Raw genomic sequence first — 137,048 nt, 5'->3', positions numbered from 1 at the left:
GCGCCGGAACCGGCCTCCCGGTAGCGCGCTGCGAGCGCGATTAACGACGCGGCCAGGCGTTACGTGCCGAACGGGCGTCCGTGGATCAGGGAGGGACAGAGTCGCGCTCATTTAGCTAATGATTAATATTTTATCTTATTGTGCAAGGGCTCCCCTGTTGGTTATACAATAAAACAAACGAGAACTTTTGCACTTTTAAAAACCTCGGACCGCCATTAGACCGCTTTGTATACATTTGCATTATTGTATGGCCAGGGTTTAATTATGCGCAGTAATACGTGTAGATGTGGGCCTGTTGGGTGTCCAACGAATCCAAAGGAAACCGTATTTGTTGGTCATTTCTGACCTTCTGGTCAGAATTGGCCCCCCTGTGCTCTGCATGAGTATGACTGTTCAAGGTAGGGTTGCATCAGCATAACCTATATTCCATCCATCAGGTGATAGTTCTCTTCACACTCCTTTCTGGGTCCAGAGTCTGTTGGGGATATGTGTTTCAAGCAGGACGATCCGATGGCGACGACTCTCCATCGCGAACGAAAGGTGAAGATTTTTTTTCTTTCCTCAAATTCTTCCTCAAAGGCGAAAAGCTGAGGCGTCGTGCGGCTCTTTGAATCACAAGAACACAATCTGCGGCAATATTGCTCAACTTTTTAAAAATATTTTTTTCATGTTTTCATTTTTATGCATGCATTAATATGCATCTGATTGTTGCAGTTCCAGACTCCCCTGTGATACACTTGAAGGGATCATGCAAGGACAGATGCTTCGAGCTGGATGAGGCTGAGCCACCAAACTGCCGCTGTGACAACCTCTGTAAAACCTACTACAGCTGCTGCACGGACTTCGATGAGTACTGTTTGAAAACTGGTATTTACCGTTTCCTCGCCACTTTTCTCATGCCGCTCAATGCACGCTTTATATCAAATTGGTTATCTGCGCTGCCGCTGTCAGCTGGGGGCTTTGAATGCACTGTGGACCGGTGTGGCGAGGAGAGGGACGAGAACAACGCGTGCCACTGCTCAGAGGACTGTCTTGAGAATGGGGACTGCTGCACAAACTACAAGGCGCAATGCAAAGGTGAGCCGTCTCCAGACCCTGTGGACTGCGCCGTGTCGAGTGTGGAGGATGAATGCTTACCATGTGTGTGGTGTTTTGTGTCCCGGTGTCAGGTGACACTCCTTGGTTGGAAGGGGACTGTGAGGAGATCCAGAGCCCAGAATGCCCTGCAGGGTGAGAGTGTGTGGTCTAAATGAAAAAAAAAAAGACTTTTACTTTCATTAACTTTCATTAACTACAGAGCCAAATGCCTCTAATTTCTAAAATTGGTTTTGAACTTTTACAATACGTGTGATTCATTCGCTTTTACTGTGAACATTGGATGCAGTTTGTGAATCAAAAATATGTTCAAATTTGTTTTACATGAACAGCAATGTATTTAGTCAATGCAATGAAATTTCCATCATGCAATGTGCTCTACACATCTGGATGTACTGTAGGTGACGCTTGATAAAATACTGTAGACATAGTCTATAGACTTTCAGTCTCTGTAGTGATCTCTTAGGGGCGTAAAGAGTGTTTGCTGTTACTGTTGACGTACTGTATATTTTCTAACATGAGACGGATAATAGTGATAAAAGATGTTCTATTATACTCTGTGCAGTTTCATCCGTCCACCTCTTATCATGCTGTCACTGGATGGGTTCCGTGCATCATACTTGAAGAAGGGGAGGGGAATCATTCCTAACATGGAGAAACTGAGTAAGTGTGCAACACTCTGAACTGAAACTGTTTTCAGCTGTGTAGTAGAAATATGAATTTTTGGATGAAAGATTATTAGCATAGAATAGCTGAGTTGTAGCTCAGTGTATACACTAGGGATTTTCAAAAAAATTTAAATCACAGCACACCACTTACCGCGACTGTCAACTTTGTTGGGCTGTTCATGTTTCTTTCTCTTGATTTATAGATATAGAAGAAAAATATTTGTTAATTGTCTACTGTTGACACAATTATTCAAATTTTAATTTGCATTGGTTATGTTGCATAATGCATTTTAACTGTAGATTTTGTATTCGACAGGAACCTGTGGTACCCATGCCTCATATATGAGACCAATGTACCCATCGAAAACCTTCCCTAACTTGTACACTCTTGCTACGGTACGTCCTAGCAGGACCATCTCTCCTTTAATTATTCATGCTGAACCTTGGAATAGCACTTGTCTCCCTAGCAACAAGAGCGAGTGTTAAATTTTTTCTGTCTCACCAGTTTTGCCCAGTGCCACCTTACCACACATTCTTTGTCTTTGGTCTAGGGCCTCTATCCGGAGTCCCATGGCATAGTTTGCAACTCCATGCATGACCCTGTCTTTGATGCGAACTTTAATTTGAGGGGCAGAGAGAAGCTGAATCATCGCTGGTGGGGCGGGCAGCCGGTGAGTGCCAAGCAAATGTCAATCATGCAAGATTAACCGTTATTTTTACATTCTGTACATACCGTGCCAGGCCTTTCAATTACGGTCTAATGAGTGTACTCCCCACTGAGTTGGATCATTATGGCCACTAATCCTCAAAGCAATTTTTATATAATAGTAATTTTTTTTATGGACGTACTCAGGCATGAGTGTTCTGTTTTGTCTTAAGGGCTCTTTTCTGGATTTTATTGTTAGATTTGGATTACAGCTGCTAAACAAGGGGTCAAAGCAGGCACTTTCTTCTGGCCATGGTGAGTTCATTAAGCACCATAATAAAAACAGTATATCACAGCGGTCGACTGAAATGTTGCATCGTGGCATCAGGTTACACTGAGCGCCGTATGACATATTTTTGGGTTTCAATATACAGATGTTTAAAAAGCATGGGATGTAACTGAGTCAGAGGGGACTGACAGGCACATGACTTAACAAGCACATGCTGGCATAGCCCCTCAAGCCGTCCACGCAGACAATGGCTGCACACAGGACACAGACACTGAGGGGCCATTGAGCTTTGAAAGCCCTCTGTGAGGTGCAGAGTTGCATGCATTTGTTTCGAAAGCACTGTGTTACACTGAGGCAGCATGTCCTTGTGTTTTTTTTAAGGTTAAGAGCATTACATTTGCAAAAACAACAAGTAATTTAGTTAATTAAAGGTCCCCTATTGTGAAAATTTCACTGTGAGATTATTTAACATTAATACGCATTGCAGTTGCTCGCTGATATGTTTTTTTAGTGTTGTCACAGTAAGTTAATTTTTTTTTTTTTTTTAAAAACACTGACACGTCATTTCCATGAATGCCCGCTCACTTCTATAGGCCGCTCTCCTCCTCGTCCGGCCTCTCTCCTCCTCATTAGCATTTAAATCTGCACACACGTCCTGGAAAAAATCTAATTGTGGGACTGGCTAAAAGTGGACCAAGGCTGTTAATTTCAGAAAGAGCCTTCAGATACAGTATTAGGGGAACACTAAGTCCAATATAAATGCAAAAAAAAAAAAAATCATAATAAGGGACCTTTAACAAGTCATTGGTAAATTCAAATCTTATAATGGCAGAAACTAAACATTTTACAATATTAAAGATTTGGTATGAATAGAAATAAGAATTTGTATTAAAGTGGTCTTACCTTAACTTCTGGTTGGTTTTGTCAGGGTAATTCCTCTGGAGAGAAGAATATTGACAATATTGCATTGGCTCCATCTGCCTGAAGAAGAAAGGTCTGGCTTTTGTCTATTAAGAAAAGCAACCAAAATGTCTAGCAATCAATGTTTTGATTTAAAGGCATCCTTCATTCTGCATATAAACCGACAAGGCGTAATTACATGTGAATTGCTTGTTTGTTACAGGCCGTATGTTTATGCTGTCCATTCAGAGCAACCTGATACATTTGGCCACCGGCTCGGGCCACTCAGCAATGAGGTGAGGTTCTTGACTAATTGCTAATTCAATGTGGTCTGACAGCATCTCCTTGCCAGCCTTAGATTCACAGTTCCTCCGTCTTGCTTAACACAGCTAGACAACCCTCTGAAGGAGATCGACAACATCATTGGTCAGCTCATGAATGGCCTGAAACAGATGAATCTACATCGCTGCGTCAACATCATTCTGGTGGGAGACCACGGTATTGAACATTACAATTAATTATAAGGATCTTTGTGTTAATGCTGTAAGTTGTACAGTAATTATTCCCTGTTATGGTTAGTGTCTTTATAATAAATGTCGTATACATAAAGTTACATGTACCATTTATATTTGTCTTTTTGTTGTTTGGAGGTATGGAGGAGGCTCATTGTGACAGAACCGAATACCTGACCTCTTATCTTACGAATGTGGAAGAGCTCCACCTTGTCCAGGGATCCTCAGGCAGAATTCGTCCCAAAAACCGCACGGCAAGATGTAAGTTAGCATGATAGTTGTATATGCTACAATGTTACAAGGTTAGTTTTTGCATTTTTAGTTTAAGCAAGCATTTAAAGTTTAAGCAAGGTGCCTATATTGTATGCTCATATTACGATTACATCTGCAACACTGCATAACAGACAACTACAATGCCTAGGCTTTATATCAGATATGAACAATTGAATAATCATTTGCAAATGAAATGTCATTTTTCATTGAATTTCATTGCGTCCTTTTTTGTTCATTCAATTTTAAAGAAACAGCCGGTTTAATTGCAATTGTCTGCAACTACTTTACTATATTTTATTGCAGCTAATATACAAAGAATGAACTGTTTTGTTATTTCTATCCCTTTTCAGTTGACCCAAAAGAAGTAGTGGCCAACCTCACAGTAAGTCCTGTTTTCCACAAGCATTAAACCTTGAACACTTTGTAGGCTGTAGTAATCCATGGCTTTCGTGTTCTCAGTGTAAAATGCCCAACCAGCACTTCAAGAGTTACCTGAAGCAGCATCTGCCCAAGCGCCTCCACTACGCCAACAACCGCAGGATAGAGGACGTGCACCTGCTGATGCAGCCAAAATGGCACGTGGCCAGGTGTGTGTCAGAGTTAAATGGCGTTTTGACGTCACCTGTAACAGAAATAGAGGAAATTCCAGTGAGCGTAAATGTAAGTCGTGCCTAGCTGCTAACAGTTAGCATTAGCTTTGGAAACGACGTGAGTGACTACTTGTAATTCATTTCGTCTTTTCATGGACATAAAAGTGTGAAATGTTAGTACTGACAACACGTTTTTTTTTCTATAAACATATGAATCATTGAAAAGTTGCTGACTGATTTTTAGCAAACCTCCTGATAAACGGCTTTCTGGCAGCGCTTGTGGATTTTATGGTGACCATGGCTTTGACAACAAAATTAAAAGCATGCAGGTAGTGTTCATAGCATTCATTCTCACCTACTTGTCACCTAATGTGTTTAATGCATTACATTGATTTAATTTACCTATCTTTTCCCCCAGACAATCTTTTTGGGGTTTGGACCCAGCTTTAAGTTTCAGACTAAAGTGCCAGCTTTTGAAAACATTGAGCTGTACAATGTCATGTGTGGTAAGACCTGACCCTTTATTCTGGTTAAATTTACAGCTAAATTAATCATGTTAAAAGGCACATGCCAGTATATCACTGCCGATTTCCTGGCTTTTGAGTTGTTACTTCTTATATTTTAGATCTTTTAGGCTTGACACCCGCCCCCAATAACGGAACGCGTGGCAGCCTGAACAATATGTTGAAAAATCCACCTTACACCCCGACTATGCCAGAGGAAGTGTCCACCCCCTCACCCATAACGCCGCCTCCTGTTGCCGTTTACAACCTGGGATGTAGCTGCGTTGATGAGGTCGGTGCAGTTCACAGTCTCGCCATTAGGGGGCAGTGTAAGCAAGTGTATGAGTGCCTTTTCTGAAAATGGTGCTAAATCTGAATTCAGGCCAATTACGGGGTGGCCACGTTGTAACAGGAGAAATGGATTCTATGTTGATTATTGCACAAATATCAGGAAGCTGCCATTTAAATGCTTTATTAAATTTTTTTTTTACTTGTTTTTAGTGGCACCGTAAATGTTTTTGTCCTGAAAGGAAAAATCCCTTCTGGAAATCATGCTTTGTTTAAATATTGAACATTGGTGTTTCTTTTGCAGAATGAAGTCGAGGAGAATAATCAACCAACCAACCAGGCTGTTGATGGTCAGTTTATTAAATATTGATAAATGTTATACTATATTGTCTTTCAATAAAATAATACATATTGCAACAGTATTGTGGGATATTAATTCTTACTCAAATATTGCCATTGCTGTTATTTTTGCATGTTCCTATGTTCATAATGTTTTCGTTCTTCACAGAAAGTATTAATCTTCCATATGGTCGACCAGCTGTTCTGTTTTCTACAAAATACACCCTTCTGCAACACCTTAATTTCATGAGTGCTTACAGCGAGGAGTTGGCTATGCCTCTGTGGACGTCGTATACTATGTCCAAACAGGTATGGCATGTTCTGCATGCTCACTGAAACAAATCAGTGCTGAGCTTCTCAGGAACACTATAGCACTGTTTGCCTGTATTTTTTCATGAAAAACAGAACTGTAAAGTCATTAAAAAAACACTGTTTGCCACAGAGCTGACATTCCGATGGCTGTACACAACCCTGACAGATTTAATGCTGAAATAATTACCATTACAGATCCTGTTTCTGTTTACTCGAAATCAGTTCGGAAAGAAAAGCAGCTCCTACTTTGTTTATAGCAAGAATGAAGGGGCCATTCTTAATGAAAGGATTCTTTTCCAGGTAGACAGCACGCCTCTTCCTTTGCCTGTAAATGACTGCTTGAGAGCAGATGTCCGAATTCCCCTAAGCATTAATCAGACCTGCACAGTTTACACCAAGGACCAGGAGCTCTCCTTCGGCTTTCTCTATCCGCCAGGTTAAACACCCACTCCATTTCATCACCATCATTTTACCAGTCATATGAAATATTATTGCTTATCTGTTTTCTCAGAATATGTTCCAAAGTTATTTAGAAAAGCAAGTCTAAATAACAGTTTTTACAAAATACAAATTTACAAATTTGATAAACTAATATCTGTAAGTTTTTTCTGTTTTACATTACCTCACAGATTCTTATTAGTATAATAAGCTTTTCCTGTATTACAGTGCAGACACTGGCTTGTACTACAGACATCTTTAGTTGATAAAAGACAGCATTTTTAATCAGACGGGTGTTTAAAAATCAATGATTTTTGATGCTGATTAAAATCCAAACTAATTTCTATCTACAGAACTGGCCCCATCTCCCGAATCAAAGTATGAAGCATCTTTGATTACCAACACTGTTCCAATGTACCGTGCTTTCAAGAGTGAGTATTTCTTTTAATAGTTTTTTGGTCAGGGGCATGTTTTCTTATGAACATTGCATCTACTAAATAAATCACCAACCTTTCTGGTGGGCCTGGTACTATGCAGAGTAGTGACCACAGTGACAATGAGAGACTGACGGCATCCTGATTAGCTCAAGCCTGAATGCTCTACACAAGAACAGGGGGTTCCCAAAGGAGGCTGGCACTCATTGTCCTCTCTTTGGAAACATGTCTTCCTGGCCAGCACTGCCCTTACACTTCAACACATTCACAAACAAGGCAATAGTGTGTGGAGCAACCTGGATGTGATTCCCTCGCTTCTCTGCCAGCACTGTGGTCAGCTGGTCAGGCAGTTTCACCTCCTGAAACCAGCCAGCACTCTTACTGCTCTGTGCAGTACAAAACATGTATGTGATGTGATGTAGGGCATATTTTGTACAGGCACTAACATCACAATGGGCTGAAGTCACATTTCATTGTGTGCACATGACAAATAGAGAGCATGCACTTTCACAAGATGAGGATATGCTCTCTCTTTAACCAGAGATTTGGAGGTACCTGCAGGAGACGTTTTTGAGACGCTATGCTGATGAGTTAAACACTATCAACGTTGTGAGTGGACCCATCTTTGACCATGACTTTGATGGCCTGAGAGACAACCTTGACAAAATCAAAGAGTAAGCAAGAACCCCCTACCCATTTCATTGAAATGCCCCATGGAGCCTCTTATCAAATCGATCCAAAGATTTTCACATGCAAAGAACACATTCATCAACCATAATCAAACAAAATTCCAGATTTTTATCACAGAAATGACATTCAAAAGTAAGGAATAATGTCCAAAGCTATATTTTGAGACACTCTTTGTGTTGATCAGTTTCTAAATTTGCACTGTAATTAAGACTTTTAAATGACTGAATATTTACCTGAGATTAAAATTTAATTTACTTTCTGCAGCAACATGCAGCTATTTTTACTTTCTGTATTGACAGGCACCTTTTAAGAGCCATAAACAGTTTAATACTGGCACTGTTTAATACTGAACGGAGATACCTAAACAGCGTTTTCTTGTGTGTACTGTTACACTCCTAGTATATCACTGGTGAAACATTACCAAAAAGCGTGACAAATTGTGTCCCCACCACATCTGTGTTGCAGGAACTCAGAAGGACCCGTCCCTATCCCCACTCATTTCTTCTCCATCATAACCAGCTGTGAGGAGTTCAACCAGACAACAGAGACATGCGACGGGCCTCTTGACGTATTCTCCTTTATTCTGCCCAATCGTCCGGACAACAGTGAGAGTTGCAACGTAAGTAGGTCATCTTGGTCGGTTAAAATATGGGCCTTTGTTCACATGCTAACACTGCATTAACATTTTTAAACAAAGTTATAAAAGGCCAGCGTTGAATGTAAACTGTTAAATGAGAAAGCTCTCTTCTAAACCACATATATACATTGTCAAGAGAAAAGATAGAGCACTCGAATGAAGTATACAGTACATTCTCAACACAATAAACATTTGTAGAGTGACAGAGAGGCTTTAGCGTCAAACGTAAAAACTAGTGCCGGTTCGCGTGCTGGCAACAGCAAACCGCTGATTCATTAGCTGTTTGTATAACATTGCAGTGCGCTGAATCATCTTCATCCATTCGGGAGTAACTACATTAAATTTACGTCACAGGAAATCAAGAAGCAAAAAAAATGGCACAATTCTGAGATAAAAGAAGGGTGAGAAAGAAATGAACATCCAGGCTCCAGCTGTTAACTCACAATTTTAGAATTCAGGGATACAAGATTGAGTATGGCAAATTCTTCTATTGTCATGTCATATATTTTCTGTAGATAAAAAGGTGACATATTGTGACTTAAAGGTGACAAGTTTCACAGTTCCTTGAGGTCTAAGCGAAATGGCAAGAAGTCACAAGATGCACAATATCTTGGCTCCAGATCTGAAGTACATTAGTGGCGGCACCTAAACATCATTCACATTCTCTTTCTTCTCACAGTACACAAATACACTGATTCGTGGATGCCCAACTCATTACACAGCATCAGAATTATATCGATAAAATAAATGATTTATACATACTACAGATTAGAAGGAGTTCTTGATTTTGGCACCAACAGCACAACTGAATGTGTTGAAGTCAATATGGGCTCTAGTACGACTCGTGACCCATTTTGTAATTGTAACAATTTAAACCAATACATATTTATTTTTAAATAGCAAAAGGTTGATTTATTTCCTGTTTACCTTGATTAACTGTGATGTTTTTTTACAGTTGTAGATGTTTTTTGGTCAATATGCTAGCAGATGGATGTTGAGTTGAGTTAAGGATCAGTTCAACTTTCCCGGCCTTTCATATTTCATATTAATAACTCTGAAGTGCAATGGACTGTTATACACTGATGAAATCATAAGCTCCCTTACCTTGACAGTATTTCCTTTTTCTCCCTTATTCTAAAATAATGCACTATAATAGAAAATTATCATTTTATTGTTTTGGGTATATTCAGGTGTATTTGGTGTATTAGAATTAGCTTGGACATCTAAGAGCTGCATGTAAAGTTTACTGTGTCTGACTATGATTAATGTATGGAGACAAAGTGATTACAGTCCAAAAGTGCTTCAGCCCACTCACCAACAAGCTATCTTCGAGGTCTCTGAAGTTGAAGTGGTTGTAGTTCCTATGTTTAAATTATTCTCTTTATCGTATAACATTTTATAAGCTTTGAACTTTTACTGCAGCATAACAGACTGTTACAACCTTGACTAGTAGGCTCCTGTTTTTGCCTGTTTCCTGGTTCTCAAATTGTTCAATGGTGGTTTCTTGTTACTCGCGTGTATATTCAGGTGACCTTGCATTGATTGGAGGGTTTTAATTAAGTCACGTATTACAAACGTTTTGCTCAGTGTGGATTTCCCATGTCAGTCAAGAATGTTGTGTGGGCAGAACAGTGAAGCCTTATTGGGCTGCTGCAGCACAGCCAGACCAGTAGATTGTCTTGCGGTAGAGCACGCAGGGTTAGGACAGGACACACTGAGGTTATCAGCGAGGACACAACGAGGCACAAGTGGAAACACTGGTTGGGGCAGTGGTGGCCTAGCGGGTAAGGAGGCGGACTTGCAGTTGGAAGGCTGTGGGTTCGAATCCCGAAACGCCAATTGTTCACTAAGGTGATGGTTAAATGCAGAGGACACATTGTGTAATTGTGTCACCGTGTTTCACAATTACAATAACTTCACTTTCCAAAGAGGTTGTGCTGGATGGGGACTATCTGGTTGACATCTTAGATAACGTGTACTAGTTCTGCAATCGTGAGATAAATTTGTCTGTAGTGATGCCATTATATAGTTAATTAGCATATTACATACTTGTATTTTTTTAATAAAGAGAAAAGCCTACAGAAAGTCCAAAATACCACAAAGGTTTTACTTAGTTTCTTTCCCCTGAAATTAGCCTCAAGCAAATCAGCACCAGCTGTTGCCCAAAATTACAGGTTCTCCATCTTCTAATGTTCAACAGTTCAGAAAAATACAGAGAAATAAGGTCTCAATGCTGCAATATGTGACCTTTGACACATCTTGCTTTCATTACTGTTTTCTTTGCTAGAGCTCAGAGGAGGAGTCTCAGTGGGTAGAGGATGTCCTGAAGAGGCACACGTCACGTGTGCGCGACATCGAGATCCTTGCAGGCCTGGACTTTTACCGGAACACTGGCCAAGTATACACCGATGTCTTGAGCTTAAAGACGTACCTGCGCACGTTCGAAGATGAAGCCTAGAGCACAATGTGGAGCCAGTATCCCCTGTTTTCCCTCTCTTATCCTGACACATCTCTGATGCTTAGGTGTATATTTTTATACAATTTGTCATATTTATTATGCATGAACAATAACAATACTGTGCCACTCTTAACACATATTCCTGTAACAGATATCATATTTGCAATAACGTTTGGGGTTTGTTAGTATATGTGTGTGTGTCGGTGTGAGAGCTGTTGTAATTCCTTGTCTGTTTGAATTTATGATTGCAAAAGGTCCTGGTTATTGTTTATATTTTAACGGCGATGGCCTGAAACAACACAAAGCTTGCTTTACTGGGTCCCGATTTTGATCTTGTGAATTTCCCTAAGCCATCATTATACGTTTTTCTCAAGAAATATGAGCCACATCTGTGTAGGTTGCGTCCTCTTAACCCACATGACTGTTATGAAAGTTAAACCTTTGAACGTAGCAAATTTTACCGGACAGTGTCTGTACTGTACCTTGTTCCGTGGCAAAATATGGCATTAACATGTGGCATGGTTTTGATCTGAATAAATCCACACACTGTCACAAAATTGCTCCATTGTGATCAGGATCTGCTGTAACGGGAATACTCCCACGCATCGCAGTTTATTCTGCTGTTTCAGTTAAGCAACTGATATAGCGAATCGGAATATAGCGAATGGATGCTTTCAGTAACTTTCAACAGGATTCTGTGGACCTTTGTTTTTCTGCCAACCATCACAGCAGCACTTGATAATAATAAGAATTCATATTTGTAATTCCATAAAAAAACACCTTTCAAACCAGTTCAACTTGACTACATAATGGAGATAAGTACCAGATAGGCAGTGTCTTAATTAATAAGTGGATTATGTGGACATAATCTTTTTATAAGTGACTAGCATGTCATACGCACAGCGGGTATGGAGTGAGTGAGGGAGAGAACACATAAATTTGGACGATTCTTCAGAGAGCATGCAAATGATTTGAGCCAAGATTTGATCTATCAACCATGAGGCCAGGACTCTAGCTGCCACGCCACCATGTGGCCCTGGCTGGAAATACTTAATTGAGTATTAAAGGAATATAGTTCACAGAATGAAGGAGGAGTATCGTGATGTATTTGTTTTTAATATATTCACACACTATAACTTTATTTTCTTCAGAAACAGGAAACTAACTAGGAACAGTGTTAATTCTTGGAAGTCAGAATTAACAATGTGCCTTTGCTTTAAACATTCTGAAGAAAACATTTCCAAGGAACCCTCATACACATGCAACAATGGCAGCTTTACAGAGAACTAAACAGGGCTGGTACTGTAGAATAGCACCTCCGGGCTGTCTGAATGGATTAAAGGTTCTCTCCCTTTCAATTTAGATTCATTCAAATGCACATTACAACGTTGCGTTGCCGTGATCACTGAATTGTTTTCAGTGATCACCACATCATAGCCACACTTCTAATGTACAATCCACACACTATTCAAGATTTGCTTTGAGTCGTCACGTGCAAAGTGATAGCAGTACAACATGCAGTGAAATGCACCCGCATACATTTTTTAATCAAGGTAGACATTAAGTACAAGGTAACTTGCATTATCGCCAACTTCAGTTAACTTTTGACTTCAGACTTTTTCAATCGTACTCTTTTTTACATTTTGTTGATCTTTTTATAGTATCTCAAATACCATAATAGTAACTGGGTATGAACACATCCATTATGCTTTAGACACATGTGTTGAATCTGATCGAGACGGTGTTAATAATTGTCAAGACAAAGCACATTATCAAGTCCACAGTGCACAGGTCAGTATACACCTGATAGAAACATGGAGGAATTCCAGCAATCAGTTACCTGTTACCTGTGTCCAGCATCACACATTCACTGCTCGTCAGAACTGGGACAAGGACGACCAGAATGGATTTAAAGGGTTTTTATAAGCATAGAAAAAAAATAATTGTAAGTAATCATTTTGGACATTCTTGTTTATAATGGGCAATGTTCTCTATTCGATGTCCTCTTTAGAAACTACTTTGTACTAAAACGTTATGGCATGAAATTCCAAATGTGGTTAAGAGTTAAATCTGTTAATTTTATTGGAGTTCTATGTTCTTTTTCACCGAAAGTAATATCCACCAATACAGTTTTGGGAACATAAATGGAAAAAATGAAATGGCACATTGGGCACTTATATTCTTGGGTGGCCTTACTTTAGATTAATTGCTATAATTAATTCTCATTACTGTCAAATACCTAAATTCCATATGTATAAGGGTAGCATATTGGACTGTTGATGTGCCATGTTTAGGAAGAAAGTTGTTTAAATTTGTATACTAATCCATGTCGTTCATCCTGGAATAATGCATAACCCTCAGCCTAGTGCTATTCTTAATGAAAAGATATTTTGTGCTTTGAGTAATTTTGTTGCAGTCAAACAAAGATAACTACACCGGTCTGTGTTTTCTGTATGTTTATGCTGTAGATTGCTGTTCTAGCAGTCAGTATAGTAACTATCATCCTAGGGCTGGGACTGGGTCTTGGAATTCAGCTGGAAGACTGTCGCAAGAAGGGTCGGTTGAATATACTTAACAAATATTTCAAAAATAGCAATTCAATTCAGTTACTAAAGCATTTGTGTAGACCAGTAGACAAAAAGGACCTTTTTTTTCATTTAATACATTTCTTAGTCTAATATCATAAGAGAACCGCACTTTCTAAATATTTCTTTAGAAAGCCATTTGTTTTTGCCCATTGTTCCTCCTCTTATGCCATTTCAGTCATCAGTGAATCCTGCAGAGGTCGCTGTCATGAGCCTTATGATAATGAAGCCCTTGGCTGTCACTGTCACCTGCAGTGCAATGCCACCAACAGCTGCTGCTATGATTTCCATGACATATGCTATCAGCCAAGTGAGTGTTGACAGGAATGTCAAGCATCAGTCCTTCACAGAGCATTGGTACTGCAACAAATAAAATGCTCTTTGCGTTCCATATAGCCCAACAGTGGGAATGCACCAGATTGCGTTGTGGAGAAAAGAGGTTGGCAGAGAGCAAATGTCACTGCTCTGATGACTGCCTGAGTGCCAGGGATTGTTGCACAAACTATAAAAGTGTCTGTGAAGGTGAGTGATCTTTCAGAAACATTTTTGATGGTTGGTTGCAGCTTAGGGATCAATCATCTTGTGTGTTTAAAGGTCTTCTCTTTGGCTCTTGATTTCGCCTGACTGTCACAGTTCACAAACAAGCAATGTTAATCAATATAATCAATACTAATAAAGGCAATGTTTTATACACACACACATGGCCTCAACTATATATGACTTATTATTAGTCAAAATTATTAGCCCCCCTAAACATCTTCCCAGTGTTTGAAGCATTGATTACACTAGATATACTCAAACATTCACTAGTGCTATTTAGTAGCTTTTGGTATATTTTGTAATATAAAAAACATTTTTAAGCTTGCTTTATATTTTTGGTGTCAATGTTTTCAGCCCTTACCAGAAGTTTAAATAATCCTATTGGGCATTAAATCCCCTCGCCTTCGCCACGTTGTGCAAATGCATCCTGTTTCTCGTGACAATAGAAAAACATTAATTTGCCCCCATGTAAATGTTTGCTTTCAAACCACACGTACAGTAATTAACCAATGAGCTTCGAAACTATTTGGCCTACTAACAAATCCTGCAGTCAATTGGTTTCTTAATAACATTCAATCAGCATAAAGAACAACAGGGCACTTGAACACATGAGTGGGACTACTGTCACTCACATTGCCAAAGACAAAGGAAAACAGTCTTGAGCTCAGAAAGAAGATATTATAGGCTCATGCTAAGGAGGAAGGCTACACTGCCATCTCCAAGCGATTCACAGTGTCCAGAACTGCTGTATGTTGCATAATTGCCAAGTACAAGGAGACAAATTCTGTAAAAAAAAAAAAACCTGGCTGTGGCCGCAAGCGCATTATATGGATTATTTTCAGCAATCTGGAGAGGAAAATAGTCAGAGATGTAAGCAATGAACTCCAGGCATCTGCCAAGATGATTGTTGCTGACCTGGCCTCTTCTGGAGTCAAGGATGTTTGAATGTACACAATAGTGAGGGCTCTTCATCGTGGTGGACTTCAGAGCCATCATCCCTCAAGAACCCCTTTACTCAAAGAGCCCGGGTCTTCCAACAAGACAATGACTTCAAGCCAGAATCTGTGGCGGGTGCTAAAAGCACAACACACGGTGACACTTTGAAATGTGCCCTCTGCTTTTAACCACCACCCTTGGTGAGCAGTGGGCAGCCATGATAGGCGCCCGGTTGCTCAGTGGCACCTCAGTGGTTCGGGATTCAAACCGGCAACCTTCTGATTACAGGTCCGTTTCCTTAGCCGCTTTGCCACCACTGCCCCCTATATATTAAAAAATCATTTATGTAAATGTATCAATGTTTCGTAGGTGGATCTTCCTTTATTTCAGAGCTACTTTAAAACATTGAACTGAGTTTATTCATGTTTGGAGATAAGCACGGCTGTTGAAATTCTGCCATTCTGTCCGATGTAGGCGACACGCAGTGGGTTGAGGATGAGTGTGTGGACATGGTCGGCGATGAATGCCCTGCAGGGTAAAGTTTATTTCAGTAAGACATTACTACCATTATCCTTTTTACCGTGTTCTTTATGCCATGTTAGAACCTTAACCTCTCATTTGTCCCAGCTTTAAAAAACAGCCGATGCTTCTGATCTCCTTGGATGGACTCCGGGCAGAATATTTTCAAACCTGGAGCTCTCTTATTCCTGTCATGGACAAAATTCGTGAGTGACAGTTCTCACGAAGGAATACGTGGGAGAGAGACTTAGCTCCTATTCGCTTCCAGCTTCTACTGTATGACTTTTACTACTGTGCTTAAATCTCCACCCATGTCTCCCAAAATGCAGTGTGGTTGCCATTGTAAATTGAAGAAATTGTGTCTGAAATGTCCTCTGTCTTCTCCCCGAAGGAAGGTGTGGTACATCTGTTCCGCACATGCAGGCTGTATTTCCCAGCAAGACCTTTCCAAATCACTACACCATAGCAACAGTATGATTCCATTAACATCTAATCATGTTAACTTAATCAACAGGATTTTGTGAACGTATTGCTGAGGAATTGTTTTATCTTTTTCTGCTCTCTAGGGTCTTTATTCAGAATCCCATGGTCTGGTTGACAATAATATGTATGACCCTGAGTTTGATGCCTATTTCAGTCTGTCCAACAGTGAAAAAGACAATCCAAGGTGGTATCATGGTCAGCCCGTGAGTCTCCACCTCTCCAATACCTCTTCTCTATGACCATTTAGGCTTTGGTCAGCCATATGAATTTAACAACACAAAATAATGGACAATAATTTATACACACTGCTGCACATCTTTCACTAGATCTGGCATACTGCTAAATATCAAGGCCTCACAGCTGGAACGTTCTTCTGGCCGGGATCTGATGTTGAAATCAATGGAAGTTTTCCTAACATATATGAAAAATATGATGGGTACTCTATGTCAAAACTGACACACACTGTACATTTAAAAATGGTATATATGGATTTTTGGATACAATTCTTATGTTTTCATTGTAGAACAGTGCCTTTTGAAATGAGGGTCTTCACTGTTCTGAAATGGTTGATGTTGCCAGATGACCAAAGGTAAGTCAACGTTAACTGTACTTGTACTGTAATGCTAAATGTTGCACAATTAACTTTTTAAAAACTTTGCAGACCAGATTTCTACACACTGTATCTAGAAGAACCGGATAAGTCTGGCCATAGCTATGGTCCTGTTAGTGGAGGGGTAAGTTAAGATTAAACTTTTTGCTCTCGTTTTTTCTATTGCAGCAAATGAAGAATGTGGTTTAAAGGTTATTTATAATCTCTCAAAATTATATTGTGAGATGCAAGATACTGTAAAATGACTCTGACACTGGATGAGTGAATTTTCATCTTGGGTGTGTTGACATCTAATTGACTAGCTTCTGTAACACTGCAGGATGTGTTAGTTGTTCCATCTACTGTGTTGTTATGCTGCCATTTGACTGAAGGAAATGCATTTAACAGAGCAGAAAGGAAAGATCCCCACAAAGTGTGAAGTGAGAAAAATCCTACAGATTTGCTGGATGAAGCACCAGCTTTGCTCTCATTACTGGGTTTGATGGCTGTTGCTTTGTCCAGAAGATGTTGCCTGTTATCAAGCGCCCTTTTTTTATTTTTTAGAAATTTTTCAAAACCTAACCTGCAATAACTCCAGGCAGAAGCAAATACATGTATTTCAGCTCCTGCAGGTTGGAGTTGTAATGAAAGCCTTGTGGCAGACTGTCCTACATGAGAAAAAATGGCTTATTAGTAACAGGCCTGATTGCAGCTCCTGCCGCTGACTGGTTTGAACTGCTTGTTGTTTTCTGCCGCACAGATGTTTTCCTCTTCCTCTAAGTAAAACCAGAGCTTAACCCATAATGGATTTTTTCTGTTGTTGCGTAAGAATAAAATAATCCTACAATTAGCCCTGCTTCATTGTTTGTCATCAGCCAATTTTTGGCATTTATCAAGTGTAGTATAATTGTTATAGTGCACATTAATGATTCTCCAGTAACAACAATTAGATTTTATCAGGGCTTCAGAGTGATTTTAGTGTAGTGTCCATGTTAGCTTTAGCATTAGTTTAAAATGGCAAGGGGGAAATTTGTCCTAGAAAAAGGAAGGAATAGGGGTGGTTGAGGTGGATGGAGGAACTTGTTTGAAGTCAACTTCTTCTTATAGGTCTTAGTGGTCCAGTAATACTGTATCTAAAGTCTCTTTCTGAAATTCAGCCTTTTGTCCAGTCCCACAATGAGAATTCCCCAGGACCCGCTGTATCTGTGTCTGTAGCTTTGAATGCTAATGAGGAGGAGGAGAGAGGCGAGAGGAGGGGGGGAGCAGCTGATAGAAGTTGAAAGGGCTTTTGTGGAAATGACGTCATCAACTCCATTCACCAACCACAATGTTTGCCACAAGTCATATCGGCGTTTTTTCCAGAAAATTAACCCGCTGAGTCTTGCATGATTGAAGTAAAAAATACATTTTGGGATTTTTGGAATTGAATTTTTTTTTGGAATTTGAATTTTTATATCCAATAACTTAGCAACTGCAATGCGTTGCACGTTTGGAAGCCATGATGTTCATGGAGATGATGTTTTAGGAGAGGGGTGGGATATTCTCTGGGCAGAAAAAGCATGAGAAACGGGAGGTAACTTTTCTCCTTATGATCGCATAAGGGGACAAATTACAGATCAGACCATCTGAGATGCTGCTCTCTGAATGGTGAAGCAGAACGGCAAAAGCATTCTTTACACCTATTGCCATTTCTAGCTACTGCAGGACCAGAGGCAGGCTAGGGGAACTCATATTAATGTTAAATAATCTCACACAGTGAAATTTTCATGATTGGGGACCATGCAAGGGAGAAATTCTCTTGGTATAGAGTAAGGCAGGTCTGTTCGAGTGGGGAGTAAAACATGCTTGTTTCATAAGCTATAAAGAAGCATTGCAAATCTTTTCATCTGGCATATTTTTGTCTGCCTCTTTCTTATTCAGTAACAACATGGAACATGTTCAGGGGTTAAATTAGTTCACTGGTGATCAATAAGTGCTGACACTCTTGATGAGTACTATTGATGTTTAAAGTCAATACTGTCATTAATAGATTGCTGTATGTGATTTTCTGTCTTTCAGTTGGTGTCATCTCTCCAGGGTGTGGACAAGATCATTGGCCAATTAATGAACGGTCTCAAGCAACTAAACCTGCAAAATTGCATTAATATCATCATTGTCTCCGACCATGGTAGGAATCTCAAACTTATCAAAATCAGTTGAACTACGTTTACCTTTTGGAATATGATCTCATCTCATTTGTAAGGTATGGAGGAGACTAGCTGTGACAGAAAGGAGGCACTTCAGAATCTAGTTGGGGACACAAGTCACCTTGAAGTCAATCAGGGTACATTTGGGAGAATAAGGCCGAAAAATAAAGAACAGCCTTGTAAGTTTCTTCCAGCTGTCAGTTGTTCATGTACCATAACCATTAGCACTCGGTCACTGAATACAGTATTTCTTCAACAGTTGATGAAGTCAGACTTATTGCCAACATGACTGTAAGTTTGAAAAGATTATGTTTAATTCTGTTATTCACAGGTAAAAATAAATAAATAAATAAATAAATAATGTGTCATTGTCCACAGTGCAAAAAGCCAGATCAGAAGATCCGACCCTACCTGAAAGCCCACTTGCCCAAACGGTTACATTATGCCAACAGCAGACGCATTGAGAATGTTACAGTTCTGGTCAGCCCCAAATGGCTATTTGAACGGTAAGTTACAGCAACATTAACATTTCACTCCCTTACACTAAACAACGCATTCCAGTTCATTAAGGTTCCACCAGTGCTACATGGCTGCTTGAATTTACTCTATGATTCCGCAGATGTCCAGGCTGCCTGACATTCTGTTCAGGTGGGGACCATGGGTATGACAATGACATATATAGCATGCAGGTGAGCATTTGAATGTCTGCATTAAAAATCCAAAGCAAGTCCAATGCATCCCATCTACTTCCTGTTCCCATCTCCCGCAGTCTGTGTTTCTCGGCTATGGCCCGAAATTCCACTTCAGAACTCAGGTGGATCCATTCTCCAATGTTGAGCTATACAACTTAATGTGTGGTAAACTGTTCATATTCTTTAAATTGTATTTTATGTGATGTTTTGCTGCAAGTAAACTGGTAAAATGGTTTTCACTAAGGTGATTTATGTTCAGTATTAAATTCTTTGGATCGCACTGACAAGGGAGTATAAAATCATTTGCCAAACAATGTTAAATGAGTTCCAGTTAATATGATTCACATGTCCATCCTGACAGTGAGGCATAAGTGTGGGGCTTGTTCTTTCTGTTGGTGTGCAATTATTTCTGTCACAGAGAACACAATCCTTTTAGCTATTTTCATAAACAGATCATAAAAGGGGAGGATAATACTGCCCACGATAGGTATATATTTAATGCAATGTTCCAGCAGTTATAGACACTGCTCATGACAGAACAACTCTTTCAGACATATTGGAGATCTCCCCAGCTCAGAACAACGGCACTCATGGCAGTCTTAACCATCTGTTGAAGACACCCTATTACAACCCACAACACCCAGAAGAGAAGGTCCCACCTGGGCAGTGTCCTCTTTTGAGTCTCAACCCCAGTGACACACTGGCTTGCAACTGCACAGCTCTGGTAGAAGTCATCTCCTCACGCACCGCATTGCAATGTAGACATATTCATTTGTACAAATCTCTAATATGATCTTCGTTCCATTTTACAGGGGGACTTCAATCCCAACACGCATTTAAATCTGTCCGAAAGTGAAGGTAATGCAACTCACGCATCGAAGCAATCCAATGTTATATAAAAAAAAGGGCTACCTTATTCAGAGCGCCTTAGTGCTAGCCTCGGCGTGATAGACATGTTTTTTTTTCACACTCTAGTGTCTGCCATTGAGAGGAAGCACATGCCTTTCGGAAAACCAAGAGTACTCAAATTGAAAGATGACTATTGCCTGCTTCATCAGGAAGGGTTTGTCAGTGCCTACAGCAAGGATTTATTCATGCCCATGTGGAACTCCTACTCTTTGGACAAGCCTGTGAGAAACTTTTACTCAAGAGAAGTTTAAATCAGTGTTTTTCCACTCTGAAATGTCTAAATAAATTTGGAATACACAAATGCGCTGACACCCTACAGTCATTAAATGGGCTTTAAATGGATTAAAAAATGATCCCGTGTCACGCCTGCAGGAGAATCCTGACCCTCTTCCTGCAATTATAGAAGACTGCCTAAGAGCTGATGTGCGTATTTTGGCTAACCAGAGCCAGAGGTGTGACCAATACGCAGCGACAAACAGCATCTCTTACGCCTTTCTCTACCCTCCCAGTACGTCCAGTCTGCATGGCAACAACTGACTCTATGGTCTTTGCTGATGTATAATTTCATGTTTGAAGGAGGCGAACAAGCTAAACTGTGTAGAAAGTAATACCAAAAACTAAAATACAGTGCAGGTCAAAAGTTTGGACACACCTTCTCATTCAATGTTTTTTCTTTATTTTTATGACCATTGACGTTGGTAAATTCTCACTGGAGGCATCAAAACTATGAATGAACACATGTGGAGTTATGTACTTAACAAATGAAATAACTGAAAACATGTTTTATATTCTAGTTTCTTTGCTCTGATTACTGCTTTGTACACTCTTGGCATTCTCTCGATGAGCTTCAAGAGGTCGTCACCTGAAATGGTTCTCCAACAGTCTTGAAGGAGTTCCCAGAGGTGTTCATGTACATAGTTTTGATGCCTTCAGTGAGAATATACCAATGTAAATGGTCATGAAAATAAAGAAAACACATTGAATGAGATGTGGTGTGTCCAAACCTTTGGCCTGTACTGTATATCATGGCCGTTTTCAATGTGCCTCATTTTCCCAGGCTTAAACAAAACAGCGGAGGAACAATATGATGCGCTTACTATGACTAACGTGGTGCCCATGCTTCCACAGTTTAGAAGTAAGTGCTTGGACATGTTCACAGTCACACCTTCATCCACTCAGCGCAGAGCAAGCAAACCATCTAATCAATCTCCCTCTTTCTCAGGAATCTGGGACTACTTCCAGGCTGTCTTACTTAAGAAATATGCAATGCAGTATAATGGCATTAATGTGGTGACTGGCCCAGTGTTTGATTATAACTACGATGGTTTATATGACACTGTGGAACAGATTCAACAGTAAGTGCTCCCTCTGTTGTCACTAACAGCACACATCAGGTGTGGGACCGATTCCTGATAATCTTGTGTTGCTCTACAGACATGTTCCTGGCACAAACATACCAGTCCCCACACATTATTTCATGGTTCTCACAAGCTGCAAGAACATATCTGTTCCCATGAGTTTGTGCTACCAGGAACTCCAGACGGTTTCCTTCATCGTGCCTCACAGAGCAGACAACTCAGAGACCTGCAATGTAAGTAGCATATAAATCATGAATCATTTGATATTTCTATGGCCTAAAGTGCACAGGTGAGATGATACATATGCACCTCCCAGAACTGTTCAATATGTTTTCCAAAGAGCTCGGAGTCAGAGTCTCAATGGGTGGAGGACTTGCTGTGGTTTCACCAATCACGAGTGAGGGACGTCGAGTGGATCACTGGCCTTGACTTCTTCCAGGACAGCATCCGACCTGTTGCAGAGCTCCTGAGAGTCAAATCCCGTCCGACTGCTGCTATTCACAGAATGCCCTGAAAGCGATTGCATTCATTGTGTTGATGAATAATATGTTAAATATGCGGAAAAAGTCCCAAAATCAAAAACCTTTCAAACTGAATGGAAAACATAAAAAAAACTAAAAAAACTCAAAGAATAGAGTGGAACTTACTTTGTCTCTCTGAACCTCTTTAACATGTGTGATCTAATCTGTTGTTTTTTTGTACTTTTTTTTTTTAACAGAGGAAATTGGTCGTGTAACGTTTTAAACCCAAAGCGTTTCTTTAATTTTCTGATTGCATCTTCACGGTCAAGGGAAATCATTTTTCCCACAACACACACAACAGGGGCAGTGGTGGCGTCATGGACTACTGATTAGGGCTGACCATATGATGTAGCACTACCTCGATAAAGTCAGCAGCCCCAGAATTCTGCATCTGACCATCTACTAAACCTTCTTTCATTTGCAGTCCTGTTGACTGAGTAAAAACAGAACATCCTGGACATAATGTAATGTATGTTTGGAGACAATAGGGCATCGACTTTCACTTTTAAAGGGAAGGAGGGATTTAAATATGATGATCTGAAAGTATATATATATATAAAAAAAAAATACAATCATACTTAAATCGCACAACGACATGATAATTTTATGAAACTTAAATCCATATTCAGGTCCACAAACATGTGCCTGCGTCTTTTCACAAGTGCAATCTTTGTTTATAAGTACAAATTAATCTGCACAGTTTCCACATTAAAATGACATCTTATCTTATACCTTTCCAGTTCTGCGTTTACAAATAATGATGGCGGACTTTGACAGCTGCCAGTGGGTTTTGACACCAACGTTTTAGCTCTAGTTAAGATAAGCGTTCATCTAATGGAGAGGGGTGAGGGGTGGGGCTAGAAATGGAAATTACTTTAAATTAATGTCCAAATTAAGAAACAGCACTTTCCCTGAAACCTGTGTTGGACGATGACAAATGGCCACACCACCTGTTAATAATTAATTCTGTAAAGTGGCAGTTTAATTCATTAAACATATTTAATAATAAATTAAAAAATTACATACCATTTTTTAAGTTCTATAACTTTTGCATTTTTGTACAATGAAAATAAAAGGATGCCAAGAACCAAGAGCTAATGGTGAAAACAAAAACTGGTGTTGATACCGCCGACTGAGGTAGTTGGTAATGGGAGAATATGTACACTTACAAATCTGTTGCTGCATGGGATACAAGCAGTCTAACTAACTACATACATTAGGGTAGTAAGTGGGATTTGAACCTGGGTCTTCTGGTTCATAGGCGAGTGTGTTACCCACTAGGCTACTACCACCTACCACTACCACTCTCCTACCACTACCACTACCACCACTCGTAGTATGAAAACCCGTTAACCTACGCCGCTGCATGTGCAGTGTGAACTGAAGGCGTAACTCTGTTGCCGTTAATGTTACAGTGGACACATTCTTGCTAAATCTTTGCACATGGGGCAAGCTGTAGACGTACAAATGCCATTTAAGATTTGCGAGTCATTTATTACGCACAATTACTTTTAACATAAAAGTATCTCCATTTGAAAACCCCTTCATAATCTACAATTATATACCCCAAGAAGTTCAAGCCAAAGGTTTTGCCACAGTCACCCCAACCTAAACATTATAAACTATACGTGGATCTCAAAAGAACAGTGATCTTGCAGTTTTATGAGTTTGTTTTTTGCGATAATTGGCAAAAATGAGAGTGAAGTTTTTGGTTTCTGGCATTTTATACCTGTAAATGATGGAAATAAAATGTAATCTTGCAAAGAATATTAAAAAAACTGTCACCTCACATGTTAACCTTCATGTTCTGTACATTTAACTATTTATATTAACATTCACAGCAGGGCTGCCCATATTTTTGCATGCCACTGTAAGCTATGAACATTGTTGTTATAGTTTACAGCATAATTGTCCTTTCTTCTGCAAGATTCACTTTTATGATACTTCCTGGCCTGGAAATGATGGTAATTGTAGTGTAAACTCTATGGCCGCCATCCAACAGACGATTCAGTGAGGTGCAACAAGCAAACATTCACTGTAAAAAAAAAATTTTTAAGCAAACTCAACTTCACATCCATGCAACAACTAAGGTTGAGAGATCTTAAAAATGCTTTGCAGCTGGTTTTCACAACTTTTTTTTTTACAGTGTTGTTAAGAACCATTAGCGAAATGACAATGTAAATGTTTTCAATGAAATTCATTAAATTGGTTAAATTAATTAAAAGATGTACATAGAGGGAATGATGAAGGTCCCAGAAAATGATTTCCGAGCATAAACCTCCATGACCAGTAATCCCAGAAAACTGCAACTGGTATATAAATGAGCTCTACTTTATAAACCTGGATGCAGTTCTCAGTTCTACTCAGTAAAGGGGAGCCTATTATAAGACAAAAAAAGCCTCTTTTCTCATTTAGGGCACACTTGTTACGTCCTTTGGGCTGTAGAGTGGTTTGGGGGTGCTCTGTGTTTGGTGTGTGTTTCCCTTTTAGGCTGTTTGCTGGGTGGAGATTGGGATTGATGGCTCCGCCTACCTATTCCCTCATCATCAGTCTGCCAATCAACTCATCAGACAGGAGCATTTAAGGACAACTCCAGCCACCAGCCGGGGCCATTTGTAGTGGAGCCAGAGGAGGATCGAGAGGACAGTTTTGGGGTGTTGAAAAGGAGTTCGTGAAAAGCTTTGCGTGTTAGAGTGGTCAGTGTTGTTACTTGTATTTTTGTTGTATAAACTGTGTATAGTCTGTGTATAGTGTGTTGTTCTTCCTGTGGGTTGTTCACTTTTCACTGTAAATAAAAGCACAATATTTCACTTCGCCCTGGTACATGTGTATTCCCGCCTTACCCATCCCTCTCCTTCGTAGTCATGTTTCCCGGGGACATGAGACATTCCAAAGTCTACACATAAAATACCATATAAATCAGTGTTCTGGTACTCTGTCCAGGTCAGTCTCAACTCCTGCTATCTACGTGTTTTGAAATGAACAATCTGACTGGAAGGAAAGGAATTATGAAGCATGATAAGCACGAATGAAGCACGAAGCCTCGTAATCAGAAGGTTGCCGGTTCGGATCCCGATCCGCCAAGTGCTGTGTGCTGTGTGCTGTGTGCCGTGTGCTGTGCTGCTGTGTATCACATGTGACAATCACTTCACTTTAATACCAACGACCTGGGGCCAGTGGTGCCAGCGATTAAGGAGGCAAAGCGCCGTCCCCACACACTGCTCCCGGGCCCCTGTCATGGTGCCCACTGCTCACCAAGGGTGATGGTTAAAAGCAGAAGACACAACGAATTGTGTGCACCATGTGCTGTGCTGCTGTGTATCACAATGACAATCACTTCACTTTCACTTTAAAACTAAACCCATTAGTATAAAACTAATAAATCAATGTGGGTTTTTTTTTTCATTTGAATTGAAAGCAGTCTTGATTTCGGTTTTAAAATTACATTGAATTTTTTTTCCCGCTTTGTTTCCTGTCTTTGAAGTCGGTTTTGGTCAGGCTCCTCCCTTGTGGAATTATATATAAGTTTGTGAAGTGAAGAGCTCTTCTCCAGACGATAGTAGAGATGGCATCGGACGTGCGCACTGGCTGCGGTGCTTTTATTATAATGGTGAGGTTCTTTTTTTTTTTTCTTTATTATTTAACGACCTGTTATTTCGGTGCTTTCTCGTCGTATTCACACGTCTCCGGTTCCCACAGCGTCTTCTGGTGACGCTGGCCGCCTCCAGCGCGACGACCCCGACCTACCGCCACCGGGACCCGGAGTCCGGCCTGGAGCTCACCTGCTCCCGCTGCCCCCCCGGGTCCCGCCTGCTCCAGCACTGCACTGCCGCCCGCGACACCCTCTGCGCGCCCTGCGGCGCCGGCCTCTACACGGAGTTCTGGAACTACGTGTCCGAGTGCCTGGTGTGCGACCTCTGCTACGAGAACCAGGTGCAGAGGCGCCCCTGCTCCCCGGCCGCCAACTCCGAGTGCGAGTGCGGCGAGGGCTTCTACTGGAGCACCTTCTACTGCCGGAGGCAGAGAGCCTGTCCGCCCGGCCACGGAGTCAAGGCTGCGGGTAGGGCCACTTACACACCACGGTCCGTCATGATAGGGAAATAGGGATTGGGAGTGGAGGCAATTCCAGCATATGTCACATTTAGAACTTCTGGGGCTTTTAGATGTTCGTTTGCAAACTTAAGTTACCTCCAGCAGATTGGTAGAACATGTTCCCGAAGGTCCCTCAACAAACACTCCAATAGTTATTTCAGAAATGCAATTTCCTATTACAAGTTGTGGGGGGAAAGCAGAGCATCAACACGCTCCGGGAGAGTAGGGTTATTTTTTTAGGACTTATTTGTCGTTTCCTAACTGAACAACGCACCTTGCAGTGAATGTAAATGCTGAAAGTATCAGCCTCCCTATTAACCATCCATAGAGACAGACATTTTCAATGGGTGCCAAATCCTTTGCACTGCTCCTCGTCATTTGTTTTTTTTTTTCAAATAGTTTTGACCCCCTCTGCGAAACACCGCTGACTTCATTCCGTTAGATTTACCGGATGTGTGACATTGTAGCCCTCCCGAGATCAGTTCCACATTGCTGTAGAAACTAGACTGTCATTGTCACAGTTCCAGCACTGGCGAAGATTAAACAGACACATTACTTGAAAAAAAAAATACAATGACCCGACAAAGACGTGATAACAGGTAGTGATCAAGTAATCACAGGGAAATCAGGGAAAGACAGGTCACGATAAACTCCGGTCCAGACTTGGATTTGGAGTACCCCGCCAGGTCCGTTCATGACTCGGATGAAACTACTCTTCTTGAGTTATTCACTTAGCTGGTGCACTGTGGTGTTCTTTGCTTAGACAAAGATACATTTGCCTTTACAGCATTTACCTGAAGCCCTTATCAAGAGCAACTTAGTCAGTAGTTACAGGGACAGTCCCAGCTGGGGACTGGGACACTATGGTAGTAGGGGTTTGAAGTGGGGTTTGAACCTGGGTCTTCTGGTTCATAGGCAAGCCACTACACTACTACCAAGTTACCAGGAGGACTCACACTAGGGGGGGCTGAGATTTTCACACTAGCTATAGTGATGTGAAATTTTGTATAATTACTTTTCTTTTGTTTCTTTTTTTTTAAAAGGGCACACACTTATTTTCTTGTGGCTTAATGTTTCTAAATGAAATATGTTCATTTCAGGTACGCCATATAAAGATGTTGAATGTGAACCATGCCCAGATGGTTTTTATGTCTCACCCAATCAAACAACATGCCACAAGCACACAGACTGTAAATCTATTGGACAGTGGAGGATCCTGAAAGGAACAAGGTGGCACGATAACATTTGTACTACTTGTAAGGACCTCCAAAAGAAAGGTAACTTTAACATTATTTAAAGTCAATACTTTACGTAATTTACGACTTACAATCAGTAGTTACAGGGACAGTCCCCCTGGACACACTCAGAGTTTAGGGTCTTTCTCAGGGTCGCAATGGTAGTAAGTGAGGTTTGAAAATCTGACTTTGGACCTTCTGGTTCATAGGAGATTGTCGTATCCACTGGACTATTAACACCCATATACTTTAATAATAAGACTGGAATGAATGGTTCAAGTGAATAAGATATTGAACAAATCTACTATTACAACACTATTTTCCCCTTTTTTATTTTTAGATGGACTGGACCTGCTCCGTGCTTTCCTTCCAGCCTTCTTTCTCCATCCACACATGAACGTAAATAAAGTTCAGCGGCTTGTGAAACATGTTTTAAAATTCAGTGGAATACAAAGGTCTGCAAAACTTCCCCTGAATGAATTAATAGAGTTCATTGCCCGTTGGGGAAACCAGGCAGAAGCGAAAGAATTTAAGAATTTGCCAGAACAGCTTAGGCGTGTAAATCTTCATGGTGCTGCTAAAAATCTTGAACTCAAAATGGCAAAAATACAGAATGAAGTCAAACGCTGCAGCAATGTTGTTAAGAGACATGTCTCAGGCAGTCACAGTCAATACATGTTGTCTATCTAGTAGTAGAAATTCCTGATAATTGCAAAAATAAAACTGAACTATTCGTCTTTGCAGTTGATGTTATGTTATTTATTGCTTATTTCTGTACTGTTGTATATTTGCTTTGTTGCTTATCTTTGTCTTGTTCAGTGTGAGTTTCACTCTTTGTCTAAAAGCTGCAGCATTGCAGTGGTCAAGAATAATATATTTTGAGTTTATTCTCATATATTGGTTACAGTTCCACAAGGCTCTATCTTGAGCCCTTTATTATTCATAAGATAATGTAGGCTGGTGTAATTAACCAATGCGATGTTTATTTTCATCAGAATGTAGATGATATGCAAGGGTGTGTATCACTTGATTATTATAGTTCTGTTAATTTTTTTTTGTCCAAATATACTGGAGTACTGGGATTGTTGAATACAGAGTATTTTTAAATTTTATATATATATATTTATAATTATACCCACATTATACACAAAAAAAATCGTAATTTCTGTCAGGCCAGAGATTACTTTGTAATTGTGAGAAGCTCTCTGTATCGCTACTTCTGTACTTTAAACCACATTAAAATGCACTGGGATCAGAGATCACACGAACTGCTTCATTCCTTTATTGTTTGATGAATCTTACTTTTATCTGTGTTTTAAGAAAGTAATCCATTCTGCTTAATCACTCAAATGGGTCCATTGCAAATATGATATAACTTATTCATGGTTAAAAAATTAGAACAATTACCATTGGCCACTTTGACGTGTGAGGGTACTCTCTCTGACTGCATGACAGGATGGAAAATGCCTATTAAAAATGATGATTTCCTTCCTTTCTTCTGTGACGAGATGTAATGAATCTAGTCAAAGTAGCTGATGCAGGAAACACATTTGATTTGTAAATGCTTATTACATCACTGTCTACTCTGTCTACTAGTCTATGACAAAGCATAAACCAAGAATATTAATAAGTAATTAATATGCTTGGTTTATGCTTTGTCATGGAGGATGCTGGAGATCCATTCAGGAAAAACACACACAACAGGAAATTATACAGTAGCCAGAAATTTATTGAAATGCACAGAAAGACAGCACCTAGCCAGTCAACGGAACCGCCCCGAACCTTCATTCTTATACATTCCTCTTATCTATTGATACACCTTTTGGTCATACGTCATCAGCAGGTAGTGGCAAATGTATGTGTGCTTAACCTTTCTGTCTCAGGTCGCATTTGTGTACAGTCCCTAACAAAAGTCTTGTTGCTTGTGTACAAATCGACCTCAAGTGCATCTGAAATATATTTCTAATCAAGATTTGTTTCCAAGAAATGGCTCATTTTATTCCCAACAGTGCAAAACGAAACTGTCAAAAAGGTATTCTAATTTTCAAAGCTCGGTAAAGTCCATCGACATTAAAGTGTTGTGGCCTTGTCGTATGAGCTTCACCTTCATCAATTAGGTCTCAGGTGTACAAAGAGAAGCCCAGTACACTAGACCTTCACATCAACTTCAACTAGATTTCTGTAAACATGCCTAAGATTCACCCTGAGACTAAATGTGTATCAACAGGCTGAAGACCAGATCCACTGCAGATGTGGAAGACACATTCAATGTGTTTCAACATCAAGTACAGAGGATAAAAAAAGATTTGAAGAGACTGGAGACGTTTTTGATAAGCCCAAGTCAGGCAGACCCCACAAGACAACTGTTCGAGAGGACCTTTGTTGGCTCCAATATCGCCCATTTTGCACTGCAGCAGAGCTCCACGAGACCTGGTCACCTGAAGTCCCTGTGACAACCAGAATAGTTTGTCAGATTCTGTCTGACGAAATGGCCTCCAATGGTCGAGTCAGTGCCCAGAAGCCAGCACTAAACAAAAGTCAATTGAAAAACCATGTGGCATTTGCCAAGGCCCACAGCCTGCTAAAATGATGGACGCTGGCAGACAGTGTATGTTTCAGACAAAATATTGCAGGAGACCTACTGGAGCCCGCATGGATCTGAAATTCACCCAGAAAACAGTGAAGTGTGGAGGCAGAAAAATCATGGTTGCGGGTTTCATCCAGTATGGGGGTGTGCAAGAGATCTGCAGGGTGGAATAATCCGAAATACCAAGAAATCTTGGCTACCTTTTATATTCCCAACCATTAAGCCAAATTCTGCAGCAGGATTGTGCTACATCACATACTTCCATCTCCACGTCAAAGTTCCTCAAGGCAAAGAAGATGCTCCAGGATTGGCCAGTCCAGTCACCAGACATGAACATCATTGAGCATGTGTGGGGTAGGATGAAATAAGAAGCATGGAAGATGAAACCAAAGAATATTGATGAACTCTGGGAGGCATGCAAGACTGCTTTCTTTTCATATTCCTGATGACTTCATCATTAAATTGTATGAATCCTTGCCAAACCCCATGATGCAGTCCTTCACGTTCATGGAAGATCCATTACATTTGGATCTCACAGCACCACTACTTAATTTGCTGACATATTTTTGTATTTGCAGCAAATACAAAAGGGTGGTAGTAGCCTAGTGTGTAACACACTCGCCTATGAACCAGAAGACCCAGGTTCAAATCCTGCTTACTACCATCGTGTCCCTGAGCAAGACACTTAACCCTGAGTTGCTCCAGGGGGGACTGTCCCTGTAACTACTGATTGTAAGTCGCTCTGGATAAGGGCGTCTGATAAATGCTGTAAATGTAAATTTGTTCTCCAGACTCCAGAAAGGACTCTAGACACCAGTCATTCTGTCTGTGACGTAACATTTAACGGGATATGTAATGGAAAATTATGGAGAATGTTATCTTTGTTATCAATCATCACCCTGAACCGAGCAGATGGCAACTCTATGCAAAACATGTAATAATAGAGACCAGCTGATATCATATTTGTTTTGTATTTCCATGTTATGGACCTGGACAAATAGCTGAATGACCAATGTTGGTTTCGCAAAATATATTTTTATTCAGCCTTATTGAATATTTTATAGTGGCAGTTTCAGGTGACTAAAGGCCAGTTAGTCCTTTTTACAAATTTCAGTAACAATGCAATCACAAAATACTCACAGGAAAAAGGCAATAAAATAAATTTTTATGTAGATGTCAAATACCAAATTCCTTCTGAGAACCAGTGGAAAAAATACAGTAAAGTGCTGAATTAATATCAGTTAATTCCCTTAATGTTTCCATAACTTTTCTGAAATCACATCAGTACGAGTTATTAGAGCGGTTACAACCTGGCCTGTATTGCCACCTGTGGGAGAGGTTGTGTTTCTGTTTTCCGCTGTCGAAGGAGAAAGAATACGAAAATCATTATCATTGTGATACACTTCAGCACAGCACACGGTGACACAACAAAATGCATCCTCTGCATTTAACCAATCACTCTTAGTGAGCAGTAAGTAACCAGAAAATTTGACCTCATCACCCCAGTCTTACAATCACTGCACTGGCTACCCATCAAATTTAGGATTGACTACAAAATCCTACTTTTGACCTATAAATCTCTAAATGGTCTCGCCCCGCAGTACCTGAGTGAACTTTTACGGCCTGCCACACCCCCTTCAATCGACGGGTGCAAGGTCACTATGGGTACCCAAAGTACAGAAGGTCAGAGCTGGGAGCAGATCCTTCTCCACAGTTGTGGAATGGCTTGCTGGTCAGTGTTCGGGTCTCAGTCTCAGTGTTAAAATCTAAACTGAAATCACAAACAGTCTGCCACTTGTGTTTGTTCTCTCTGGCACTGAATCAAGCGCCCAGACCACCTCCAGAGTTCAATGAAGAGACCACCAGATGGATCCTAGTCCCTAGCAATGAACTGCTAGTGAGACAACTCAGCATGAAATGAACCAGAGGGTCACCACAGGCACCACCACCATAACAACTAAAGCTTCAGGGATTTTCAAATGGACCAGTAGCATTATAATGGACACATAATGTACACCATGACACTGGACTAAACAACTACTCTGCACCATCCAGTACCTCCAAACATGGAAAGATGCTCTATACTGCACTTAAATGTCCAGTACAACGGAAGGACATTTTTTCTTCTTGGACAAATCATCACCAACCCAGCACTGACACCAATTGCAGGCTCACTGGAAGAGGGTCTCTATCTGTATCACTTTTTTCCTCCTTCCTCCTAGAGTTTTCCCTTGTACGCAGAAGGGTCAAGGGCCTGTCAAAGCCCATTGAGACATACTGTATGAGATTATGGGCTTTATAAGAAATAAATGTTGAAAAATGTTGATGAAAGGGGAGTGGGACGTGCCTTGATCAAGGGGACCTCAGTGCCACGTTGGCGGTTCCGTATTTGAGCCTGCAACCTTTCGGTTATGAGTTTCTCTTCATAGCCCGCTAGGTCACCACTGTCCACTAAAGCGGATGATGTTTAAGTGAGTGGTGTGGGGGGTGTAGATGCTTGGGTGGAGGGGCAAGGATGGTTTGTTTGATTTTTTCCCATCCAGACAGTTATTTATTTAATGCTAAATTGTCGTTTTATTTGCAACCATCTTGGTTCTCATTTTGTTTTAAGGTTTAAACAGCCCTTTCCTGCAATGCTTAAAAAATACAGTAGGAAGACTCTCTATTCCTACTGTGCAATTACCTGTGTTATAAATGTCCCTAAGTGGCTAAATGTATGCTTTTCTGAAAGTGGTTTGTGTCACCGATGTGCAGCAGACAGTTTCAAAATGTAACCAGGCTGACCAACAATGAGGTGTCTTCTGTAGTCATCTACTAAGCAATGACTTTCCGGTGAACAATTCCAGGTCAAGTGTTTGTCACGATGGCTGGACATGGTGAGGAAGAAGGACTCATACACATGACGTCACGAAAAGGGGGTTTAATACATGGTGGACAGGACAAAGGAAACATCACCAAACAATGACCCAACGGCGAACAGACATGAACAGGGCAGCTTTATACAATCATATACAGATGAACACAATCAGGAAACATAATAAAACAGGACTAACATGAATCTCCAGTCCGAACTCTGGACCCGCATTGGCCCCTACCACATGGGATCATGACAGTTTCCTATTTAGACATAATAGGTGGGTGTGGTGGGGATAACTTACACAGGAACCATAAAAATGACTTTTTTGTCATTCTTTTCACTACCAGAGTGTTGCACCTGTCATAGACCTGACTGTCTTGGGAGCTCATGATGTGTCATGTCCATGTCCAGTCATTAATGTTTTTATAGTCTTTTGTACCACTGTGTCACTAGTTACATCTCTGTGCATTTGATTTATAAATCCCTTGAAATGTTACCTTTAGAAGATGGAATGGTTGTTAAAACCTATATATTGAATCAACGGGATTTAATTTAGAATTTTCTAAAACCCAAACAAGGCAAAAATTATACGTGCAAGATGAAATATATAGACACACCCAACTGTGTTTTTGGGTGAACAGTCCTGAGAAAGTTGCATATTGACCAGGTGCTTTAGGCAGCCATCAGGATGCTTCTGGCAAAATTCTATATGGATATTATACCATTTATTTATACCAAAAAAAGTTCAGTTTTTTTTCAAAGGCTCTGGGTACACCATGGTAACCATGTTTGACAGGTGGTACAGTGTTCTTGGGTTTGAAAGCCTCACCTTCACTCCTCCAAACAATTCTTGTCATTGCGACCAATTCAACTCACAAATCAATGTCCTCTCAGCTGAGTTTGAGCCTTTTTCTAGATCATGGCCCAACATCTCCCAAACCCCCAACAGTTTGAACTGATGATCTTGGAATCTGAAGTTGTTTCGTTTTATATTTACATATAGCTTACAATCAGTGGTTACAGGGACAGTCTGGAGACACTGGAAAGAATGGTGGTAAGTGGGGTTTGAACCTGTGTTCCATTTTTTTAAATTAACTTTATTAATAACAGGTGTCCGGGGAGCAGTGTGTGGGGACAGTGCTTTGCTCAGTGGCTCCTCAGTGGCACCTTGGCGGATCGGGAATCGAGCAACCTTCTGATTATGGGGCCGCTTCCTTAACCGCTAGGCCTCCACTGCCCCCGCATTATATGTTGCTCCAAGAGTTTCTCTTTTCTGTAATTCTATAATTCTCTTTCTTACATGTTTACTGCACCCCTTGGACGTTTTCATTGTTATGTGTGTTGATCCAGAAAATCCTGTCAAACAGACCTATTTTTTTAAAATGATGGCACAGAGTAAACCTGCTGTAGTAGACCGTGCTCACTAACATCCCTCATACAGCCTTGAACCTAAAATAACCTTCTGCATTCTTCAGCACCACTCATTAAAAGTTGATGTGTGTTTATATAGTTGAGCCTGTGTGTGTAATTAAAAATAATTGCTGCTTAGATCATTGTTTTATTCCAATTAAAGGCAATAATTCCACGTAAGAAAAAATCTTCTTAAAAAGAAATAAGTAAAAGCCCAAAATATCAGCCACAACATATGAATGTTCAGTAATATGCATTCATTTTAATATGTATATTGCTCGCACATATGTTGGTATGCACACTACCAGTCAAAAGTTTGGACACGCCTACTCTGTGGTTGTCATGGATACTAAGATTAAAGCCGTTTTGAAAAATCAAATGTGAGAAATATATTTAGTATTTTTCCTCATTAACATGAGTGAATGAAATTGTTCAGCATAAACCTTCAGGACTGTTGGAAACCGTCCCCGTTGTCCAAGGTGGTGGAGAGAAGACAAGAGTGTGAAATGCTGCCATCACAGGAAAAGCTCCCTGATTTGGAGAGACTCAATTCTGCAAAATTTTGTCTTGCATTATTTCACTTTTTTTTTTATAGTTCTGTGTCACCAGATTTTTCAAGACCCATAAATTAGTAGGTGCATCCAATCTTTTGACTTTTGACTGTTCTTGCATATGGGGTAGTAGTGGCCTAGCGGTTAAGGAAGCGGCCCCGTAGTCAGAAGGTTGCGGGTTTGAATCCCGAACCATCAAGGTGCCCCTGAGGTGCCACTGATCAAAGCACCGTCCCCACACACTGCTCCCGGGGCGCCTGTCATGGTCCCCACTGCTCACCAAGGGTGGTGGTTAAAAGCAGAGGACACATTTCACCGTGGCACCGTGTGCTGTGCTGCACAATGACAATCACTTCATATATGAGCTCAATTTTGTCATTACAGCAAAGCGCCACTAGGCGTCTCCAAATCCCCGTTTCCCACCAGCAGAAGCGGATTATAGGAAAGGAAGAGACTCCGACAAAACAAAGTGTCGCCTTCCGGGACCTTCTTCTAATGCAAAACGTACCCCTGCGCCGTTTCTTCACCCTCTTCACCTTCTTTACCTAACACCATTCGGCGATGTGATATTGTGCGTGGGCCAGGCTCCGGGCGAAGCGGCCGGCGTGAGCGCGGCTCCGGGGAACAAACACACCTGGGTGAGGAGAAGCCGGACGTTCACGTCGCCTGCGCCGCCGTTCCGGCGCTCCTGGACTTTTCCCGGTGTCAAGCTCGCAAGCAAAGCTGTCGAGATGAGCGAGGAGCGGCCAGACGTCTCCAAGGAGCTAGCGGGTGAGTCGCGGTGGTTTAAATAACTTTTATTTCAGAAACCTTCCCACGGTCCGGGCGGGACATGGTGCACTGCTGTTCGCAGCACTGGTGTGGTTTTCTTAAAATGAACACACCAATTAACATTTTAGTAACTTTGACAGGACTTGCAAAGATAAAGATAAAACGATATATTTTCGATATGAAGCAGTTGCGAATAAACTATCCCAAAGGGCAGGATTCCTGAGAGTGACGTCAGGTGAAGACCTGCAGTGGGAAAAAGATTAAGGATGAAAACATGCAGCCTCTTGCCTGGGTTCCGGCCCGGACTGTGTCCATGTGTGGAATAAGAAGTTCCCTGTGATCCAGGGGAACTGATCCCTGAACGTGGGATGGATGAGTGAAGTGATGTGATTTTTTTTTTTTTTTTTTTTGTGGTGGGACGCCTCCTGAGCGACCAGGATGAGTGTTATGGCAATTCGGGGTTCACTGTGGCCTTTTGACTAGTTCAGGAAAACAAAAAAAACATTTCATTTGTGTTGCTTCATTTATTTCCCATTTGTCCCCCCCCCCCCCCCCCCCCCCCCCCCTCTCTTTTTTCATTTAAGAGAGCGTGAGAGATGCCATCGGCAGGAAGCTCAAGATCTCCCTTAAGAAGATGGTTAAGCTGGAGGTCAAGGCCGACAAGCTGGAGAACAGGGTCCTGGTACGATGCCACTTGATGGCTGGAAACCCTTAAATTCCATATTTATAATAAAAAGGTTAAGTTGAGGCGGTATACCTTTCATTATTAGGGCGACTGATTCTTTTAAGATACACGTTTGTTGTCTGTTTTAATAATTTTACATATTGCCGAGGAGGATATCGACTCCATTATTCATATGCAGTGGTTTAAAAAGGATCGGGACTTTGGGACGAGCAAACAGCAGAACAAAGGACGGCAAGACAGCAGGCTGCGTGTTTTTGTTATCACACCGTATCTCCGTGCACCCTGTGGGGGCCAAGAGCCTCCGGACTCACATTTTGATGGCCATTGGAATCCTCACCCGCTAAGTTCCTGCCTTCGCCGTGCAAGAGGCAGAGCAATCTGGCCGGATGTGTTTTGCGGGGCCGAGACTAGTTTCAGGTTTCATGCATCTACTCGTTTCTTTTAGTCTCCTTTTTGGGGAAACAGACGGCTTTTATTCCCGTGGCCGAGATGTGTGTCACCGGCGGGGACTGAAAAAGAGCAGAAGGCCGGCCGTCAGCAGCAAAAAGGACTGAGTTGTACGTCTGGCTTTATTGAACTGATAAGAGCCGTGGCTTGTTAATGGTGGAGTGTGTTTAAAGAATCGGGTGTGGTTTGGCAGTGGCGTCTCCCTCCAGGCCATGTTAAATGGCTGCGTGCAGCAGATCCCCCCATTCTTTGCCTTGCACCACTCCCTTTTGTAATGAAGTCACCTATTCACTGCAGTGAATGGGCTGATCTGATCTTTGAGATCCCTGATTGGATGAGGTAACCAGGACTTTTACCTAAGGGTAAAAGTTGATAATGTCGTTAAGTAAAAAATCATGTTGTTAAGCGACTAAGTCCACACAAAAAAAAGAAACCCAGCATGACCAACTGGTTTGTTCAGCTTTGACCTATCAGTTTTAGTTCTGTTTTCATCTAAGACCACCTAACAGCATTGTGGTGCTTTTATTTATGCATTATTATGCCTTAAGGATAATAATCATAATAATATGAAGGTGATGATGATTATTATTTCCTATGTATATCTTGGATTAATGAATACTTGCATGGATGGGGCTGTAGCCATGAAAGGATTATAAAGGCAGAACTAGCACCATTTATAAATTTTCGTTTTTTTTTTTTCGTAGTATTTTACATTTTTACAGCATTTATCAGACGCCCTTATCCAGAGCAACTTACAATCAGTAGTTACAGGGACAGTCCCCCCCTGGAGACACTCAGGGTTAAGTGTCTTGCTCAGGGACACGATGGTAGTAAGTGGGATTTGAACCTGGGTCTTCTGGTTCATAGTCACAAAAACATGAATGTTTTCATACACATTCATGTTTGGAAAGTTGCATGGAACATTTAACTTTTTCTAAAATACAACTTTAATATGCTATTCAATTAGAGTTGTATTTTAGTAAAAAGTTAATGTTCCATGCTACTTTCCAAACACAGGGTATGAAAAGATTCATATTTTAGTGACTGTCATTTTGGACAAGATATGAGCATGTTACAGACTACGGTTTGTGTGTCCTCTGGCTGAATGTTTAGTTTGACCAGCTTTAGAGTGTGTACATGGCTTTAAACCATCTACCAGCACAAGAGATTGGTTGGTAGATATTTTAAAGGCTTTGCTGTATTTCCTTTATGTTCTTTCACCATCTTTGCATGTCTTGCTGTGACTTGACAGCAGATTGTGTTCCATGTCCACCGCAAAGTCATTTGCAGTTGGCAATTTGAGTTTGGGGACTGACTTTTACTCCACACGTCCAAACACACAGACAGAGTGCAGTAACATATTTATATTAAGTGTGTTGTTGTGTCTATGTAATAAGACCGTTGTACATCTAAACTTACCAAAATCGATTGTACTAAATAAATCCAAATATTTCCATCTGCAGAATTACCTGGATGAGCTCAGTCTGTAATGGGATTGTCCAGCTCATACTGCAGTATGTGCAGTCATTTTTGTAAGTGTTATTTTATGGGCTCTTGTACTTGGGTCTGGCTACTACTGCAATATTTTTTTGTTTTATACAGGTGACCGCCGGGGCCCGAGTTTGTAAAATAAGATGCCGTTTTTGAGCAGGCAGTGCTTCTGCCAGTTCTGCAGGAAATCTTTATTCTATGAGGAATGTTGGATAAGGCCCAGACCTTGTGCATCCATACAGTAGTTTCCTTTGAATTCAGTTGGTTTTTGGATTTTATCTGATTTTTATATAATGCATGCGATAAGTAATAATAACGCATGACTTCATGAATCGTAATAATATGGATAACATGCTTTTTGAAGTCTTTGTATGGTATACTTTTTTCTCTGCAGGAAAAGTAACCACATGAATATGAATATAACAAAAGCAACATGAAATTAAGAAGCACATGACTGACCTGTTCAAGAATGAAATGGGTTCTCTGGTTCAAATAATTAAAGATTTGGGGTAGAAATGTTTCGTGTTCACATGTACAGTTGACCTGAACAGTTTCCTGCTTTCCAGTTACTTTCCATAGATTCCAGATGCAGTAAGAACAGTGTGTTACACTAGTAAACTATATCGATGTTGAGGATATGAGAGTCACGCCCACTGATTGTAAGTCAGAATAACAGTTACATTTACAGCATTTATTAACATTTATCAGATGCCATTATTCAGAGCGCCTTACGATCAGTAGTGTCAGGGACAGTCCCCCCCTGCTCACTCAGGGACACAATGGTAGTAAGTGGGGTTTGAACCTGGGACTTTGTGTTCTTTTGGTTAATAGGTGAGTGTGTTACCCACTAGGTTACTCAGATGAGGGTGTCAGATAAATGCTGTCAATGTGAAAAGCCTGTTATAATTGTATAGTTTGAATGGTTCGTATTGAGTCAAACAGGCCTATTCTGACTGAGAATCTGTACTCGAGTCAAGAGAATTTTCTGGCATTTCGCTTCTTGTTTAAAGTGCTACTGGCTCTATTGTTTTTCAATATGTTTTTTCTATATGTTTATTTCATCAAATTTGGCCGAACTGGAAACAGAAGAATCAGTGTAAGCCAGCATTGTGGTCTTTAGAAGCAAACCTCACTTTGAACTGTGCATGACTGCATGACTGCCTGTACTGGGTAATTTGAAATGTTGTTAGATATAGTCATGCAGCCCTTAAACTGTCCAGATTTTCACGTACATGATTTATTGTGAGATTGCGCCCACAGGCTGTAAAGAACTGTTGAAAGGTGAGGATTCTAAGGGAGGAAACTCGAGCCTGCTGGTTGTACGTAATGGACTGTTTGGGAAATTTTAGCACAGGAGGGGAGGAACAGCCATGTTGTTGATGAGTTTCAAATGTTGCACAAGCCGTACTTGCTTCGATTGCGTTCAGTTCCTTAGACATAATCCGATGTTCTGTGAAAGCCTCAATTAAAGTGTTGAAGTATTGTGTTTTATCCGTGCTGGACTTTTCAGTGTTTGCTGCATTTTTAAATCAGTTGGTCTAGAATAAGGATTCCTCATGTCGTATCTGGTTTTCTTCAACGATGATATGTTTCACCTTACAATTCACTTGTTTAGCACCGTCCATCTTCTTTGTTGTCTGCCTGTTTTGTTAAGGCTAGTCTTGTGCTGCCTGTGTCCCATGTTTGCACTTTGTGTTAGATTAAATGTTACATGTAGCACCAGGATGCGGAGAAACGTTGTTTCGTTTCACTTTGCGCTGCTTAAATGACAATAAAGCTCAAGTTGAGGTATAGTCTGGAGCTGCTGCCAAAAGATATAATAAAAGGTTGGCATTTTATAGGACAACTTCAAAAGAAGGGAAATGGTTGAGGTGCATCTTGTAATCAATCGGAATTCCATCGTGAGAAGCTTTGGTTTGATTTTTGGACTGTGTTCACTAGAGCTTCACATGTTGCTACTGGAATCCTCTTCCGCTTCTCCGTGATGATATGACAGAGCTGGATGTTAGAGACCTTGCGCTCCTCCACCGTTCGTTTGAAGATGCTCCACAGATGCTTAAAAGGGTTCAGGTCTGGAGACATGCTTGGCCAGTCCAGCACCTTCACCCTCCGTTTCTTTAGAAAGCCAGTTTTCGTCTTGGAGGTGTGCTTGGGGTCGTTATCATGTTGGAATACTACCCTGCGGCCAAGTTTCCAAAGGGAGGAGATCATGCTCTGCACGCTCACGGTACACGGTGCCATCCGTGCGCAGCCCCAAACCATGGCACTCCCACCACCATGCTGGACTCTAGGCAAGACAGACTTGTTTTTTGTTCTCCTCACCTGGTTGCCATCACGCTTGTTTTATACCATCTGAACCAAATAAGTTGGTCTTGGTCATGTCCTTAGTCTGACTGGCTTAAGCAAACTGCTTTTTTTGTGCACCATCTATAGAAGACGCTTCCTTCTGGGACACCAGCCATGCAGACCGATTTGATGCAGTGTGCGGCATCTGGTCTGACCCTGAAAGGCTGACCTCTGACCCTCTGATGTATGAAACCTCTGAATATGATGCTGAGCACGTGCTCTCAACTTCATTGGTGGACCATGGCGAGGCCTGTTCTGAGAGGGAACTGTCCCATTAAACTGTCCCGCTGTGTGGTCCTGGCCACCGTGCTTTCACTTACCAGCGGTTTAGACACTAATGTCTGTGTGTTTAGTTATTTAGAGGGGACAGCAAATCTACTCAGTTATACAAGCTGGACACAGACCACTTTACATTCTATTAAAGTGTCATATCTTGACCCAAGGAAATGTTGACCCAAGGAAAGATATAATCAAATATTTTAAAAAATGGGAGTTTTTTTCTCACTTTTGTGAGATACTGTATACTGTAAATAATTCCCTTTCTCTTTTTCAACAGGCTTTAGCCTCTCATAGAGTCTACCTGCTGACTGCACGCATACCGTCCAAGGTAGGCAACGTAACAGTACCGCACTGTCTACAACGTGAAGGAAATGGGCTGGAGAGAACAATCATAGATCTGAAACTCTGAATCGAATGTGGATTCACACTGCCGTCCTTTTGCTCCGCTGCTAGTCCGAAGCGCAGGTTCTCCACTGCCTATGCGTTGGAGAGTAGGAGTAGTCCCGCTGAATATTATTTTCAAGCCTCAACCTCTGGGCATGCCCTTGCCTGCTTTCAGAGACTTGTGGAATCTCTCTCTGGCACGACTGTGCTTGGAACGAGTCCCAGCGAAGCCCCTCACCCCCTTTCCCAAGGATTTTTTCCCCCCTCCAAAATCATTCCAGGCTTGTTTTTTTCTCCCTTTTCCCACAGCTGCAAAAGTCAGCCGTGCACCAGTGTGTCTGTGATGTGTTTGGACTCAAAAGGACTTTCAGGATGATGTTCTCAGTGGACCTCATTGTCTGAAAATACAGTCAGACCACAGAAGTGACTAAACGACAACAAAATAACGTAAAAGTTGGAAGATGAATAGACAGCGCGGAGGAGGCGCCGGTGTTATGAGAGTCAGTGGGAAGTCAGGGAGGAGAGAAAGCAGACAATGACCACACTGAAACATCTGGACGGGGGGCATTCCTCTTGCGTTTGTACTCAGGAAGAGAAAGGACTCGAATTAGTTTGACCTTGGTCTGGCGGTTCTGCCTGTGCTTCTGTGGGTGGGTGTGTGGGGGGATTTTATGTCTCATTAAACTGCAAAATAAAGAAACCACACATGACTCACGTTCACGTTTTACTTTCACTTATTTCATCTTGTCTGCAGCCCGACATCAGTCCTTAATTCTATGTTGATTTATTTGACTGAAATGGCATAAGGAACAGTTTTGATCTTAGACGCTTCATGTATAACTGTCATTATTACCTCAAAGGATTTCATGCTGTGACACGGTGACCCTCTGTGATATCCCCACAGGTTGAGCAAGCATTTAATTACTTGGATATTCAGGGAATCGTGAGCCACAAGCCTGATCAGGTCAGTAATGACTGGAGGGATTTTGCAAACCAGGTTGCATCAGGCTCATTCTCGTTCATTGTTAATAGAAACCACCCCATGTTACAAATACAAATACTTTAAATGTGTTGACTGCCCTTGTAGACTGTGGTTTGGTGAAATGTAGGAAGTTCTATTAACGTTTCTCCTAATTTGGGTAACATGAAACTTGGGCAGCACTTCACCTCTCAGATTGTCTGTTTGTCTGTGGCGCCACCTGCAGTTGACACTGAAGCATGAAAGAGGCCAGATGTCACTGAAGCTCACTGGGACAGAGGAGGTGGATGAGGTGGTGGCCCAAATAGGCAGCAATCTACAGAGGATCTGCCCTGGTCTGTCCCCAGTGTAGGTCTTTCTGGCTCTCGCCTTATCTGTCTTTACATTGGTCTTGAGTTAATGCCGGCATTTAGCCAGTATCATTTAAATATGTTTGAGACTGATCACTTTTCTCACGTTTGTCAGGGAGGCCATGGGGAAGCTTTCATTAAAGCCTGAGGAGAGGATCACTGCGCTACAAACTCACTGGGAAGAACAAGCCCCGGCAGATTCAGGCCCATGTGGTAAAGTACTGAAATGATGTGGGAGATTCTCCCCCTGGAGCTTAATTCACTGTGGCAATGCAGCCATCAAGATTTTCATTGTTGATTTCAAGTTGATCATTTGTACTGGAAATAAGGAAAATCTATTTAATAATTCAGTTTCAGCTAGTCAATCAACTAGAATTAAACTAATCATTAGAACGATGACATTTAAAATTCACAACCTGCATTTTGTGTCAAGCTATGGACATTACATCTTATTTTTCCAGGTGGCTTCTCTCTGATGTACTTCTGTATTTGTGATCAGAGAGGCCTTCCCTACAGAGAGGAAGTGCAGTGGGTCAGTAATAAGAATACTTTCATACAAATAGCAAAAGTCAGTTTTAGTTCTTTTTTTAGATTGATAATCCACTTTTTAAATGTCACTGTCCAGGATGTGGATACAATATATTTAACACAAGACACCCGGGAACTGAACTTACAAGATTTTATTCATCTTGATAACAGGTTAGTTAACTAAAACGTTATGATCAAAGTGTCTGAAGGATCACATTTTTCAGTTTTGTGTAACGGGTTAACTCACTAACAACTTCTATACATTTTATGATCAAATGTGTATCCTCAGACATTATAGTCATAAATAATATTATTAAACTCCAAAATATTATGTGCACTAGGTAATATTCATTTATTTGCCTTTTTCAACAGGGATTTGGTGTCCGTTATTGCAGTTCTGGAGTATAACCAGTGGTTCACTAAACTCTCCGTCAAGGATTACAAGCTGGTACGGCTAATTTTTACCTCACAAGTTGTAGCCTTCGTTGTCTGTACAGCCATTAATGTCTGCCGATATATTGCTCCCCCAGTCTGCAGATTTGTGTGAACAGATCCTTCGTGTTGTGGCTTGCTCTAGCAGACTAGAAGAACTGGTCTTGGAGAATGTCTGCCTCAAAGTGTGAGTGTTTTGCGCCTTTGAATTTTTGTACCCTTTGGTAAAATACTGCTGTGATAATGTTTTAGTGAAACACTCTGTCCTCCATTTTGACAGTTTAACACAAACACAATGCAACTGATTCAGTCTTGAGTGACACGTGGCTTCCTATATATCTTAAAAAAGTGGTTCTAAACTAATAGTACAGAGTTAATGGACAAGATTTTTTGTGACCAGTGTGAAATTCAACAAGCCTTTGGCCTCATGCACACCAGTGTCAAATGGTACATTACAATCTGAAGAGTGACTGATAAATGACACCTGCTGTAGTATAGTAGTTGTAACATAGTAGTAAAAATGTATCCTGTTTTTATTCTTTCTAAACAAAAATTTCTGTTCTTATATTTCCTGCAATTGAAGGTTGGCAGTAATTATGGTTTAGTATAGGCCGTTGGCTATTGGTCTAAAGAAGACTCATGTTATTCTGTACATCGTACATGTTGTACATCATTCTGTACATCATTCTGTTTTCTACAACCAACCCATTGACTCTTTCTGCGCTGGGATTTGGTTGAATCAAAATCCTTGGGTGGAATTTTCTGACCGTGAAATACTGGACCTCTTTGTTTTGTAACTGAGCAAATCAGTGGATAATAAATTATTCTGCGTCAACACAGGGATTTTGCTCAGAGACTTGCCAGTGCCCTGAGTGAGAACCCCAGATCAGCCCTTCACACCCTTAACGTGGCCAACAATTCACTGGAAGACAAGGGTACAAAAAATAATTCCACCAATGAAACACCAATGTTTCATGTTTCAAAATGTGCTTGTCATTCATATTCTTCTACTTTCTGATCTGTGGCTGAGCCAGGTGTCGATGTCCTGAGGACGTCTTTAGTGAAACAAACGGCACTCAAACATTTGAACCTCTCAAGAAATTCACTCTCCCCCAAAGGTATAATCACTTTTTTTTTGTTTCTAACGATCATAATATTCTCTTGGAAATATTCTGACTTTAATTTTTGCTGTCAGGGATTAATATACTTGGTCAGTCGCTGAGTGCTAAAACATCGATCTTCACAACCCTCACTCACCTGGACCTTTCTGGAAATTCTCTCAGGGGTGATGATCTTCAGGTATGTCTTCTGAAGTTGGTTGACTGATCATTTGCACCGAAAATGAAGTATGTTCTTTTCAAACATGATTCTTTTTTTTTTTTTTAAAGTACCTCTGCAATTTCCTGGGCCAGCAAAATAATATACAGACGTTGGACCTGTCTAACTGCAGTTGCCCTTTAGATCTGGTGAGTCACTTGACTAGATTGGTTTGGTTCATTTGAACAACATTAACAGTCTTTTTATTATGTTGACTTCAGATCTGTGCCTCACTTTTTCGTGGTTGTGTGAAGACCCTCTCTGTCCTCAACATGTCAAAAAGTGTCTTTTCTCAGAGGTGAGATTCATACCATGTTGTGTTTACTAGTCAGAAGCTTGGACACACTCATTTATGGTTCATGCATTTTTACATTATAGAACAAAAACTGAAGACACAGGACTATGAGATAACACACATGAGGTTATGTAATAAACAAAAAATAGTAAATAAGGCAAAACAGTTGAACATTAGAGTCTTTCCAAATCAGGGAACTTTTGCTGTGATGGCAGCATTTCATACTGTTGTCTTCTATCCACCACTTTAAGTTAGACAATGGGGACTGTTTCCAAAAGTCCTGAAGGTTTATACTGAACTTTCTTATCATTCACTCATGTTAATTAGCATCTTATGAAGTGGCTTTTGATGATGACGATAGTGACAAAGCAGCCACGAAGGCAACTCTGAAAAAACATTCATTCAAACATACTTCTCCTACTAAAATAAGAACTTTCTTGTGTTGGATTCTTCAAAATGGCTCCATCTTAGTCTCCATAACCACCACAAAGTGGTGCATCCAAACTTTTGACTGGCAGTGTACATTTGGCTAAAGACAACTTTGTTATTTTGGTGAAACACTTAACAATTGTAGATGTAGTGGAGGCGCCATTCGTTTGTTTATGATGGTGGTGGTGGAGATTGCTGTTCAGTCTTTCTCATTCTGATCAACCCTTCAGAATCACTTTTACCTGTAGATAGGGACATCGCTATGATAAACATATTAAGGGGACACAACAGTTTTCAAAGAATTACAGTACAGGACAAAAGTTTGGACACACCTTCTCATTCAATGTGTTTTCTTTATTTTCATGACCATTTACATTGGTAGATTCTCACTGAAGAATCAAAACTATGAATGAACACATGTTGAGTTTGTACTTAACAAAAAAAGGTGAAATAACTGAAAACATGTCACAAAATAGCCACCCTTTTGCTTTGATTACTGCTTTGCATTCTCTCAATGAGCTTCAAGAGGTCATCACCTGAAATGGTTTTCCAACAGTCTTGAAGGAGTTGCCAGAGGTGTTCAGCACTTTTGCCTTTGCCTTCACTCTGCGGTCCAGCTCACCTCAAACCATCTGGATTGGGTTCAGGTCCGGTGACTGTGGAGGCCAGGTCTCCACTTTTTGTTAAGTACATAGTTTTGATGCCTTCAGTGAGAACATACTAATGTAAATGGTCATGAAAATAAAGAAAACACATTGAATGAGAAGGTGTGTCTAAACTTTTGGCCTGTACTGTATTATAGACATAATGCTTGGGGACTCATATAAAGGCATCTTGTATCTTTGTTGAGTTCACATAACATGTTCCACTTTTATTCCCCCCATATATTCCTTTTACAGGAAGGGTAAAGATATTACACCTTTCAAGCAATTTTTCAACAGTGCCTCATCGCTGAGCAGCATAAACTTTTCTGGGACTCGATTCCCCATGGAAGCCCTGAAGTGAGTTACCTAACACATTCATTGCACAGTTTAGTGTCCTCCCCTTATCAACAGCTCATATCATCTTAATGTGTTTTCTCAGGGCTCTTTTGCTTGGCCTGGCCAGCAACCCGAACCTCAAAGAAGTGTCCTTGGACCTGAGCAGTTGTGAGGTGAGACTGAGCCTGGAAGAAATTCTGAATATCCACTGGCCCTGACTGTCTGATTACTTTTTTATATTTACTCTTTTTAAATTTAATTTTCCCCTCTTCGTTCTGTGCCTTGGGCTTTCGTGTGATCGGCTTACATATTTCATCTGAATAAGTGAGAAGATTCATTTGCGTGACTAACGTTTCTACATTCATCACAGCAATTTTTTGGGCATGAAACGATTTGAAATATAATGCATCAATGAGCAAGCAGAGCTAATGCCATTACACACAAAATTAGTATATAACAGGAAGAATTACTGGTTCATGTTTTAAATGGCACTGAGATGATTTGATCTGAATTTATTTCCTTTGGAGTCTGTGGAAGTGGACTCTGCTGTTTCCCCGGTAATTCTACCTCCTGTCTGTTGGATAAGAGAGTTGATTTTCAGGTCACACATTCTGTGGCTGATTCCTCAAATACATGGTGAATGATGGGTTCCTGAGAGAAGGTTTTATCCCATTGGCTGTACCCTGTATACTGAGGTCTTTCCAGTTCTGTATGCCCTCTGGGTTGACCATTTTCATTTGATGTTTCCAACCTGATTTACAGAGCATATAAAAATCTGGTCTGTGTCATCTTGGGTGTTTTGGCCGATATGCTGGCTCAAATTCTTCTGGTTTTGTAGTTGAGGTCAGCAGGCGCCCAGATTCTGGAGGGTTGCATTGCCGAAATTCCCAACATCTCAAGTCTGGATATCTCAGATAACGGTGAGTGTCTGTTTCATCTGACCTGTTGTAGGTTATGGTGTTGATGGTTGTTGAGGTTCGCAGAGTTGGATTGAACCTTGAATGTTTTCCAGGTTTTGACACTGATCTGACAACCCTTTTGGTCTGGTTGTCCAAGAACCGTTCCATCAGACACCTCTCACTAGGGAAGAACTTAAACAACATCAAGTCAAAGTATGGCTCAGTCTTTTGGCACATGTTTTTGTAATAATACCAACACAAACTTTGTTCCCAACATGGCAAAAAACCTCTTGCTGAAGGGATGGTTGGACATCTAACCCTAGCCTTAATTCCAACCCTATCCCCAAAGCCATGATTGATATGATAATTTGTTTATGAGAAGTTTGGAATTAAACATTCTTGAACAAAGAAAATAGAATGTAAAAAGATTGTTTTTTTTGTTTTTGTTTGTCTTTACACAGAAATCTGGTTCAGGTCCTCAGTAACTTGGTGCACATGATTCAGGAAGAGGAATCTGTATGTATTTTATTTCCTCTCTTAAACCCTCTGTCCAGGTCGTTATTATGCCAAACCTTCATTTCACATTTCACCTAGAAACCTAGAAAAAACTTCAAAGAAAACTTTTCTCCTGCTCTCCCCTTCCTCCCTCAGCCCCTGACGTCTCTCTCGTTGGCCGACTCTAAGCTGAAAGGTGACCTGTCTATTGTGCTGAACGCACTGGGAAGCAACACCAGCCTCACCAAATTGGACATCAGTGGCAACGGGATGGGTGACATGGGTGCCAAGATGCTGGCCAAAGCCCTGCAGATCAACACAAAGCTCAGGTCAGGAGAGGATTCCAAGGTGTTCTCGTGACCTTCATAGGGGGTTCATAGGGTGGTAGTAGTCTAGTGGGTAACACACAGAACTATGAACCAGAAGACCACAAAGTAACAGGTTCAAACCCCACTTACTACCATTCTGTCCCTGAGCAAGACACTTTGAAAGTGTAGTGTGTCCTTGGCAGCATGGGATTCATGTTCATACTAAGTCCCTTACACTACGGTGCCTGTTTTGTGTGTATATTATGTATGATATTATGTATATTTTTTATGTATTTATTTTACAGGACTGTTGTATGGGACCGGAACAATATTAGTCCACAAGGTCTGCAGGATGTGGCAGCTGCTCTAGAGAAGTATACACCAATTATCTCATGCACATATACATTTATATTTAGGAGTGTTTAGGGCTGGGTAAGATTTAAAGATGCAATGCATCCGGAAAGTATTCACAGCGTATCCACATTTTATTAAGTTACAGCCTTATTCCACAATTGATTTAATGCATTTTTTCCCTCAGAATTCTAAACACAACACCCCATAATGACAATGGGCCACTCAAGGACCTTCACAGAGTTGTACTGAAGCCACTCCTTTTGTGCTTAGGGTCGTTGTCTTGCTGAAAGATGAACCGTTGAGTTCAAGAGAGCTCTGGAGCAGGTTTTCAGGCAGGATGTCTCTGTTACTGCAGTTATCGTTATGCGGTTATGGGTTGGTATTGGCCTGGTGATGAGCGGTGCCTGGTTTCCTCCAAATGTAACGCCTGGCATTCACACCAAAAAGTTTAATCTTTGTCTTATCAGACTAGAGAATTTTGTCTCTCATGGTCTGAGAGTCCTTCAGGTGCCTTTTCGGCAAACTCCATGTGCCTTTTACTAAGGAGTGACTTCTGTCTGGCCACTCTATCATACAGGCCTGAGGACCTCTGGAGCTCCATTGGGGACCATGTACCTCCCTGACTATGGCCCTTTTCCCCCTCAGTTTAGGTGGCCCTTAGGTAGCTCTAGGAAGAGTCCTGGTGGTTTTGATCTTCTTCCACAGTGGAGGCCACTGTGCTAATTCAGACCTTCAAGGCAGCAGAAGGTTTTCTGTAACCTTCTCCATATTTGTGCCTGGAGACAATCCTGTCTCTGACAATTCCTTTGACTTCATGCAGATTTGTGCTCCGACATGAACTGTCAACTGTGGGACCTTATATAGTCTTTCCAAATCATGTCCAATCAACTGTTTTCTCCACAGGCTGACTTTAATTAAGATGCAGAAACATGATCAGGGGAAAGTAGGAGACACCTGAGCTCAATTTTGAGTTTCATGGCAAAGTCTGTGAATAGTTATGCACATTTGATTTCTCATTTTTAATAAATTTGCCAAAACCTCAAGTAAACTTTTTTCACATTGTCATTATGGGGTGTTGTGATGCGCTGTGAATACTTTCCGGATATACTGTACTTGACCATTATCATAGGCATCCCAAAGAAGTTGAAGTCTCAGGCATTTTAATGTAGTGTATTCATCAGCGTTGATATGCCTTTCAGAAACTACACCATCCGTTTCATGCCTGTACCCATCATTGATGCAGCACAGGCTCTCAAGGCTAACCCAGAGAAGACTGAAGATGCTCTGCTGAAGGTCAGAAAGCCAATCGGTGTCATTGTCTGCGTGGTGAAGGTCAGAGACCAACAAGGTGCTGATTGTGTCTTTCTCGATGTATCAGATGGAGCAGTGCCTTCTGAGGAATCACGAGACACGAAAATACCTGCAGGAGCAAGCCTACCGACTACAGCAAGGCATCGTCACGACAACCACACAGCAGGTCAGTTGTTGCAACATCTAAATAGTCTCCAAGAGTTATTTCTCCATCTGTCTGCATCTAGAGTTACACAACCTTATGGTAAGATGTCTGGTAACCAAAGTGAGTTTAAAATCCCTGCTCTTATTCTCTGGGTTTTTCTAGATGATTGACAGAATGTGTGTGAAGGTGCAGGATCATCTGAACTCCCTGAGATACAATAAAATTGATGCTATACAGGCCGACATGAGGTTGGCAGAGAACCTCATGAAGGATGCCAGGAACTCGAAAAGGGTGAGGCCCAGTTTTGTTCCTCACGGAGAGCTTCTGTTCCAGTGGAAAAGGACCACACTGCTCTGACTCATTCTTTGTTTTTACTACACCCAGCTCCTGCCCACAATGTACTATTTGAGAACTTCCTCACATGGGAACACAGCGGGCGAAGGACCACACATGGGACCCATCCAAGACAAACTTGAATCAATGGCTGGGGAGGTTACTAAAGTCATGGAGGAGCAGCTGCAGGTACCGTTATGGACCCTGGCCTTTGTTTTTATTAGCATAGAGTCTGGGAAAAGATGATAGGTGGTAGATCAAGTGAGGAAATAATAAAAATTCAAATGTGTAACTCTGCTGCCCACTGCTGCCCAAAGGAGGAATTGACAAAAATTGTAGAGAACTATTTATTGTAGAAATTTGACAGTCAATCTTAAACTAAGGCCATTACAATTGTCCTTGTCTCACTTTTTCAGAACTTGCTTCAGTCAATGGTAGATACTGCCGAGGGTTTGTGCCCCAACGTGGTGAAGCAGGCTAATCTGCGGCAGGAACTGATGCGAACCACCTCGGGGAAGATGGCTGTACCTCAAGACTTTGTGGCCACCACCTTGTTGGACCAGTCTGGAGTTGATATTATGAATAAAATCAGGTGGGACTGTGCAGTGATCAGGAATTCTGACTGGTGTGAGGTTTAGCATCAGTGTACAGATGTAATTTTTATATGCCCACAGCGAGGTCAAGCTGAGTATGGCGTCGTTTCTCTCGGACCGAATTGTGGATGAAATTTTAGAGTCTCTCTCATACTCTCAGCACACACTCGTAAGTAGCCACATTCTTACCTCTCCTTTCTGTTGGCTGTATGATGCATTAGTCCTGCATGATTTTAATGTAAATGTAAATGTTCTGGACTCCTGAAACAGATTTTTTTCCCTCTTTAAAACCAGCATTGATATATTAACTTTATGCTATAATTTCATTTGCCCTGTATATTTTGTTAAAGCAGTAAGTTCATGGCATTAACTATTGAACTGTTTTAATGTTTTCTGTCTATCCATCTCCAGGCGGAGCATCTGAGCAGGAAAGGGCAGCCTCTTCTCCACCACGACTCGCAGGAGACGGAGGTGCTGGAGGAGACCATAATGCAACCTGAGGATCAGGTTCCAGTACAGATGGAAACTACTGAAGACCTGGAATCCTGTCTGGTATGGTCCATCAACTGTATAATACTACAAATATTATTACTAATACTAATATTAATATTACTAATAGTAGACATACAGCTCAGAAAATAAATTTGCAGCTATATGCATAAATACATATTTACTTTTTGTGTAAAGGAAATTGAAATGCTTCTCTGATTGTTGTTCTCTTTGAATCTATGTTTTCCAGCTGACACCAAAGTCCAAGAGAAAGAGCATCTTAGTGAGGATGACAAGACCCGTGTCTGTAGCTTTTGGTAGGAAAAATATACCTTGAAGGACTGAGCCATTCACATATTAACTGCTGAGTGTCTTAGATGTTTCTCAAACTGGTCTGGTTCTCTTTCCAACAGAATTGGAGTTTGACCTGGACAAGGCTCTGGAAGACGTCCCCATTCACATTGAAGACCTTCCACCTCCTTCTCCTCCTCCTCCATCCCCTCCTCCCAAGCAAGAGAAGAAGGCCTCTGGGTTCTTTGGGGAGCTCCCCTCTGTAGAGCCGTCCAAACTGCAGCACATCACAAGACTTCGACCCAAGAGAAGCAAGAACATTAAAGGCAAAAAAGCCCCTGTAAGAACCCCAGTGTCCGTGATGCACAGCTAATTAGTTTATTTCATGATAAAGAATTTAATGTACAGTCTGTCTCCATTTTATCTGCCTACTCTACAATTTTATAATTATTTTTTGGTCTCCAGCTGACTACCAGTACTGCCCCTGCACCAGAGGTTGATCAGAATGGACTTGTGGGGAAGGTGGATGAGGGAGTCGATGATTTCTTCTTTAAGAAAGTTATCAAACTCAGTATAAGGTGAATCACCGGAACCTTACACATCACACTCAGTTCATAACAGACTGCTCGCCCAGGTCAAAATGTTGTAGCACAGTTGCTGTGGGACATCTTCTAGCCTTCATCAGATCAGTTTCTGACCAGAGGTTGGCTGCTGGCTGCATGTTTTGGACTGACTTGAAAAAGTCCCGTTAGTGCCAGTGATGTTTTTGTGTTGGTAATGGTACCATACCTAAATCATATGTGGTCAGCGGTGGTCCTCTGGTCTGTTAAACTGTGGACAATTACATTTACATTTACATGGACGACATCTATATGTCCAGCCCTGGACAACAGCCAGTGGGCTGCAGTCTGTATGTTTACAGACTGTAGTGTGTCTACAAGGTAGGTAATGAAGTTTTAGTGCCCTAAGCCGTGCCGGCTTTTCCGGGTTGAATATGCCCATCCTTTGTCAGATACTTTGTCAGATTATTCAACATTAATATGAGTTCCCATAGCCTGTCTATGGTCCTGAGCGGCAGCTCAGAAGGTTGGATCTGGAATTTGTCCACTTTTATCATCAAATGTTACCTCCCGTTTCTCATGCTTTGTCCGCCCAGAGAATTTTTTTATTTTTTAATAAAAAAATGCCGACATTACTTCCTGGTTGTGTCAAACATTGTGGTTTGTTCCATCCCTTATACAGTCATCCCCTGCATAAGGGATAGAACATATTAATGACATGACAGGCTTAAATGGCTTTTTAATTGCATATAAACAGTCATTAGTTACAGGGACAGTCCCCCTGGAGACACTCAGGGTTAAGTTTATTGCTCACTGACACAATGGTAGTAAGTGGGGTTTGAACCCGTGACTTGGTGGTCTTTCATAGGCAGGTGTGTTACCCACTAGGCTACTTCCACCCTAGGATTTGTGTAAGTCATGTACTTAGTTGTAATGGCTTTGTTCTTTTCCTTCCTAGGACGTCCGCTCCAAAGGCTTTAGCTCTTCAGGAAGTGGATAGGAAGCGAGAGTCACGTATGAGTGGCCTCTTCAACCTCATCAAACCCCGTTTGTCCAAATCTGAAAAAAACCATGGCGCTGCTGCCATATCACCCCACATCACCGTCACCACACCAACCAGAGAGGATCTCACCAGTCCTGTTAAGTCTCCTATTAAGAGTCCTATTCTGCCCCCTGTGGCAGAAACAACCAAGACTCATCCACCCCAGCCAGACATCAGTGAACCAGCACCTCCCGAAGAGCCAGTGACCTCTGAGCAGAAGGCAAATTCTGATGCCAAAGTTGATTCTGACCACGATCATAACGTGACGCCTGCTGTCCATAAAGAGGAGCATCACACAGAGGGCAAAATCAGAAACAGCCCCCTGATGGGGAGACACGGGCGGATGCCTGTCATGGGTAATGACTTTCTGGCAGAGATACGAGCCAAACAGGAGAAGAGGGCCTTGAGGGTGAGTACATACTGTTATACCAAGATATTAATGGCATGTAGTGAACTACCTGTACTAACTTTATTTATTCCCATACAATATATTCAATACACAGGGCAAGGACTCACGTAGGGTGGGGCTGGGTACACACACCCACCCACCCCCACACACAAACACACCATTCACTCACACACTCACTCCTTGTTTATTGATGTTTATGATTAAATTCCCTGATGCTCATATTGGGAGGCTTCTTGAAGACTGCAAGACTGACCAATTTAGTACATCTGCAAAATGTTATATAATGTATAGATAATGTATAGTGTATAGTATATGGTTTTCTGAATTGGACAGAAGTCACACTACTAACAGTAATGAAATGATTTACTTTTGCATCACAGGTACAGGAAGTACCTCCGTCTACCCCAAAAGCTCCATCCTCAGAAGCACAAGGTGAGTGTAACAGACCCTGGTGAAAGTTTAGCTCCAAGGTGTGCATCTTCACTGACACTTGTGTGGGGTAGGCCAAGAGGACAAGGACACCACTGAGAAGAAGACCCTGGGTGAGGCTCGACCTGAGCCGGCACTCAGAACCCACCTCCCCCAGGCTTCTTCCAAACCATTAAGCAGCGCCTCCAAATTCCCCAAACAGACCAAGACTGACCTCGAGCCTCCAACCTCAGGATTGCTGAGGCCTAGAACCAGCAGCAGCAAGAGCATTGGTAGAACATCAGCACCTTCCACGCACATTGTCGTATTTTTTTTTTTATCTGTCTAAGATCGACCTGTGTCTTCTGTGTTAGATCAAACACCTGAGCCATGCAGTGACATCTTATCACCCAAGGTGACGATACCCACCCACCCCCAGAAGGTGGCGCCATCAGTCACAGAACTTGGCCCTGAGGAGCATGAGGAAACACAAACGCCCCCGTCTGGTGAGTTTTTCATTTCTTCATTTTATTGTCTTTTTCCAGACCAGATTTTTGACAATTATTGAAGTACAATAAGTCCACCACAGTTACTGTAGGATTTTTGTTTTTTCGTTTGTAACAGTTGAGCTGACGGTGGACAGTGTTTTTGAGGGGGAGGCCGAGCCGAGCAGAGCTGTTGCTGCCAAACAGCGATTATCACTACGCAGCTCAGCCGGTCCCACTGAAGAGGAAACTGAGCGACAGCGAACCAAGTCCCTCCCCGCTGCTGGTCCGTCCAATCAGTTCATTCCTTCAAATTCTTGTACAGCGTGCCCTTGTGACTGAGTGTACTAGCTCTTCATTCTCGCCTATTTTCTTTTTTGTATTGTAGTGGGAATGCTCGCTGAGGCGGACGCAGTCGATTTCCCGGCTCCCAGAACCCACGAACCAGACTTTCCCCCTGTTCCTGAAGATGAAGCTGAGATCTATCCAGAACCACCAGCCTCGCCTGACGGAATGGGCCAAACAGATGAGGAAACTACTTCTCAGCATGGAGAGTAGTGGAATGAGCAACTCTGTTGTTTTAAAGTGCATTATCACCAGTTGTATAGCTGGAATTGTCTAGAATTTTATGTATTGTGTTGTTCTGCGGTGTTCTGGGTCAAAAGGCTTTCTGGCTCTATGCTAAGCATGGCTAAGCATACATCCATACAATATTTTGAAATATTGGACTGTGAAAAGCCACTGTAATGACATACAGTGTCTAAACCAGAAAGATGGAATTTATATGATAAATAATTTTGTAAAGTATTTCACTGGAAACACATTTGTATTTGTATATATTGTGCTGACCAAAGAATAATAATGTATTTTCACAATCATTTCACACATTATATTATACTGTATGTACATAGCAGTATACACATGTTCATATTCATATTCATATATGATATCTCACATCCAATTCAGGTTACTTACTTTAAATTTAGTATATTTTTGCTTAATTCCTTTCATGTATAACATGGGAAATGGTAATGGTTTTCTATATTTGTGCAATGTTTTTAATGCTTTGTGCAAATATCTTTTTTTTAAAGATTAGTGAAATATTGTAATTTTATATTTACACAATTTATTCACAATATCTTTGCACTGAGTGGATTTTATACTGTATGTATATGTGTGGCAGTAAGTAAACAGTAAATGGGGATGAAATTGGTCTGCAGTCATCGTGTCGTTACTAAATGAGCTTAACATTCTATTCTACGTGCAAACAGGCTACATTTAACCCTTCTGTGTAATTTCACGCTTTCAGTGCCCCCGTAGGCGTTCGTAATGATTAAGCTGCTTGACTTTCCGCTCCCGTTGTGAGAGCGGAGGTGGGATGTGCTTTATTGAAACCACAGACAGCCCCTAGTAGTTCAGATCGAGCCGGCCCTCGGCGCAGTAACACAGCTGCCCCGGGTCACAGCCATTTCTCACTTGGCAGATTTTGTAACTGGGTACCATGGACAGCACATTCTACAATCTGGACGCCGCTTTGTTCTTGCAGATCTGGCAGCACTTCGACACTGATGGTACTTACACTGAACAGTAGTAACTGTTTTTTTTTTTTTTTCTTTTTTTTTTAATAATTTCTGTAATAGCAAACTTTAGCAAATTTTGACTGCAATTTTCATTCAAATAATTAACTAATATTATTTATTTTTTCAGATAATGGATTTATCAAAGTAAAGGAACTGGATGCCTTTTTCCAGCATTTAATGAAATCGCTTGGAGTGAGCGTGAGTACAGAAACTGACATTGGCAGATTAAAACCAAAAGAAAAAAAGAGACAATATGCCAAGAAAACTGAATGATTGTATGATACTTTATATAAAACAGGATGTTTAAAGACAAGCATGAATTCTAGATTTTTTGTATGGTGTGTATGATACATAATGGCATTTGGGGGGGGAAAAAAGCTCATAATGATCCAACAGGTTTTTTTTTCCCTCCTGAACATTAAGGATGAAATGACAAAAAAGAAAGTGCGAAGGTTAAAGGAGAAGCTTACTTCCACTTATGGCTCAAGACCAGATGGCCATCTGCACATCCAGGAGGTAGCTTTAAGAATGTGTTGCTCATATTGAGGACATATGGCATATGCTGATATTCATAAATTCATAATTATTAATTCAATTGATCCTTTCATGTCTTACATTTATGTTGTAAGACAACATAAATGTTACAGCGTAAATGTGCCTAATATATATATTTTTTTGCTCCAGCTGGCTAAGATGCTTCTGCCTGAGGATGAAAAGTTCTTGCTACTTTTCCGCAGAGAAATACCACTGAACAACAGTGTGGAGTTCATGAGGGTTGAAAAATGCTTTAATATTCACACTCAGATCATTCCTTCCATAAACTACATTGTGTTTTGTAACAGTAACGCTGATCATTACAAACAGGGTGAAATTGTGATGTCCTGTTATTCCCTTTCCTGGCAGATCTGGAGGAACTATGACACAGACAGCAGTGGGTATATTTCAGCTGCGGAGTTACAGGTACAGAATGAGACCTATGGAGACCTCTTATTATTGTTGTTTTTTTTCTCATATGTCTGCTTCTTATGTTCTTCTGTCACCAGGGTTTCCTTAAGGACCTATTTTTGCACCATAAGAAGGAAGTTTCCTCTGACAAACTCCAGGAGTATGCAGACACCATGGTAACTTTACTCCGCCCCAGTTCCTACAAGATCCATAAATTACTATTAATGTTTCCACATGAGTAACGCTGATGGTCATTCTGATTCTTTTAGCTCTAAAATGTGTGTGTTTATTGTATTTTTTATTTTTCTGACAGATGGCATTGTTTGATAAAAACAAAGATGGTCACCTGGATTTGAACCATTTAGCGAGGTAATTCTGAAGACATGTCTCTCATGACTTGCTGCTCTCATTTCTTCTAAAAGAAACTATGACAATACATAATTATGAGTTTATGTTTCAATATGACCAGATTCTAACACAGGTGAATTGTTTCTGTTTTTTATGTGCTGCCATCTAGGATTCTTGCCCTAAAGGAGAACTTCCTTCTGAAGTTTGAAATGGATGTACGTCATTTGACTGACTTATTTATTTAAGGGCCTTTTTGTTATTGTGAAAATGTCTAATTATGAAACATCTTAATTATATTTTTTTATTGTAGTCATTTACGTGCCTCGCTATTTATTATGTGGTTTTTTAGGCTTGCAGTCAAGAAGACAGAAAAAGAGACTTTGAGAAGATATTTGCACACTATGATGTGGTAAGGCAATAATACTTGTTCTTGCTAAAATTATGGTCACTATATAAATAAATGTAGTAAGAATTGGACCTTTAATATTTCAGTCCAATAATTTGTAGGGCTAAGTAAGATTTTTAATTATTTATCCAGAGTAAGACCGGGGCCTTGGAGGGACCAGAGGTGGATGGGTTTGTGAAAGACATGATGGAACTTGTCAAGGTAACTGAATTATTTATTTTAAAGGTCTGGAGTAGTTGTACTAAAAACAATCACCTTTTTTCAAACCATTTCCTCCAGCCCAACTTAACAGGAGGTGACCCGGACAAGTTCCGACGGGCCTTGCTCAGTCACTGCGACATCAATGGGGACGGGAAGATCCAGAAGAATGAACTTGCCCTGTGCTTGGGACTGAAGCTGAGCTAAAGTAGATGAAGAGAACATCATCACTGAATACCATGAAATGCCCTTTATAGTCTGACGCTCCAGTAGCATTTAGCCTTGCGGAAGCATTAAAGCATTGCATGGTGGTGGTGACAGATCAGTCCATTGCTTGGTGTCCATGGGACTGTATGAACCTGTAGCTTATCAAGTAGACGTGTTCATATTTGTTTGTTGGTTATTGTACACATGGTTCAATAACTGATTAGAATTCCCAAATTTGAAATGTGTTTAAAGACATTTAATAGGATGTCCTGAATATATGATTAGCTGTCGATAGATATTTAAGATATTTACAGCAATAGAAATGTGTGCTACATACCTTATGGTGCGTTGTCATAGTATATATTCTAATCGTAAATCCAGAAATAATATATATGTATTATATACTAATAAAAAATTACACACAATTAAATGTACAATTTTACAAAGGATAAACAAGCAAGGGGGTGCTACAGAAAAAGAATAATAAACACCAAAATGTTATGTGAAATTGCTGATTTCTGATCAGTTTATTTATGTTTCAAGATTTTTTTTTAAATAAAATGTGACTAGTTGTGAAAATTATGAGCAACTGACTTTTAGATGAAAAGTGAGTTAATTGTCATTGTGAAGCACAGCAAGCACAGCACACAGTGACACAACGAAATGTGTCCCCTACTTTTAACCATCACGCTTGGTGAGCAGTGGGCAGCCATGACAGGCACCTGGGGAGCAGTGTGTGGGGACGGTGCTTTGCTCAGTGGCACCTCAGTGGAGCAATTCCAAGGCTCCACTAAACCAAGTACATCTCCATGTTTAACAATGTTGTGCAGCAAATAAAAAAAAAAAAAAGGTAATCTGATCTTATATTGACTTGGATGTTTTGATGTGGATCATGAATACAACATGCTACCGATAGTGTTTGTTCAGTAATGTTTAGGGAATGAACTTGAATCTATTTAGTGACCACTAAGAGACCACTAACTAAACGTCTGCTTTAGTCACTGAGTCATGCGAGTGCTTATGTAAATGTATGTGTATAAAGGAGATGTATTTGGCTCTGATGCCATCTGCCCCTATCTTGGTTGTATTTTAATAAAATATCCACATCCAGAACCCTGATTGCTTATTCCATTAGGAACTTGCCAGTTCTCATGATTCTCATGCTTCCTTAACATAACTCTCTAATTCCTGCATAGGTTCTTCTATGCAAGTTGCTGCAGTCAAATTTAAGTCTGGTCCTGCAGATGGGCATCCTACCCAGGCCCCTGATTCCTGTAATTTCATCAAGCCGACTCTCTGCTCTGGCTAATGGCACTGCTGCCATCTGTCATTAGGAGCCTGGCTCTGTGGTTACGGTGTCAATCAAGGTCGCTTGGCCTGTGCTCCTTCATATTAGACCCATCCCTTCCCGCTCTTGAGCCACCCTCACAAAGAGAGCTGTCAGTAGTTTGGGGGATTCAGGCTGTGGATAATTAGAGAGCCGCTCTGGATCTGGAGAGCGGTGGGACGCATCTGAACAGGCGTTGGGCTGGAGGGTGGAGAGCAGTGGGATGCAGTTCTGTGTGTGGTGACCCTCACACAGCTGAGCCTCCATAAAAACACAGGGTCTGTGGGGTCTGACAGCTTAATTACCACCCGAGTACTTGACACTGAGGGGTTCAGAGCCTGTGACCTTTCCAACTCCATTCTGTTCTGTGGGGAAGGAGCATTTAATGCAAAGTTTGTGGTTGGCCTAATTAATTGCAGTGCACTAAAAATTACCTTGATTATGCAAATTATGTTTGGTCGGCTGCTTCTAATTTATCCCAACTTTTTTTGCTGAGGCACCACGAAGAGCTTTTTAAACGAAAGCTAAATCAACACCATGGCCCGCACGGCATTAGTTCATAATTATCCTGTAACTCTTTAAGTTATTTTGGTTGGCTGCGCTGCATCTTGACAATTAGTACTGCTGTTATTTACACAGTAACAGATTATCCTTTCAGTATCTGGCACCATGTAAGGGTTTTCCTATTAGACACGACCATACACGGTCATGTAGGGACCCCTTCTGGTCAGAAAAAGTTGACCCAGTTCATCAGGTATCTTTTTTTATTCGTTTTTATTCGTCAACAGAGCTAGATGAGAGTAAAGGATCATGTTTCCAGCTGTAGTACTAGTAGTATAGACTACAGGACTAGTATGGCCAGATTTGTTTTGATATTTGTGGGTAATATTCGCCTGTGTGAAGTCTGACCTTTTACATGGTGAACTCCATGTGAACTTGCAATGCGCTCACCCAACACACACTTACACGGTGGATGCACACTTGCGGAAACCCAACCAAGGCTTTGGAGGTATGGGAAGAACCAAGATAAGACTGGCAGGGCCCAGCAAGGTCAATAAATTATGGTGAGGTTCGGAAAGCCCCCGAAAAGGCCCAACTGTCACAGCTGGGTGAACAGTGCTTAATTCTGGACTGTTCATAACCATAACACTTAAACTTTGTTTTTCTATGGGTTTGACTTGTAACTGTTTGCATTAAGGAGCACAGATAAATAAGATATTGGTGGGGAACATATAATGATATATACATATATGCATGTTGTATTTGTATACAGTAGTTATTGAAATATATTATGAATTGATATTTGGTGTATGGCTAAGCACACACACACACATAGAGGAGACAAAACCAGTCCTTGAGGCACTCAGATCCTGGGAGTGAACATGAATCTAACACATTTTAATTAAACCTTACATGCAGAAAGAATTTAGATAACACACACACACACACACACACACACACACACACACGCAACTTGAGCACACACACAAATATTTCTTCTTTTTTAGGTCAGATTTCACACCATCAGTTAGAATATTGAATATTGGTTGTCAGCCCAATGAGGGATAGACTGATGATCTGGGACAAATCAGTTGGTGGGAATATTGGGGGAATGCCCCCATGGGGGACTTATCTATGCTGTTTTTCTTAAGGTCCATGCTGGGATCAGTGATGTGTGCTGGGACCACGACTGCTATATTCTGTATTAAAGAAGCTGGTTGCAGGTCCAGTTATTTCAGACTTCAGTCTATTTCTCTGAAGATTTTGAGCTGTTAATGGCCAAATTTCATTTACAAATATTTAATCCAAATAAGGCAGCTGTATTTTGTTTAATTCCTGTCTGGGTCTGACCTGTGACATGAATGCATCTTAGCAGAAGACAATTCCTACATAAAGCTGGAGATGGAGAGTGAAGGAGTTTAAAGGCTGATTCACATTAAGCATTTACATGATTTACTAATGATTCAGTGCTCATGTGGTTTGTCCCTAATGTAACTGCTGCGACTTTATTCGGACAGATATTCTGAATCAAACATAATAGAAGCAATTTGAACTAAATGTTGTTTCCTTTTCATATCAGAGCCTGCATGGTGTTTTATTAAAAAAAAAAGACCAGATCACTTCCAAGCACTCCCCATATAGAGAAAGTCTATGTGTGAGTTAATGAAGTAAATTATGTTTGAGTTAATTATTCTATCATTCTTATATTTCCAGCTCCACACCATTTTATAGAATATGCACACCTTTTTAACAAAAAAAAAAATTACAACGCTGATCCCTATAAATGAACGTGTGTGCACAATTTTATTTTCTATGGATCCATCCATCCATCCATCCATCCATCCATCCATCTATCTATCTATCTATCTATCTATCTATCTATCTATCTATCTATGCTTCCCTGAGCAGGAGGGTAATGTGTCTGTACGAACACTAGGTGGCGGTAGCTGCTCGGCCTTAATTTTTACTCTCGAGGTTAATAAATCGCCTGTGTAGTTTATAAAAGACAATTTTACACTTGCTAATGTATTTATATTAAATTTTCAAATGTTTGCGTGTCCTTCGTTCCGCTTTCTGTCACTATTAGCCCTCCTGTATGACGGCGTGTGCAGGAAGGCGGGGCGAGACGCCCGGTGACCCCGTTGGTTGCTCCAAGTAACATTTTTTTGTCCTCTTTACTGTCAGCTGTCGCCTGAAATGTCATTGTTAGCGACAGCGGCGTAAGGGGCGCTTTTGTTTCTGGAACCATGGGACTTATACCAGCGCGGAGACTGAGGCTGCCTTAAAAATCACAAGGTTGCCTTCGCCGCGTTGTTACCCCCCCAAAGCCCCGCACTGACGGGGACACCGCGACAAAAAAGTCTCTGAGAGGAATTCTGTCTTTTTTTCTCTCGACCTCACAGAAGAAAAGCTGTACATCTCCATTTTTGTTTTTTAAAAAGGCGGGAGCGAGAAAAAAAGAAGCCGGTCCGTCTCTGTTTGTCTGTAAGTGACGACAGCAAACAAGCCGCCGCGGCGCGTCGTGGGGACCGGAAAATGGAGACGGTCATGGAGCGGGAGTGCAGCGCGCTCGGGGGACTTTTCCAGACGGTCATCACCGACATGAAGGTGAGCTCCCGCTTCGCCGTCGCCTGGTCGTGGTGCGGGGTGACAGGGCGCCCGCCCGGGGTATTATAACCACCTCGCCGCTCTGTCGCGACCGCGTGTGGCGACAACACGATCCACTCACGTTCCGTTCTGTGTCCAATATTCAGTACGCAAGGTAGTAGTATTATTATTTTTTTAAATGCCTGTAGGGATGGTTATTAGAAACGAGTCAGGTGCGGTCGTTGGTAGAGGATGGCGTGGTGACATGTCATCAGTGGAAAGTCGACCCTTGGCAGTGTTTTGGAGGGCCAAGATCATTCTCATCCTGCAAGGTTCCGGTGTTTTTTACGCAGGTTCTGCCCAGAAACGCCTGGGTAAAACCTGCATGCAAAGAACATGAGCCCCCCCCCCCCGACACCCCCTTTAAGTTGCGGGGGATTTGCAGGAGATCCCCAACCAGATACTGGTGGTCTACAGGCTTTAGCTAGGTTTGTGCCACTTTGATGATCAGATGCTTAGTGATGGACTAATGATGAATCTGGCCGGTTGTGGGTTGGTCCTGCAAGCCCTGACCCAACACACTCAGCGGTCCAAGCTCGCCAGAGCTTCCAGCACCGTAGGAGAGAAGGTTCGGAGAGTCGGGCGCCCATTTTGAAGTTTGAATGCAGGTCAGGCTTGGCGTGCGGCATGTAAAACATATTTAAATGAAGCCGCCAGACAGGTCAGACTCACGCAGTGTTCTCTACCTGCTCAACCTCTCAAAAAGCCTCAGAAGACGTCACCACCGAAGTTTATTAGATCAGACCCGGTCTTCGTTACAGAATTTGCTGTCCCCTGTCGGCGTTTTGTTGGAATAATTAAGCAGTCCGAGTGATTTCAAAACACCGCCGTACCACTAAGCACAATAGCGTAACATTCTTCATTGTTGGCTGAGGGATTTTCCACCGTGCGGGCTGGTGCGAGGGCGGGCGGGTGGGTTTGTGAGCCTTTATTTGCTTTTCAGTATTTGCGGCTAAATTCAATCAGTGCACTGGCTGTTTGAGAGACTCTGTGTGTGTGTGTGTGTGTGTGTGTGTGTGTGTGTGTGTACGTTTGGGCCTATTAATAAATCATGCAGGCCTAGACACTGTTCACATAGCTCCATTGTGTGAACAGATGTATTACCATTCATTAGTGTAACTGGAGACCGGCTCGTAACATGGTTATTTTTCCGTATCCAGCGGCACCAAAAGAAGTATTCATCTGTAAAACAGCCCTTAATTCAATGAGAAGGACAGACTCTGTGTTGACACCTTTACGTCCCGTCAACGTATGGACATTAAATACATAATAAATGTTAATAATTTCACATCACTGCCGCATTTTGGCATGGCCGGGGGGGTTAAGGTGATTCATTTCCTGCACCTCTTGTTATTTCTCAGTAAGATGATCTTCATCATAATATTCCACCGTCGTAATCGTCCAGCATGGAATAATCCTCCGCCTGTGGGGTGAGGCGGAGATGGAATTACTGAGGTGCCGCCGCGCTCTGGATCCAGGAAAACCCGTGGCCATTACGCTGTGGCTTATTTAAACGACACAGTTCCACGCTGAAATATGGAATATTCAGCAGTTGGCAGCATATGTTGTGTTGATGTTGTGTGAATGATGGCTTTGGGCGTGTGTTATTGTCTAAAATGAAAGCGGTGCGGCGGGGATGCTCTGACAGCGCTGCCGGGTGGATCAAACTGCAGCGTCATCGGCCCTTTTCACGTGTTGTCATGGCAACGGTTGCCAGGCCCTCACGATCAAACAAAGGGGGCCGAACTGAGCCGTTTAGACGTCACACTCCAGGCCCCTGGTGACGGATGTGGGTATAGAACTGGAGGAGGAGGTGACGCTGTCCATCAATACCTTCTGAAAGGACAAGCGGAAACGGCGCGGCTATTTACAGCGTCCGAGTGCTGGACTTCTGATCGGTCGGGACGCTCTGGACATCCGGGAGACGCTGGACATGTTGACCCCTAAGGTCACAGCTGCAGAGTGGGCCAGCGGGTTTGACCCAGACTGCCCCGATGACAGATGCGTAGGCCAGACGCACCACCATACGCATCCCCTGCCTGGCCTCCCTGGCCGGAGCCACTTATTTATACATTCTGCCCCACTTTTCTGGGTCCAGCAGGGAGCGAGGGCAGGCCAGACCGGAGTCAAGCGCCGTCTGTGCGTTTCAAAGAGAGGGGGATCTGCTCCTGTCTTCTACATCACTAGCTTTCAGTGGTTTAATGAGCTTGTGGCTGTTCTTTACATTTTACTCTATCTACTCATTTGTACTAAATGTCATTTCTACAGTAAAACCACTAACAAGAAACCAAATTGAATTGTGGACAAGAACATTTTTTCCCCCATTTTCTGTTCTACCAAAAATGAATCAAACTTTTACCATAACAGAGAAGTAAAGCCAAATGCAAAACAGCAGCCAACACAGGTCTGTCTTATGTACTTATTTTGTTTCCTGCATTTTTTGTGCATATATATATAAACAACATTTAACCAGAAAAGTTCCATATTTGAAAAAGCTTTTAGTCTAGAACTACACTTAATCCACAAATAGCAAACTGACCCTCAAAGACTATTATAAGCCTTGACCTTATCTTTAGGTACATCTGGTTTTAGGATAATTCTGTACTTTTTAGTCAGATTAGAAGGTATGAGAGTGTCTCTGTGTAAACTTTCTCCTTTTTTTATCTCTCCAGAGCAGTTATCCGATCTGGGAGGACTTCATCAGCAAGGCAGGCAAGCTGCAGTCCCAGCTCAGGTAAGATGTGGGGTGACGGGATGTGTCCTCATTTCCCCCCATCCCCCACACACAACACTGTGCACAAAGTGTCCTATCAGAAGAGCCTGGTGGCCCTGACCTAGGTTGTCACATTTCTGAATCACTGAGTTTGTCACTCTGAAGGTCAGCGGTGGGTCCTTCTTTTTTCTTTTGCTTTTTTTTTTTTATACGAGGTACGGGAAAGAAAGACAGAAACATGCAACCTAAAACTCAATTAACCTTTCATCATCCGAGATTAATGATCAAATCATAAACTCATTATCTCTGCTGAGGAGGCTGGCACAGTGCGGCAGGTGATTTATTCTGGGCCGTGGGTTACTGTTGGTTAACCCTCTCGTCTTAAAAAATGACGCCTGGATCTCAGTCCACTCGACAGAAGCAAAAGCAACGAATGAGAAATGCTGCAGTGTCAAAAACTGAACAGCTCAGAGTAAGATCATCTGCAAGGGTTCAAGTAGTTCAAGCTATGATGTCATTTTAATGCATAACAAATACATTAATACACATTATAGAGGCACAGTGGTTCTGAAACCAAGTATTAATGAAGGATATGTGTCAAAAAGCCCAAATTGAACAACACTTTCAGACAAAAACAAACCATTTTCACTCAGGAATGTCAGTCTTTGGCTCGGACCAAACAGACAATAAAATACAGATGATCTCATCTGACGATCTGGTGGCACTTAATCCCAACTAGTAGAGTTTGGGCTAGATGGCATTTTTATGATAGGTGGTGTTCCCTATTAAGATAATTCCCTATGGTTTGTCAGCGAGGTATATTCATATTCATATTATGTAACGTTTGAATAATGATGAAAGAACATTCAATGTTGAAAAGCTACATTCATTTACTCTGAGATGCGGCTCGCTTTGTGCCATGAATAAAAGGAACTACAGACCAGATGATGGATTGTATTTGCTGACCTGTAGTGAACCTAGAACTCATTAAACGTCAATTTGCCGGAACCCCTGCTGAGACAGTTTCAGCTTCAGCTGGAACCTTTCGGCGTATTTCTAGAAGAGCCCGGCTGTGTACAAGCATTTCAGGTACTTTGTAATTGCAGATTAAGGGTCACCATGCATGCATGTAGAAGTAATCCCAATTTGATCAGATTTTCAGAGGATTAATCTTTATCTCTGTCCCCCGAAATGTGGATGAATGCTAAAGGAAGAGCGGATGAGGTCTCTGAAGTGAGACCTGGGAATGTTTTGATCATCATTTTCACTCTTTTAGATGTTTTTATGTCTACGTTGTTGTGGCCAGTTGCTTCTATGAACATAATCGACTCGTTGCTTTGGGTAAATTCTTTGCATTTGCTACATCGACTCCTCATGTCAGTGGGGTGCCTATAGTCTGATGCAACCATGATGCAACAGAGCAAATGGCCTTGAAATAAGTAGGACGCCTAACTTTCTATTGTGTTATGCAGGCTCATACTAGGACATTTCTCAGCCCTTCAGAATACCAGTCTTTGTGTGCCGACCTCACGATCATGATTTCATGTTGGGAAATGTAAATAGTAACCCTGCAGGAACAGTTGTTCAAATCTGCAATGAAAAATGCATTCAAAAATGTATGGGTAGTATCGAACAATAGTGGGAAAACTGGTGGAACGTCCTACTTCCCAAAATATAAAGTCACAACCAGTGAGACTTAACAAGCATTGGCTGGGTTATATGACCAAACTGGGGTCCAGTCCACTGGCGAATCCATCATTTGTTCCTTCCCATTCTAGATTGATGCAGGCTGAGGTCAAGTTCACAAGGCTATTAGCCATGGAGCAGAAAAACGAAGCAAATATCCCTGTAACATCAGACAGATACAGTGGTGGTAAGGAAGCCGGACCCATAATCGAAAGGTTGCAGGTTCGAATCCTGAACCGCCAAGGTGCCACTGAGGTCCCATTATGACAATTTTCACTTTCACTTTGCTCGGGTGTTCAAAGGTCGCCAAAAAAAAGGTGTTCATTTTATGCACGTGTGTATCTTTTTTTTTGTTTATCGCCAGGACGACCGTTGTTGCTGTAGCGGCTTTCCTCGATGCCTTTCAAAAAGTGGCCGACCTGGCGACGGGCAGCCGAGGTAAGACCACACCGTCTCATTATCTTCTTCCCTGTACTTATTTCCCCTTTGTTAGGCTAATCCGGATTCTTTTTTTGTGGGATCAAAGGTCCTGAGATAAACGTGCCTGCACTAACTGGAATGAGTCAGGGTAAAAAATACGGGAAAAACGAACAGTCTTAAACCTTGATCGGCTGATGATTGACGTGGCAACGATATCCGAAAGTCCGCAACCGCCCCGGACGCGGTGACTCACATTGGCTCTTATGTGACGAGTAGCTTGCTGCTTCCCAGTCCACGTCTCGCACAGCTCCGGGCCTACAGAGCAACAGTGGAAAGTTATGGCAGGGACGTCCTGTACCAGATGGAGAGAAATGTAATCATGGCGAACTGCAACGTGACGAGAGGGAAATGAAAGATGACATTTTGTCCCTTTTCATTTGTCTCTGAGGGCCTTACACCAGGCCAAGAGATGAGCTAACAGACTCTGAGCCATGGCCTCATCCCATTCTGAAACGTAACGCTATTATTAGAAGCCTTTTGGGTTAGCATGTGTCCGACGGCGCGGTCGCAGCCGCGGCGATGGTTGACAGGGAGGCGGTTTAGCCCACTGGGCCCGTGTGGAGCGGACATGGGCTTCGGACCGCCACTTATCTCCACCCTAATTTTAGGGTGGGCTGCGGTGCCGTGTGATGCTGGGGAGTTGCGGCCGAGGTGGTCGCTGCATCTGGCCCTCCGTAGGTTAATAATTACCCGAACCGCACCTTCTGCACAGCTGCTCAGGGGCTGCTGTGGTCTCTCGCATTGGCCGCTTGCAGGTTTAGCGAGGAGCTTTGCTGTGATTCATGGGGGAATACCCCACATTTAAAGAGCTCTATTTTAGAATTGCATGTAAAAAGTCTAAATTTAATTCGTATATAGATCAGGTCTTGTACAGAAATATCTCTGTCTCTCTTTTTAGCTTTTTATTTCTTAGCCCAGGCCTGAAAATGAGTCCTTTCTTATCAGTTTCCCACCGAATAAAACGTGTAATCCCTGAAGTGTGGGGCTTGGTGGGGCTGCGGGTAATGACATGTAAGGATGCTGTATGCCGTGCTCTCATTCGCCTAATGGCCGCTCGATCTGGTCAGAGGGAATTAACCGTGGACCTGAGTGTTTTTTCCTTCTTCGTAGAACAATCATCCAGAGATCAAAGCACATTCAGGCGACCAAAAAAAAAAATTGGGCTAAACCGACTATGTGGCATGTACTGAGAGGGAAATAAAGGAGGAGCGAGTTTGTCTGTATACCAGCCCTGGAAGGAGATCCAAGGCTTTATAAATGTCTGAATGCATCGTGTTTTTTTGGGGTTTTTTTGAGAGCCCAGTCTACATGTTTGCGTGTAAAGAGACCATGGATGCTGCTGGACAATTGTTTTTTGATCATGTGATTTTTTTTTTTTTTTTCTTGCTCAATGCGTCCACCCAAAACACTGATTTGCTTAGTTCCATTGCTCCTTGTTCTCTCTGTCTCTCTCTCTCTCTCTCTCTCTCTCTGTCTTCGATTTCATTATTTTGTCTGGGTGTGGCCTGAACAGTGGCACATTATGACTGTGATTAACACAGAAACTCTGCAATCACAAGCCTCAGTTAGTGTTAATGTGACACTTTGAGTCCTTTAATAGCCTCAGCTCAGGCACGGTCAGGTTTTAGCCTCCCGGGGCAGATCACAAGGCAGCGCTTACTGTGTGAAAACGGTAATTTCCGGAACTGCCTTGAAGAAACACACCCACAGCTTCACCTTCTGACTTCAATTTGATTGTATATTCTGATCGGATCATTGCATTGCACGTTAGAGCGTAATTTTAATCCTGCATTTGCTGTTGATGAGTCTAAGGGGGTATTGCTTGTTTAGCCTTTCGCTACGGGTCACTTCTTTGCAGCCATTGAACTCGTAATGAGGGCTTTCGATTAGCTCCTCAGAAGCTTGGATGCACCAGGTGGCCATTTTGCACTTGACTGTGCTGGTTCCCCAAGGCCTGTAGCCTCGCAGCTGGCCCTGCGCTCATGGCAACAGCATGGAAATCAGGAGGGGAGCTTCCCACCTCCGCTCAGACCAGCCTGGAAAAAGAGGCGAATGCGAAGAGGAGATGATGAGAAATACACTGCTCAAATAAAGGGGACACTTAAACAACACAATATAACTCCAAGTCCATCTCACTTCTGTGAAATAAAAAAATTGAAAATCGAATTTGCATGCTGTTGTGCAACTGGATTAGACAACAGGCAAAAATTGTAGGCAATTAAGGTGTGGTTCTGTGGGTGGTGACCACAGTTCTCAGTTCCTATACTTTCTGGCTGATGTTCTGGTCACGTTTGAATGCTGGAGGTGCTTTTACTCTAGTGGCAGCATGAGACGGAGTCTACAACTCACAAAAGTGGCTCAGGTAGTGCAGCTCATCCAGGATGGCACATCAAGCTGTGGCAAAAAGGTTTACTGTGTCTGTCAGCATGGAGGCGCTACCAGGAGACAGGTCAGAACATCAGAAGATGTGGAGGAGGCCGTAGAAGGGCAACAACAACCCTGCAGCAGGACCGATACCTCCACCTTTGTACAAAGAGGAACAGGGGAAGCATGTTAAGATAATGTTAAGATACAGACTCCATGAGGGTGGTATGAGGGCCCAACGTCCACATGTGGGGGTTGTGCTTACAGCCCAACACAGTGCAGCATGTTTGGCATTTGCCAGAGAACACCAAGAATGTGCCCCGTGCTCTTCACAGATGAGTCTGGAGACGCCAAGGAGAATGTTCTGCTGCCTTCAACCTCCTTCAGCATGACCGGTTTGGCAGTGGGTCTGTAATGGTGTGGGGTTGCATTTGTCTGGGGGCCACGCAGCCCTCCAAGTGCTTGCCAGAGGTAGCCTGCCTGCCATTAGGTACCGAGATGAGATCCTCAGTGTCGAGTGTGTCAGCAGTTCCTGCACGACAAAGGCATTCATGGTATGCACTGGCCCGCCCGTTCCCCAGACCTGAGTCCAGTTGAGCACATCTGGGACGTCATGTCTCACTAAACTTTGTTGTCAGTACATTCAATGTAAAAAAAGTGTTATTAGATGCATGTAAAAAAGTGTTATTTATAATTTAGAAGAATGTTTCATTCATTCAGATCTCAAATTTCTTATTTTTGTGTTTTGAGCAATGTATATTATATTAGGCATTGTGTGCTTAATTATTTTTTATTCTTAATAATATTATTCCTGGAAGTTTTTTGAAAATACAAAAATACTGATTTCCTGTTTGAAGCTTTCTTAAATCCTTACTAATTTCATATTTCTATTCAATGCCATTAGGTAATGCATTCAGAATACTGTATTCTAAATGTTTTTTTTTTTTTTTTTTTTTAATGTATTCTGATTACTTGTAAAATGTAATGTGGACCGAATGCTGGTGCTTGAGGTATTTGATATGTCCCAGCCCTCTATATTCCTTTAACAGTAAGACATAGCACAAACTCATAAATCACTGGGACGTGTTGATTGCAGCCTGTGCCGCAACCTAGGGACCGTAGATTGAATTTGGCTGCTGTTCGATGACACCACAAATCCTTTTGAGAAATGTGTGTTCAAATTGTGTTATCGGGCGATTTGTTGCTCACTACGTAAGTAAATGAATCGGTGACTCAGAGGGGGTACAGCTGTGCCCCGTCAGAAGAGGGCTCATCGACTCCTATTTGCTGTGTGTTGTGCAGGGCTGCTGTTGCCATGGTGCCCCGCGGATGGAGAAGATCCTCTTCTTTTAGGGTTGCATGCTAGCATCCATGGTTTCATTTGGCTTTAAGAGCAGGACCTTGGCCTTTACTCCTGCTTTGTCAGTACATGTAATTATCCGGAAGTAGGCAAGACCGGATTGTGTGGTCTTGGTTTAGAGTGGATTAATGCTCACAGTGTGCATAAATATTGAAATTAATGTTGTCACTGAGTGATTATTATTATATATGTTCTGTCCAGTAGGATTAAAGGGACACACATCGTGTTACCCATCGTTTTATGTCTTGCTCAGTAGTGGATTTTCCAGGCTCTTGTGTTATCCTACATTCCTGTTGGTAGTAGTCTAAAAATTTCACTCTGTGAGATTGTTTAACATTAATATGAGTTCCCCTAGCCTATGGTCCTGCAGTGCCTAGACATACGATAGATGTAAAGAGTGCTTTGGTCATTCTGCTTTGTTGTTCAGAGAGCGGCAACTCAGGCGGTCTGATCTGGAATTTAAGTGTAGTGATTGTCACATGTGATACACAGCAGCACAGCACACGGTGCACACAGTGAAATTTGTCCTCTGCATTTAACCATCACCCTGAGTGAGCAGTGGGTGGCCATGACAGGCGATGCTTTGCTCAGTGGCACCTCAGTGGCACCTTGGCGGATCGGGATTCGAAACGGCAACCTTCTGATTACGGGGCCGCTTGCTTAACCGATAGGCCACCACTAGGTCCCCTTATGTTGTCATATATACATATATATATTTCTCATGCTTTTTCCACCCAGAGAATTTTCCACCCCTCCCCTAAAAAAGTAACTTCACCGACTGTCATGGCTTAAAAATGTGCGAAGCATTGCAGTTGCTTGATGATTGTATGTAAAAATGAGCACAAATGGGTTCATTTTATTTTTTGGGAAAAACACAGACATGACCTGTCTGCACCAAACTTCAGATATTGTATTAGGGGAAAAATAAGACCTATATAAAAGCAAAAAAAATTGTCATGGGACCATTAAGCTTAGTTAAACTTTGTACCCACTGTCGTCGGGTACAAATTCTCAGGCCTTTGGTTGCCATTTTACTCTTAATCTTTTCAGTTCTTGGTGGTAAAGATATGAGGTTTGTAGGTGCATGGAGGGACAGACTATTAACAATGTGTAGCATGTTTGGGGATTTGTGGGTGGGTGGGTGGAGTTTGGGATTGAAATATGTGGGAAATATGGTTCTATGTTAAACAAAAGTGTCAACTGTTAGATTAGTGAGAGCAGTGTTACTCAGTTCATCCATTAGGTGTTTTTTTTTTATTATTGATTATTAATTTGACCTCCTGCTTTTGCTCAATAAAGTTTTTCAACCACTGCTGTTATAATTGCAAGAATTTAAGTGACTGTTTCTAAGCAAACACCAAAATTCCCTAGACTTTAAGTGAAACACACATGCTGAATATTTCAGATATTTGTTTCCCATACTATGACCAGTCCTCAGTTCCTTTCTAAAGACCTAGAACCATTAGCTCAACAGTCAGGCTTGCAGGACTTGTGGACAGCTACCATTACATTCCCTGGCCTGGGCCCAGTTTCTCCACCAAGTCAACGGCCACCATGGGAAAAGATTCTCTTTATCAGACCGGACCCACCTCTCCCCTGGTTTGGCATGTTGGTCCGTGCTTTTTGCTTTAAACCCTTTGCTTTCTTTGCCTTTTGTTGCTGGCAGATCCGTGAGCAGAATGCAGTCTGCCTTCTCCCCCGTAATTCCCCAGGAGTTGTTTGTCACAAGGTCATTAATTATTCAATAAAATAAACCTCAGTAGATTCTATTAGATAATTAAGTCATGGTTGAGGGATAAACCCTAGGCATGGCAGCCGGCTCCGGAGTGCATTTCCTCGGGCAGAGATAAACAACGCCGGAGGCCGAGCTGCTCTGGGCCCTTCCGACTGTTAATTGCATTTAGCGATTGACTGTATTTTCATATTTACACGTGCAAAAAAAGTATTTCAACATTTTGGGTGTATTGAATTCCGCCCATCAGAGGCTGCTGTGGGATATTCAGCCTGATCCCTGAGAAATCGCTAGGATGTCAGTAAAGACCAGTGATCTTGTAGACACAGCCCGATTCCCCCTTGTCTGAGCACCGCTGCTCAGCCGCTGTGTGTGGTCTGCGGAGCTTGGGCTCTTGCATGGCCCACCTGTCACAGTGCATATGGATTACTGCGCCACAGATCCCGGGAGTAATTATAGAATTGCGGGTGGAGCGCCCTCACATGCATCAGCAGCTGGCTGCTGGTTTTAAACTGTGCGAAAATCAGCTACATTTTTCAGTCTTTTCAGACGTTAATGCATCAAATCAAGGACATTGGAGTCTAGTTAGATGATGATTATTGGTTTTTTTTTACATGTATTTAATGAAAATATTACTTTCTGCATGATTGTTGTCTATTGGATTTTGTGGTTTTGCTCCATAGAGATTAGTCTACGACTCAGGTGCTTTATAATACAAATGAAATGGCACGAAATTTATATTCCTTTTTTTTTTTTTTTTTTTTTTTTTTGTGGCTGTGGTACCTGTGGGACCCCCTGGTCACCCGCTGCACATGACACACCTGCCCTTTCCATCCGGGGGGCTGTTTTTGTTTCTCCCCCTTTCTTTCCCCCTCAGCTGAGCGTGAGCTCAAGCGGTTGAATTATTGAGTGCAAGAGCTCAGCAGGTGAGGTGCAACAGTCTTTCATGTGATCCTGAATTGCCTCGTTTTAATTAGTCATGGAGCAGCTCTCATACAGGCTTGTTAGTCTGAATCAAACGGCATAATTTACCAGAGTGGAATCTGTAATGAAGACAGAACAAGACCTGTGGCTATAGTCTGACTATAGGCTATAGTCAGAAGGGTAATTTTTGCTCCAGTCTGAACCTTAGAAGCATGATTGTGGCCATTTTGTTTCAAAACAGTGCCGTGGTACATATAAGTGCTTATAAATATTAATGTTTTTGTGATCTTTCTGATTTGCTTGTTTGAATATTAAAATCCATTGCTGAGTAATCCACACATAAGTAGTTTTGCCAGTGATAAGTAAAGGTCTCTAGTTGTGTGTGTACGGATCAAGTGTTTTCACACAAATTGGTCTCATTGTGTCAGCAGTTTCAGCCTTTAGACATTAACTGTGGCTGAAACACCAGCTCATGCTTGACCACACATACATTAGACATGTAGGACACACAGTGCACCACTAATGGCCTCGGTCTTGACCACAGACGGAAAGAGGTCATTTCCAGTTGACTCTCTAATGCAAACCACACATGCAGAGCTGCTCGGCACAGTTCTCCAGACCCGGACTGCTGCCTGCCAAGGGTGCAACATGCAGAACAACACAACAATTAACTTTATTTATTCACATTTACAGCATTTATTAGATGCCCTTATCCAGAGCGGCTTACAATCAGTAGTTACAGGGACAGTCCCCCTGGAGACACTCAGGGTTAAATGTCTTGCTCAGGGACACAATGGTAGTAAATGGGATTTGAACCTGAGACTTTGTGGAATTCTGGTTCATAGGCAAGTGTGTCCATATACAACCGTCTTTTCATCAAAAGTCTAAAAGAGGGAAAGTAGGGATGAATGAATAAATAATCAGTTTCAGGCTGCTGAGGTCAGGGTGGTACAAGTGATGGATCATCCAGCCTTAAAATGAATGTATCTTCACCTTCTGTGTGTCCCCGCCTCAATATTTTCAGTAATGCTTGTGGTGGTTTGTGTGGATGAGGGCACACATATTCAACCTAACTGTACACTTGATATGTCCAGAACACAGCAACATGATATCATACTGGTACCACAAAAGCAAGGTAAGGGCTCACCTGGCCTTAGCTTTGGGGTACGTCAAAATGCTGAGTGGCTCATGTGGTCCCTGGCGTAGGATCAGGCCATTTTCATTTACAAACAGACTGATTTTGTGCTGTCGAGTGCTCTGCAGTGATCATCTGATGGGACGGTGTCTGCTGATCAAAGGGTCCGGGTTTGCCAGTGAGTCCCACTGACATAGAGCAGGCCGCCGCCTGTTCATGTCTCTCTGTGTGCTAAACACAGGTTGCTGGAAACATGAAGTGTGCAGGCAAACACACAGTTCAATTGATGACACTACCCAGAAGTTTCCATCCCTCCTGTTTAACTCGGACTCGAACACCAAGTGTCTGGTGTATTTCATTATGGTGAATTGAAGAGGGAACATAACATCAGCGACTGATCTAAGTCGCTATAATTTCTATGTGATTTTACTCTATAAAATGATCCTAATAAATCAGAAAAGAGATTAAGTACTTTTTCGATTTTAAGATGGATAATATAAAAACCAAGTTAGAAAAAGTGATAGATCAAGTGATTTTTCTTTTTCTTACGAAATGAGAAATAATTCGTCATGTTTTTACTCACCAGATCAAATGTGAAACACAACTCTATTTAGGGCACTGTTTTAAAACTAGTACTAAGCGCAGCACTATGCGCCAAGCATGGGGCTTGTTTGCTAGTGTAATCCTCCTCTGGATTTACATTCATTGATAAAACAAGAACAAGCACATTGTGCCAGTTTGAAAATAGTGCCTTAATTATTCCCAGTTTATAATAGAGCTTCATAGTCTCAGGTCACCTGTTTTGTACTTTTGTAATTCTAATAAGATTTTTTTTATAGCATTTGGGGACAGTTTTCTTTTTTAAAATTGTCTGTGTGCTTCTTTTGAGTCGATTTTTCCGCTGTGAAAATTGGGTATATCTGCTTAGGACTGAAACACTCTGATTGGCTCGGCCAATATATTAACCCCCCGCCACATTCCCTCAGCCCAGTCACCCCACTGCCTCTATTCTACCCCATTAGAGACAGAGCTTGGTGTATTAGAGGCCAATGATTAGCCAGGCTCTGATTAGGATTCCATTAACACCCATTGCACACTGAAAGGACGTCTGTGACCTACTTCCCCCTCCCCTTCTTCTCCCATCCCTAATTTCAAACCCCTGTTGAATTAATGAATAGCGATGAAAGGAAGTGTAACGGGTGGCGGAAGAGGAGTGCAAGGTGGAGGAAGGTGGCTGTGCATTGATTTCTTTCTCCCTGCAGATATCCGTGCCATGTGATAGAGAGAGAACTGTCAGAATTTACGTTCATGACAGACACGGGGAGACTGGCGTCTTCATTTTTCACCCGCACTCCCCTCTCTCCCTCCTATCTCCCCTTTTTTTTTTTTTTTTTTAAATGAAAGCTAATTAAGCACATGCAGCTTTCGGCAGCCGCAGCACGGTGCATGGCTTCATTCACATTTTTCAAAAGCGAATAAACACGGCAATTAACTGCCTCCCGAAAATAACCGCTGGCTCTTGTGTGGAAGGAAAAAAAAAAATAAAAAAGGATAAAGTGAGCAGCGCTTGGCAAATAGCTGGTAATTAAGAGAAACGGGGGCTGATCTCGCTGGGGAACAACAAAGCCATTAGGATGGACTGCTTTCTGTCAAACCTGTGCCGCCTCCAGTCTGACACACTCTTAACTTCACCCTGACTTCTTTATTCCAAGATGATTACCAGGCTCCGCCGTGCTCTTCCCCGGTCTCGGCTGGATTACCACTGGATTTGGATGCCGTGTCTTTGTGCCGTTATCATATAAAGCGTCACATAGTCACAAAGTCGGCATCACGAGCGAATCCCAGCCCTCGTATCTGTGTCAAAGGCAAGTAGACGAGAAGAAGTAGGTCTGGCATTGGAGAGGGGAGGCAGACATGTAGGTGGCAAATCTGATCAAGCTATCTGGAGCAGCGAATCCTGGCTTCCCGGCTTCCGCTTCAGACCCAGAACTGCCACGCCGGCTTGTTTTCCAGTCGCACTTTTTGCCCCCCAGGACAAGAGAATTGATTTTTTTTTTCTTTCTGGGCAGAATCGGCATTGGAACTGGAGTGGAATAATTTGCGAGTGCAGCTGCTGATGGATGGAGTTAAACGGCATCCCTATCTTAACAACTGGCCATTATGCACTAAGGGCTCACGCTCATTATGGCAATTCTACGCCAAATTTACAATGTTTACATAATAGGAAAAAACCCTGTGTACTTCCAACAATGTTCTTATTTCACATATCAGACTGAAAATCTAAGGTCTGGAAGCAATGAAATGTCATCTTGAATTTTTCATGATCTCCATATATCCCTTAAACAAAATTGGTTCATATTCACATTAGAGCATATTTAGAGAACACTGTTGCATAGCTGCTCCGCCTAGTCCTGCAAGGAAATATATAGTTGCATTCTGTTGATATCGCACCAGTCTTTTTTAGATAAATTCTCAGATTTTGACATCAGTAATGTGGTTCCTATTTAGAAACCCGTATAAGCTGAGTGCTGGCAAGAATCTGATAATGCAAAACATTACGGTACAGGGGTTATGATTCAGTACATCATGATAAATTGCAAAACCGTATGTAAGGAGACTGTAATTCTAGAAAAAAACTATTATAGTGGAAAAAAGACACCGCCACGTGTATACAGATTTAAGCAAAAAAGGATCAGTAAATACTTATTTTAAATTATTGATTGCATATATATTGGGTGGCTGTGTATTAAACCATTGAACTATTAATTAATATTGTGTTTGGTAATCTAATATAGCGTTGCCAAATTGTATTGTGTATTTTGAATTGTGTTACATCTGAATACTCATGACAAAAGTACTACAACACTATTAATGAATGTGTTACTGAGCTGAATGCTTTTTATAGACAGAATTCTGTCTCCTCCATAAAGAATCAAATGTCTGATTCAGTCCTCCAGAGAGATATGTAGGCAAGCAGCACCTGGTCCGGAGCTGTCTGCATTCCCGGGGCCGGCCTGTCTGCCCGCCCTGTCCACCCAGCTGCCCCGCCGGCAGGTGCTAACTGAGCGGAGCGCGGGCCGGGCGGGGTGCAGCCGTCTGGTGGGGCGGGCACCTGTCTGCAGCGCTGCGCGGGAGTCGTCCAGAGAGACGTCAACGGCTCCCCCTTATAGACTGGGGGGGGGGCAGGGCTTTAGACGTAATGCACGGCTCCTCATTCCGAATTATTTATAAACCCTCTAAAGAATTTAAAGAACGTCTCCACTCCCCCGACCCCATGCTACAGGGAGCGTCCCGTTTAAAAGCCCAAATGTCGCCTTACTGCCCTAAGACGGTTTTGGGGGGTGGAGATGGTGGAGAGAGAGGCTGTCGAAGCCATGATGTCACGCTGACTCTTCCTCGGCGAGAGTAACCCCGCCTTTCCCATCACACGTCTCTACAAAACCAGGTTATGTCAAGTGCACACCGTACCAAATTACACTGTAATTACACCCTAATCTGCTGTCTCATTCGTCATGATGTTTTTTGGGGGGGGGACAAAAAAAAAATAGGACAGCCTGCTGTTCAGATTGAGGACAGAAGTCTCATTTTTGGCTGACGTATGTAATTATTGCCCTTGCGTGGTCCTCTTGGCTTTTGTTCGTTATCCGGTTGACAGTTGCTCATTGCGACACCTGCATTACTCACCACATCACAGCTTGTCAAGATGCTGGGTGGGACGGGGACGGTTGGCAGTGTGAAAATGTGCTTTTGCGCTCGGTTTTAGGCTTCAGTAACTGTGTCAGATTTTAGGATGGATCCCGTTGGTCTCACTGGTCATGATGAGCAATGCTCTCATCCTGCTGGGCCTTATTTGTGAGACCAACTGTCACCTCATGGCTGTTGGTCTCTAACACTGTCTTAGTGCCCTAGTTATGGGCCGGCGTGGTCTGTCCTCAGTTCTAATACCAAGAACCGCATTCTTCATCGACAAATTCTCATGAAATAGCCATGATGTCATTAACAATGCATTGCAGCACACTTACCCTACATCCCAACCTGCATTAGCCAGGGGTGAACCCTACATGACATGGGTTCATACTTTACAAAGAACCCAAGAAATAGGTTAATGTCACGTGGTGTCACATGACCTTACTTCACAACATAGACCTATATGTGTGTGTGCAAAAGAAGTACATGTACAAATGTATTATCTTCAAACAAAACCTGTGTTTGAATCTATTATAATTTTCTTCAGTCAAATGTTTGTAGTTGAAATCCACATTTCAGGGAATCCTGATGCTAAATAAAGGAACCAAACTGGGTTTCACGTGCTTGCAAATTTCGAGATTCGAGTCCACGCGTCTCAGGCCCCGGCTGCAGCGAGCCCAGGTCAGCTCTGCCTGTTCGTGTCTGAGTTCCACCGATGCCCCGCGGCGCCGTGACACGGCTGACAGCGGCGCAGCGTGCTACCATATACAGCAGGGCCGGCGACGGCGACGTTGTGACACCACAGCTCCTCCCTGTGACAGCGCTAGCTGAGGACAGCACTAAGATCGGAGGGGGACTTGACAGCCTGCTGCTGTAGTAGGCAGAAGATGAGCTAGAAAGAGTAAGGCCGTGTCCTTCGTATTTCTAGGAAGGAATTATCAGTTGTCATCATAACTTAGAGCAACCAGCCGCAAGAATGAACGGCTCTTCATACAATGTGGGCAACGTAGAATCTTATAAAACACTGATTCACTGGTTGTCGTTGTTGGTTACACTGGTGTTGTCACACTTGGACTTTTGTCACCTTAAAAAAACATGAGATACGATGCTACAGTTGTGAGCCTCTCTCTCTCCAAACATTGAGCATCGGTGAGGGTCTCAAGGGCAAAGGAGGGGAGACGAGGAGATGACTGCTAGTCAATATCATTGAACCAAACTGCAAGCAAAACATCACTCAATCAAAGAAAGAAGAGCAAAGGCAGAGGTGAGACAAAGTCGGATCCCCCATCCCGTCTCTGCTGTTTGTGGACAGTCACTGGTGGGAGTCATGTGTTGTTATTCATGTTCACAGGCCACACATACTTCTGCCCAGTTGTTAACATTCAACGCTGCGCAGTCTGGGTCTCAGTCTCGTGTGGAGGAGCAGCTGCACGTTAAAAAGCATTTGAATTATGCGGAGAATTCCCCAAGTGGACCACGTTGAATCTATACATCGTTGTGCCAATTTGCTACCAATGAAGTACTTGGTGAAAGTTGCACGAGATTTCATGGTGTCGTTTGTTGTGTTTCATGATTAAATGTGCTTTGCTGGGACTATGGTACTATAATCAAAGGTTATCAAGGCAAACTCTCACGCAGCACCATGAAAAACGGGCCTTTGGTTGTAATGCAGATCAATTTAATATGTTGTATATTGAGCCAAATCTACACCAATAAGAACATGAACTATCGTATTTCATTTGCCTTGAATGGCTTGAATCATATAGTGCTGTGACAGAGTTTTGATTGGTCGAGCCCGAGGCTGAATTAGCTTAGATGAAACGATCTAATATCACTTATCACTCACACGGCCTGTTTTTTTTTTATTTTTTTCTGCTCCTGTTTATGTAACTGCTGAATATATTGCCTCTCCGGACGACCGGCACTGATTAATAGATGCACAGTCTGGGCTGATTGCCTTCCTGGTCGATACCGCGCCTCTTGCTGGCGCGGCGGCCCGTTCGCCTGGAGGGCGTTGGCCGAGCTGCGGAATCATCACGGTACGGATGCTGTATTGGGCTTTTTTTTTTTTCTTTTTTTTTTTCTGCGCACTCAGGGCATTCGGCGCGCCTGCCTGGGTGAGTGACCGTCTGCCAGTTCCAGACAGCGGAGACTACGGCAGAAGCCTGTGTGTCCCTGCAAAGGGAACGTATGTGGCGTGTAAAACACAAGTCATGCTATAAAAGAAGACCGTATCCTGCGTTGAGAACCGGGAGAGAGCAAGCGAGAAGGGGGAAGTGTGAGGGCGTCTCGGAAAGAGACAGTGGGGTGGAAGAAAGTGAGAGAGAGAGAGAGAGAGAGAGAGAGAGAGAGGGGAAGAAGGGAGGTGTTGCTGCAATGCAGTGCTCACCACAGGCCCCCATGTCACAGCTATTAATAATGAGCGCTATTCCATACATCAGCTATTCAGGAGGGATCCTGGCAACCAGGACCCAGCACTGGGCATATTTATAGATTTTGGGGTCAGAAGATTTGAGGCTCCTTGCAGTCCAGGACTGCAACTTCAGAGAATCGAGACAACCATGAGCTGAGGGCAGGGCGCATACTCTGGGGGTCACAAGCAGCCATATCTGACACATCAGGATCTCATGTTAGTCTGGCTCATTTCCTCAAATTTGTAGGATCTAATTGAGAATATGGAAGACTGATGGAGAGGGATCGAGGTTCGTCAGGCTTATGTTTGTGTGGTGGAGAGCTTCTGAAAGCCAGTGTCAATGTATATGTTTCTCATAGGAAGGAAAAAAGGGGGAGAGAGAGAAAGAAAGAGCGACTTTTATTTTGACTGCTACTGTCTCCATGGCAACCAACAAGCATCATAGGGGGACGGAATGATTCCCCCCCACCTTCTTTTCTGGCTTCAAAAAAGTCATATATTACAGATCCTGGAGTTTTAAAAGGCTACAGCTCCCTCCGACCTGCATGTCTGTGATGGAGACGTACGGTAAAAACAGGGCTCTCACAATCACAGGCTGGTCTGCTTAGATGGAAAGGTCATAGATACCCTCCTGATCCAATTTTGCCCATAAATTAGAATTCATTTAAGAATAAGCAGACGGATTCGAGGCTGCTCGAGGAGGCAACATCACAGTCCGCATGACGTCAGCAGATCATCACAGCCCCAGTGATATTCATCACAGCACCTTTTCATTACACATGAAAGAATAAAAACAGCTAGTGTTAATGTCTGCATTTTGTATAAATGTTTCTGATGCCACTTTACTGTTTTGGATTAAATAGGCTGAAACCTATCAGTTACAATCTGCGCTTATGTTTTAGTGACTGGTAATTATTGTAAGAGACTCTAAAACTGTGTCTTCAGCCTCTCCGTGTCACATCTCGAATCGTGTCCTGGATGTAGGAGCAGCGAAGGAGGAGCCGCAACCCGAGACCCTCGTTGAATGATTTCAGCCCAGAGGCGCGTGAACTGCGGCCTGAACGATGGGACGGTCGCCAGCCGCCTGGCAGCCGCGCCCCTCTCCTGGTGGCTCGTCTGTTAACTTGATGGCACCCCGCGAATCGCGTGAATGGCACCGACCGCCCCACTCGACATTTGGATGTGTAGTAGCGGCGTAAAAGAGAAACCGATACGGATATAAAGAGGGGAGGGGCAGCGCGCCAGAGAGAGAGGGAGGAATAAACAGAAACCGTCCTCACCGTCCTCGGCCACAGAATTCCATTCACAGGGATTAGCGGCTAGGCTTTCGCTGCAACGCAACACCTCCCGCGTCGCATGAAAAATGCAGGGCTCCTGCATTCACCTTCACTAGCCCTGACCTGCGGTCCACCTCGCGCAGTGGAAACGCCACCCAGGCCAGACTGCATTGTTCTTTTGTCCCAGCTCTTCAAAGGGACGCCCGAGACAGGCCGTTCCAAAACATGATAGAGAGGGGTTGGAAAGGACATGCCGAAATTACACAGGCCGGCGGGATAAAGAACGGAGCATCTCCGATGGGCCGTATTCTGCACCTGCCTTTGTTCCGAGCCCCTTCTGTGCTGAGAGGTCGTGTTAACAGCGCAGTGCCTTGTGGGCTTTGTGCCGGAGACGGGTTACATTAGGAGGTCGCCGAAGTCGAACGTCTCTCCCCATTGTCTTTGCATCTAATCCACTGCACATGATATTGATCTGGCCGTCAGGTTAATAAAGCATCCGACTTGACCCTGCCACCTTCCCTGGCGGGACAGGGGCGGCGATTTAGTACAGGGTTGAAATTCCTGCAGCGAGACGGGGTCTCCTGCTAATGGTACGCTGGTGTTGAGGAACAATGCCTCAGGAGGGGGTTGCAGTCCCTGTCCGAGAAGACATTGCCATCTGTGCTGCTGCTGGGCAGGGGAGGGGAAATTTTTACAGTCCCTAAGGAAACCCCAGAAAGGGGATGGATATTTTTCAAGGAATTGCTTTACAGACATGTTCTGGCACTTCACACCCTTCCTCCACTTTTTTTCCTCTCTCTTCATCAGTCTCCCTCCTCCTCCACTTCGTTGAAAGCAATTAGGTCATAGGCTTTGTTTGTTCTCCTCAAGAGATCGTGGTCACACTTAAGTGACTGTTCTTTGGTGGAAGGGGGAACGAGAGTGGCTGTGCAGGGCGGGGGCAGGGTCCGCCCGGGTTCACCCGGGAGAGTGGGGGGGGAAGGTGGGACTGGCGCATTAAAAGTGGGAGCGCTGAGTAAAATGCATGGTGTGGGTCGTCTTTTTGCTTGTGCCAAATGGCATAATGCTCATAATTCATAATGACATATATGAAAATGGTCCCTTATTTACCATTTTCATTCTTTTTTTTTTATCAATATGATTACCATTTATGTTGCTTTGCATTTGGCCTTATTTATTATGTATTCTTCTTCTTTTTGCCCTATAGCTGCTTGAAAAAATGTTTTTTTTAAATGGTTCTGAATGTAGTAATTTTTGTGGCTTATGTGACTAACTCATAACCTATTTTTAATGATGATTGATAATCATTCATTGAGACAATCTCAGAATTAGTCAGAGCTTATTTTTGGACAGTATAAATATAGGCCTATTTTTGTCTTTTTGTCCTGAATATTGGCTTTTTGTTTGTCTTTCTACGTAGGTCTTTGCTCCTCATTAATGCCGTGCCTGTGTTCTCATTTCAGGGGGCACCAGGGACATCGGCTCGGCTCTCACCAGGATGTGCATGAGGCACAGAAGCATTGAGGCCAAGCTCCGGCAGTTCTCGATGTGAGTCTCCTTTCTCTAGCCGTAATCAGGGACTGTCTCCATTAAAAACATGTGCCTAATATGATAACTGCTGCGTAACATAGCATACGCTGTGGACACCGGTAAAAAAAACGGCGGACCTCACAGTCACTTGAGAAAAGAAAACACACACAACACCATGTTGGCACTTAACCTCGAGGGCACCGCCAGCACACCACAGATGGCTCTTTTATGTGTTCAGGCTACTTTTTGGTGAAATGTAGTAGGTTGGTGTTAAAGGTTTGGATTTTTTCAAAGCAGACTGTGAATCACTTCTTTGTATTTAGTGAAATTTTTGGGGGGCTCTGTCACACCGTACTACTGTGTAGGAGTGACATAAGGCTTGCAAATAATTTTGGGACATGTGTTTGCACCATCCAAGGGTCTTCATGGACTGCCTGATCAACCCGCTGCAAGACCAGATGGAGGAGTGGAAAAGGGTCGCCAACACTCTGGACAAGGACCATGCCAAAGGTTGTGAATGTCCAGGGCAATAATGTGCACACAGTCATTAACAGTTGCATAGAATTACAGTATAACGTACCCCTAGGATAAGCCTAATTTAATGCAATTCCATGCTGAAAAAAAGTGAAAAATAATGCCTGTCAAATGCTTGTAGTCAACATGTGGCTAACATTACCAGGAAAGAGCATCTATACAAAAAGAAAAAAAGATCAATCAGATATTATTCTTTTAAATGATCATACGCACCCTGTGTGACACAAACTTCAAAGTGCTGGATTTCTAAGGTCTATTGTGTTTCTGTATCCAGAGTACAAAAAAGCCCGACAGGAGATCAAGAAGAAATCCTCCGACACGCTCAAGCTGCAGAAGAAAGCGAAGAAAGGTAAACGTGACAGTAGAGGCCCAGTTCCTTTTTACATTGTATCTGCGCCCATCATAGTCATTCTGACGAACTGTGGTTTGGGCTTCGAAACAAATTGAAGGACCCAGAGGACTCTTCATGTATTTGGATGCAGGATTTAAACGATTTAAAGATCATCACTGATTAGGCTTTTACTTTTTGCACAAAAAAACATTTCTTAATCATTTTATTATATGAATTAGTAAATTGATTAATTTTAAGCAACATGTACATACATGATACACTGAAAAAAGAAAACAATGTCTAAATATATTTTAGCATTGCCGTAATGTGAATAAACAAAACAAACCTGCTGTCAGTAGCTTTATAGTAAAGTAAAAAATCATTTTACTCATAAGCATGAATTAAAGAGCAAACGATTTTTAAAAACTACTTTAATGAGAAAAAAAACCTTAAACAAACATCTTTTCTTTTTTCAGTGTACATTCACATGTGTACAGTAGCCATAATGGACACATTTTTTACTTTTGATACAAAATAAAGACTACTCAAACTTAAGCTTTCTTTTGTGTATATGAACTGACTGAGATGTTTTCCTCTCACTTCGCCACTCAACATGCCCCTCTTCTTTCCAGCTGATGTGTTTGGTAAGTTTCAGTGTTGGAGTCCTCTGTTGACCTGTCGACCTTCCCCACCTGTGTGTGGTCCGGGCAGAAGTTGACCCAAAGTGCTGACCTAGGATTTCCTCTGGGCTAATTTACCAGTTGCAGTAAAACGCTGCGCTATTTCCAGCATTTTGAAATGATCCTAGACTTTTACTTTGGGGTTAACTTCTTCCAGCACTCGGTCACATTTCTTTCTGTAGCACATGCACCCAGTGGCCCACAGCTGTGAACACCCTGCTCCAGTTTCCTTGCAGCCTATTTCTAGGACAGACCTTGTCCAAAATGGACTCTGTGTCCCTAATAAATGTCTTAACACAACAATAAAAAAGTAATTTCTGTTGATCCTGTGAACTGCTCATTAAATCAATTTCCTGTTTGACAGACGGAGGAAATGCTTTTGCTCCTGCTAAAAATCACAGATTTCAGAATAAGGAGTATATGAGTATTGAAAATACTAATATATGAAATTTTAAAATCTGAATTTTCTGTAGTCTGTGTATAATGATGAATGCTTTCCCTGAATCCTGCTCTCTTTACCCTGCACTTTGTTATGACTGAAACCGAGTCTGACCAAATTATTGTATTTTCTCCCTTATAAATGTGTCTACATGTGTGTGTAAGAAAGAGAACGTGTAAACATCTGCAGCTGAGATGATGCATGTCAAACAAACATTCTCCTGTCTTACGTAAGAGCAGAGCTCATTCCTAGAAATCTTCACACAAACATCTCACATATAGAGAGAATTTGTTGCACCAGTATATGTACTCCTATCTCCTTGTGATCCTAAAAATGTGTTTGATGTGAAACTGTAAAAGCCTTGAATTGACCCCTGATGAACCCCAGTATGTAGCTGTGCCTGTTATTTCGTTCAAGGGAAAGTCCAGCGCGTTTCTGTTTGAGCTATGAGCAGAGGATGGAAGCGTGGAGAATGATCTCCCTAGACGCACGTTAAACCATGTGGGAAACCCAGTAGTGTGTGTGTGTGTTTGTGTGTATTGCATATGGCTGAGGAATTCCACTTTCCCCTGGAAAATGAGATCGCTTGCCTTCAACCACATAAATGCTACTGGCTCAGCTGAGAAACTAAAGACTTTAATTGTATGTTTACATCTAGAGGGTCTTTCATGGGTTAGGGAGCAAACAGAGTCGTTGTTTTTTATGAAATTCTTCTTCTTTCAGTTCCCAGTCACTTGATAGGCATCTATTGAAGTTCTGCATACAAAAGGGCAAACTTAGAATTTTGAGCCCTGCACACTTGCGATGTTGTGCAACTAGAGGAACTTTTCATAAAGGAACAGCGGACATTATCCTGTTCTGTGATGTCCTTACGTAAGAGCAAGTGAACAGGCACAATGGTGCCATACCCCCACAGTGAGGGTGTCACCGTGCTATAAGCCACCAACCGGTTCCAGGGCTCAACTCAATTCGCTCTTGAACTTGGACGACGGACAGCTCTGGATCTGCTTTGTTTACATCCAGCCAAGCTTAGTGTGCTCAAGCAAGGTGGGAACATCTCAGAAACAATAATGTATGGCAACGCCAAGCCTCCGTGTCCATTGTCTTCCTCTGTCGTCAGTAATGATCATTAAGGGCTTTGTGTGAGGTGTTGCGTTCGCTCAGCCGTTGGTACATTTGAATGTCAAAGTTCAAATGTGTATATTGTTATCTGTCTAGATAACCAGAGCTAATTACCATGCCTGGGCTGGTTTTCTGCAGGTTGTTTGATAACCAAAGGAGCCAAACAACTTGATCACTGTTAGCATGTGCTGTTCTTCTTGAGAAATATTCCATTGCAAGAAATTATGAGAATGTTTGCAATAATTGTTATAACTAAATATATTAAGTACTGAGACTATATCAGACAGTTGGTTGATAAGAGTTTGTTTTATGATTCAGGGCGAGGGGACATCCAGCCTCAGCTGGACAGTGCCATACAGGACGTGAGTGATAAGTACCTTCTGCTGGAGGAGACGGAGAAGCAGGCCGTGAGAAAGGCTCTGATTGAGGAGAGGGGACGCTTCTGCACCTTTGTCTCCATGCTGCGCCCCGTTGTGGTGAGTTCACCTTCTTTCGGCCCACTGTTCACCATCTCTCTAGCTGAGATTAAAACATTCAATCTTACATGAATATCTAGAACACTATGCTCTACAAGACAGCTATTTTCATCTTCTAGCCATATAGCTGAATCTGCCATGTGACATTCTTTCAGGATACCAATCAGTTCTCATGTTACAGTTCTCATGTTATTGAAAATACCCTCAGATCTTCAGTTCAAACAGTTTACATTAATATATAATGAAAACAAAGCCAAAGCTGTCCTACACAGATGTGTAATGAATTCACATTCACTTGATCTACAGGAAGAGGAGATGTCTATGCTGGGAGAAATCACTCACTTGCAGACCATTGCTGATGACCTAAAGGCCCTTACCATGGACCCTCACAAACTGCCCCCGGCCAGCGAACAGGTCAGAGGTCACCAATATGACAAAAGAAACTGATCACTGAGGAAGAGGCTGAAAAGATGCTGACTGCACTGTACATGACAACTGTGAATTTTTTTTGGCAGGTCATTATGGACGTAAAGGGATCAGACTACAGTTGGTCTTATCAGACACCCCCCTCATCTCCCAGCACCACGGTATCCAGGAAATCCAGTATGTGCAGGTATAGCAAAGCAGCATGGTTGCTATTACAAAGGGGTTGAACTGGGCACCTCATCAGTCATGTTTAGATGAAGACACAAAATGGCACTTTAATATGATTATGGGAAGCAGCAATTTTAAAGACAGTGATAACCTTTAGTGACAAAGAATTATAGTCTCTGCTGGAATAAATTTCTGAATCTCCTGCTCCCCCTAGTGTTCAATGGTTGTCATTGCACAACATGGTTGAATCTTATTAAAGGTCCCCTATTTTTTTTTGCATCCGACCGTCTGAGCTGCCGCTCTCTGGATGGTCAAGCCGAATGGCTAAAGCACTCTTTACATGTATCGCCATTTCTAGCTACTGCAGGACCATAGACAGGTTAGGGGAATTAATGTTATTAATGTAAAATTATTTTACAAAGTGAAAATTTCATAATAGGGGACCTTTAAACTCTTTAAACAACACAATAATTATTAAAATGTACAGCAGGCGAGAGATTTTCATACAATGTATAGTGCCTATGTGATATAATTCCAAAATTCTAATTATTTTTATATCCTTTTTCTCTTTCCACCTTTGCTCAGCAGCAGTTTGAACAGCGTGAATAGCAGCGACTCACGTTCTAGCGGCTCTCACTCTCACTCGCCCACCTCTCACTACCGCTACCGTGGCTCCGCCCCTCCCCAACAGGGTCCCGCCCGCCTCTCCAGTGTCTCTTCCCACGACTCAGGCTTCATCTCACAGGATGCCTATCAGTCCAAGTCCCCTTCACCTATGCCTCCAGAGACTAGCCCGCAGGTAGGGACTCAGTCCATACAGATCACCAGTTATGTTACAGCACACTGACTGGGTAAGGGGCATTTGAACATAATTTTTGTAAGGTAAGGGTTCGCATCATCTCATGTCAGCTAGAAACAATACGCTATATCAGTATCAACATTTGGATACAATATTAACCATGTTAAATAAATAGTTCTGCCATTTTAAACATAAGCGATGCCTGTAGTTTGGAGACAAGATTGAGCGCAATCAGTGTTGGTGTTAGTGAATATGAATATGAATTAATAAAAAGATGTGTGAACTTTGCTAAAATCAATACTGCAAGCCTCCAGAACGACAGGGTGGAGTGCAGCAGATGTGATAACCAACTTATATACCAAAATGTATAGTGATTCCTGCATTGAGTACTGTTTCCTGGGCCGAACACGCACTGTAGACACACTCCGCACACACATTCTGAAGGGCTCTGTGCAGGCCCACCTGCATCAGAACCTTCACTTGTTGCTAGGTAACGCTGCTCATTAGATGGAACGCGCATGATGGCGCCTCTGCAGACTGGGTGGGGAGTGAAGGATGAGTCACCCCCAGCAGTTCGAGCCACACCGCTGGCTACGCCGTCTCTATGAAAACGAACATTTCACCATAAACTGCTAGATTTTGCATTATTTTCAAAACGCTAAAATATATGTTGCGTGTTCAATATGCTTTTCAAAATCAGTAAAAAAAAAAAAAGGGAGAGAACATAAAATAATTTAAATAACCATAAAATATAAAGGAAAACACAATTTACATAAATAAATAGATTACAAGATGGAACTAATGAATTATTTCTGGCACCCAGTGGTCAAACTTTTCTCCGGTTTTAAAAAAATGTAAAGGTATGGTCATGTTTTGTTTTGGTCCTGGTATAAATCACTTATGTCCCCCTGTTTCTCATGACATGATCTCTCTTTGACGAACATGTGATGATTATTCATATGAATATAACTTTTTTTGTGGGTGATGTCAGAAACCAACATATTCAATCTAAACAATAATTATTGATCCTCGTCCCACGACAGACGTTGAATAAACGAGTCGTGGCCATGCGCGAAGCTCCTGATTTATGTGCGCCGCGCTCCCTACGTGCTGCGACAAGCTGAGCCGCTGGTCTCAGAGGAGTCCGACAGCCGCCTGCCGCCGTCCTCGCACTTCCTGCAAAACGCTGACCACAGCGGCCCAGGGGTGCCTTTCTCAGCTTGCTCTCTTTCTGTCTCTTTTTTTATTTTATTTTTCTCTTCTTCTCCTCTCTCTCCATCTCGCCCTCCTTTGCTGCATTTTAACGTGTGGGCAGCTGTAGGTTTGTGCTGAGCTGCTTCTTTATGCTTTACACAGTATTGCGGAACCAGTGTTCGGCTTTCATGCTCGGCCGCTGTATTCATTTCAGTGACATAATTTATTATGGGATTTGCTTTCTTTTGATGTATTGTTCTCTTTCAACATATTTCTTATACTGTGTTTTTTTTTTTTGTCCTTTTGTTGTTGTTCCCCCTACTGTTCTTCTTCTATTTCTTCCCTTCCCTCACATCCTGTTTATAAAATGCCGTGTTTCGTCCCCGCCCCTTTGGCCGTGCATGTGTGTCTGTACCCCTCTGCGCTGCTGCTCTGCATTCTGTGTTTTTTTTTTACGTGTGTTTGATGCTTCATGGCCGCGCTGTAGTCCACCTCTGGGCCCGTTTCCTCGGACGCCTCTGAGCCCTGTCAGCCTGACAGCGAGGGCAGCCCTGCAGCCTCACTGGCCACCAGTGAAACCAGCTCCAACTCCGCAGTGGAGAAGGTGAACACACAGGACACACACACACACACGTACAAACAGAGGCCCTGTGATGAGTGAGGTCACCCATAACCATTTCATTCATTTTCATAACGATTTCGTTCTTTTTTTAGTTGGATTTTTCTTGTTTTCTCATGTTATTCAGTTTATTTTGTTAAAAATTGTCATTCCACCCTCAGTTGTCAAATGGCTACGACCATCACAGACCCCCAGACTTTCCCTGCCTGACGGACGGGGGCTGCCTGGAGCCGTTCCTCCAAACCCCTCTCCCCCTTTCCACCTTCCCCCCTTTCCCTGCCTCGCCCTCCTCCACATCCCCAGTGTGGCCGTGGTCTCGGCCCGTCTCAGGCGCGCTGAACGATTTCCCCCCGTTCTGCAGCCCGGGCGCCGGCATGATCCCCCTCTCCTCCAGAGTGCCCAGCTGGAAGGTTTGTCCATGACCCATCTTGCACGATGCCATCTTCATTCTTATTCTTCCCAGAAACCTTCTCTTCTCTCACCTAAAAACAGATAATAGTTCCTTGTCTAGGATTATTGTCCTTATTTGGGATGTAGGATTGGACCTTCATATGGCCATAAAATTCTGAATTTCAGTAGGGTCTGATTAGAGAAATCAATGACTGAAGAAGGGCAAAAAAAAAGGGAAAGAATATCAATCAATGATGGTGTGACATCCTGCAGAACGTGCCTTTAATATTTGCTACAGCGGCAAACCCTGTCACGAGCAGGGACGGAGGAACCCAGCGCGAGTGTAATGAAAACAGATTGAAATTTATTTTAAACAATAAAAACTGAAGGGAACAGAGGTCAGATCCAGTGCAGTAAGTTTGTGTGGCACAGAGCTACAGGTATGACCCATGCAACGAACTGCACAGTCCTGTTATACACCAGGAAGAAACAAGGAAGTGCAGGGGCTGAGTAGGGCTGAGGGGTGCAGGTGATGATCACAGGAACAGGACACGGATGCAGACGGACAGGAACAGCGACCGTACCCTCCCTAAAGGCAAGGGTGCCAGGCAAGAAACCTGGAAGTGGAAGATCCACCTCAGGTGGAGGCGGGGCAGGCGGAGGCGGATTTTGGGTGAGCACCCCTCAGGCTGAAACAGGGGGACCCAGTGGACAAGCTTTCCGGACAATCATCTGGTGTGCCAGGGGCCGGAGAGCATGAGCCGGTCACTGGATCACTAGACAATTCTCCTGTATGGAGACACGAAGGGGAAACGAAGAACCACAAACTGGTACAGAGAAACCAAGCGCGAGTGTAGATTGAAATAAATTTTTAACAAAAAGTAGAAGGGAACGAGGTCCCAAAACAGAGGTCAGATCTAGTGCAGTATAACCGTGTGGCACAGAGCTACAGGTATGACACATGGAACGAACGGCAGAGACTCAAACACGACACGGCCCTTTTATACACTGGGAATAAACATGGAATTGCAGGGGCTGATTAGTGGTGTAACATAAAAAAAACATGAATTACAAATGACCTGCGACACATTTCGGTTTCCTGACCCAGTAACATGGCGAGTGGTTATTTTTTGTGGTGACTAGTTATGACCGAGCCTTGTTAGTCCAGCTCTGGGACGTCCTCTGAATAATGTTCTCGCCGCAGGATTGGGCCAAACCAGGTCCATACGACCAGCCCATGGTGAACACCCTGAGGAGGAACAAGGAGAAGCGCGAGCCTTCAGATCCCACCAGTCCTCAAGCAGGGGAATCCAGCAGCCCGGGGGAAGACCCTCAGAAAGCTAGGACCACCAACCCCTCCAATCCTACAAAGGTAGATGATTTAACCGTAGTTCATGTGGCAGGAGTTGCTTTACAATTCCATCACATTCAGTAAGGTAAATATCCCCGGAACAGTAATAAGAGTTTCTGTGGCAGGAGGAGGCGGAGGCTCATGAGGAACTGGCCATGGCCCTGGCCCGTGGGCTGCAGCTGGACATCCAGCGCTCCAGCAGAGACTCTCTTCAGTGCTCCAGTGGCTACAGCACCCAGAGCACCACTCCATGCTGCTCTGAGGACACCATCCCCTCACAAGGTATCCGTTTAAAAAAAAAAAAAAAAAAAGGAAATTTAAAGCGCAAATCCTCCATATGTATAGGATAATGACACAAAAAGTGAAATGTTTTATGAGTATGTCATGCAAATCCAGTCTCTCAAATTCTTAGAATATTTATGATATATACTATATATAGTATACCATGAAGCTCATTTCATGCATCCTGTTCAATTATAAAAAGAAAATATGCATGAATTCATATTCATGTTCATAAACTGCCTCATGCAATGTGCACTTGTGTGAAATTCTAACTGGAAGCTGCTTTTTGGATTTGGACTAAGAAGGTTGAAAATATAAAAAATTGCTATGATTATATTGTATAAAATAAGGATCTAAGGATCTAAACTTGTGCACGTTCCCGGCAGTGTCAGATTACGACTACTTCTCCGTGGCTGGGGAGCAGGAAGTGGACCAGCAGGACTTTGACAAGTCCTCCACCATCCCACGCAACAGCGACATCAGCCAGTCCTACCGCCGCATGTTCCAAGCCAAGCGTCCGGCCTCCACAGCCGGCATCCCCTCTAACACCGGCCCCGTCATCGTCACCCCGGGCGTGGCCACCATTCGCCGCACGCCCTCCTCCAAGCCCAACCTGCGGCGGCCCTCGGGAGGCGGCGGCCCCATTCCCATCAAAACCCCTGTGGTGCCTGTGAAGACCCCCACCGTACCCGAGCTGCCCGGCGGCTTCTCCTTCAGCGAGGTGGGTGAGGGGGGTCCGCCGAGCCCTGGCACACCTTCTGCTGCGGAGAGCCATGCTGAAAGCCCCGGGTCACCGCTGGCCACCGCCCCAGAGACAGAGTGCGATGGCGAGGCTCTCACTGAGGAGACGGAACCAACGGGCCCCGAAGGCGACAACATGCTCGTGGCTATTCGAGGGGTCAAACTCAAGAAGACCACAACCAACGACAGGTCCGCCCCGCGTATAGAATGAGGGATCAGCTCAGCATGTAGTGGAGCGAAGCTGTTTCCATGTCAGCAGCAGTACGGGAAGGAGAAGGTGTATAAATAGACAGGAACGAGGGCGCTCGATATTTACAGTAGGAACGTTCAGTCTTGTATGGATATATATATATACATATACATACGTACCTAAGTATAATTCAAGGTGTTAAAATCTGCACCTCTTTTTACTCCAACATCCCTCTTCTGGAAAAAAAAAAAGTGCCAAAAGCCTAAATGCGGCATGTATGTAATTTAATATATTGACTTAATAAGATTTATCTTTTTCTGTGAAAAAAAATGCGACCATTCATGGATTAGGACTGTCTACAAGACTGAAAAATAATACGCTGTTAAAAAGCCAACATGTAAATTTGAATATTTATTACTATTATTATTAATACATTTTTTTTTAGGTTAAAACCCTTTTCCAAAACCAGTGTGGGTTCAGCACATGAAACTTAGAGACTGTATTAAAATATGAATAGAACAAGCAACGTTCAGGAAAAAAAAGAATTAAAAGCTATAATGCTGCATAATGTAGGCGAGTGGAGTGTTGGTCTGCTTCTCGTCCAGGCAGATCTTCTTCATATTGTTTCATTAATGTAATTGGAGTGATACACTTGGAACTGGGTGTAGATGAACCCAAGAACAACAATAATTTTTTTGCAGCACCGCATGGTCGCATCATTTCATGGGAGCAGTTTTGTGTTGGGTGCTCGATCTGACGTCATCCCTTTATGTTCACGACATTTTTGTCAATTGAAAACTGCGCTGCTACTCAGGAATTGCTTTGGCATTCGTAGGCCATTTCAAACACTAGTGACGCACCAGTCTGTGTAGAGTTTTCACGTTAGGAATCGGTAGTTTGTGGAGTATCACGACTGAACTGAGCCTTTTTTTGTTGTTTTTTTTTTCTGGCGTAAACAACCATCTTGTTTCCTTTTATTTCCTTTTCAGGCTGTGATTTTGATTTGTACTTGATGTCTGTACTTACACCCGCACTTCACTCTTAACTTAAATAAATCACAAAAGGCACCAAGCACGAAGGTGTTAAATGAAATGACACCCGAGTTTTCATGTCACGACCTCGTACCCCCACAACGGAGGTGCTAGCACAGCCACACTCTTGGTCTCTAGCTATTTTTACAAAGTCACTTAACAAAGACGTCATGGTACAGAGACATTTATTTCTGCATGTTGCTTTCCAAGTATTAACGCTCACCTTTATTACAGAACAACGCAGCCCGCCTTATCCCGGGCCTTTTTGGTTCTAGAGAAGTTAAATATATTGTATAGCGACTAGGGTCCTGTTGCCTTTCTTCTGTGAGGACGGACCTCTGAAGTGTGTTTAGATTGGAGTAGCTGATGCAACATGCATATGACGCTTAATATCAGCACTGGTGTTGTTTCTGTCCCATTTACGACTAAGTGGTTTGATATTGTAAATGTAAATGGAATAGCTACAGTTACGTGTTTTTTTTTTTTTTTTCTTATGCAACCGTACAGGTGTCATAACAGTTTATATAAGTTGCCAAATATTCGGTTTGTAAAAAATAATATGCATAAAAATTATAAGTTAAGGCTTTAATACTATTAAGAAGCAAAATGTTCAAACTGTAAGATTCTTAGACACTATTGGATAATTCTGTAGTACCACGTCTGTGTGTAAATAGTCACTGTTTTTATTTCCTATTTTCATTTGAAACCCCAATCGCTGATCGATTTCTGTACCTAACCCGTCTCCTCTTTGTGAAATAGTTTCAGCTTACAATAAAGGTGTTGATTAAAATCCAAATGTCTTCTGTTTAAAATATGAAACTTGACACAAATCACATACAAAGAGGGGGAAAAAAAAAAGATTTGTACAATATAGGTTTATTCATAATTTTACCAGATAAGATGTTCTTGCACAATCTGTTTTGTTCATAATTTAGTGCAGAACCACGTCAAGCTGGTAAAAATCAATACATACACGAGTGGCCAGCAACTGCCAACACTGGCTGATCTTTTGCTCCGGTTATGCGGGGCGCTCTCTTGGGCGCGTTACGAACTGCCACCACAGAGGAGGAAGGTCGCCCTCCTTCCTGGCAGGAGGAAGGGCTTCAGAGGCCACACCTCCAGCTGGGGTCTCCTCCTGCAGCTGTTGCACCTGGAAAAACACCAAACCGCGTCACGAGCCACGAGAGGTTTGTTGGGGTTTCAAACCAAGAAGCTGAGCCCAACACAGCAGCATCTGCACTACACAGAAATATACAGGAACCACAACTACATGAGCCCACCTCTCGATCCCAGCTCATCTCACGCAGTTTCTTCCACTGCTCCCTCTTGGCAAAGTAGTCGGGATACATCGCTTTCTCAGAGGGGTGCCAGTGATCCAAGCACCACTCAGGAACCTGCCAGAAAATCCGGTTTAAATAAAAACATTATCATCACGATGTGCCGCCCGCTGATTTCCACCAGGTACCTTGTAACACTCGTATCTCTCGTAGGACGTCCCTCCGGGAGAGTCTGGGAAGAGGTAGGGCTGGGGGTGCTGATTGGTCCAGAACTCTTCCTCCCCGGCTTTCAGCAGCATGGTGGCTTTAACCAGGTCCTTCTCATTCTTACTCTCATCAAAGCGGGCCCTCAGCAAGCAGGCGTAGAAGCGGTATTTATCCCTGCAATAAAAAAAAAACGTCTCTACCCATTTTAACACTGTTTCCCACAAGCTGTCAAAGCTCTCAATGTATTGCCATTACCAAAAAAACCCTGATAAACTCAACAATACACTTCCAGCCTTATGCAACTGTTTTTTGCACATCCTACATGATGTTGTCCTGTTATGTCCTGTTCATTGTACAAAAATACATACTTTTCTCCTATAGAGATAACCTGTACAGTATTTAGGTTTTAGTTTAGCTAGTATAGTTTAGTGTGTATATACATATATATTTTACTTTTATGATTGCATTATGCTGGGTCTGTGTGAAACATTATTTCAATACACTGTATACAGTATATACTGTTGTACTGACAATAAACCAATCTTGAATCTTCACTGAAATGGTAAATAAATAGTTAATAACTAATTCTCCACCTTCGGGAAACATAAATAAATGAATATACAAGGCGCTATGATTATAATGGGCCGGAATCCGCTATAAAACGTGGAATAGTGTCTAATGGGCGTTTCTGGCCGACTACACGTGTTTCCGGTGGAGGCGGGACTTTGTAGAGGCGTGGTCAGCAGTGGCGACCTGTCCGGTCGGCCCTGCGCATGCGCGTCGTTCTTCTGTAAGAACAGCCGCTTACAGCCAATAAATCGTATCGGAAAGAGACATATATAAACAAACTGGCGCCAGCAAACAAATCAGCTGATTCAAAACGTGATTCTATTATCATGGTTCCAGTTCATTATGCAAGTGAACACAAGGTTTCTTTCGTATTCCAGGTCTCCACAACGTTTATTTATGTTGAGATCAAACGTGACGAACGTTTATATTACAAAAGGAAGAAGGTGTATTATTGCGAAATAGTTATTTGCATGAAATGCACATATTATTTACCTGTAAATGGTTGACAACCAGTAAATGGCCAAGCGCTTTGTTAAATGGTGATTAAATGTGATTTGTCATATTGAAGGTTACTTTTCCCACCCACTCCATAATCACAGTGTTTTTAGGTAAATAAATATGTTTATAACGAAAAACTTGGGATTCATAAAGCCCTACAGGCAGCGGCTTGTCTGCAGAGTGAGATTATAAAGCGGGTTGTATTTCCATGTGAAGCGCCGTGACAATATTACGGACCGCGCGGTATCGACAGTAGTTATACAGCCGCGGCCGGGTTAGAGTTGTCCGGGTCCGAACCCGACTCGGGTGGGACGGTTAGCCGCGTAGCCGCTAGTCAGAACGCCGTGACCCGACCGCTCTTCACAGCGTCAAATGCGCGCAGGAGCAAAAAAATGAAGTGAAACGCGACTTACCGAAATATGCACCATGACTCCAGGTGCCTGAGAGACTTTTTGTAAAGCCGTAACACCTTTTGTTGGTGAGTAAGATAGGCAGAAGCCATAATATTCTGTCCCCTGTCACCTTCTCCGCAGGCGAACAGAATGCTGGGATAGAGGCGGTGTGTTATTTCCCCTCCCGTAACTAACATACTATGTGCGCATACCGGTTTTCCATGCACCTTCCGCGGGGTAGTGAGCGAGCTGTGTATTTAATACGATTTTTTGTTGAAAGATAGAGACCGTCAAGCTCGGAACATAATGAAGGACTCTCAGCACCCCTCACATGCCCTCCTACCGTCTGGCAGCGTCAGAACTGTAACTGCCAGACATTATCCCAAGCAGCTAGAGCTCTCAATGCTCTCAATGCACCGCCATCACCAAAAAACTGAGCAACTCAACAACAATACACTTCCAGCCTTATGCGCCTGATAACATACTGACCCATTTTGCACATCTCAATTCAATTTGATACATTTCCACAAGCTCATTTTGCTAATTTCTGCACACGTTTGTCTTACGTGTCCTGTTTGAAATATCCAACAATTCCACTTACAAGCATGTTGTCCAGTTTGTCCTGTTCATCGTACAGAAAAGTTTTACTTTTTTATAGAGTTCTAGTTTTAGTATAGTTTGGTTTGGTTATACAGATACATTTTGTGTGCAACATTATATCAATCCGTAGTTTACTGTAAACCAATCTTGAATTTTGAATCTTGAATTGACTCTTGAATGTCAGCAGTCCTCTGCCTATATTATTCATATGTTCTGGCTTTGTCCTCCTTTACACCAGTACTGGACTGAGATATTTGACACACTGTCAGAATTTGTGGGGAAAAGAGTAGAATCCAACCCTCTATTTATGCACTGCATGACTACAGATGACTATAGATACTACAGACTTTTTGGTTTCTTTTGCTTGTTTCGTTTGTTAGGTTTTCTCTTTATTGGGGTCTAGATGTTTGAGCAGTTCTTTTTGTGACCTTTTGAGAATATTGTTATTGCTCATGCCCTAATAAATGTATATATAATATACACTCAACGGCCACTTTATTAGGCACACCTTGCTAGTACCAGGACTCATCAGACCAGGCAACATTTTTCCAATCTTCTGTTGGAAGATTTCGGTAAGCCTGTGCAAGTTATATCCTCAGTTTCTTAGCTGACAGGAGTGGCACCACAGGTGTGGTCTTCTGCTGCTGTAGCCCATCTGCCTCAAGGTTCGACGTTCAAAGATGCTCTTCTGCATACCGAACCACTCTGGCCATTCTCTTCTGACCTGTGGCATCAACAAGGCATTTTCACCACAGAACTGCCGCTCACTGCATGTGTTCCCTTTTTTGGACCATCCTCTGAAGTGAAGTGAAGTGAAGTGATTGTCACATGTGATACACAGCAGCACAGCACATGGTGCACACAGTGAAATTTGTCCTCTGCATTTAACCCATCACCCTGAGTGAGCAGTGGGCAGCCATGACAGGCGCCTGGGGAGCAGTGTGTGGGGACGGTGCTTTGCTTAGTGGCACCTCAGTGGCACCTTGGCGGATCGGGATTCGAACCGGCAACCTTCTGATTACGGGCCCGCTTCCTTAACCGCTAGGCCACCACTGCTCCCTCTGTGAACCCTAGAAATGAATGTGCTTGACAATCTCAGAAGATCAGCAGTTTCTGAAATACTCAGACCAGCCCGTCTGGCACCAACAGCCATGCCACGTGAAAAGTCACTTAAATCACCTTTCTTCCCCATTCTGACGCTCGGTTTGAACTGCAGCGGTTCGTCTTGACCATGTCAACATGCCTAAATGCATTGAGTTGCCACCACGTGATTGGCTGATGTGTAATTTGCATAATCGAGCAGTTCACCAGATGTGCCTAACAAAGTGGCCGGTGAGTGTTTATCAGTGATGTAACCTGGGGTCATGGGGTCTTGGGGTCTTTCAAGCATCAGACACCCACGCCTTTTCGACTCGGCCGGGGTTGCTCTGCCAGAAGCAATTGCCCTCGAATCAGCCCTATTTATTTCTGCGGCTTCAGTTCGTTTGATCTGCACAGAATGTCAGACATAGAGTGTGCGCGTTTACTGCGGTGTTTACGACTACTCGAATTATGGGCGTGGCGAAACTTGCACGCAGATGGTGCTCCTCCAACTACTCCAAAATTGCAATGGCGCGCTTCAAGTTCATCGGTAAGTAATTACCGGTGAGCGGATCTAACTTTTAAGGTAAGAACAATGAAATGTAAAAGTACCGCTGCTCCTGTAAGCTTGTATCGTCTTGTATCGTCCCTCCAGACATCGGCGTGAACCTGACGGACCCCATGTTCAGGGGCGTTTACAGAGGGAGCAGGAAACACCGAGGTAGTCCGTCTATTAAACGCCGCTCTGCGCGGAGTTCTGCGGGCTTATCCGCTTCTCGCTGCTTTGTTCCCCCCCAGATGACTTTGACGACGTCGTTGAAAGAGCTGCTGCGGCGGGAGTGCAGAAGGTAACGCGGGGCGGAGGCAGAACATCCACAGCACAGTTCATCACAGCGCACTGATCTCCATCTTTTCATCGTCACAGTTCATGATCACAGGAGGGAACGTCGAAGACGCCAAGGAGGCCCTTAAATTATCCGAATCGAGAGGTTATTACCTTTTTTTTCTCTACATATTGTGGTGTTTACCATGAATCACACAGTATCACAGTAATCACACAGTAACACACTCGCCTATGAACCAGAAGACCCAGGTTCAAACCCCACTTACTACCATTGTGTCCCTGAGCAAGACACTTAACCCTGAGTGTCTCCAGGGGGGACTGTCCCTGTAACTACTGATTGTAAGTCGCTCTGGATAAGGGCGTTTGGTAAATGCTGTAAGTGTAAATGTCTCAGTTGCGGTATTTTTCCCCTGCGCCTACCCTGCCCCGGGCTAGACGACTTTTACTGCACTGTTGGCTGCCACCCAACCCGCTGTAATGAGTTCGAGCAGAACGGCGCCGATAAGTACTATGCATCGCTGAGGGAGCTGGCGATGGCGAACAAGGCCAAGGTGGTGGCCATCGGTGAATGTGGACTCGGTACGCTGCATCCTCATATACACTTATATCTCATCGAAATAAATTGATTGAATTAAATACCACACTACCTTCCTGTTCGGCACAGATTTTGATCGGTTGGAGTTTTGCGCAAAAGAGACACAACTGAAGTGAGTTTCTTTCACCCATGATGACTGTTGATATAATGTTAGGATTCATTATTAAATATTATTTTGATCCATTAATATCTATCCTTCTGTTTTCAGATATTTTGAAAAGCAGTTCGACTTGGCTGAAGATACCAAACTGCCAATGTTCCTCCACTGCAGGAACTCGCACAAGGAATTTCTGGGTTTGTTTCTGATGTATTGAGATTTATTCTTGATTTTACGTTATATTTGTGTTGCATGATTGTTTGAAATGGTTTTACATTGTTGACAGAAATCATGAAACGAAACAGGGACCGCTGTGCAGGTGGTGTGGTAAGAATAAATTAAACATACAATTATACACAAAATCTGACTAAAATTTCAGCATAGTGGCATGGAAAAAGGTGGATACGTGGCCCTATGACATAAAAGCAAAATGTATCATTACTCTCCATTACTGTGTGCAATTGTTATTGTATATATTGTATTTCACTTTGTCGCTTCAGTTCATTGCCGTTTTTGAACAGTAGTGATTAACCACATTATTAATTCTGTAGGTGCATTCTTTTGATGGGACCAAGGAAGATGCTGCTGCTCTCATTGACTTGGATCTTTACATCGGGATCAATGGCTGGTGGGTTGCTGAGATATCATAATGACATAATTAGGTCATTTAATACTACTGTTATATCATTATAATATCATTATTATGAAATTGTACAGTTCCTTGAAAAGTGAGGACAATCTAGAGGCAATGAAATCCATCCCTACTGAAAGACTCATGATAGAAACAGGTTGGTGGCTACTTTTCCTCCAGAGAAAAAAACAACCACGTATTTCACACAAACCGTAGATAAGTGTGGATATCCTTGGATGTTTCAGATGCACCTTGGTGTGGTATAAAGAACACCCATGCAGGAGCAAAATCAGTCAAAACCACGTTTCCCACAAAGAAGAAATGGGAAGCAGGATATTGTTTGAAGGACAGGAATGAGCCTTGCCATATTATGTAAGCATGAACATGTTGTAACTCTTTATGTATAAGGATACAAACCGCAGTCTTCCCAAGGAGTAATGTTGATAATCTTTTATTTCTCTTGTGCACAGACAGGTATTAGAAGTCATGGCTGAAGCCAGGACCGAGGACCCACTGGAGTTGGCCGACACCATTTATGAGAACACAGTGAAGGTGTTCTTCAGAGAGACGGACTGAAGCGCATCTTTCACTTACAGGACGTGCAGTTTTTCATTCTTCTTAAACCTGGTTTTGAGTAGTTTAAACAGGTCATATGAATTGAAACCTCAATCGATGATGTCGATCTTGGGAAAATGTTGCCATGTGTAAATTACAAGCAGTTCAAACTGCCGCACCTACTGTTGAATAAAACTGTTTTATAGCCGGGAGAACGTGGAATAAGACAAACTCCTCATAGTTTCTGTCTTTTATCCCGTCTGTCCAAGGCAAGGATGGTATTTGGAACTGCTGCCTCGAGAACCTCAACCTGACAGAATAAATATGGGCAACAAATGGCCTAAACATCTAAATGTCTCTCCAGCCTGTTTTTTAACAGGCCCGTTGACTGCAGGTACCAGTTACCTCACAGTCTTGACTGGGATAAGTGGAAAAAATCCTCTTGTGTTTGATCATGTCTCGGCAGTGGCCGCGTTTATGCCCCTGATAATGCTGTTCTAAAGGTTTGCAGTGCTAAACCAATGGAATCTTAAATTAAATTACATTTAAACTGCATGTTTTCAGAAGAAAGGTACTGTTGTATTCATGTCTGCCATCTGCTTATAGTCGCCATCCACCTTAATTTTAATAACGGTTTAATGGATTTGCCTGTGGCGTTATAGCGTGACTCATCTCAACGAATCCTTTTGTTACTTTCACTACACCAAAAACCAGTTTGAGTTATTACATGTCTTGTCTTGTCTTTTTTTGGTTAAGATATAAAATGATTGTCCAATACAGTTTATTTTAGTCAATCTGGTACAAATATATCAGATTTAAACTGGGCTACATGAAGCATAGCATAACGGGACACGGGCAGTGCAATAGTAACATTTAACAAAAAACGAGACAGACAGCACTAAACTAGTGAAATTAATGATAAATGTGACAAAAAAAGTGCATAAACTGCTGTGCAAAATAGAATGGTGCATTAATAGATAATATTGCAATATAACAGGTAGTGTGTGTTAGTCTGAAGTGAAAGTGATTGTGAAACACTGCAGCACAGCACACGGTGACACAACGAAATGTGTCCTTTGTATTTAACCATCACCCTTGGTGAGCAGTGTGCAGCCATGACAGGCGCCCAGGGAGCAGTGTGTGGGGACTGTGCTTTGCTCATCGGCACCATGGCGGATCAGGATTCTGATTACGGGGTCGCTTCCTTAAACGCTAGGCCACCACTGCCCCGTAACAAATGAAGGCACCGCTGGGATTCAAACCCAGGATCGCCTGTTTACTAGACAGGCACTTTAACCAACTAAGCCACGGTGCCAAAGCCACTGCAGAAAGTGGAAAGTCCCTGAGGGTTCAGGTGCCTGATGGCCTGTGTGATGAAGCTGTTGCCGAGTCTGGCAGTGGGTGCCCCAATGCTTTGGTACCTTTTTCCAGATGGCAGGAGGGTGAAGAGTGCACGTGAGGGTGTGAGTCCTTAATAATGAGTTACATGTGATGGCATTACTTAATTACAAAAAGAATAGTAATTAAATTACAGTTACTTACTGAAAGAGTTGTGATTACAATTTTATTTAAAAATGTATATTGTATAGAAATCCATGCCAATATCCATGTGAAGCAGACACTGAATGTGACGAGTCACTTGTCCTGACCTCAAACATGTTGGAGCTGGACTGTTAAAGTCGTTATCTGCAAGTAAGGGACAGGTGACAGTATTTCCATTGCTAGTCCGTGTCCACCATTATAAAGCAAAAAGATGTCAGGAAAAGAATGAAACACTCCGAATGAACAAAAATTATTGACGTATACTGCTTCTGCACACACCATGGTCAAAGACCTTCCAGTGAACGGGTGCTGGTTTACCTGGGCAAAGAAGGATGAAGAAGGATCCTTCTGGGCAAGAAGGATCCCCAACTGACTGTAAAGTTGTTCAATGTTCTTAAATGTTAAATATTTGATAGTGGTTTTGCAGTGGTTTAAGTGGCTAACAGTAAAATGAGGCCTGAAGTCAACCATCGTGTCCCTGAGCAGGACACTTAACCCTGAGTGTCTCCAGAGGGACTGTTCCTGTAAATACTGATCGTAAGTCGTTCTGGATAAGGGCGTCAGATAAATGCCGTGAATGTAAATATTTGGTTTTCCTCATTCAGCTGCTTCTATTAAGGGTCACAGAGCGGATCAACCAGTCTGGTTGGTAAAAACTGGCAAATGTTTTACAGCGGATGCCCTTCCTGATGCAACCATCCCCATTTTACATTGAAAAGTATCTCAATGTAATCAGTTACATTACTTTTTTTATTACATTTTAAATAGTATTGTGTATCAAATTACATTTCTTAAGTAGTCTGAATGCATACAGTTGTATTATTAATGACATTATCTAATATTTACATTTACAGCATTTATCAGAGTCTTGCTCAGGGACTTATGCATGGTATACATTTCTATGCCATACCACCACATGGTTTTTAGGTGTACTCACAACCAAATCACATAATATTTTATACAGTATTTAATCCTAAACCTTGCAAAAAATCACACTAATCTCTGACCCTGTCAGAGGTGAAGTGAAGTGTGTGAAGTGATTGTCACTTGTGGTACACAGCAGCACAGCACACGGTGCACACAGCACCGTCATTTGCTCAGTAGCACCTTAGTGGTACCTTGGCGGATCAGGATTCAAACCGGCAACCTTCTGATTACGGGGCCGCTTCCTTAACTGCTAGGCCACCACTGCCCCAATAGGGCAGGGCAGGTTTCCCTTGAGAAAAGGATGATTTTGATCAACTAAAAATTTCTCTGAAATATTTACATGGAATATATACTCTAAAATATATTATTTTAATTAGACACTGTTAAAAAAACAATCCTAAAGTCGTGACACCATTAAGGAACGTCACTTCCTTACACTGCTAGATACTGACGTCACACGCATCCGATAGAACTACGACGATGCTCCACGGTGCCCATTAACACGAGTGCGAATGGCCGATCTATGTCTGTATTTCTATACCCGCGACGCCCCGTTAAAAGGCTTCATACTTCCGCGTTCTTCGCATAGCAACAGGAGGAAAGCGAAGATGGCGGACAGCGGCAGTCCAGCGAAATAATGCCTTGCGGAGTTTCCTGAACGGACGTTCCCGAGGAGCCCCGAGACTCGTCGGACGGGAGCAGGGGCCCGAATCGCGCACGGTCCTCCGGGACGACGGCGGCTCCTGTCATGGCGTCGGCCAACGTCCGAATCGGCCAGCAGGCCTTGGCCGTGCTGGATGTGGCGCTCCGTGTGCCCTGCATCTTCATTATCGACGCCATTTTTAACTCTTACTATCAACCCGCGACTGGATGGGCCGGGGCGGCCGGAAATGTTTTAATTAGGCTTTTGGGTAAGACGTGACGCCACGCTTCCTGTTCGTTTGAGATGATTGAAGCCGACTGTCCTTCCGCCGCAGCCGCGGGCACGTTGCTAACTTTCGGCTAAATTAGCTCCGCGGCTAACTTACGCAGAGCCGACAGCTGTCAAACCGCGGCGCCGAAAAGCTGATTATCCGCAGCGGGCCTTCATTCCCCCCCAATACAACCCGAGCACAAGTCATGTTATATTCCGCTCTGTTCACGTGTAATAAAGTGTAATAAAGTGCTCACTTCACTGTTCGGCCTGTTTCCGTCAGCAGTTAAGAAATTAACCTATTAATCGATAAAAAAAGCTTATTTTCTACAAAAAAGGTCATCATTTATGAACTCTTATCAGTTGTCAGTGTTTACCCTGAGTGATCAAATCAGTGCGTGTGAGGAACTCTGTTAATTGCAGTGATCAGGAGGAGGAACCAATAATTTACTCCCAATCTATTCCTTTCAGTACTTTATCATGATCTTTTGTAGCAGGTATCTCGATTAGTATTATAAGCAACTGTCCTGCAATGTACTGATTATCGCAGTGATCTCGTGGTTCTCCCGAGCGGTGTATCCACATTATAATAACGCCGCTCCATCCTCAGTGATTCTCATGGTTATTAACTGTGTTGTTAATTATTCTTATCTGATGTGAAAACGAGGTTGAAATAATGAATCTCGTCGCTTTTTTTTGTTGCCCGTAGGAGTTCTGGCTGCGAGCGTGGTTCTGGTCCTGTCCCAGAAGTCCCTCTTCAAGTTCTACACGCTGCTGCTCGCCGTGCTCCTGGGGGCCGCCGCCGTGCTGATGAACTATTACGCTACGTCACACGTAGACTTTTACAGCGCCTACTACGAAGCGGCGCTGGGCTTCCAGCTGCTGCCGCGCAGCGGCCCCACGCTCTGGCTGGGCGTGGCGGTCGTCCAGCTGGTGTTCGGCACGGGCTACATCGTGCTGCTCAACGTGCGCTCCGTATTGGCCGCGCTGGTCATCCTGGACATCATGCTGCCCCTGTGGGGCCTCGTCATGGAGCTGCCCGTGGACGTGCGGCAGCTGGTGGCGGTGGCCTCCGGCCTCGTCCTGGCCCTCAACACGGCCGCGTGCCTCGTCCTTAAGCTCAAGTGGTTCTACTACTCCTGCCGGTACGTCTACTTGCTGGTGCGCCACATGTACCGCATTTACGGCGTGCAGCTGCTGGTGGAGGACACGTGGAAGAGGATCCGCTTCCCCGATGTGCTGCGCGTCTTCTGGCTGACCCGCATGACCGCGCAGGCCGCCATTCTGGTGTACGTGGTGAAGACGGCGCGCCACGGCGGCGGCGAGCAGACCTACCTGACGTGGGACGTCTTTTGGGACCTGGTCAGCAACTTGATCATCAGCGGCTGCGACTCCACGCTGACCGTGCTGGGCATGAGCGCGGTCATCTCCTCCATCGCGCACTACCTGGGCCTGAGCATCCTGGCCTTCATCGGCTCCACGGAGGAGGAGGACAAGCGGCTGGGCTTCGTGGCGCCCGTCCTGTTCTTCATACTGGCCCTGCAGACCGGCCTGAGCGGCCTGAAGCCGGAGGTGAGGCTGATGCGGCTCAGCCGCAACATGTGCCTTCTCCTGACCGCCATCCTGCACTTCATCCACGGCATGACCGACCCGGTCCTCATGTCCCTCAGTGCCTCGCAGGTGTCCTCCTTCCGCCGCCACTTCCCCGTGCTGCTGGTGTCGGGCTGCCTGTTTGCGTTGCCTGTGCTGCTGTGCTACGTGCTGTGGCACCGCTACATCCTCAGCACCTGGCTGTTCGCGGTCACCGCGTTCTGCGTGGAGCTGTGCCTCAAGGTCATCGTCTCCCTCACGGTGTACGTCCTGTTCATGGTGGACGGCTTTTACAGCGTCCTCTGGGAGAAGCTGGACGATTACGTGTACTACGTCCGATCCACCGGCAACGTCATCGAGTTCATATTTGGCGTGATAATGTTCGGGAACGGCGCCTACACCATGGTATTCGAGTCCGGCAGCAAGATCCGGGCCTGCATGATGTGTCTCCACGCCTACTTCAATATTTACCTGCAGGCCAAGAACGGCTGGAAGACGTTCATCAACCGGCGGACGGCTGTCAAGAAGATCAACTCGCTCCCCGAGATCAAGGGCGCCCAGCTGCGCGAGATCGAAGACGTGTGTGCCATCTGTTACCAGGAGTTCACCACGTCGGCCCGCATCACGCTGTGCCACCACTACTTCCACGCTCTGTGCCTGCGGAAGTGGCTCTATATCCAAGACACGTGCCCCATGTGCCACCAGAAGGTCTACATCGACGAGGACTCCCGCGACCGGGCGGCCTTCTCCAATAACAACGGCTTCGCCGCTCCTGGGGACAATATGGACGGCTTCGCGGAGCCCAGAGGGCCCGAGGCTGCTGATGCTGCTGGGCCAAACCCTGACAATGAACTTCTGGAGGACAACGACAGTATTGAGTACGATGAGGAAGAGTGGGGCACACAGAATGGCACAACACCTATAGAGGAGGACTATATTAATGACGATACAGACTCAAGCGGGGACTGACAGTAGAAAACAAAATATATATATATATTTTTCCGCTTAAATAAAAATAAATATATATTTAAGTTAAACCATCTTAATTTTGAACATCAGGGATGTCATAATATTTTAGTTTTTTTTTTTTTTTTTTTTTTGGGTCTGTGTTTTCTCCCTTGAAGGGCTTGTCCAGGTTTAAATTGTCGGTAGAAGTGATTAATTAGCCATCGGGCACAGAGAAGTCTGGTTCATCGAGAGAGCACATTCCTTGTTCTTTTTCAGGAGGGACGTCAGTGTTTTTGTGAGTTGGCCGTTAGCCCGAGACGGGGCTGAGACCCCAACCTAGGGGCGCGGCTGAGAAAGGTTCGCAAAAGAACCAGGTTCGATTAAAATGTGACTTGCTACTGTAATCACAGATATACCTCTATCATTACTACTGGTCTCTTGTGTGACCTTGCTCAAATTGTGTACGTTATTGTACATGTAATTAAAAAAATACACTTTACCTTGAACAAAAAAAGATAAGGTAGTATTGCAGAGAGTTTACTTTCTTTCCTGCATGTTTTAACAAATCATAATAGTAATTTTGGTGTCGGTGCTGCAATACATTTTTTTTTATATTGCAGATTGCCTTTAAACAAACCATGATATGTTTATGTTGGCTTAGTTAATTGATTGTAATTTAATCCAAATTACAGATTTTTTTTATATAAAACGAGCAATGTGTTTATTTAAAACATACTAAGTTATGACTGGCAACGTACTTTTATTTTATCTGCTACAAACGTACAGGTGGTTTTCTGTAATGGAACCTGAGATTAAAATTGATTTAGTAAGTAATTTACGGTAAATAATCAACGTGAGATCAAGTTATTATTTTATGCAGATCGCCACTAGATGTCCTCACATCACGTAAATAAGAAGACGACGTATCGTAAAATATTCGGCTTTTCTCGAGAATGTGCTGCCGTAATTTGACGAAGGCGCTACAGTTGAAAGAAACCTAATTAATTTGAACTACCTTTTATTCAGCACCTAAAAACATAAAACGTCCCGCGAAATACATCTCGCATGATGCACTTTGAAAGGGGGCGGGGTTTCGGACCCTCTTATAATCACTAAAAGCAGCGCACGCGTTTTCTGTCGCGTTTATTATTTGCGTCGGTTTAGCGTGTCGGACCGTGTTGGAAATGGCGAGCGTCGGTCTTCTCCACGCCTCGCACACGGCGAGATGTTTCCGTGCGACTCGTTGCCACCAGTAGGTCGGTCGCCGGCGAGACCGCGTTCTACCGGGCCGGACCGGGGAGGCGCCCGCCACGCCACGTCGCGGGGAAACGCGGTCGGACGGTTTTACTCTCCCGCCGTTGATACGCGGCGAGGTTCGGGTCCGGCGCAGCCCGCTAGCCTAGCTAGCTCGCTCCGGCAGCGCAGGCGGCGTAAACTACGTAGGTTCGGCGCAGGCGGCGTAAAGTACGTAGGATCGTCGCAGACGACGTAAAGTACGTAGGTTCGGCGCAGGGTGCGTAAAGTACGTAGGTTCGGCGCAGGGTGCGTAAAGTACGTAGGTTCGGCGGCGGAACGTATCTTCGTGACAGACCGACGCAGCAGCAACTTTCCACACGGCTTTCACGCGTGGACGCTAGAACGGCAGATTTCGGCTCGAAGGCGCTGAAGAAAGTGACGCCAACGCCCTCTTTAGCGGACTTTCGGTTATACTACTCGGTTTTATAAAAAGTTGCTGCAGCTGCCGAGTCCGAGCGGCCACTTTTTGCGCAGCTCCTGTCTTTTTGTTATAACGGGTTTGAAGCTACAGGTTATTTTTTTTGTCCGCCGGCGCGTCCAAGATGATGAAGTTTTGCCTCCGCCGAGCCGTGCGAGGCAGGCTGGTCTGCAGAAGTGCGGCGGCGGCGGCTCTGGAGACCCTCCCGCCGGCCTCCTGCTCGCTGCCCCGCTGCCTGGGCACCCACTCCCGCAAGGAGAAGCTGGAGCCGCTCAGCTCGCCCAAGGGCGCTAGAGATTTCATTTACGGCCTCCATCCCAACGAGCGGACGTGTTTGCTGCAGGAGCTCCAGAGCTTTGAATCGATGGCGATAGCTCAAGGTAAATATATATTAAAAAGTTTATATTAATCAAACCAACCTGATGAATAAAAAAAAAACAATGCTAATGATGTGGCGTTTTGTGGTTCTGATCTTTCAATGGCGTGATGAGGTAGCAGGGATTGGCATACTGCTTATTTAATAACCGGGTTACTCTTCAATAGTAACCCAGTCCCTGAGGAAGGTGTGGAGGTCTGGTGATTCAGTGTCAGGCGTGGTACATTCCTTTCCCTCTAACCCAGATCTTTCCATTTTCTCTGTCCTGGGTGATTAAACACTTTCTATGTGTGTGTATGCAAGTGAAAGTGAAGTGATTGTCATTGTGAAACACTGCAGCGCAGCACACGGTGACACAACGAAATGTGTCCTCTGCATTTAACCATCACCCTTGGTGAGCAGTGGGCAGCCATGACAGGCGCCCGGGGAGCAGTGTGTGGGGACGGTGCTTTGCTCAGTGGAACCTTGACTGTTTGGGAATCGAACTGGAAACCTGTTTGTGTGTTTTCCAGGTCCTCTCATATAAATGTTCTGTTTCTTGCTGGTAGGAAGTAGTTGATGACTTTCGGAGGACGGGTGTAAAAGTCGCAGCTAATGTAGATGGATATGAAACGATGGTCCAACGATGACCTAGATAAATAAGCACTCGTTTAAATTCCTGCAATCAATACGGCCGTCTCTGATGAATGGCATGAATGGTCAATGGCCATGAAGACAATATTTGATCTCGTGAATGTAATATTGCACTGTGCTTTTGCTTTGATAATGGAGAATTTTCCATGTGTACCAGAGACATGATACTAAAGAAATTAAATATGAAATAAAGAAACGCCCAGAGGGCCACAGAATAGGGTTTCTGAATGCTGCTTTATTTCATAATTTATTAGAAGATGGTTTCTTTCTTTTTCCCATCCACGTTCTCTGTGGATCCAGATGATGCCTTTTCCTGTGTATGTGAATTCCAGGAATTTAACACGAATTTCTCAGCTCAGATAACGACTAGACTTCAGCAGAATTATCGGTGCTCATCTTCTCATCTGAGATCTCGCTGGTCCCTCGAGGCACCATTATATGCTAGCTGATGCACGACCTTTACTCCTCTAGCTGTGACACAATCTATAAATTGCACTCAGGCCTGGAACTGGAACTGTATTTCTGCTCCAGTCTCATGCCTCCAGTTTATCATTAGAATTGAATGATAACTCGCTCGCCAAACATCATACAGCATTTTTCCCCCATAGGTATTATTTAAAATGCACCTTCTCTTTTGGAAGAATCTGGTGTGAAATAAACATTATATGCCAAGTTTTTTTGTTTCACGCTTGGCATGAGTGTGAAAGCTCGATGAACAAGCAAAGTCGATCGTTACACCGCGTTAAAAGCTGCCTGCAGAGCTGTACTGCATCAGCACTTCGACTGTACCACTGGCGGCTTTTATTATCAAGTAATAAATGCTTCTGACCACCTTCGCTGCACTGAAGGACTTGGAGAGCTTTTCAGGGACTGTCCCTGTCCCTGAAAGAGCCTTTAAAACTAGAGAATATATCCCTGTACCGATGTTCTTGTGAGTGTTGCATCGGTGGTTTGCGGTCGTTACTCCGGTTTTTGAGAGGTAGCATTGTTTTATGGATTTCGGTTATTGTGTTGGAGGGACTTGCTGCGGATCGATGAGACCAAACAAGTGCCTACGCAGGACTTCGGCTGCCAGTCCCCCCGTAATGATTTCTTTTTTTTAAAGCAGCACGATGAAACATTGACTGTGGCTCATTTCTCAGGTCGTAATGCTTCCTTGACACCTGGGCTTTTAACTTTCCCGTCCTCTCTCATCCGCCTCCATCTGGGCGTCGGCCCCCGTATTTCTGCCTCACTAACACGCCACTCGTGCTTCTTCAACGTTCTGCAGCTCCAGAAAATTCCCCCGGCGGCGGACCGCGCCCGCCGGGCTCCGCAGAACGTGAGCAGCAGGGCTCCACGCCCCCCTTTTTACAGACATGAGTGTGGAGTGCTGTGGCTGCATGCGTTCTAACCCCGCTGCCCCGCCCCGCCCCGCCCGCTGCACACATGAGCAGTTCTGATTCCACTTCATCACACGGTTCTGTATTTTCCACGCGAGCCCCCTCAAACCCGCTGGAAGTAATGAAGACCGTCACGCAGCAGGACGGGAGGCTTTTTAATTTCTTTTTGTGTGTGTGTGTGAATAACAAATAATTGTCTGTGTTAAATTGCAGAGACGTGCAATTCTGCAGTCATTACTAACGAAGTTGGGAAAGCAATAATGTTTGTGCTTCTGTTATTAAAGAAAATTCCGATTTTGTTTCATGCCAGATGCTCATATAAATCAAAAAGCAGCTGGGTGTTATAACCGATGGTTCGACAACGCCGGAACAGCATGTGTTATGACTGAGTTTCTACTTGTGTTTAGGGTCATTTCAAATGGTTCTCCGGGAAAAAAATGGGTTTGAGTACAAAATATATCAGAAATAGTCGATGTAAACGTAGGAATTCATGTTATATATTCAGGAATAATTACCAAACAATCTTACGTTTGCAGCTTGTTCGATCTAGTCATCAATTTGTTGAATCGATTCTAATTATTACGTTGAAAGAGACTCGCATTAGTGACCCCAGCGTCCCTCTGAAGCTGAAGACTAATTGTTGCTGATAAAGTTCTTCTACGTGTATGCAGATATTCCATCCTTAACGGTCATTTCTAGCCACCAGAATCATTTAAACTTTAACGAAGTCCGGAGAGGATTTGATTGTCTTTTTGATGGTTTTCTAATGAACAACGGACTTCATATTTTTTTGCACTATTGCCTTCTGAAAACGGATAAGTTGGTGTGCTGAGAAGTGGGTTTAAGATGGCTTCCTCAGGAGACCCTTTCATCCTCCACACCTTCCTGTTTCATCCACTTCCGCTAATTTGCTCTCCGAGGAGTCAGTGGTTCGAGCGCGGCGCTGATGCCTTTTTTCTGTGCTACGGGCTTGGCTGTCATGTGGAGTTTAATGGCAGCCTGACAGGAGGCAGATGGCGATGGAGGCCAGACGGTGCGTGCAGGGTTTCCGTATCCTCTAATCGCAGCAGCTTCCTCCGAACGCAACAATAAAACGGAGAAAGAAGAAAAGCTTCTGTCGTTTCGGCACAGTCCTGTAGGATTTCTCAGTTAAGGCTCAGACTCTGCCTGTAATGAACATGCCGCACCGACTCTGAATTGAATCTCAGGCTTAATGAGACACTTAATGCTGGTTTGGAGCCAGAAATGAAATTGCAGCTGCTGCACATATTACTTTCAGGTTTTTAATCACTATTTTAATCAGCATTCGGCAAATAATCATTTGTTAATAATGAATATTTACATGCTGCAATAGGTTTTGACAATACTAGTGCGTTCGTATTGCATTATTGTCATGCCTATATTTAATTGATAATGTTCAAATGCAAATGCATGTGACTAGTCATGCAGCAGTCAGGGTTAAGGCAGGGTCAGGGACGTTTTGCGTCTCTTATGGCAGCCATGTGTCCCCAGCGTGTTCTTCAGACGAAACGCAGGCGCCGAAGAACAATTCCTGCGCTCGACTCTGCCAAGTGAAAGGCTGTGTGAAGTGTACTGTCTCTTCATTCTGTTGTGGCGGCATTCATATACATATCTTGCTCCTTTGTGAGTGATGAATTTATGGAATCTTTATCAAGTGCAAGAATATAGGTTAATTAAGCTAAATTAATTTGGGTACACTGCCAGGTTGAACGATGACCATGTTCATATTTTTTATAAAGTATTGCACAGATGATACGCAGACACAATGGCATTGAAAAACTTTATTGTGATTTGGTTAAAAGGACTAATATCTGATTGGTAAAAGCATTTGTGAAACTAAAAGTACGTCAGGACGCTGCCAAAAATCACACAAGCAAATCCTGCAATTTTAAAATGCATATTCCACTTTACAAATGAATACAACACCATTTCCAGATGCGCAATTGTTTTAAATATATGACATTAAACACTGTAAGATAAAAATATTGTTTTGTGCATCCTAAAAGTATTTTTTTTTTAATGCACAAAACACATGAAGCATATTTTTGAGCATTTGTGAGTTCAATCTACATTTGTGGATGTTTGATTAATGGCACTGTTCTGACTCCATGGGGAATATTTCATAACCCGAAGGTCAAAGTACTAGAAGTATATGGGCCTAATGGTTTCAGTGCAATCTACTGACCATTTACCCCCTTTTACTTACTGTGTGTTTTGGGGTGTGATTAACTTTTCTATTAAAAATAACATTATGTGATTGACTACTTGTTAAACAGAATATCTTTCTCAATTTGTTTTAGAGAAACTGGAAGCATCTCCTCCAAGTGCAGCTCAAGTTAGATATGGTAAGGCGTGCTCTTCATTTTTTTTAAATGAACCTGGTCGATTCCTGAGAGTGGACACTGATAGAATGCACAGTAATAATAAGCCGGTTTCATGTTCTGCCGCTGAAGTGCAGTCAACTGTTTCTCACTCTCTGATTTGATTGTAGTGCTTCTCCACAACGCCATTCCGTTCGTAGGCTTCGGCTTTCTGGACAACGCCATCATGATTGCTGCAGTAAGTAGAATGGTTTTCTCAGGCAGATTACATTCTGTAGACCCTTCAAGCTCCGATACGTTTACGAGAATAGCTTTATGCGAGGCCGGGGTATTCTTTACCCTTCTTACAAATACATTTTTGCTGAATATATGCTGATTCAGTGACTTGTTAATGTGATCAGAAAGGTTTCGTGCACCAGAATTTCTCCTGTTCCTAGTATTAATGGTACATTCTCTCTTCAGGGAACTCAGATTGAAGTGTCTATAGGTGTGACCTTTGGAATTTCAACCATGGCCGGTATGTGTCGCCGGCTGTGTCTGGTATCTGCACTGCTTCCTTTCTGGGACTCATGCAACGTTCACGTGGTTGTGCAATCTGCTGTAACTCTTGGGTTGTCACCAGTGCTGCATGGACTGTAATGCCATCTCACACACACACACACACACACACACACACACACACACACACACACTTAGTTACATAGACTGTAAGAGGGCCAATTTGTGCTGTATTGTAAAGGTCTATTAATAGGTAGTGTTTATTTCTTTGTCCAGTGGATCCTGGATAGTTTGAGCTCTTTTTTTTTTTTCTCACACCAGATGTCTGTTCCAAGCAGTTTGTGACATCAGGGTCCGTTTTACTTTTACAGTTCCAGAGAAAACCTCCCAGGAATAATACATTAATATTCAAAATACAGTGTAAAGTGTATGCAAAATCTGGTCCCTATTTTGTCAATTTAAAATATGAAACTGCTCAAGAATCATATTCAGACACTGTTCATGTTGTAAGAGACTGTTAAATGTTAATGATTGAATATCTGCATACTTGTAGAGAGGAAATTTATCAGCAACATTTACTCTAGTTGTCCAGTGGAACACCGTGTTCACTAATGCAAGTCAGTGGTTATTAGAAAATCTTGAACACCTTCATGCTAGTGGAGTTTCTGGTGCATCAGCCAGTATATGTTCGACACGAGTTATGTTCTTATTTACTTTCTAATATTTTCTGTTCCAGCTAATTTGAAAATACCATGTAGCCGAGTGGTTACTTCACTCGTCTCTGCTGGGTTACATGCAGTGGGTCACGTGACAAATTGTCACTTCACTAATTTCCAGGAAATTTCAAAATGAGCCTGACCTGTGCATATTAGAATAATATGATGTTACTAGCACTTAGTTCTTTACACGTGTGACTCTACTGCTCTTGTTAAGTATAGCTGTCCAACTTTCACCAGCATTATTCCTCTTCCCTCAGCTGCTGCTCTGGGAAACCTGGTATCAGACCTGGCCGGCCTCGGGTAAGCAAACAATCTCTATTTTCATTCATGTCTTTTTCCTTTTAATATTTTTTTGCCCAGTTTACACATGCTCTCTTTGTAAGTTTTAAGCCAGTTGAATCTATGGTTAGTTTGGATGTGTGCTGCCAGTCCTTTCCAGCCTACTTTTATCCCTGCGTGTACATAAATGAGCTTACGCATGCATTTGATGTGCCTTTGTTTCACCCAAATGCCATCCTGATCCTCAAAATACATGTGAGGACCAGCAACAAACTCAATTGTATCGGTTTTATCTGGGTTTATCTGTTTTGTATTTGTGTGGTAAGGCTTGCAGGTTATGTGGAGGCTCTAGCATCCAGACTGGGCATGCAGATCCCTGACCTGACCCCCAAACAGGCTGATATGTGGCAAACCAGGCTCAGCTCTCACATGGTGAGCGTCAGAAACAGTTTCTTTCATCAAATCATTGTTGCCGGAGGCAATACTGCTCATACAAAAATAGTTTGATTGTGTTACGTGACCCATTTTTCCTATAAACCTCACCAGTGTCCCATGCTCCACTATTTTGGTGCTTCCAATGTACTTTTTATGAAGTCAACATTGTTTCATTTTCAGAAATGTAGGGTGGTAGTAGCCTAGTGGGTGAGACACTCGCCTTTGAACCAGAATTCCACAAAGTCACAGGTTCGAACCCCACTTACTACCATCTGCAGGGGGACTGTCCCTGTCACTACTGATTGTAAGTCGCTCTGGATAAGTGAATTTAAATGGGAGCTTTCCCCAATTATTTAACATTAATATGAGTTCCCCTAGTCTGTCTATGGTCCTGCATTGGCTAGAAATGGCGATATGTATAAAGAGTGCTTTGGTCATTCTGCATTGCCATTCAGAGGGTGGCAGCTCAGACGTTCTGATCTGAAATTTGTCCCGTTAGACATCATAAGGGGAAAGGTTACCCCCCAATTTCTCATGCTTTTTCTGCCCAGAGAATTTTGCACCCTTTCCCTAAAAAAGTAGCTCCACCGACCATTATTACTTGTGCAAAGCATTGCATTTACTCAGTGATTGGATGAAAAAATGAGCACAAATGTATTTTTTAGTTCTGTCCCATGAGACTCTGAGGAACCAGTGGGTTAATACAATTTTTTTCTCTGGAAAAATGGCAACATGCCGAACATTGTTGTTGATGACATTATTTCCGCGAATGCCATGTCATTGTGGGACTTGATAAACGAGCACCAAGGCTTAATTTCGGAAATTGATTTCAGATACCGTGGTAGGGACCTCATGTCAGGGGACCTTTTATTTAAAATGAATTATTTCCAATAACGGTCATTTTCAAAAATGTGTTTTGTTAAGCAGGAGAGGAAAACCTGTACACTATACACCTAGCCCACTTTATGCATATTTATATTCAGCCTAAAAGATTATTTAGCATTTTTTATTCTCGTTTTTAAATGTACTGATCTTCTTTCAATGTCCTTGTGTTCAGTCCATGTATCTGGGGCTTAATTTTTCAATGCATGTTTTAGTTTTCATTTCCATTTTTTGCCATTTGTAGGCTGTAACATCAGAGTTAAGTGTCTTTGTGGGAGGAAAAGATTTCTCTATTAATTTGTGCTTTCTCAAAATATTCCCTCGTCTCCAGTAGGCTGCTTTTCTGCAGTTCATCAATCCCTTGCTCAGATTTAGACTCCTTTCTAGAGTCAGCATCTCAGAATATCCCAGTCAAACTGTCAAATCAACTGACCGTTACCATACTGGATCCCCTTTACCCATTTATATAAAATACTAATAATGTGTGTTGCTGTTCTACTGTTAAAATAAATTTAACATCATAGCTTTGCTTTTAAGGCCAGGTCTTTCCCACTTCACGGACTCATCTTTTCATCTTCCTGTATCCTGTCTTATGTGATCTCTTCTGTTTTCACTAATATCCCTGTTCAAAAGACTGAATTTAGGTCTGACATCCATATATTACTTTTGGGAACAAAGTAGCTCTCTTCAAAGTAGGAAACATTTCATTTCAGGCTATACCTTTAAATTTATTCAATCTTTGAGAAATAATAATAATCTCTCCCCACCTACACCATATTTTTAACCAAGTTAATTTACTTTTCCTCCTCGCTTAGCTCTGATCATGCCTAGCCATTGAATCTTCATTTTAGTTTATTTTATTTGGTATGGTGCATTTCTGTAGAGAAATAGTGTGGGCCTCGGAGGAAAAAATCTTCTATTATCAGTTCAAAACTCTTATTTCTGCAGTGTATTTGTTCCCAGCATCAGTGCCTGATGGGCTTTGAATTGTTTGCAAGAAATCCCCCTTCCTCTCTCCACGTCTCTTGTATGTCTTCCAAGGAACTATAATTAATCTGGTTCTTCGTGCTATATGGCTGCTTGCCGTACGTTTCACCGCGAAACATTTCTTTTTGGCTCTAGAACGGGTCACCCAAGTGCATCGTGTTCCATTTCTTTTCCATATGATTAAGAAGTCCTGCATACGCCATAGCACAAGAGACCTTAATGTTTCACAAAACTTTAATTTGATTCATATCCTGTTCAAAAATTGTTGTGGTGTGGTATCAAAGGTTGGAAAGAATCAGAGCAGAGATGGGAGACGTTTTGCTATATCAGCAAATGGCCTCCTTTCTCCTCCCTACTAACAAGCATAGATTTTTCTTCATCTTCTGGCGAGGGGTGGGTGCAAACCAACCAACCAATCAAAATACAGGATCCAAACTAAATGTAGTGTAGGTGCGGTGTAATGTGAATGTAACGTAAGTCATTTGTCACAGGGAAAAGCGATTGGCGTGACGATCGGCTGCATTCTCGGGATGTTCCCTTTACTTTTCCTGAAGGACGAGGATGAGGAGGGTAAAGAAACATAACCGTCGATTACAGCACATCCATACTGCAGCTGAAGCACAATCTTGGGTTCGACTTGAGCACACCTACGTGCCCCAGGGCCGCACAACAGAAGACTGGAGCTGCCAATCATCTCAGTGTCTTAACGCATGAAACTGATTATTCCAAGTTCAACACTAAATGTGCATGAAGATGGTGCTGTTGCACACCAGTGCATCCTGGGATTTCGATGTTGCACTACGCGTACAAAGTCATACTCTATTCAGTGCTGGAGGTGGAAGTGGCGTTTTGAAAAGTATTAAATGCTAGTTTTATTCTGCTACGTATTTTAAACTCCGTGTCTGCAGACAGGCACATTCGCACTCGGGCTGCACACGCCTGTGCAAAATGGCCGGTCACATGCAGAACCAGTGCAATGACAGTGGTTTCCAAATAGGTAATCAGTACATGCTTGCGAGCATTAAACATTTCAATGGAATTCTTATTTAAATAAAAAAAGCAAATCAAGCAGAATTTGATTTGCATTTAACATTTAAACGAACAATTTTGGCATAATCACTAAATTCATGAACAGTTGACACTTTCTGAATAAGTTTTATTAATGATGAGTTCTGCTTTTCCTGCCTGCTTTCTCCTCCTTTTGAATGTTAGTTTTTTATGGTGCTTGCTCGGTTTGAAAAAAGTGCTTACCTCACAGTGTTTTTTAATTTTTTTTTTCTGTAATATCTTTGTTAGTCATATGTCATAGGCAAACTGTTCTTTAGCACTGAACTTATACCTGCTTGTCTTGGTTTAGCATGCTTTCCTTTTACCTACAAGTCCTCTTAGCTGTAGATTATTTTAGATGTTCACCTAAATTGACCCTCTTCTGTCAGCTACATATTAACTACGTCAAGTCCGACCTCGCACGCTTGACCTTACAGACACACTAAAAATGAATGTTATTACATGGAAATGAATATTTTGAAGGATTTTAAGCACATGTATCAAGTAAATGTATTGCAGTTTTACATGTTAAGTAATTTATCTGTGTTTAGGTTTACAGAAAAAGCCTCGTTGAGGGCGGGCACTGTGTAGAAAAGTAGGAACTAAATTCAGACTGATGTCATAGGAAATTCTATGTGTATTGAGGAAAGAATTGGATGAAAATGTGTCCGAAAGCAGAAGCACTGGTTACTATAAATGAAGGCTGGAAGAATCAGTTGACTTATAAATGACTCTATTTTTCCAAAGACCAAATGTGTCTAGTTTTGTAATTTTATTTAAAGTAAAGCTCTTTGGGGAGCATTCTATTAAAGTAAAAATGCACATATATGCAATTATTATTTTCAGCATTGCCCACCGATATTCCTCTGAGAGAAAAGTAAATGAATTTCAGATTACTACAAATGCATTTGTAATATACTGTTACACACATGCAGGTAAATCTGTAAAATTCACAGAAAAGGCGAATTTGGATTTTTTTTATTTATTTATTTGGTCTAGGCTAGTGGGGGATCCGGTGTGGAACCCCTGATTCCGGTGTTTGTGTGGTAAATGGTGAAATATATATGCAAAGGCATGTAGCAACTGATGTTTGTTTATAATTGTGAGGAAACGTGTGGATTTGTATTTGATCTTTTTTATGCGATCCAGTCTTCATGTAGGCTCCAAAAATAAATGCCAACTTAACACAATTTATTGCATCATAGATTTATTCAGTATGTAAGAGTGGATTATGATCACTTTCATCATGTTTGTTAATAGTGCAATACATGAAAATTAGTGAAGATAGGACTATATTTGACTAGAAAGCGGTCCAGCTGAGACACAATCAATTAAAAACATTATTAATTGCCCATTTTGCAAAGTATAATCATGATTGGTTTGCTAAATGTGTGATTTATGTAACCCTATGAATTCCTAAAAGTAAAGCTGACACTAATATTTCAAACTATTACCTATTAAACTACTATAAAGTACTACCTCACACTGTGCTGCTGTGTTCCTATTATCATATTATGTCATATCACAACTACCACCATTATTATCATAGTATATTATATACCATGTACACTGATATGTTGTCATATTGCTGCTACTTGTCCGCCTGGTTTGTCTCAACCTTCACTATATTGTGGGTCTGTGCACAATGTCCTTTGTCACGCTTTGTGTTATTCCATTTGCAATATGTCTTTATTTTCACACAGTGAATCATTGAAGCTTCACAATCTCGTCTCTCTGTGTAATTGTATGGTGAGATGACAATAAAGTTGACTTTTACTATTAGTCTCATGAGCGAGAAACACAAATTGGTTGCCTGCATAGAAACCCTCAGGCGTGTCGTGTGTGTGAGTGTTAAATGATGACATTAATGTGTGAAATATTTAAAATGAATTAAAGCAATTAACACAGCTTTACTTAAAACACACACACACACCTGTCAATAAACAAATATAGCATTGCAACGTACAAGTTACCATCATTGCGAGACCAACAGTAAACGGCCACTTCCCACATCAATCTAAGTAGGAATAGTGTGTATCTCTATAGAATGGTCTGTGTCGGCTACTCTATAACGTACTAATGTCTTACATAGATTACGCCGCCAACACAGACGATTTAAACCGCAACGTTAAACTCTCCAGACGCAATCACACGTCACGCTCCGACAGCGTTTATTTCATTTCACAGCAGTGATGAAGCGATTGTCACTTGTGATACTCAGCAGCACATCACAACAGTGTACACAGTGAAATGTGTCCTCTGCATTTAACCATCACCCTGAGTGAGCAGTGGGCAGCCATGACAGGCGCCCGGGGAGCAGTGTGTGGGGACGATGCTTTGCTCAGTGGCACCTTGGCGAATCGGGATTCGAACCGGCAACCTTCGGATTACTAGGCCAGTGGTTAGCAAGGCTAAAGCTCATTTATTCACATTCATTCAGTAAGAATATCTACTTTTTAAACATCAGGGAGCACATGGGACCAAATCACACAAGTCCTGTTAAAATATTTGTTGCCTCAAATTATTAATGTCTAATAAAACCACATGAGAGAGTCTTTCCAAACATACACGTGCATGAAGTGCTACAAATGAGCTTTTATTAAGACGGACAGGCATTAAAAAACAAAAAGGGGGGAAAATACATGAACAGGTCACAGTAGGATATTACAGGAACGGACAAAAGAAAGAAAATCCTTTTCCTCATTAGTATTCATGCCAAAAAGTCTCTCAAAGGGTCACAGTTTTAACAAGTATGTACACTTTTCTTTTTTTAAAAAATAAAGAAAACGTCATCTTCACAAAACCACTCTTGCGAGGGACGTCTTTTGATGTTTCTGGTGGAATCAGAGGGCTGTCACATCTCCACACAGCGGCGTCTGCGAGCAGTCAGTCCCTCTGCTCCATCTTCACTTTAGGGGGCTTGAGGAACGTGCGGTTCTTCTTTTCTTTCTTGGTTTTGCCTTTGGCCTGGAAGTTCCTCCAGCTGTCCACCCGCCCGTCTCTCGTTTCCTGAAGGAGCGTTACAATCATAAAACTCATTTATATGCACAAACTAATCGACGGTGCAGTGCTCCTACTATTGCATTTCAAGAAAGGAAATGTGGCTTGTAACAACCAGTAAAAATACATGTTCTTGCATATTAATGATAAATAATTCCAGTACGCAGTAAGGAGTGAATCCCACAAAAGACCCTCGTGGGAGTACAAGCGAACCACTTCGCTGGCCAGAATTTGGACAACAGTGAAAGCCGCCCGGGGAGCAGCGTGTGGGGACCGTACCTTCGTCAAGGCCACCTCAGTGGCACCTCGGCGGGTCAGGAACCCGCAACCCTTTGTTCACGAGGGTTCCTTACCCACTACGCCGCCACGGCTCCAAAACATAAGGCAGAAATCGCAAGTGACCCTCACCTCAAAGTTCTTCTGCCACTCGCGGTCTCTCTTGGCTTTTTCCTGTGCCTCGATTTCTTCTTCCCTCTGCCTCTTCCTGAAGAACGGTTTTAAAAGTTATTAAAAGGCCAACGCGCAGGTCAGGATGATAAACCGCTTCCGGCAGTGAGCGAGTTCGGCTTGTGTAGGTGGGCGAGCATCACCTCTCATGCATATCTTTGGCTTCCCGCTCCTTCCTCTTGATCTCCAGTTCTGCAAACAGCTTCATGGTCTGCTTGTACACTGCCTGTCTAAACTGAAATAATTTTTTTTTTTTTTTATGATCAGACTCTAGATCTGGTACATCTGTACATCTGCAACCTGACGCGATATACAACGCTATGCTAGAATGAACAAGTGGTTCTGATAAACACCAGTTCTGGATCGTCCTCTTCAACGTCCATGGGCTTCCCCTCCTTCTTCAACTGTTTCTTCTTCTCTTTCATCTATGAAAAAAGGATGGGAGATCAGCTTATTACAGCCGATTCAAACCAGACACGCTATACTCACAGTTACACAGTGCTGCTCACATTATGTTCAACGTATTCCTTTCCAGCATGGATAACATCAACTGCTCTCTTCTTCTGCTCTCCATCCTGGAGTAGCCTGTACGCTTTTTCCACCGCTGTTAGTACGGGGGAAAGCAACGAAATTACAAATCAATGCTAAACACGGGAACACGATGAGGATCGTCAAAACTCATCAATGGCTTGGAGATTTTTTATGAAACCTTTCAGAGCCCCACATCATATCAAATCATTCAAATCACGTAATCAGTGCGGGGAGAAATCTCGCCCAGAACACTGACGTTAGATTATCAACACCGATACCTTCAAAAGCTTGTTGTGCTCGTTCTGCGTCGTCTTGATTTTTATCCGGATGAACGAGGATGGACAGCTGAAACGGCCGGGTTAAGCATGAGCATCTCGACAGAACCAGCGGAGAAAACTCAGTTGTTAACGGATCGACGTTGTCCGCTCACCTGCCGGAAGCGCTTTTTTATCTCCTCGTCAGTCGCTTCAGGATCTAACTGTAGGACCTACAATGAAAGAAAAGTTCCCATAATGCTGTGCATCACGTACGAGAATCTCTCCAGACTAAAACACACAATGACTCCGACAAACCATAGAAAATGTACAACATTGTAACCTCACATCTCACACTCACCTCAAACGGATTGAGGTTAAAATACGACGCTCCGGGCCTCAGTAACCTGTCGATCTGCTGCTTTGGGGTGAGCACAGAATCCCTTTTCTCGATCTGCTTGACCTGACGAAAAGAACACAACACCGCGTTTAATTAGTCCCCGATTTACTTACCTCAACCGAGCATTAAAACAGAGCCAGGGTTACGGATCCAGTCCACGGGGACTGACGCTCATCCTTGAATTATGTCGCGATGCTGCGGTTGACCTCAACATTGGTCAACATTTTAAATCCGGCAAGGGATGAAAATGGCCGAACTGCTCGATTAACACTTCAAATGGTCTGCTCGCTTTCTAAATCACGCCCGTTGTACAGCTATAGCCGCACCTTATTCATTTAATGTAACAGTTCACTGCTGAATTTAAATGCCACATTAAATGAACGTTTAATGTGTGGTGAGTTTCTAGCCTGAAACACGACTAGCATGCTAGCCGGCTAGTGGTGTTGTCAGGCCACGCGAAGAATGAACCAGAGAAACGTTTTAACTTCAGTCACACAGTCGCGACCTGTATGTACAACACACCTAATGCACCCACACGTGACATCAGAAGCACTTACCTCTGTATAAAAGGTCTGAAACAAATCGTCTGCGCCAAGCCCCGGAGTAGCAGAATCTCCTGCAGCGGCAGCCATCTTGGCTCAAGCAGGCTTGGGTGTGACGTTGTGTCACGTGACATTTCCCTACATGCAACGCTCATAAAACAGCGACAGCACAAACCCTTACAAACCATTTATAACATTTACAAAAACCCACCAGATGCAATACTATTGAAAAACTTAGATTTCCTTCATATCAACTATGTCCAGACATTAAAGTTGAGTGAACGCTACGTCCTGTACGTCCACAGGAAAATAACCCAGTGTCTAAAAATAGCTCATAATAAATCATACTGGATCATATTGTTCCAGAAATTCCATGTCTCCTCATTGATGGAAGGGATGTGAAACATGGTCATCATTATGGTTTAATCTGACTGCCACACTAATAGAGATCTATTAAAGCTGTAGTTTTGGAGCACCCCAGGTTCAAGGCTGGGTGGGTACAGTTCTCGCCCCTCGTATTGTTGTTCTGTGTGAGACCCCAGAGTCGGGTACATGAAGAAAGCCTGCGATTTGAGGACAGTATGATGGTGTGCTCTGTGGCAGCCACACCAGCAAACCTGGCCCCATGGTTTAAAGTAAAGTAAAATTACTACGTTATAACAAGTAAGAAACACTAATTTACAGCAGCACATCTTTATTGAACAATTAAAATGTATACATAATCATACATTAGCATAGAGACAAATACCTCATACAAAGAGTGCATTAGAAGACATTATAGACTTCACACACACACTAGGTAGTCATGATATAAATGCAAAAGGCTAGTCCATTTAAAAAAAAAAAAAAAAAAGTATTAACTTGATGTCCCTTCAGCCTCTTCTTTAGATGCAGGTCCTGCAGAAGCCACTATAAAAACATAAATGTGTTTAGCTACATTAAAAAAAATATATATTTATACATAAAACCATGATCAGACTTTTCATATACCTTCTTCCATAACAGATAGAACACCCTGGAAGAAAAAGACTCATACAACCAATTTGGGCCACTGATTGAAATTCTGACTAATCCAGGCTTCATTTGTGACCTTGGGCACAATGACTGATATACCTGTACTGTGAAGACAGAGAAAAGAGGCCATGTTAACAGATACACAGGTAAGATTGATATGCAGTGGTAATTCCATTACTTTGTGAAGTATGATTTAACACAAAAAAATGATTTATCATCTTTCTCATATAAGAGGGATTGGTTGAGGGGAAAAATGAGCATACCTGCTTGCACTTCGTGGTTACTATTACCTTTCTCTGCTCATAGGAGACACACACCATCCACTATAATCATATATAAATCAAATGCTTTAACAAATTTAGGCGAGTGGAGCCAGGTACTGTAACGGAGTACTGTATGATGTGATACAGCGTTAAATTCCTTACCCAGTCAGTGGCGACCCCATTCACCTATACACTTCGCCTCCAGCAGAGATCTGGATGAGGCAGCCCTCCTGACAGTCAGGTGAAGACAAGAGCAACACATCAAAACTCAACCCTGAAACACAGCTGTCCCTTGGTGACAACCGTATAATAAAAGGTTCCACGCTGTTTGTCCAATCCCAGCTGGTTTGGTTGGGTGCATTGCTACTACCTGTAGATACCTGCTCAATATAACGCACATGAATGATATTTGAATTCCCAAATGGAAATTATAATATCTCAATAGAAACGTGTACAAGTGTGAAAATAGCACGCCATACACAAACACTGCCGGGTGTGCCTTCAGACCATTGTCACATTGTTTGAAGTCTTCAGTATGCTTTTGCCATCTAGCGGCGTGATAAGGTTAATGCACTTCATTGGGACAAGATGTCGCTTTTGTGCTCCATGTCTGGATCACCCATACTATATAATTTATATACTTTGGCCCATTAAATGTTTAGGCATTTGTAGAACCAGATGATTTGTCCACATGCACCAGATGAATTATGGACCCTGAAATCAGTATGGACTCCTGTATATATGAAAACAACCCTGGACTAGAGGCACAGTGCACTGTCAAAAAGAAAAGGCCGTTTCTGAAAAGCACTCATAGAAAAATGGCTGAAAGTGAGGAAGAGAGGGGACTAAGTAGAACCAGCTCACCCTTAGTGAAGAACACAGCAGTGGTGTTCCTCAGGCTAGCACTGCCACACGCCACCTGGGTGAGTCGAATGAGAAGGGACAACACTTTAGGTTTGCACTCACACGACCAAACACAAGAGTCGTGCTCTCTTCTCTCTCTCATCGCTTCGGCCTGTGGAGAGACAGGAGAGCTTGGGAGTCCGTCCTGCTGAACTTGAGAAGAATTTTAACCCTTTGGACTTCAGTGGAGTTTTAAGATCCCAATTGGGTATCTCTGTTTTGAACTGGTTTTGGTGGACATATGAGGAATGTTTGAATGTATTTGTACGAGCCAGAGAGGGAAGTTGTACAATTCTTGCATGGTAGGGCTGTCAAAGTTAACATGACAATTTAAGATCACTATTTCTGTTGGTCATTTTGTGTGTGTAGTATGTACAATAGAGAAGAAACCAATCAAACCCCTGTAGTTAACTAGTACACAGGGGGCTAAGAAGCAACAAACACCACACAAAAAGAAGGACAGTGGCCGTACAAACATTTATCAACGCAATAACTTTAACAGCCCTAATATTAAGCAAAGTGATTTCACACTTTTCTTATTATACAAAAGCAGATCACTAAAACAGGAATTAACACCCAAAATACTGCGCGGAAATCTGTTACTGTTATTCTGTTCCTGGAGTTTCAGACCATGTTTGTAAGCAAAGGGTTAAAATCCAGTTTTACAGCCCCAAAAATTCGCACAAAGTGACCCAATGACTGCCACCGGCACATTGTTTTCTGATATGTCGATGCAAACGAGCACGTAACGCTTCAAAGTTCAAATCAAATTCTTGGGACAATATATATTTTTTTGGTTTCCGACCAATGAATGCTCAATTTGTGTTTTATTGAAATGGAACAAACAAAAAAGTTATAAATACAAACATCAAAGAACAAACTGCGGCGGCTTTTAAGGTAAGCCAAACCAAGTTCTAACGAGCATTTTCAAAGAGAGAGAAAAAATAACGCCGTAATAATTATTTCAGGTTTAAAAACACAATTGAACTACTTCTAGAAACGCTAGACATACAATGTAATGTTTAACTCTCTGCTACAAATTTTTTTTCCTCCTTCCAGTGGATTCTTTTCTCCACTTTTGCAAAAGAAAAAAACAAAAACAACAAAAAGCCTCTAGCCGTATATGCCATAATATACAAGCAAATGCAATTAGTAGAAATTAGAAAGAGGTGGTGGTCCAGGTAAAGAAAAGTGAGAATGGTGGGTTTGAGGGACATTAGTTTTCTGCAAGGCCGTTTCATGATTTTAATGTCCTCTCAGACTTTTGGGAGAGAAAAAAAAAAAAAAACTAAAAAAATTCCTTTAAAAAAATGAAAAAAAAAAAAAAAAAAAAGCGTTATAGACTTTAAAAGAAAAACCACAAAAAAAAGAATAAAAGATATAAAACACGTCCCACGTAACCACAACAGTATGAAACAATTTAGGGAGGGGGAAAACAATGGGAAAACAATTTTTACATTCTTCAGGAACAACAGGATTTACAGCCAATCAGAATCCGTACAGCCAATTCTTGTTATGTCCATATTTTATTCTGTTTCGAATATTTAATGATGAATGAAGGACAAGAGTCAATCAAATACTGCGGCCAAATCACTTTTCAGGATTTCTTTTTCTTTAAGTGTCATTTCTTTTCAGACAGAATACCTTTTACTTCCACTGCTGCCCATAGGAATCCTGGGAAAACTCCAGGGTGTCATTACTGTAACCATAGTTACCAGAGAAGTCGCCCCCTGGTTGCAGCGGCTGCTGGGCGATAGGCTGAGACCCCCAGTTCTGCTGATTGTTGGTCTGCCGGCGCTTGGAGTCTGGCTGGTTGAAGACGTCCGCCTTCCTCTTCCCACCCACGTTGCCGCCGCGGTTCCCTCTAGCCCCCCGGGCGCCACGGCCCCTCTGGGGCTGGAAGGGCCCACCACGGCCGCCACGACCACCTCGAGGAGCACCCATGGGAGCCCCCCTCGGGGAATAGCCCCCTCGTGAACGGGTGGGTGGGGCACCACGCGCTCTGGGCGGAGGCGGGCCACCACGGCTGGTGCGGCTGCCTCTTGCCCTCATGGCATAGCCATCATCATAACCGTAATAAGGATCATCGTAGCCACCTCTGTAGTCATAGCTATAGTAGTCGTCATAGTACTCCTCGTATCCGTAGTAATCAGGGGGGTAGGCGTAGCCGCCCCGGGAACCGCGCCCCCTGCCACGCCCAGGGGGAGGCATGCGGGGTGGTGGGTAATAGTAATAATCATCATACCTACAAATGCCGAAGAGAGCATGTAAGTTGTGAGCCCGCCAGAACACACCGGTCCGAATGAAACCAGCCTGTTCCTATCATTCTCACCCTGTGTTTCTGGTGGTCTGTCGTTGTGCCTGACGTTCTTTCCTCTTCTTGTCTGGGGGCTTTGCCAGAACAATCTCAATCTCCTCTCCTCCCAGCTCCTTGCCATTCATTTCCTCCATCGCCTAACAGAGGAAAGGTCAATAAGTCACTGCCTTCCAATATTAAAACATGCAAGTAAAAAAAAATTAATAATGAAGACGTAATAATGTAAAAACGTCCACCTTCACAGCTGCATCACGCTCCTCAAAATGGACGAATGCGTAATCTTTCAGCTTCTTAACCCGCTCCAGTTTGCCGAATTGAGAGAAGGTTTTCTCCAGCAGCTCCTCGGTCACTGCTGTGGCCAGCTTACGCACAAACAGAACTTTCACCTGATCGTGAGCAGAGCGAGAGGTTAAAAATCCGTCATGTATTTAGGAATATTTTTTACATTCAACGGACATCGAGAAATATCTGACCTTTGCCATGACTTCTGGGTCGGGCTCAGCGACCGGATCGGCCCATTCCACCGTTACGGGATTGCCCCACACCTTCACCTTGCCACTCATGAGTCGGCGCCGGGCCTGAGCCGCTGACTTGTGATCCTCATACTCCAGAAAACAGAAGCCGCGGTTCTTCTTCTTGTCATCGGGCTGGGTGTAGAGGATGACCTCCTGCAGGCCCTCTGCAGCAACACAGAAGCCATCTTTAACCCCAAGGTCTAACAGAGACTATGAAAACAAAGGCTTAAAAGCGGAATATCTTTGTTTGCTCAAAATGGCTTAATTTGAGAGATGCGGGTTGTTGGAAAGAAACAAAATTCAGGACCAAGCTGCATGTTTGCCCAACCTGTAACTTTGCCAAAGTCCTCCAAGATGCTTTCCCTCGTCTTGTTCTTCGGAATCGACCCCACAAACAGCCGGTTGTTTGCAACAGAGATGCACACGCCAAGGTATTTCCCGGGTCGGATTTCGTAGTTGTCACACTAAATGTTCAAACACAAGAACACAGCTATAGTTTAAAAGGACACACAGTCGGGTCATTTGGCACTTCCCAGACGCATGCTGGGCAGGACCTACTAGTTTCACGGCTTCTTGTGCTGCCTCCTTGCTACAGAAGGTGATGAACGCGTAGCCCCTGTTCTGCCCGGAGAGCGGGTCCATCATTAGCCTCAAGTCCCAGATGGATCCGGCCTTCTCAAACAGCGGCACCAGCTCATCCTCGTACAGATCTCGTGGGATCTTTCCCACAAAGACCTACAGGAAACAACAGCCATTAAATAAGCGGGTCTTGCAGATGCAGTGCAAATCAGATATTATGAACTGTGAACAGAATTATAATTATGAAGTAAAAGTCAACTCATAACGTATGTGAATACCTACCTCTGTTCCAATACCAGGTTGTGTCCCAGAAAACACTGTTTCTGGAGGGGGTCCACCATACTTCCTCTGACCTGTAGTGACATCGAGGGTGTATCCCGTCCTGTCAAGAAGCGCCTGTGTGGATAGACCTTTCATTACGATTTTTAAAATACAAAGTCTGACATTTTTGGAACAACAGAGAGAACCATGTTAGAAAACTAAAGACTTTCAAATTTTGGAAATATGATAACATTTTCCGACCTTTATCTTCGACTCATCAGGACCCTTTGTTGATTCCTGAACTTTGCTCCCCTGCTTTTCTCTCTGCCGGTACGTCTTCATGACCCCACACAAAAAAGCACTTTTGTTCTGTGTGAACAAGGACAATGCATATTGGAAACCGTAAGAAACCAGACGTGGTTTATATAACGGCAAACTGGATCAGTGATGAACATACGGACCTGTACATGGGACAGATCGCTCTCTTTAAACTGCTGTAGAACAGAAAGTGCTCCGTCTTCGTTGAACTCACGCAGGGCATCGATCGCCCTCTCGTCTAAGTCAGCATACGCCACAAGGCCTTTGAAGAAAAAGATTATTTAAAGACAACAACATTACATTTGCACACCATGATGAAGAAATTGTCAATTTTAGTGACTGATCTAATTTAAGATTTGATTTATCTATGGCATACATATATCTACACAACCTGTTGACGTGACAACAGGACTAAACTCACCGGTCTGAAAGATATTGTCAAGGCTCTCCGCAACTTTCTGGGGAAGGCCAGCATCAATGAGGGTCTGGTAGTTTTCAGTGTGCTCGGCTGAAACATCCATCGGCTCCTCCTCCTCTTTGACTGCAGCGGAGCTGCCATTCACCTCAGCTGCCATCCTTCTTTATAAAAAAGCCAAAAAGACTGTTATAAATAAAGAAATAAATTATAAAAATTAACAAATTTTAAAATTTGTTTTAAATAAATAAAAAAACCACCAAGTCAACACACAGTTTATGGCCTTTGTGTACCAAAAGCTTAATTCGTACCTGAATTATTTGCAGCTATTTACCAGTTAAGGCGGCTAAGTGAAAGTGGGAACCGCAGGAATTGTCTGGAGCGCCAGGAAACTAACGCTGCAGCGTGAAGGCATAAAACGAACATCTGTTTCAATATTTCACACTCGCGGAATAAAATAATAAATAACTAGTGCGCGTTGTGCACTTAGCAGCAGCGCCCGTTCGCATGCACTACTTTTTACTACATGTGTTTCGTTACCGCGGTCCGCCCACTTCGCGTGTTAGCAACGCTGCTAAGCTAACCGGCAAACGAGAGAAGAAAAAAGCGACCTCACCGACTCAAAAACACGGATAAACCATTTCACTAGAGAGCAAAAGTCATTCCGTCAATTGCTGAAATACGAGTGGCCCGTCTTAAAAATGCACAACAGAAAACAAAGCCAGGAGGCATATTTTGCCCCGCTGCTAGCTCGCCCGACCCGAGGCCTACCTGGCGGAATTCAAATAATCCACCCGCCAAAAGCGCCCAAACGGGCGTCCAGCCGCGGCTCACCTGTGCTGCCACGCGATGGGTCGATTTATGCAGTCGATGCGCTCAACCGGTCGATCGTCGGAGCTCCGCGGGCGCGTTTAACATTTAAAACGGCGTGATTTCGTGGCTCTAGCGCTACCCACGAGACAACCCAGGCGAAGCCCGTCGCGCTAAACAACGCCACTTCCTCGCCGTGAAGGCCAGCCCCCCCACGCTGGCGTCAGCGCGGCGGACGCGCGCACGTACGACGTCCTGCGTGACGTAGCAGCGTTCGAGAATCGCAATGGCGGCTCCGACAACGCAGAACTATTATTTTTTACTTCGTATCATTTATTTTAAAGTGACTAGACTGTTTACGACTGAATGTTTAAGTTTATATACAACATAACATTATTACATAACGTTATATACGTAAGTACGTTTTATGTTGCCTCACAAGATGTTAAGAGTTTGCTGTGTTATTTACGTATTTTTTACGTATTTACGTATTACGTTATTTACGTAGGTGTTATTTACGTATTTACGAACGTAACTTTACATTTCTGCATAACCTTCTGTTCGTTTGCGGAGAAATGTCGGTGTTTGTGGTACAGCAGCAGTGCAACAGAGATGTACGAAAGCCCTTTAGATATAGGATATATAAAACCATATTAATATTAATCCTGCTTCAGGGTTTGAAGTACATCCTTATCACATTTTCAGAATATTTTATTGTATAATAATTCATCTACACGGTATGTTTTAAACGAGGTTTCCTCTGTATCTGTTGACTTTTAACCCCGTCACTAGATGGCGCAAAAGACTGCGTTTAGTTAACTAACTTAAATTCGATGGGTTTATTTAATTACAGTTTGCCTAAATTAATTTTAATCTGTATTAATCTGGGATTTCCGGATAAAATTAAATATATATATTTATAAATGTAGTTTTTTCGTTATTGTGGTGTGGTGGGGCATAACAAGAACAAATTTTCTTACAGTCCATTGCCAGTGAAAAAACTATGACAAACTATGACAGTGACATGTCAATACTTGTTTCCATACATGAAACAACATTGGATGTCATTGTGCAGCATTTAGGAATGCATCAAAGTAAACTGTTTCTTTAAAAGCATATGCAAATAATGAAGTGTCTCTTTTGGTCGCTTTCAGGATATAGCCACAGACCACGTACCTCAAAAAAAAGAAAGGAAAAATGGGGCAGACCAAGCAGTAAAGTGACCTTCTTTCAAAAAACATAAAATAATCAATATTCATTACATCATTTTGCATTTGGCATAAATTCATTGCACTGGTATCAACCCGCTAGGTGTCACAAGAGACGATTGGTTTTGCTGTGAACGGAAAGCCTTGGTTTTGATTGGTCGTCAGTTTGGCATGTAGTTACCAGGGCAAATGGCGTACTAGACGTTTTTTGGATCTCATGTGTAGTGCTTTGTTTTATTATTACTGAACATTTTGCACTGTATTATCAGTAACCTATTCAGGATATGCATGCTGGTAATATATTTATTGTGGATTTTGTACAGATCTGTCATTGTGAAGTTCAATAAAGTTACATTAATATCACACTTTCTTACTTTACAAATGAAAACTCATGCAAACTTTTCCTATCAAATTCCTTGCTCTTCTCTGAACATTCACAAAGGGGTTCTCATTTTTTTAAATAATTTTTTACACACTGGAAAATGTACAGCTTTCCCACAATTTCAAAAATGTTCATATTTTGAGAAACATAGTAAGCTGCGGCACACAGCTGAATGACTGGAAGTTATAAAAAATAATACTCAGTTTGCTGATTGAAAGTTTTGCTTTTGATTCATTGTCATTACGGTGTCATTATTTGGTTACTAGAACATCATTTAAGCTTGAGGTTTTGCCCGAACTTGTTTGACCAGTTTTCGATTACAGTCCGTGGATCTTGTTCAGACAGTAATAAGATCAATGTAAACATGACACTTTTTCTTTCCCTCACTGCAAACTCAGGCACATTTTGTCAGATCTAATTCCATGCTTTTCTCCGAACATGGAGGAAACAGAAGGGCATTGCAAGGCCTCTATTGGAGGGTTATTTACAGCCAACAAGAAGATAAATGCAATGGTGCTGTAGACAAACACTACAAAAAATTGGCGAACAATGTGGACAAACAGTTCCTTCGATAGCTCAGCTGGTAGAGCGGAGGACTGTAGTTTTAATGCCTGTAATCCTTAGGTCGCTGGTTCAATAACGACTCGAAGGTCTTTTTATATTTACGTGCTGTCTCAGGAAAACAAAGAGCATCCTGAAGGACCCCAGCCACCCTGCACTGTCACTTTTTACTTTCCTGCCATCAGGCAAAAGACTCAGGACAATTCACACACGCACATCACGATTAAGGAACAGTTTCTACCCCAGTGCCATCAGGCTATACAACACATAGTATGAACTGCACTGTCACTTAAATTATGCACCATCACTTTATTATGCAACTTAGATATATTCACCCTTCTGTGACTTATTTATTTATTGCTGCTGCACTTTGTCTTCTATGTCTTCTATGTATCATGTTCTATGTTCTGTCTACGTGGGAGAGGTTTTCAAGTAAGAATTTAATTTTGCTCTGTACGCTGTACTCTACATATGACAAATAAACTTCAACCTCAACCTCAACCTCCAAACTTCGAAAGACAGACACTATAAGAATGTAGTTTAAGTCCTTCCCTATTACTATAAATTACACATAGAACGATAATAACAACAATCAATACGTACAGAATCGTTGAATCCACATTGCCATGGGAATTAAGATCATACCTACTACTGATCATTGTGTACAGAACAGTTTTACATGGCAGTGAACAAGTAAACCATGTTATCTGGGACAATTTAATTCACTCCTGCCATTGGCATTTAATAATAGTAGCTAAATAGCTCAGGGTTTTAGCTCATATAGGCATATAGTTCGGGACAAACACCTGCATATTCAGTACAAAGCAGAAATGCACAGCCTTAGAGGTATGCCCACAGACCACCTAACCACACCACAGCACCCAGATGGAAGACAGACCAAACAGCCCAGAGAATCTCAGCATAACATCACAAATGTGTCTCGATAACTCAGAAGGCGGTCGCCATGGCTTCATTCAGCCCTGCGCCCCAATAAATAAAGGAATGGCATCATGGCATCTTGTTTTAAAACAGCAGAATTGTTCATGTGGCCAGTAGGTGGTACAAAAGACTGTTGTTTGGGCTTTTGATGGGTCCACAATTGCATATTTAGTTGCCAGGTAAATATACAGGCTTGAGGTTTTTTTTTTTTTTGACACATTCGTTCGACGCGTTTTTTAACCTTTTTAAACTATGGCGCTTTTGAGAAATATTTCCGTCTCTGGATTATATCATTATTTTTTTATTATCATTGAACATTTTGCATAGCATAATTAGTGAGGTTGTACTAAACCAGAAAGTGTTGTTTTGTATTGTTCTGTACTCCTGTCTTTTAGTAGGCCAAGTTCTGTTTCGGTCCAAGTTCAATTACAAATGAAATTTCAGTGGCTCCTGCTAGAAAGCAGGACCTTTCATTTCCTGAAACTGTAATTTCATTTACGGGAAATCACGAGGTCATATCGTGCAATTCCTGAAGGTGGACAGCCGTGGTGCTCTTCAACCACTAGACCCACTCAGAATAAGGGACTTTTTCTAGGTAATTTTTTTTTAATCCTTTCAAGTAGCCGGGCCAGGGAAATTCAGGGGATTATCGGGATTATGACAGGGGAGTTCAGGGCCAAAAAAATTAATTATATTAACAACCCATTTTTTTTCAGGGGTGGGGATCAACACGAAGAGAGAAACCACAATGTTGTGTTTATGTCTCGTGGCATTCCGTAAGGAATGTGGTGGCATTTCAAGACTTCAGTCCTCGGCGCAACACGCAACACACGACACACCCAGGATTAAAGGAATGCAAACCAGAGACCTTCTTCTAAAAACTGATCCAAAACAAGGAATGCCCAGGAAGGCCCACATCCCTTTATAAAAAAAAACCAGACGGACGTTATCCTCATGTGAACTACGGGCTGCCCTGACTCATGCTTTGTGGTTGTAATCCTTTACCGCATCACATGAGCTCGTATTTTTTCCTGTCAAGTTTGACTGCCAGTGGCTGTGCTGAGCTAAAGCTGTTTCAATCTGTGTGGATCCTTCACATTTAGAAGAATAAAAAAAAAAAACCCGACAGCGAATAAGGAACCGGCAGCAGCTTGCCTCTGTCAGAGAAACCAGGGCTTGGCTGTTGTTTGGCATCATTCTTGGCTGAGTCAGGTGCCACAGCAGCAGCATTTTACTGAGACTAAAAGAGAAAGAGAGCTGGTGGGTACTTTCCAACTGTCCGTTACTGCGGCACGCCGGTTATACTATTTCCCCATTGTCTCAGATACACAACACGGGATACGAACGGCAGAAGACACGACCCATATATCCTCTGACCTGCAATAGTGCAGCCATACAATGCAAAGTAAACCCTAATAAGTAAACACAAATATGGTGTATTATTCATAGATTCTGAAGTTTGGGTTGTTCTTTGGCCTGGGAGACAGTGTTTCAGTATACTACACCCCTCTCCTGCTATCGTTCTGATACGCTGGTTTTAAGTCAGAGAGAAGGAGAGATGGGGTCACATGCACTTGTAAGCATCATTAAATGAAACTGTATTTATCATATTGATGTAAGAAATAATAACACTGGTTTCT

At 42.7% G+C, this 137,048-nt stretch overlaps 12 protein-coding genes and 1 long non-coding RNA gene across 32 annotated transcripts in view; 9 read left to right on the top strand and 4 right to left on the bottom strand.

The window, feature by feature from the left end:
• LOC114774222 (uncharacterized) overlaps nucleotides 1–1,639 on the bottom strand; it is a 2,509-nt gene extending 870 nt beyond the window's left edge. The window contains exons 1-2 of the long non-coding RNA XR_003744766.1: nucleotides 1,598–1,639; nucleotides 1,138–1,245 (exon numbers count right to left, since the gene is read on the bottom strand). This is a non-coding gene — a long non-coding RNA (uncharacterized LOC114774222). The remainder of the gene's footprint in view (nucleotides 1–1,137; nucleotides 1,246–1,597) is intronic.
• LOC114774220 (ectonucleotide pyrophosphatase/phosphodiesterase family member 2-like) overlaps nucleotides 1–11,629 on the top strand; it is an 11,883-nt gene extending 254 nt beyond the window's left edge. The window contains exons 2-25 of the mRNA XM_028966135.1: nucleotides 438–540; nucleotides 715–867; nucleotides 952–1,077; nucleotides 1,170–1,230; nucleotides 1,661–1,758; nucleotides 2,080–2,159; nucleotides 2,315–2,434; nucleotides 2,669–2,724; nucleotides 3,627–3,692; nucleotides 3,822–3,894; nucleotides 3,988–4,096; nucleotides 4,249–4,371; nucleotides 4,734–4,765; nucleotides 4,843–4,970; nucleotides 5,218–5,302; nucleotides 5,392–5,479; nucleotides 5,599–5,768; nucleotides 6,069–6,114; nucleotides 6,273–6,412; nucleotides 6,716–6,851; nucleotides 7,207–7,284; nucleotides 7,829–7,961; nucleotides 8,443–8,596; nucleotides 10,902–11,629. Coding sequence (XP_028821968.1) covers nucleotides 438–540; nucleotides 715–867; nucleotides 952–1,077; nucleotides 1,170–1,230; nucleotides 1,661–1,758; nucleotides 2,080–2,159; nucleotides 2,315–2,434; nucleotides 2,669–2,724; nucleotides 3,627–3,692; nucleotides 3,822–3,894; nucleotides 3,988–4,096; nucleotides 4,249–4,371; nucleotides 4,734–4,765; nucleotides 4,843–4,970; nucleotides 5,218–5,302; nucleotides 5,392–5,479; nucleotides 5,599–5,768; nucleotides 6,069–6,114; nucleotides 6,273–6,412; nucleotides 6,716–6,851; nucleotides 7,207–7,284; nucleotides 7,829–7,961; nucleotides 8,443–8,596; nucleotides 10,902–11,072 — 2,529 coding nt within the window. The 3' untranslated portion in view covers nucleotides 11,073–11,629. The remainder of the gene's footprint in view (nucleotides 1–437; nucleotides 541–714; nucleotides 868–951; nucleotides 1,078–1,169; nucleotides 1,231–1,660; nucleotides 1,759–2,079; nucleotides 2,160–2,314; nucleotides 2,435–2,668; nucleotides 2,725–3,626; nucleotides 3,693–3,821; nucleotides 3,895–3,987; nucleotides 4,097–4,248; nucleotides 4,372–4,733; nucleotides 4,766–4,842; nucleotides 4,971–5,217; nucleotides 5,303–5,391; nucleotides 5,480–5,598; nucleotides 5,769–6,068; nucleotides 6,115–6,272; nucleotides 6,413–6,715; nucleotides 6,852–7,206; nucleotides 7,285–7,828; nucleotides 7,962–8,442; nucleotides 8,597–10,901) is intronic.
• Nucleotides 11,630–12,932: 1,303 nt separating this feature from the next.
• Nucleotides 12,933–22,460, top strand: LOC114774164 (venom phosphodiesterase 1-like). 3 transcript variants are annotated; one of them, XM_028966069.1, is made up of 25 exons: nucleotides 12,933–13,017; nucleotides 13,541–13,628; nucleotides 13,836–13,967; nucleotides 14,054–14,179; nucleotides 15,608–15,668; nucleotides 15,761–15,858; nucleotides 16,044–16,123; nucleotides 16,219–16,338; nucleotides 16,462–16,571; nucleotides 16,659–16,724; nucleotides 16,797–16,869; nucleotides 18,783–18,891; nucleotides 18,967–19,089; nucleotides 19,170–19,201; nucleotides 19,289–19,416; nucleotides 19,530–19,599; nucleotides 19,680–19,767; nucleotides 20,154–20,326; nucleotides 20,415–20,460; nucleotides 20,578–20,732; nucleotides 20,884–21,019; nucleotides 21,569–21,646; nucleotides 21,734–21,866; nucleotides 21,946–22,102; nucleotides 22,210–22,460. In XM_028966069.1, the coding sequence occupies exons 1-25, from the start codon at nucleotides 12,976–12,978 to the stop codon at nucleotides 22,381–22,383; spliced, it is 2,598 nt and encodes an 865-aa protein (XP_028821902.1). In that variant the 5' UTR covers nucleotides 12,933–12,975; the 3' UTR covers nucleotides 22,384–22,460. The 3 variants fall into 3 exon arrangements, with proteins under 3 accessions (XP_028821902.1, XP_028821901.1, XP_028821903.1); XM_028966068.1 differs by having other exon boundaries at nucleotides 16,462–16,724; XM_028966070.1 differs by lacking the exons at nucleotides 12,933–13,017; nucleotides 13,541–13,628; nucleotides 13,836–13,967; nucleotides 14,054–14,179 and having other exon boundaries at nucleotides 15,611–15,683; nucleotides 16,462–16,724.
• A 3,478-nt stretch (nucleotides 22,461–25,938) lies between these two features.
• On the top strand, nucleotides 25,939–28,981 carry LOC114774239 (tumor necrosis factor receptor superfamily member 11B-like). The gene is made up of 4 exons (XM_028966178.1): nucleotides 25,939–26,000; nucleotides 26,090–26,450; nucleotides 27,583–27,759; nucleotides 28,058–28,981. The coding sequence occupies exons 1-4, from the start codon at nucleotides 25,956–25,958 to the stop codon at nucleotides 28,405–28,407; spliced, it is 933 nt and encodes a 310-aa protein (XP_028822011.1). The 5' UTR covers nucleotides 25,939–25,955; the 3' UTR covers nucleotides 28,408–28,981.
• Nucleotides 28,982–35,562: 6,581 nt separating this feature from the next.
• On the top strand, nucleotides 35,563–56,169 carry LOC114774234 (F-actin-uncapping protein LRRC16A-like). Its single transcript, XM_028966162.1, has 38 exons — nucleotides 35,563–35,893; nucleotides 36,478–36,575; nucleotides 41,419–41,469; nucleotides 42,430–42,489; nucleotides 42,731–42,852; nucleotides 42,970–43,067; nucleotides 43,316–43,386; nucleotides 43,480–43,553; nucleotides 43,755–43,830; nucleotides 43,913–44,001; nucleotides 44,655–44,749; nucleotides 44,849–44,932; nucleotides 45,010–45,113; nucleotides 45,203–45,280; nucleotides 45,353–45,429; nucleotides 46,755–46,856; nucleotides 46,939–47,008; nucleotides 47,674–47,755; nucleotides 47,848–47,947; nucleotides 48,196–48,250; nucleotides 48,386–48,558; nucleotides 48,843–48,911; nucleotides 50,091–50,184; nucleotides 50,270–50,368; nucleotides 50,510–50,638; nucleotides 50,732–50,869; nucleotides 51,097–51,272; nucleotides 51,355–51,442; nucleotides 51,685–51,825; nucleotides 52,013–52,079; nucleotides 52,176–52,393; nucleotides 52,519–52,631; nucleotides 53,572–54,064; nucleotides 54,445–54,496; nucleotides 54,568–54,765; nucleotides 54,847–54,978; nucleotides 55,097–55,243; nucleotides 55,346–56,169. Exons 1-38 carry the CDS (start codon nucleotides 35,854–35,856, stop codon nucleotides 55,513–55,515), a joined length of 4,323 nt encoding a protein of 1,440 aa, XP_028821995.1. The 5' UTR covers nucleotides 35,563–35,853; the 3' UTR covers nucleotides 55,516–56,169.
• Nucleotides 56,170–56,387: 218 nt separating this feature from the next.
• On the top strand, nucleotides 56,388–59,754 carry LOC114774232 (secretagogin-like). Of its 2 annotated transcripts, XM_028966159.1 has the most exons (11): nucleotides 56,388–56,528; nucleotides 56,665–56,735; nucleotides 56,961–57,053; nucleotides 57,222–57,311; nucleotides 57,441–57,497; nucleotides 57,581–57,658; nucleotides 57,796–57,851; nucleotides 58,000–58,045; nucleotides 58,180–58,239; nucleotides 58,369–58,437; nucleotides 58,516–59,754. In XM_028966159.1, the coding sequence occupies exons 1-11, from the start codon at nucleotides 56,459–56,461 to the stop codon at nucleotides 58,639–58,641; spliced, it is 816 nt and encodes a 271-aa protein (XP_028821992.1). In that variant the 5' UTR covers nucleotides 56,388–56,458; the 3' UTR covers nucleotides 58,642–59,754. The 2 variants fall into 2 exon arrangements, with proteins under 2 accessions (XP_028821992.1, XP_028821991.1); XM_028966158.1 differs by having other exon boundaries at nucleotides 57,222–57,497.
• Nucleotides 59,755–62,615: 2,861 nt separating this feature from the next.
• On the top strand, nucleotides 62,616–94,425 carry LOC114774226 (protein MTSS 1-like). 6 transcript variants are annotated; one of them, XM_028966146.1, is made up of 16 exons: nucleotides 62,616–63,076; nucleotides 65,788–65,849; nucleotides 67,879–67,952; nucleotides 84,350–84,434; nucleotides 84,835–84,926; nucleotides 85,225–85,299; nucleotides 85,914–85,925; nucleotides 87,841–87,998; nucleotides 88,305–88,412; nucleotides 88,514–88,611; nucleotides 89,181–89,391; nucleotides 91,073–91,189; nucleotides 91,366–91,614; nucleotides 92,799–92,966; nucleotides 93,071–93,227; nucleotides 93,614–94,425. In XM_028966146.1, the coding sequence occupies exons 1-16, from the start codon at nucleotides 63,005–63,007 to the stop codon at nucleotides 94,177–94,179; spliced, it is 2,304 nt and encodes a 767-aa protein (XP_028821979.1). In that variant the 5' UTR covers nucleotides 62,616–63,004; the 3' UTR covers nucleotides 94,180–94,425. The 6 variants fall into 6 exon arrangements, with proteins under 6 accessions (XP_028821979.1, XP_028821980.1, XP_028821982.1 ...); XM_028966147.1 differs by lacking the exon at nucleotides 85,914–85,925 and having other exon boundaries at nucleotides 62,617–63,076; XM_028966149.1 differs by lacking the exon at nucleotides 91,073–91,189 and having other exon boundaries at nucleotides 62,617–63,076.
• Nucleotides 94,426–96,044: 1,619 nt separating this feature from the next.
• Nucleotides 96,045–98,307, bottom strand: LOC114774229 (NADH dehydrogenase [ubiquinone] 1 beta subcomplex subunit 9-like). The gene is made up of 4 exons (XM_028966155.1): nucleotides 98,155–98,307; nucleotides 96,655–96,847; nucleotides 96,470–96,583; nucleotides 96,045–96,339 (listed from the first exon to the last, which is right to left on the bottom strand). The coding sequence occupies exons 1-4, from the start codon at nucleotides 98,241–98,243 to the stop codon at nucleotides 96,208–96,210; spliced, it is 528 nt and encodes a 175-aa protein (XP_028821988.1). The 5' UTR covers nucleotides 98,244–98,307; the 3' UTR covers nucleotides 96,045–96,207.
• Nucleotides 98,308–100,293: 1,986 nt separating this feature from the next.
• LOC114774230 (putative deoxyribonuclease TATDN1) lies at nucleotides 100,294–102,884 on the top strand. Of its 2 annotated transcripts, none has more exons than XM_028966157.1 (12): nucleotides 100,294–100,363; nucleotides 100,469–100,534; nucleotides 100,612–100,661; nucleotides 100,739–100,802; nucleotides 101,093–101,236; nucleotides 101,322–101,364; nucleotides 101,461–101,546; nucleotides 101,636–101,676; nucleotides 101,901–101,977; nucleotides 102,067–102,137; nucleotides 102,226–102,352; nucleotides 102,455–102,884. In XM_028966157.1, the coding sequence occupies exons 1-12, from the start codon at nucleotides 100,342–100,344 to the stop codon at nucleotides 102,459–102,461; spliced, it is 798 nt and encodes a 265-aa protein (XP_028821990.1). In that variant the 5' UTR covers nucleotides 100,294–100,341; the 3' UTR covers nucleotides 102,462–102,884. The 2 variants fall into 2 exon arrangements, with proteins under 2 accessions (XP_028821990.1, XP_028821989.1); XM_028966156.1 differs by having other exon boundaries at nucleotides 102,451–102,884.
• Nucleotides 102,885–105,595: 2,711 nt separating this feature from the next.
• LOC114774233 (E3 ubiquitin-protein ligase RNF139-like) lies at nucleotides 105,596–109,101 on the top strand. Its single transcript, XM_028966160.1, has 2 exons — nucleotides 105,596–105,915; nucleotides 106,627–109,101. The coding sequence occupies exons 1-2, from the start codon at nucleotides 105,753–105,755 to the stop codon at nucleotides 108,474–108,476; spliced, it is 2,013 nt and encodes a 670-aa protein (XP_028821993.1). The 5' UTR covers nucleotides 105,596–105,752; the 3' UTR covers nucleotides 108,477–109,101.
• A 536-nt stretch (nucleotides 109,102–109,637) lies between these two features.
• Nucleotides 109,638–120,939, top strand: LOC114774251 (transmembrane protein 65-like). Of its 2 annotated transcripts, XM_028966192.1 has the most exons (9): nucleotides 109,638–109,707; nucleotides 110,294–110,549; nucleotides 112,449–112,499; nucleotides 114,882–114,926; nucleotides 115,073–115,140; nucleotides 115,365–115,419; nucleotides 116,377–116,419; nucleotides 116,725–116,830; nucleotides 119,194–120,939. In XM_028966192.1, the coding sequence occupies exons 1-9, from the start codon at nucleotides 109,681–109,683 to the stop codon at nucleotides 119,284–119,286; spliced, it is 744 nt and encodes a 247-aa protein (XP_028822025.1). In that variant the 5' UTR covers nucleotides 109,638–109,680; the 3' UTR covers nucleotides 119,287–120,939. The 2 variants fall into 2 exon arrangements, with proteins under 2 accessions (XP_028822025.1, XP_028822026.1); XM_028966193.1 differs by lacking the exon at nucleotides 112,449–112,499.
• A 1,385-nt stretch (nucleotides 120,940–122,324) lies between these two features.
• On the bottom strand, nucleotides 122,325–125,062 carry LOC114774228 (dnaJ homolog subfamily C member 8-like). The gene is made up of 9 exons (XM_028966154.1): nucleotides 124,939–125,062; nucleotides 124,343–124,444; nucleotides 124,158–124,214; nucleotides 124,006–124,072; nucleotides 123,706–123,800; nucleotides 123,550–123,621; nucleotides 123,340–123,431; nucleotides 123,158–123,233; nucleotides 122,325–122,758 (listed from the first exon to the last, which is right to left on the bottom strand). Exons 1-9 carry the CDS (start codon nucleotides 125,011–125,013, stop codon nucleotides 122,636–122,638), a joined length of 759 nt encoding a protein of 252 aa, XP_028821987.1. The 5' UTR covers nucleotides 125,014–125,062; the 3' UTR covers nucleotides 122,325–122,635.
• Nucleotides 125,063–125,749: 687 nt separating this feature from the next.
• On the bottom strand, nucleotides 125,750–132,521 carry LOC114774236 (heterogeneous nuclear ribonucleoprotein R-like). 10 transcript variants are annotated; one of them, XM_028966171.1, is made up of 15 exons: nucleotides 132,343–132,521; nucleotides 131,515–131,672; nucleotides 131,237–131,355; nucleotides 131,037–131,144; nucleotides 130,797–130,910; nucleotides 130,494–130,670; nucleotides 130,264–130,399; nucleotides 129,894–130,099; nucleotides 129,657–129,806; nucleotides 129,436–129,557; nucleotides 128,819–129,348; nucleotides 126,363–127,215; nucleotides 126,201–126,260; nucleotides 125,914–126,041; nucleotides 125,750–125,832 (listed from the first exon to the last, which is right to left on the bottom strand). In XM_028966171.1, exons 2-12 carry the CDS (start codon nucleotides 131,666–131,668, stop codon nucleotides 127,163–127,165), a joined length of 1,869 nt encoding a protein of 622 aa, XP_028822004.1. In that variant the 5' UTR covers nucleotides 131,669–131,672; nucleotides 132,343–132,521; the 3' UTR covers nucleotides 125,750–125,832; nucleotides 125,914–126,041; nucleotides 126,201–126,260; nucleotides 126,363–127,162. The 10 variants fall into 10 exon arrangements, with proteins under 10 accessions (XP_028822004.1, XP_028822005.1, XP_028822007.1 ...); XM_028966172.1 differs by having other exon boundaries at nucleotides 125,914–126,260; nucleotides 126,363–126,430; nucleotides 127,065–127,215; XM_028966174.1 differs by having other exon boundaries at nucleotides 125,914–126,260; nucleotides 126,363–126,430; nucleotides 127,065–127,119.
• Nucleotides 132,522–137,048: the final 4,527 nt, after the last annotated feature.

This window comes from Denticeps clupeoides, unplaced genomic scaffold, assembly GCF_900700375.1.
Source record: "Denticeps clupeoides unplaced genomic scaffold, fDenClu1.1, whole genome shotgun sequence".
In the NCBI taxonomy this organism is placed as follows: domain Eukaryota; kingdom Metazoa; phylum Chordata; class Actinopteri; order Clupeiformes; family Denticipitidae; genus Denticeps; species Denticeps clupeoides.
Note: the sequence above shows the minus strand (reverse complement) of the source record. Positions and strands in the feature narration are given on the sequence as shown.

What these genes read in the sequence shown, in the direction of transcription:
- LOC114774164 (XM_028966068.1), top strand. Translation starts at nt 12,976, where the DNA reads ATGGATTTAAAGGGTTTTTATAAGCATAGAAAAAAAATAATT. An exon ending in ATCACTACACCATAGCAACA is followed by an intron (nt 16,124 to 16,218) that starts GTATGATTCCAT and finishes TCTGCTCTCTAG; the next exon opens with GGTCTTTATTCAGAATCCCA. An exon ending in GCTATACAACTTAATGTGTG is followed by an intron (nt 19,768 to 20,153) that starts GTAAACTGTTCA and finishes CAACTCTTTCAG; the next exon opens with ACATATTGGAGATCTCCCCA.
- LOC114774239 (XM_028966178.1), top strand. Translation starts at nt 25,956, where the DNA reads ATGGCATCGGACGTGCGCACTGGCTGCGGTGCTTTTATTATAATG. An exon ending in CCACGGAGTCAAGGCTGCGG is followed by an intron (nt 26,451 to 27,582) that starts GTAGGGCCACTT and finishes TGTTCATTTCAG; the next exon opens with GTACGCCATATAAAGATGTT. An exon ending in TAAGGACCTCCAAAAGAAAG is followed by an intron (nt 27,760 to 28,057) that starts GTAACTTTAACA and finishes TTTTATTTTTAG; the next exon opens with ATGGACTGGACCTGCTCCGT.
- LOC114774234 (XM_028966162.1), top strand. Translation starts at nt 35,854, where the DNA reads ATGAGCGAGGAGCGGCCAGACGTCTCCAAGGAGCTAGCGG. An exon ending in TTCCCCATGGAAGCCCTGAA is followed by an intron (nt 46,857 to 46,938) that starts GTGAGTTACCTA and finishes GTGTTTTCTCAG; the next exon opens with GGCTCTTTTGCTTGGCCTGG. An exon ending in ACCCGTGTCTGTAGCTTTTG is followed by an intron (nt 52,080 to 52,175) that starts GTAGGAAAAATA and finishes TCTTTCCAACAG; the next exon opens with AATTGGAGTTTGACCTGGAC.
- LOC114774232 (XM_028966158.1), top strand. Translation starts at nt 56,459, where the DNA reads ATGGACAGCACATTCTACAATCTGGACGCCGCTTTGTTCTTGCAGATC. An exon ending in TGAAATCGCTTGGAGTGAGC is followed by an intron (nt 56,736 to 56,960) that starts GTGAGTACAGAA and finishes CTGAACATTAAG; the next exon opens with GATGAAATGACAAAAAAGAA. An exon ending in AGGAGTATGCAGACACCATG is followed by an intron (nt 57,659 to 57,795) that starts GTAACTTTACTC and finishes TTTTTCTGACAG; the next exon opens with ATGGCATTGTTTGATAAAAA.
- LOC114774226 (XM_028966146.1), top strand. Translation starts at nt 63,005, where the DNA reads ATGGAGACGGTCATGGAGCGGGAGTGCAGCGCGCTCGGGGGACTTTTC. An exon ending in GGACAAGGACCATGCCAAAG is followed by an intron (nt 84,927 to 85,224) that starts GTTGTGAATGTC and finishes TTCTGTATCCAG; the next exon opens with AGTACAAAAAAGCCCGACAG. An exon ending in CCAGAGTGCCCAGCTGGAAG is followed by an intron (nt 91,615 to 92,798) that starts GTTTGTCCATGA and finishes TTCTCGCCGCAG; the next exon opens with GATTGGGCCAAACCAGGTCC.
- LOC114774229 (XM_028966155.1), bottom strand. Translation starts at nt 98,243, where the DNA reads ATGGCTTCTGCCTATCTTACTCACCAACAAAAGGTGTTACGGCTTTAC. An exon ending in GAGTCATGGTGCATATTTCG is followed by an intron (nt 96,848 to 98,154) that starts GTAAGTCGCGTT and finishes TTTTTATTGCAG; the next exon opens with GGATAAATACCGCTTCTACG. An exon ending in AGAGATACGAGTGTTACAAG is followed by an intron (nt 96,584 to 96,654) that starts GTACCTGGTGGA and finishes ATTTTCTGGCAG; the next exon opens with GTTCCTGAGTGGTGCTTGGA.
- LOC114774230 (XM_028966156.1), top strand. Translation starts at nt 100,342, where the DNA reads ATGGCGCGCTTCAAGTTCATCG. An exon ending in CTCGCACAAGGAATTTCTGG is followed by an intron (nt 101,547 to 101,635) that starts GTTTGTTTCTGA and finishes CATTGTTGACAG; the next exon opens with AAATCATGAAACGAAACAGG. An exon ending in AAGACTCATGATAGAAACAG is followed by an intron (nt 102,138 to 102,225) that starts GTTGGTGGCTAC and finishes TGGATGTTTCAG; the next exon opens with ATGCACCTTGGTGTGGTATA.
- LOC114774233 (XM_028966160.1), top strand. Translation starts at nt 105,753, where the DNA reads ATGGCGTCGGCCAACGTCCGAATCGGCCAGCAGGCCTTGGCCGTGCTG. An exon ending in TGTTTTAATTAGGCTTTTGG is followed by an intron (nt 105,916 to 106,626) that starts GTAAGACGTGAC and finishes TGTTGCCCGTAG; the next exon opens with GAGTTCTGGCTGCGAGCGTG.
- LOC114774251 (XM_028966192.1), top strand. Translation starts at nt 109,681, where the DNA reads ATGTTTCCGTGCGACTCGTTGCCACCA. An exon ending in CGTGCGACTCGTTGCCACCA is followed by an intron (nt 109,708 to 110,293) that starts GTAGGTCGGTCG and finishes GGCGCGTCCAAG; the next exon opens with ATGATGAAGTTTTGCCTCCG. An exon ending in ATCGATGGCGATAGCTCAAG is followed by an intron (nt 110,550 to 112,448) that starts GTAAATATATAT and finishes AACGTTCTGCAG; the next exon opens with CTCCAGAAAATTCCCCCGGC.
- LOC114774228 (XM_028966154.1), bottom strand. Translation starts at nt 125,013, where the DNA reads ATGGCTGCCGCTGCAGGAGATTCTGCTACTCCGGGGCTTGGCGCAGAC. An exon ending in TTCAGACCTTTTATACAGAG is followed by an intron (nt 124,445 to 124,938) that starts GTAAGTGCTTCT and finishes TCTTTTCGTCAG; the next exon opens with GTCAAGCAGATCGAGAAAAG. An exon ending in GCCAAAGATATGCATGAGAG is followed by an intron (nt 123,234 to 123,339) that starts GTGATGCTCGCC and finishes ACCGTTCTTCAG; the next exon opens with GAAGAGGCAGAGGGAAGAAG.
- LOC114774236 (XM_028966165.1), bottom strand. Translation starts at nt 131,668, where the DNA reads ATGGCAGCTGAGGTGAATGGCAGCTCCGCTGCAGTCAAAGAGGAGGAG. An exon ending in CTGATGAGTCGAAGATAAAG is followed by an intron (nt 130,911 to 131,036) that starts GTCGGAAAATGT and finishes CTATCCACACAG; the next exon opens with GCGCTTCTTGACAGGACGGG. An exon ending in AGCGTGATGCAGCTGTGAAG is followed by an intron (nt 129,558 to 129,656) that starts GTGGACGTTTTT and finishes TTCCTCTGTTAG; the next exon opens with GCGATGGAGGAAATGAATGG.